The 131,693-nt window shown below is 36.4% G+C and overlaps 9 protein-coding genes and 2 non-coding genes across 26 annotated transcripts; 6 read left to right on the top strand and 5 right to left on the bottom strand.

The window, feature by feature from the left end:
* Window positions 1-2,239: 2,239 nt before the first annotated feature.
* Window positions 2,240-10,652, top strand: LOC109064046 (solute carrier family 2, facilitated glucose transporter member 12-like). Its single transcript, XM_042713429.1, has 6 exons — window positions 2,240-2,522; window positions 3,042-3,176; window positions 4,483-5,868; window positions 8,038-8,160; window positions 9,439-9,571; window positions 10,395-10,652. The coding sequence occupies exons 2-6, from the start codon at window positions 3,065-3,067 to the stop codon at window positions 10,486-10,488; spliced, it is 1,848 nt and encodes a 615-aa protein (XP_042569363.1). The 5' UTR covers window positions 2,240-2,522; window positions 3,042-3,064; the 3' UTR covers window positions 10,489-10,652.
* A 765-nt stretch (window positions 10,653-11,417) lies between these two features.
* On the bottom strand, window positions 11,418-16,836 carry LOC109064048 (TATA box-binding protein-like 1). 6 transcript variants are annotated; one of them, XM_019081063.2, is made up of 8 exons: window positions 16,605-16,830; window positions 15,666-15,868; window positions 14,185-14,267; window positions 13,975-14,038; window positions 13,789-13,892; window positions 13,167-13,261; window positions 12,000-12,094; window positions 11,418-11,917 (listed from the first exon to the last, which is right to left on the bottom strand). In XM_019081063.2, the coding sequence occupies exons 2-7, from the start codon at window positions 15,798-15,800 to the stop codon at window positions 12,015-12,017; spliced, it is 561 nt and encodes a 186-aa protein (XP_018936608.1). In that variant the 5' UTR covers window positions 15,801-15,868; window positions 16,605-16,830; the 3' UTR covers window positions 11,418-11,917; window positions 12,000-12,014. The 6 variants fall into 6 exon arrangements, with proteins under 6 accessions (XP_018936608.1, XP_018936609.1, XP_018936612.1 ...); XM_019081064.2 differs by having other exon boundaries at window positions 11,418-11,913; XM_019081067.2 differs by lacking the exon at window positions 13,167-13,261 and having other exon boundaries at window positions 16,605-16,836.
* A 23,278-nt stretch (window positions 16,837-40,114) lies between these two features.
* On the top strand, window positions 40,115-41,880 carry LOC109059364 (transcription factor 21-like). Its single transcript, XM_042713460.1, has 2 exons — window positions 40,115-40,716; window positions 41,407-41,880. Exons 1-2 carry the CDS (start codon window positions 40,276-40,278, stop codon window positions 41,494-41,496), a joined length of 531 nt encoding a protein of 176 aa, XP_042569394.1. The 5' UTR covers window positions 40,115-40,275; the 3' UTR covers window positions 41,497-41,880.
* An 11,229-nt stretch (window positions 41,881-53,109) lies between these two features.
* On the top strand, window positions 53,110-91,964 carry LOC109064050 (eyes absent homolog 4-like). Of its 8 annotated transcripts, none has more exons than XM_042713428.1 (20): window positions 53,110-54,400; window positions 54,801-54,915; window positions 63,298-63,369; window positions 72,613-72,662; window positions 75,035-75,153; window positions 77,467-77,544; window positions 78,526-78,589; window positions 78,745-78,887; window positions 79,068-79,211; window positions 81,591-81,664; window positions 82,767-82,947; window positions 83,744-83,880; window positions 84,032-84,115; window positions 86,293-86,382; window positions 86,499-86,557; window positions 86,737-86,897; window positions 87,449-87,563; window positions 87,653-87,774; window positions 88,409-88,509; window positions 90,173-91,964. In XM_042713428.1, the coding sequence occupies exons 3-20, from the start codon at window positions 63,337-63,339 to the stop codon at window positions 90,251-90,253; spliced, it is 1,836 nt and encodes a 611-aa protein (XP_042569362.1). In that variant the 5' UTR covers window positions 53,110-54,400; window positions 54,801-54,915; window positions 63,298-63,336; the 3' UTR covers window positions 90,254-91,964. The 8 variants fall into 8 exon arrangements, with proteins under 8 accessions (XP_042569362.1, XP_042569358.1, XP_042569360.1 ...); XM_042713424.1 differs by lacking the exons at window positions 53,110-54,400; window positions 54,801-54,915 and adding exons at window positions 59,234-59,655; window positions 77,206-77,289; XM_042713426.1 differs by lacking the exons at window positions 53,110-54,400; window positions 54,801-54,915 and adding exons at window positions 59,235-59,655; window positions 77,206-77,274.
* Window positions 91,965-91,982: 18 nt separating this feature from the next.
* rps12 (ribosomal protein S12) lies at window positions 91,983-94,898 on the bottom strand. Its single transcript, XM_019081074.2, has 6 exons — window positions 94,787-94,898; window positions 94,612-94,657; window positions 93,856-93,972; window positions 93,564-93,666; window positions 92,492-92,593; window positions 91,983-92,075 (listed from the first exon to the last, which is right to left on the bottom strand). The coding sequence occupies exons 2-6, from the start codon at window positions 94,623-94,625 to the stop codon at window positions 92,013-92,015; spliced, it is 399 nt and encodes a 132-aa protein (XP_018936619.1). The 5' UTR covers window positions 94,626-94,657; window positions 94,787-94,898; the 3' UTR covers window positions 91,983-92,012.
* On the bottom strand, window positions 93,732-93,816 carry LOC122135239. The gene has a single exon (XR_006153423.1). It is a non-coding gene; the product is annotated as a small nucleolar RNA SNORD100 (small nucleolar RNA).
* Window positions 94,046-94,118, bottom strand: LOC122135234. Its single transcript, XR_006153419.1, has one exon. It is a non-coding gene; the product is annotated as a small nucleolar RNA SNORD101 (small nucleolar RNA).
* A 1,338-nt stretch (window positions 94,899-96,236) lies between the features above and the next one.
* On the top strand, window positions 96,237-98,488 carry LOC122135102 (SH3 domain-binding glutamic acid-rich-like protein 3). The gene is made up of 3 exons (XM_042713468.1): window positions 96,237-96,416; window positions 97,238-97,405; window positions 98,322-98,488. The coding sequence occupies exons 1-3, from the start codon at window positions 96,372-96,374 to the stop codon at window positions 98,382-98,384; spliced, it is 276 nt and encodes a 91-aa protein (XP_042569402.1). The 5' UTR covers window positions 96,237-96,371; the 3' UTR covers window positions 98,385-98,488.
* Window positions 98,489-99,483: 995 nt separating this feature from the next.
* On the bottom strand, window positions 99,484-110,483 carry LOC109064024 (SH3 domain-binding glutamic acid-rich-like protein 2). Its single transcript, XM_042713467.1, has 4 exons — window positions 110,305-110,483; window positions 102,688-102,873; window positions 101,273-101,344; window positions 99,484-100,854 (listed from the first exon to the last, which is right to left on the bottom strand). The coding sequence occupies exons 1-4, from the start codon at window positions 110,347-110,349 to the stop codon at window positions 100,840-100,842; spliced, it is 318 nt and encodes a 105-aa protein (XP_042569401.1). The 5' UTR covers window positions 110,350-110,483; the 3' UTR covers window positions 99,484-100,839.
* A 1,650-nt stretch (window positions 110,484-112,133) lies between these two features.
* Window positions 112,134-120,596, top strand: LOC109064053 (lebercilin-like). 4 transcript variants are annotated; one of them, XM_042713409.1, is made up of 8 exons: window positions 112,134-112,537; window positions 113,967-114,317; window positions 115,475-116,016; window positions 116,863-117,000; window positions 117,104-117,200; window positions 117,534-117,670; window positions 119,081-119,315; window positions 119,784-120,596. In XM_042713409.1, exons 2-8 carry the CDS (start codon window positions 113,975-113,977, stop codon window positions 120,569-120,571), a joined length of 2,280 nt encoding a protein of 759 aa, XP_042569343.1. In that variant the 5' UTR covers window positions 112,134-112,537; window positions 113,967-113,974; the 3' UTR covers window positions 120,572-120,596. The 4 variants fall into 4 exon arrangements, with proteins under 4 accessions (XP_042569343.1, XP_042569344.1, XP_042569346.1 ...); XM_042713410.1 differs by having other exon boundaries at window positions 112,136-112,537; window positions 117,537-117,670; XM_042713412.1 differs by having other exon boundaries at window positions 112,137-112,537; window positions 119,084-119,315.
* Window positions 120,597-123,827: 3,231 nt separating this feature from the next.
* On the top strand, window positions 123,828-129,790 carry LOC109064055 (high mobility group nucleosome-binding domain-containing protein 3-like). The gene is made up of 5 exons (XM_042713980.1): window positions 123,828-123,941; window positions 125,896-125,958; window positions 126,507-126,557; window positions 126,839-126,946; window positions 128,300-129,790. Exons 1-5 carry the CDS (start codon window positions 123,927-123,929, stop codon window positions 128,411-128,413), a joined length of 351 nt encoding a protein of 116 aa, XP_042569914.1. The 5' UTR covers window positions 123,828-123,926; the 3' UTR covers window positions 128,414-129,790.
* The last annotated feature ends 1,903 nt before the right edge of the window (window positions 129,791-131,693 follow it).

Raw genomic sequence — 131,693 nt, 5'->3', positions numbered from 1 at the left:
CATACATGCAAATATGTAATTATAAGTTATTGTTTGTATATGCATTTAATTTCTGTTCACTTTGTTTGGTGTGACAAAAAATTTGTAGTGTTTGTGGTTGTTTGTGAAGATTTTAACCTGCACGTAAATCGGTAAAAAAAGAAAAAAGAAAAAAAGGTCACAGTCTTTGTGTGGAACTTTTCATTCTTTCATATAATTACATTTCTCCAGTAGATGGCACTATAAAACAGAAGATGTTCTGATCTTTTTTTCACACATTGAAAAACACCGGAACATGCCTGGGTGATGCTATTATTCACAAAACATTTCATGCGATTTCATTAACACTGCAATAACAGTACTGTATGTCTATCTGTCTATAGTCTTTGTACGGAAAGGCTGCTATTCAGCTACTCAAGCATTACACACCACTGCAGTTTACATACAGCTTATCTGACAGCACAGCAGACCGCCATATTGCATTTCAGCTTCATTATCACAACCACAAGTTAACTTTCAGGCAGGTTAAACATAGTGTATTTGTGCATACATTATGGAATCTGTATTATATATGTTTCTATATTATTAAAGTCAATTGATTACGTATGAGATTAAATTATGTAGGTGAATTTAGCCACTTGATGACTGTCTCAGTGTACCCTTATTCACACTATTGATACATCTGATAGTAGAATTCTATTCTAATGTGTAGTAGTGTAAATTATAAACTAGAATATGGATTTTGCAACCAACTATATGATAATGAAGGCGAAGTCAGAGTTTTTATATTCCATTATATAACTCTGATGTTACATGCGTTATAGTACAAAATGGGTAACAATAAAAAAATTACAAAAAAATGTATAAGATGAAAGACTGACTAAGAGGCGCACTGTAAATTCTCGCAGTAGGTTGTGAATTCTACTCTTATGAGCAGCTGTGAACCCACAACGGAAGTGCTTGTATACCAGCTATTTGTGTCACCTGAACAAATTAAGATGCGGTCAGTTTTCTTATTCAGATACATGCTTTGTCCTGTTGTCTACGGTGGTCGAGAGAGCTCAACGCGCTGCAACTTAAGAAAACACATGCAAACAGAAAAAGCACCAGCAAATCAAGAAAACATCTTCATCAGTTTGACCCCAGGTACTGCAAATGCTCACAACACAACCAAATAAAGAATTTTATTTGCAGCGCGTTATTTGTTTGGCTGTGTTGTGAGTATTTGCAGTGCGTGTGTTGTCAAATTGATGAAGTTGTTTTCTTTTTTTCTATTTGCATCGCGTTTCTTTGTTTGGTTGCTTTGTGAGCATTTGGAGCGCGTGTGTTGTCAAATTGATGAAGTTGTTTTCTTTTCTATATGCAGCGCGTTGAGCTCTCTCGGCCACCGTAGGTTGTCGGCATTTGTGTGTTGTATTTTGAAGTAAAGAAATCACTTGCATAATCCAGCGTCATGCACCAGTCTAATCAGTGCGAATCGTGTCCACGAACAGTTCGTTTTCAAAAAAACAGGTTCAAGAGTGTGATAAATATAGTGTATATCGTGACATATTATTTAGTCAATTTGGGGAGGAAAGAATGACACGAAGATATTTTAGAAAAAGGTTTAATGGATAGACAGGTATACCGAGCACTAAGTATATATATATATATATATATATATTTTTTTTTTTTTTTTTTTTTTTTTTTTTTTTTACAGGATTTCTATATTGCCTAAAATATCCTAATATTTTATCCTTATATTTTCTATATTGTCTAATATATATTTTTTTTCTGTTTTCATACTTGCTGGAGGTAATGATCAAAAAATAGTTTGACCAATAATAACATGCAGGCATTGCACTGTTTGACAAATCAAATGAAAGGGGACCATGTAAAGCACAAATAAAATAAGAGATGTCGAGCCAAAATCTGGTTTTCCGTTTGTTAAACAAAAAAGTTTGATGAATCCTTCCATTTATCGACTGTATTTCTCCACGTAACGCCAACTTTGTTCTTACTCCCAGTTTTCAGGAATCAAATTTTGAATCGGTTCGTCCCCATTGACTTCGAATCTTATTAAACGACTCGTTCAGTCTGAGCCGGTTCAATGATTCATGGAACAGAACTGACCTCATGATTCAAATCAAAAGAACTGAGCTCTCGACTCCTGGACGAATCATACAGCTGACAAACATTCTTCAAGGTCATATTCTGCACTGCCACTTAAAAGAACGCTTTTCTGTCGGTCACCACATTATTTCGTTCAGTCCAAACATGAAAGAATATGAAATTCCTTGTGAAATAATGCATTCTAATTTATGAACACAATTCAGTCAGAGCCGCTAAGTTCCACTTAGTTCTTCAAGCACTTCTGCTTACTTGACACTTTCAGCCTCGCTGTTTTGCGTTGGTTAATGTAGGCGGAGTTAAGTCACAGTGCCTTCCAAAACAAGGAAAGTGTGTCGATACAAGGACAGTTAAGTTACTGCTACCCGGGAGAAGAGAGTCGAAGAGCTGCGATGATTTCATAGACAGCATTCCTCGTTATTGACATTAAAGAGGTAACGCTGATATTGGTCTTGATAGTTAAAAACGCTAATACTACAGCTACCTTGGTACTGAGAAAGAAAAACCGAGATGGTCAGTGGTTGTGCATTCCTGATTGGGACATGCTGTTATACTTGTGTGTTCACAGCAGCAAATAAAGTTGTTTATGTATGTTTTTGGTGTTCCCATTGGTGGCTTTGTTAGGATGAGCTTCCATGAACTAGAGAACCAGTTTGTGTTCAGTGGTTACTTGAATGCTTATTAGCGATATATTGAATGATGATCTTATTATTAAGAAGCAGACTATGCTTTGAAAAGTTTTTCTATTGGTTTAATCCCAATGAATATCTTCACTGTTGTGGAGGAGTCATGGTCAAGATCTAAGAGAGCTGTGAAGGTCCCTTACAGATGTGTTCTATCATATCTGTATTCTTTTCATTGCTAATATTGTTGCTGGAGAAATGCATGATCACCTGAGAGGTTATTATGAACCTATTGTTAAAAAATCATTGTTTACTGTCCACCTACTGTAGTTGTACCACAACCCTTGAAGAACATGGAAGCATCTGAAGAGTCCATAAGAATGACTCCCGATCCTCAGAGCAAAAAATGTCTACAGAATCAGGACACGCACATATATCAAGAGAAAAAACCATCTGCACAATCAGGTAGGTACTCCATCACACAGGTAACAGAAAAAAGATTCCTGTATTTTTAGCTTTTTAAGTCTGTGCGTCCAGTCAAACTTGACTAAAACAGTTATATCACCTGGTAAAAGTAAAATGTACATTTTCCTGTTATTTTCATAATTAATTATTTGTGTGGTGATTAAAATTAGAAGCTCTTTTTTGTTATAAAGTAGTAATGAACTAACAATGACTAGTAAAGACAATTTTCCTGATTATTATAACTCAAAAATTAAATCTGTTGTGTGTTTCACAACTTGGTTAGATATGATAAAGGTAATCTAAAACATGTTGCTTTAGTTGGGTAACAGTTATGTAATACAAATAATAGCTTAATGGAACCTTGTTTTTAAAACTGTAAATTTCTTGGGATAGCTGTGAGGCTGTAATCAAGCAGTCATATATACTCAGGTATATTGTAGTTAATTAAATGTGATTAATGTGCAGACTGTTATATCATTCATCTGGGATGTCAATGATTATAAGGTCTGCAATTCAGCAATTCAAACACTTGCTAGTGCTTACTGTAAAATTGTTTGTACACTGTAAAAAAAAATAAAAAAAGGCGGAAAATGCACTGGTAATTTTCTGCCATTAATTTTACACAGCACATTTCCATTAACAGTAAAACACAATGCGGTGCAGTGCAAAATTCAAAATTCAGGTAAAACACCTGTAAAAATCAATTCGGAAAATTGCTTCAGTTTAATACAGTACAATGTGCCCTATTTTTATAGATTTTTTACAGCATAGGAAAGCATGAAAGAAGCCTTGAAAACCAAAGCCATGTGAGCTTGTGTATGATGATTGCAGTGAACACAATTAAGTGATTCTATGATGACTCATGAGCAATTCATGTGAGGATTTTTGTCACATTGAATATTCGTGAGATATTTTGTTTTAACAGTGCCAGTATACAATCAAAATAGGTATACTGGTACTGTTGAATCTATATACTGTTGTAATTCGAGAGTGAGTCATGTTAATGTATTTACGTACTTTTGTATGATGCTTGCATATTTTTAGTTTTCCTTCTTAAATGATTTTAGTTTTCCTTCTTATATGTATGTATGTATATATATATATATATATATATATATATATATATATACAGTAGTCAACATTTGAAGTGGATCAAAAAAGTTAATCAAAGTTGTCTTAAGACAGGAAAGCATTTTGGCTGTAGGTTTTAGGGCAACTTTGATGAAAGGTTTTGATCCACTTGTTTTTGATCCAAATGTTGACTACTGTAAATACATTGTACTCTTCCCTCTCTCTGTCTCTGTAGGCAGTGGTGCAGCACTGGTGTTGTGTTCTGTGTCTGTGGCCTGCTTGAGTGGGTTGATGATGGGCTATGAGATGAGTCTGATATCAGGAGCATTGCTTCAACTCAGGGAAATTTTGAGTCTCTCCTGCCCGCAGCAAGAGCAAGTCGTTGGGTCCCTTCTGTTTGGAGCCTTTCTCCTCTCCCTGGGTGGCGGCACCATCCTGGACCGCTACGGACGGCGGTTCTCCATCATCCTCACGGCGCTGCTGTGTGTGTTGGGCACGCTTCTGAGCGTGTGTGTGGTGTCGTTTTGGGTGCTAGTAGTCGGGCGGATGCTTGTCGGCATGGCGGTAGCGCTGTCTGGCACAGCGTCGTGCCTTTATGCGGCAGAAGTGGCACCGGCCGCCTGGCGTGGGAGGTGCGTGTGTGTGTATGAGTTGATGGTAGTTTTAGGGATGCTCTTGGGTTTTGGACTGAGCTGGGCATTCGCAGGGGTTCCGGATGGATGGAGGTTTACGTTCGGTGGCGTGTTGCTCCCCGCTTTGCTGCAAGCTGGCATAATGCCGCTTTTGCCGCAGAGTCCACGCTTTTTGCTGGCCCAGCAGCGTGAGAAAGAGGCTCATGCAACTCTCCTTCGTCTCCGTGCAGGAATCAATGGTGTAGACGCGGTAGAGGACGAACTTCGGGCGATACGCATGACATTGGGGGCGGAGCGCCTGCACGGCTTCCTGGACCTCTTTTGTTCCCGTGACAATATGCTTCAGAGACTGCTTGTTGGTGCTGCACTGGTTTTCTTGCAGCAGGCTACTGGACAGCCCAACATTTTAGCGTATGCGTCGACTGTTCTCAGCAGCGTGGGCTTCCATGGGAATGAGGCAGCGACTCTTGCATCCACAGGGTTTGGTGTGGTTAAAGTGGCAGGGACCATTCCTGCAGTCTTTCTAGTGGACAAAGTGGGGCCTAAAGTCCTACTATGTGTTGGAGCTGTTGTCATGATGTTGTCAACAGCAACACTGGGGGCCGTTACTTTGCAAAGTCACACACATGTTTCTAGCCTATGCAGAGGCCCCGTTAATAAAGCCAACTTAACAGTATTTGGGATGGCAGAAGAGACTGATTTCCAGACAAGCAATCCACTGGGTTTGTACCAGCCTTCTTACAATGAACTTCAAAACAAGCATAAAACAAATGTTTTCCTCTTTAATGACACTAAGGATCATTGGAGTTTAAACTATACTAATGATTATAGGACAACATTTATGGAATTGGCTAAGGGTTCTGAGAAAGACAGTTCCAAAATTGCACTTCAGTCTCTTCATGTTAATGAGGTGTCGCCCTCTCTGAAATGGATCTCTCTGGTCAGCTTGCTGGTTTACGTAGCTGGATTTTCCATCAGCTTGGGACCAAGTAAGATTCAGTCACTGTTCACACTGTCACATAAAACAAAAACGTCCTGTTAAAGGAATAGTTCACCCAAAAAGTTAAATATGTTGGAAATGTACTCACTCTCAGGTCATCCAAGATGTAGATGAGTTTGTTTCTTCATCAGAACAGATTTGGAGAAATTCATCATCACATTATTTGCTCACCACTGGATCTTCTGCAGTAAATGGGTGCCGTCAGAATGAGAGTTCAAACAGCCGATAAAAACATCACAGCAATCCACAAGTAATCCACACGACTCCAGTCCATCAGTTAACACATTGTGGAGAAGAATGCTGCATGTTTGTAATAAACAAATCCACCATTAACACATTTTCAACTTCACACTGTTGCTTCCAGATAAAATATAAGTCCTCTGTCCAAAATATAGCTTTCTCAGAGGAAGAAACAAACTCATCTCGGATGGCCTGTGGGTGAGCATATTTTCATTTTTGGGTGAGCTATTCCTTTAAGGGGTGGTCTATCCAAAAAATGAAAATCCCTCATGTCATTCCAAACCAATAATGACTGAGTTTCTTCTTTGGATCACAAAAGGAAAATTTCGAATAATGCAATTATTTTAAAGTTGTAGAACTTTAACATGCAACTGCAATAAACAGGGACTTTTTGTATTTTATGGTTCATAAAATCCAGTGAGTTGTTAACCGCTGTGACTGGATTATTGAATAAGTTCAAGAATCATATAATATCCAATTTAAAATAATTCAGACTGATTCATTGAAACATTCAGTCTGAAAAGAAGGAATTTATCGTGTATTTGTTCGAACATTGCTACTACTCTCCAGTGAGCTGTTAACTGCTATGTTTGGATCATCAGTCTTTTTTATGAACAAATCTTTCAAGCCGATTCATTTAAAACAAAGGACTCAAAAGAATATTTTTTATGGAGCTTTGCAGCCCCGGTGCCAATTCGCTTTCTGTAATGAAAAGAGAGGCCAGAATAATCTTCAGATATTTAGAAGAAAGGTAGTCAAGCAGGTTTGGAACAACATGAGATTGATTAAAGGGGTCATATGATGCGATTTCAATGTTTCCTTTCTCTTTGGCGTGTAACAAGCTCTTGGTGCATAAAGAAGATCTGTAAAGTTGCAAAGACTAAACTCTCAAATCCAAAGAGATATTCTTTATAAAGTTAATACTTGTCCACACCCCCTGAAACGGCACGTTCTAACACGCCCCCACATATCTACCTCACTATGTGGGAAGATTTACATAACACCGCACAGATGTTCACGCAAAGAAAGAAGGCGTACCTTTTATTCTCATTGTAGTATTGTTGTTGCCGCCGCCATGTCATATAGACGCTGTATGTTTGGTTGTGAAAGCGAAACTACTTTGTTTGGCCTTCCAAAAGAGGACGATTTCCGCTTTGTCATTCCTGGAGTTGATCTGTGATCAGCTCCAGGAATGACATCAACTTCGTGCCTTGGATCGCTGGATTGGCTTTCACCGTGGACGAAGCGGAGCCTAGCCCGGGGTCGTCACATGTGGTTGCCGCAAGCCCAATGGACGCTCCTTCGTAGAATCTGTTCTCAAGCCGCCTGCCTCTGCTCATTCTAGACCGCGGCGCACTCTAGGCCTCCGGCCTCTGCTCACTCAAGGCTGCGATGTGTGACGCTCTTTCGTTGAGAAAGCAAAACTACTTTGTTTGGCCTTCCAAAAGAGGACGCGACTAGAAATCATGTTTATATCACGTTTATAATGGGTTTTAATGTTTATGTCTCGTCGCTCCCGCCGGACAGGGCATCACAATATGTTAACATTTCCGTCACACGCTTGAGGTATTTGGCCAATCACAACACACTGGATAGCTGGCCAATCACAGCACACCTTGCTTTTCAGAGTGATGAGCCTTTTAAAAATCGACGCGTTTCAGATAATGTACAATATGTGTAAAATAATGTGTTTTTTGAACCTTAAACACATTGCATTACACCAAATACACCAAATAATGTTCTTTTTAGCAGCATCATATGACCCCTTTAAATGTTTTATTTATTTATTTTTTAGGTGAACTATTCTTTTAATGTTGCATTTCTATGAACAGCATATGTTGCAGATCTTTCATTTTTATAAGATGTTTTTTTCATTGTCTCTGGCTTTTTTAAACCAAATGTAATTATCAATCTGCAGTGGTTCATGTGGTTTTGAGTGCGATCTTCCCAACTGGCATCCGTGGAAAGGCTGTGTCCGTCATCTCTGCCTTTAACTGGGCCACAAATTTGCTCATATCGATGACCTTCCTTACTCTGACAGGTAACACACATACAAACACAGAAAGGGGTTATTTACAGCTATGAGATCAGTAGATCATGGTGACCCAGTTGTATTTCAGGGTGCAGGCAGTGTATTTATCAATATCTGGCTTGTGAAGTTCATCCAATAAAACCCATGTAGATTGAGGCTGTCTCTGTTTAGATACGTAAATAAATAGTCTTGTACTCTGGGTCCTTGATCTGACACCGTTAAGGGGAAAATTTTATAATTAGTGAACATCACTATTACTTTTTCTTAAACTTAAAGTTAGTGGTTTGATTAAATTCCTAAGCCTAAGTATTCAATTTAATACAAAAACTGTCTCTTACTGTTTGTGCTACAGACATGAATGTCATTACATTTCTAAAAAGAGTCTGACAAGCAAGACACCATAATGTCCCTGCACAAGTTATGTAAGAGCACAGTTCATTTTGACATAGATCATTAACTAACAGGGTCAAAGGGATGTGTTGTGATTTGAGTTTCTATTCTGGAAAAACAGTTGATTGATTATTAATGTTAGAATTTAACCCAGCATGTTGTCCTCATAGCTTACAAGTGTTGCCGTAGCCTGTCTAAAATTATATAAATCAAAGGTTTTCAGATGGGTCCAGAGTCCACAAGGGGATCTATTGAAAATTTGAGAAAAAAATTAAGCGTGTCAGTGTTAACTGTAAACATTCTTTGGAACAATATTTGTTGTGAAAAGGGCACTACAAATGCATTTGAATTAAATTAACATTACATAATAGGTGGATACTTTTAAGAAAGATACTTTTAATAGAATGTCATTATTTTTCATATATATTTACATATCAGATAGATAGATACATATATACATGCATATAATAATTTGCTTTGGCTTCAGTAACAGTACAAAAGCTAGTTATTTAATTTAGCAAACAAAGCATTTACAATATCATTATTATTATTTATTTCATTGTTTTTTTGTTTTTTTTTACACAGTATCAGTTCTTATGTATGAAAATATATAACTGTCTTTATATTTTAGGAAGTGACTAAAGACTATGACAAAAGAAGCAAAGTTTTGTTCTCAGACACTGCTCACTAAGTGTGCATTGAGTTAGGATTGTGTGTTTAGAGGCAGTCCGCCAAACATTGATTTGCCACCTGTGGGGATGTTCCTGCAGAGATGGAATGAAAACACAAAGAAACACAAACTTACAAAGCGTTGCACAGAACAATAAACAAAAACGTTTTTGTAGCAGAAAGGAGTGCTTTTCAGAGGTGATTTACTGAATTGTGTTGTGGTCATAGAGAGGATCGGCCTGCCCACTGTGATCTTCTCCTATGCTGCTATGAGCTTCGTGTTGGTGGTGTTTGTGATTGTATTTGTGCCAGAAACGAAAGGCCGATCGCTGGAACAGATCTCTAAGGAGCTTGCCATGAAGTGAGTGCACAAGCAAATGCTTCTCATGTTAATGATCCCATTGAGGTATGTTAATCTCAAATTAAGTTAATTAGTTACGGTGACCATCCATCCTCTTTTTCCCCCAAACATCTTCTTACCAGGATTTCTAAATTGCCTAAAATGTCTGAGTTTTGGCTTTGTTATCCTCAAACTTGCTGAAGGTAGTGACTAAAAAGTAGCAGGCATTGTACATAATCAACCAATTGTGGCGTGCAAGAAGGAGGGATCTACAGAGAACTAATAAATTAAAGCAAATACTAAATATATAATGTATGAGGACTGTAAAGTGCATGTTAATTGAAGAGGAAAGCTAAAACCAGCTATTTTAGGCAATTTTAAATCCCAGCCAGGACATGTCTGTGAAAAAAAGAAGATGTGCGGTCATCCTGAATTACTAGAGTTTGCTCAGGCATCACTTTTGTTATTGCTGTATGTATTAAAATTTGCCATGTAAGACAATTTTATTAATTAAAATAAATTGTTATATTAATTAAATAATTTAATTTGTGAATGTTTTAATGCATTGATTAAATCTTATATATTATATTTGGCTAAAAATACACATATTTACAATGAAGGAGAGACTTGAAAATACAGAATATCCTAGACACTTGGGATGATAAATGTTTTTTCAGCAACCTGTTCTACAAGTTCCCCATTCAGCAAAAAATGTCTTTACAATAGCGGTGTGAGGGCCAAAAACACTCATACACATGTTTATACAATGTTTGGCACTTGTCATGCATCAGTGACTTTTTGTTTTAAAGTGCATAACATAATGATCAGACGTCTTGTTCTGCAGGAATCACCTGAGCAGCAAACTGCTGCATCATAGAAGAAAACACGAGGCTATAGCACAACCCTCACAGGAGGAAAAAGCCCTCACAAATGTTTGACTCTTTTAAGAGAGGAAGTGCACAAGGGTATTTGCAAACAACAGGACAGCCGAGCCTGTTACTGCACAATTTAAAGTATTGAAGAGATATAACTGAGTGATGTTGTCATTGTGATAATTTAGCTTAATAAACCTTTCCATGGCATGATGGGTCAGTTGAGAAGAGTTTTTTGTCAATATGATTTATTTGTGTTCAATTAAAAAAAAAAGTTTTGGTATTGACTGAGATCAGAATCAGAAAGAGATTCATATGGAATATTTACAGCTGACTGTTATGAAACACTAAATTGTGCAATCATGACCATAAGCAAGCCATGGCAAGTCAAAGCCAGGTTCTGTGGCCCAGCCACATGTCAGTGTTTGTGTGCTGAGCACTTCCAGTATGACATTTAAAGGTGTGTCTCTGGAATGAGATGCGTTTGTGTAATCAAGTTATGTAATATTACAAAATTAAATTTTCAATGGTCATTAAAAAAAGTGATTTAAGTAAAAAAAAAAAAAAATTCTCTTGCTCCATCACTTCGTCATTTTGACTTAAAACCACATTTTGTGTTTTATACATTACATTTTTGACAGAATTAGACTTATTAAAACATCTTATTATTCTAAAACAAAAATAAAATGCATTTAAATATAGTTAAGATTGTAGCGATATGCTTTTATTTCTTTTTTTTTTACCAGCTTTTAATGACTTTCCAGAAGTACGTGTTTTTTTTTTACAAGCTGTTTTCCCGACGGTGTAAACACTTATTGGGCAAATACATGAGGCGTGATACCTAAAATATGAAAGCACAATCAAATTAACCAAAAAATAGTTACAAAGCTATTAAGTAAGAGGCAGTGGACAAGTATTACTTTAGTGAATTACCTGTGGGCCTAAATATGAGTAATGCTGGGATATTACTCTTGCGGAGACATGGACACAATGACTTAATATAGGGGTTATTTTATTTTGTTTATTATAAAATACAAAAGTTTTCACATATTACAAACATATGGACCAAAGACTCCTTCACAACTCAAGAGTGTTCTTGTCCAAAGTATACACCAGATATACATCACCTGCTGTTTAAATGTGAAGTGATTGCCCTTTAACTTCTCGCTTCTGACTTATTAAATGAGTTGCGAAGACATCACTAGAATCAACTTAGCTAAAATTTCCATGAACTTTCAGTAAAATGTGATCCTTAAATGTCACTGCTTGCCAGTTTTTACTTTGGTGTCCATGCATTATATAATACAGTTAATTCAAGTGTTTATAAACTACACAATGTCAGCAACACAATGTCAATGCACTAATGGTCCTCTTCTGAGCTTTAAGAGGTTGTCATAAATCGCTGTGGGGTCCGAACACCAAAGTCAGCGTTCAAAGGCATGACTCTGAAAACACACGACCCAGACCTGCTTGGACGTGAAATGGCAAAAGCTGCCTTGGAGACACATACAGTACAACAGTTACAAGCCTTAAAACATTCAATGATAAGGTGCTTTTCATTTCAAACTGGTGCCTACGTGTGCGTGTGTGTTTTATGACCGTGTTTTCTGACACTCAAACAGTAGAGGATAAATCTGCTCCACTGCAGATGCCACGCTCTGCACATTTGGTCCTAGAGAGAGGGAAAAATGGTCATTAACAATAAGATCTAACATTAGTTCAGCTTTTCATTATACAAGAAAGCAGGTTCTAAACAGTGGGTTGCATTCATTATTCATAGGTATGAATGCAAGGTATAATGACGGCTACACGTCATGGGGTAACACATTTCTATAATGCCCGCCTGACATTGGCCGGCCACGAACAACCACCCTCAAACACAGTAGCTTGTTGTGTGGTTAACATCATGTCAAGAAGACGCTGTGTCCTACACTGTGAAAGTTTATTTGGACCAGATTGCTCCTGTGAAACTCAACTTGTAAGTATGATTAATAATTGATGTTTATATTTTCTAGCGATCGTTCAAAATGCACTTAATTCTCTACAAAATAGGCATCTAATGCTCAACTAATGCAGAAATGTATAATGCTATCTGTCGTACTTGGTGGCAGCAGAGGTTTTCACCTTTGCTTGGCATTCTAATAAAGTTCTCACATGTGCACATAAATAAATCATAACAATGACACTGCTACCACGTCTTATAACTAACACAAACTAAGTTAACACTTCCCACTGAGAAACATCCTGCTCCAGTCGTGCTTGTGAATCAGTGTCTGGTCCTTCGGCCTCAAATTTATAAGGTAAAATTGATAAAATCTTCATTCAGTTATGGCAATGGGTGTTTCATTTCAAACACACCCTGCAGTGAAATTAAAATGTATATTATGAGAAAAACAATGTGTTTTTTTTTTTACCTTTGCTTGCATGTAAACCTGTTGTAGGAGCTTCTCAAAACAATATTATGAACCTTAAAAATGGTATAATGGGGCACTTTAATATAATGTGGCTAAATAATCTATGAATACTTTAAAGTATGTGACTAATGCAGTAATCTGCAAGAGCTCTATAGAGGCAAGCACTGAAGTCTTGGTCATTTTAAATCAGTAACTTGAATTCATTCAAGAATTCATTGAATCTGTATTAAAATGTTTTTTCGGCGGTCCAGATGTTTGCAGTACATTCCAGCTAAACCCTGATTATGGTAGAGAAAATGATACTGAGCGAATGCGTTGTGGTTATTTTACCTGTAACAGTGATACTGCCTGTGGAAAACACCTGTACTGTACTCCTGAGGTTTTTAATCCTGTATGACGCAGCAGGATGGATCTCGGGTTCATAGCTAAAAATACACACAAATATAGTGATGAGACCTGCAATCCAGCTGTTGGAGAACATGTGGCATAATTTGAGATTGCCAATACACCATTTCACCACTAGAGAGCACTGTTTCTCTTTTTTAGACACTTTGGAGCCAGTTTCTCTGACAATCGTCTGACAAGTGGTCAGGCAAGACAAATTACTGTTCACAACTGGTATTACCACGCATCTCAAATGTGCCTCCTGCGATCACTTGTGACTGGATTTCACTGAAGGGAAAGTCTCTGCTTTCATCACTACATCCATTTACTGTTTAAACCTGTATTTAGCACTGACCAGTTGTCAGGTTGTCCCAAAACGGATGTTAATACCAAATGTAAACAAGCACGAGCACAAATTGTACATTTACAAAGCCAGTCGGTTGTCTCTTACCTGTTTTCATTAATACTGGCCATCCACCATACAAATGCACTTACTATTAAAATACATGGGCATAGTGACATTTCTATGTCGTTTGAGAATATCGTGAGTGGAAATATAATGTCTTACCTGGCAATAGGGCGATTATTCTTAGTGAACTCAATGAGACGAATTTGAAAAGGCAAGGAGCACACTGCCAACACATTGACAACCTTAAAGTCCGAGAACCTCACCTGCAGATGAGACAATCCCATTTATGCATCATTCAGAAGTTGTACAAAGCTGTTTGCAGTAGCTATTAATCAATTTAGACACCTTGAATCCAATCTTCTGCAGGCAGCGGGCCAACCGTCGAGCACCTAGTTTGGCTTCCTCCTCACTAAACAAAAATCAACATGCATGAAATTTACCAGTTAACCAAAAAGATTTTAGGATTTTAGAAGACATTGACAATTTCAGCAGCAGCACAAACAACTCTTGGCTTATTTAGTATTCTGAGATTTGATAAGCAGATTTTAGTAAGACCTTGTTGCTCCAGTGCAAATAATTTTCCCTGATGACCATATAGAGGCAGTGATACGCGGTTTCCGCAGCTTCATCAGGACTTTCTAGAGAAACATCCACAGAACATAAGCAAGAACAGGCGTTAATGATTGGCCATATACTGATTAATAGTGTTGATACTGATGATTTCAGGCAAAAGTTGAAAACATGACGGCATTTTCCATATATCGTGCACATGTTGCATCCCATTAAATTATTTTAAAGCTTGAAAGGAACAAAATGCATGCTTTGAATTAAAAAACACTAGACGTGTTAAATGATTATGTAACAGAACTGACAAAGCAGGAAAAGCTGCTGGTCTTCAAAAATTAACATCATTTGGACCTTTTCGCCAATGAATCATCTCATTCTGTTTCTCAGAATTTGTCAGCCATATTTATCAATCATAACCATCCAATCTTCTGCATAATCATGATCAAACAATCATGTTTTGAATTTGATAACTTTATGCATTTTACATTTTGGAAAAAATTGAAAAGACAAATCACACAAATTTAAAAACTGTTTTGAATTGCATTTAGACATGACTCTGATTTTGTTAAGCAGGTAACCATGACGGTTTTGAAAACCAAAATGAGTTAATTTTGAATAGTTCACTTCCAGAATAAAAATTTCCTGATACTTTACTCACCCCCATGTTATCAAATAAAATAATAAAAATGTATATATACACTGTTAAACCAGAAATGCTCATCTTGCACTAGATCCGCAATGCATGTCTGCAAATTCACGCATTACACATAATCACATTGGAAAGGTCACATGTGGTTAGCTCTTCGTCTGTGAACTCCAGTTCAAAAAGGTAGGATAGCGCGAAAAACTCCATCTCATTTTTTCCTTCAACTTCAGAATCATCTGGCATCGTTGTTTTACCTTTTTTGTAAAGGGCATTTGATTTTGCATGTTCACTTTGTAAACACTGGGTCGGTGCTTCCACCTACATCACACGTGACCTTTCCTACTTGACTACGTAATGTGTAAAGTAGAGCTACTGCAAGTTGAGCATTTGTGGTTAAAAGTATACACTTATTTTTCTTTTTTTTTTAAGAAAACGGCAAATCATTTCACTAGATAAGGCCCTCAGTCCTCTGCTGGGTTCATGTAGAGCCCTTTGATGCTGCACTGAAACTGCAGTTTGGACCTTCGGCCCATTGGCCACCATAGAAAGTCCATTATATGGAGAAAAATCCTGGTATGTTTTCCTCAAAAACCTTAATTTCTTTGCGAATGAAGACAGAAAGACATGAACATCTTGGATGATAAGAGGGTGAGTAAATTATAATGACCATTTATAATTCACAACATTTTTATTCTGGAAGTGAACTAACCATTTAAGGCCATGGTAATACCATTTCTAATCTTTCCATACTAACATGTAAATCCAGAATATAGGTGCTTAAGTATAACAACTCATCTCCAAAGCTCTAACTGTCTAGACTTACTCCCATCTCAGGCTTGTAGATGACATTAGACCCCTCTAGGCCAATGGTGTGCAGGTTTAGATGGCACCTGGTTCTGAAGACAGATACGACATTGGTAATAATGATATCAAGCGCCACATCATTACTGGGTTCCATGGAGCCGTTGTAGATGTTTTAAGCTTGACAACCCCTTTACAGATGCATGTCACGTTACAAAACAAAACCTGCAAAACACAACATAAGAATTTTTCTCCAGGTATGGGGTGGCTTTACATTGCATTTTGATGCTAGCTAAAGCTAAATTACATGTCTTAAATGACTTGTAAAGCAAATGTTTCTAGGTTTAATACACACAATAGGTGGTGATTAATTAACTATGACCATTATGCCCCAAACAAAGGTACTTTGGAAAACCCCAGCTTTTCCATGGGAATGATCCCTGTGATAAATGCACTCGAAGGTACTTTGGGTGAAAGCATCTGTTAAAATGACTATTCATATGCACTAAAGTGAAAAAGCATTCTAGTTTGATGCCTAACGTTACTTGAAAAAATATCAAAGCAGCCATTATTTTACATCTGCTCTATTTTAGCATTCAAGTTGTGTCTAAAGCACGGGCACATATTCTGATCTGATCAAATGACAAAACAATACGCTTGCAGAACAGTGTGCTACCTTAGTATATTTTTGCAGCAACTCCTAACAAATCTATTTACATTTCATGGTAAAATATTTTATTTTAGCACAAATTATTCATTCAACAAACACGTTTATCGAAAGCAACACAGGCAATTAATCAGCAGGAGACAACATTAAACGTGCATGCTAGCTATTTCAGCTCAAATACCAAATAACAGAGCTGCGCTGTTAGAATTAACAGTTAAATGTCCATATGCATGCAAAAGGTTTAGTTAATAACTAAGCGAATAGCAAACACTGAGCTAATAAACTTTAACTTACTGATATGGGGGCGTCAAACGGTGCGTCCGAGAGAATCTTATTATAAAATGTTGTGAGACGATATTAAAACGAGTGTTTAAATGTTTTAAAATCTATATGAATAAAAATTTAAGGTCGGAAGGGCACCAGAAGTAAACAAAAGCGTCAACACACAAATAACAGACAACCGGCGATTGTTGTCAAGGATGCCTCAGTTCCTGCGCGAGATGAGAAACCGCCCGTTCAAACACACCACAGCGCCTCCACACGGATAGGAGAAGAACAGCGACTCACGTTTAAGTGTAGAGCTCATATTTTCCTTCATAAACGACAGACTACTAGTGCCATCTTTTGGTACGAGAAACTTTAGTATGTTCCAAAAACAACAGTATCATTTGGATATTTTAAAACTCGATCGTGATATTGAATTTAATAAATGAAATCAGAGTGTTAAAATACCCCTCTCTTAATCTTGAGACATGGGCCAAATATGTCCCTAAACTTTACTAGTTTTTAAGATAGCAAAAAAGTTCATGTGAATTCAAATGTATTAAATTAGAAGATAGATTCAAATAAAGACAACAAATATGAATCTTTAAAAACTTTATATGTCCAAAATAAAAATAACAAAACAAATAGGTAATTTCTGTAACACTTTTTAAAAAATGTTTTATGTTCTATCAGCACATTTTGTTCAGACATACAATTTACTTTTTTTTTTTTTTTTCCAGGCAGTATCAAACTCAGCCTTCACCCAAAAGGTCCTCTTTCCATTTCAGCTGCTATGAGTTAAACAACATTACAAAGACACAGGTGAGTTTTGTGTGTGTGTGTGTGTGTGTGTGTGTGTGTGTGTGTGTGTGTGTGTGTGTGTGTGTGTGTATAAATATTGTAAATATTTTCTGTCATAATCTTGATACATGAAGTCCATCTCACTGGGATTTTTATTATAATTAATCTAGAAAAGCAAAGGCTGCTGCCTTTAATATATGGATATGGATAGCACACTATGAAACATGGTTTTGTTGTAAACACCGTAACATTTGCAGACTGAGTTGAGAGCTCACTAGATGAAGCTGACTATCAGTTTGAAATGTAGTATGATTTTATGTGTCCACTGAAGTAAATGCTAGATTTGTCAATGCTTTTATTAAATGTTTGACACTTTTTTTGTGCCTGAAGTTGTTGAACAATATCAAATATTGATTGACAAGGAGAAACGCGTTTTGTAAGACATTGAAAGTTTGCACTCCAGCAAATGTGTAAACCTCTGAACATGTTGAACCAGTTAATCAAAAATAAGTACTTAATATTGAAACAATTGCTCTTCTTATATTTTCTACACCTTTCCATGAATCTGATGAAATTGTCCAGCACTGCACTGTTGGACACCTTTTTTTCCGAGATATTATTCACAGCTTTCAACGTCTGTCTCTATTTTGTCCTGTCTCAGGTTTAAGGGGGTCAGCAGCTTTTGTCCAAAGTGGACGCATCTGGACAGAAAGCATTGTTAGCGGTTTTGTGGTTTCTGGAAAGGTGACAGCAGAATTGAAGTAGCCACTCTGGCATGAGTAGGAGAAAAGCATATAACTGAGGGTTTTCAGCTGTCTGAATGGACCTTTAGCATTTTTTGTGAATGATCTCATGACACCTCGATTATACACTGAACCAGCCTCAGATAAATAGTCCTAATTTATATGATATGATACTATCAGTAATGTCCCTGGAAGACAGTCGAGTCAAGTCACCTTTATTTTTTATAGTGTTTTATACAATACAGAGCACAGTAAAAACAGGAAAACAGAGGAATTTAGCATTGCATCACTTGCTCATCAATGCATCCTCTGCAGTGAATGGGTGCCGTCAGAATGAGAGTCCAAACAGGTGATAAAAACATAATCCTCAGGTAATCCACAGAACTCCAGTCTATCATTTAACATTTTGTGAAGTGAAAAGCTGTGTAATCCACCATTAAGACATTTTTTACTTCAAACCGCTGTTTCCAGCTAAAAATATGAGTCAGCTATCCACAATTTTGTTTTCTCCACTGAAAAAGTTGTCTCATCTGAATCAGGAGAGAAATATGCAGAGATCAAGCATGGTTTACAATTGAAAACAGCTCTAAACACATATGTTCGTGGATTTTGATGTGAGAGGACAACAGGGGATGGACTTTTGCACTGGAGAAAGTATTATTATGGACTATGGGCTCATATTTTGGCCAGAAGCAACAGTTTGAAGTTAAAAACATCTTAATGATGGATTTGTTTCTTACAAACACACAGGTTTTTGCTTCACAACATGACACACACTGGAGTCTATAATAGTGATGTTTTTATCAGCCCTTTGCAATCTCATTCTGACGGCACCCATTCACTGCAGAAGATCCATTGCTGAGCAAGTGATGAAGTGCTTAATTTCTCCAAATCTATTCCGATTAAGAAACAAACTCACCTACATCTTGAATGGACAGAGGGTGAGTATATTTTCAGGAAATTTTCATTTTGGGGCGAACTATTACTTTTCAGTGCAATTTTACTTTCATTCATCTCTAATTTTTCATTCTAACGTATTTACCAAGCAATTCAGATTTTACTAATTTGGGCTCGCCTGAACTCTGCTGCACTCTAAGACCCTTGAGTCTCTGTCCAAACTGGACGTTTCCCAAGCAAAAAGCACAATAGCTTCAGAGTGATTCAGTGCTGTTGTTTAGTTCCTCCTTGGTTACCAGATAGGCTTTGTGAAATCTCAAGGGCCTCTCTGGCAGAAATATACTGAAGTAAATAAAATAAATTGTGTGTGGAAAGCCCTGTAGAGATGTCCAGAGCTGTTTACTATAAAGCTTGAGATTTAAAGCAGGTTAGAGCAGTGTCAGACCACAAGCGACGTCTGCCGCGCCCCCTGCCGCACTGCAACTTCAGAGACTTAAGTGTGTTTATAGACTATAAAATAGACCTTAGCATCATTGAAATTCTCTTCCTGAGAGAAATAATACATTGTTCATTAAGATAGAAGATACATAAACAGACAGAACAGGCAGAGTAAACACATTCTTCATCACTCCCTTGCTGCTCATGAGCCCTGCCTGGCCCCGACCACCAAGATCCTCTTGGATCTTCTGTTCTTCTATCCGCTCATCTTTTGGATGGGGTGGGAATAACATTTGATTTTATTTTAGTCGATTCGATTGCAGTGATTTTTTTTTTGTTTTCTGTTGGTGGAGGTCAGAAAAAGGAAGTGCTATCGCTGTTATCTATCCTGCCAAACAGCATAAACATGGCCCGATGACTTAATACCAGCATTATGCACCATTTGCATAGTGCTAGTACAGAGGATGCTCAAGGTCGCGCAGGACTCAGGTCGGAGGTTAAGAAAGGGTCGGGTTCCTTGGAGAGTGTTTGGGGTTAGATGAGGGGCATTGGACGGCCTAAACTTGCAGGAGGATGTGAGTTCTGGAACCCTTTAGAACCCTTGTAAAAATAAAATCAAATGCATCTGGACGCCTCTTTGTCTAGTTTAAAGACAGAGATGCTGAAACGTCGTGTCATATTAAACATTGTTTGTGCTGCTGGATGTGTTGCTGAGGTAATGAGGATGATTTGTAAACAAGGAGGGGTGGAGCATGACCTTCCCTCCATGTTTACATTGGGCAGAAATCACAGGAACCAAACACTGGGATTGCTGCGCTACAGTAATGCATTCTGGGTAATGATACACGTTGGCGAGCAGCCATCTCAGATATTCTCTTCTTTACAGATGAAAATGCTTTTGGCCTTGTTTTTACAGCTTTATCTAGAGGGTAAATAAATGAAGTAATGTGCATAAAACCACTTCCAGTAATCAGGTCTTACTCAGGCCACCAGAACAGGAATGGATGTAGTGCAGTTTCACATATTAAGATCAAGGTATCGTGAAGATAATGTGATACTAATCAGATACTTAATGTGCAGTGACTGTGCTTTCATTTTATCTTATTTTTTTCTAGGCCATGTTTTCCCCAATTAAATTAGAAATTGTACTTAGAAATTTAAGTTTTCTAAGCAAATGTCAAATTAATTATTTTAATATGACATTATTTTATGTCACATTATTATTTTTTTTTAAGGGAAAATTGTTCTCAAACTGGGGGCAGCGAGGTTGCGATGAATGTATATGTTGTTATTTTTATGGCAGTGAAATTATTTATGCAATAAATAATATACAGTAATATATATATATTTTTTTATTTTAGTAATTACATATTTTATTATGCATAAATTTTATATATAATTAGATATAAGATTACGATGTCACTGTGAGAAAAGTGCTGTTTACCTTAATCTCACATGATGTTTTTTTTTTTTTTTTTTTACCAGTTTGATCATTTCCTACTACATTTTACCTTTTTGTGCAAATACATACATTATAAGTCAGCCAAAATGTAATGTTTCCTGATAGCTTGTAAATAGAGAAACAATTTATGGCAAAACTTCCCAGCTTTGTAAACTCATAGAGAGCGAGACTTCTCAGATCTCTGCATCTTTATCACATCTGGCAATGCAATAAAGAGAGCAGGAAGAGAGTGCAGGACTGAGAAAGATAAAGCAATACATTTATATAAAAAAGAGACACTACCACAGTCACAGAAAGACGCACACACCTGCTCTGTGCACTGGTTTATTTTCTACAAATGATTTGAAGGCAGTAGATTTATGCACACTAGAGTGTCTGGTGTTTCAGCACTAAGCTGTAAAAAAGAGCAGACATAGGATCTAAGTGTGAGAGAACAGACTCTGTCTCAGCCGTAAACATAGTTCTGGGAACTTCCATGTGTTTACATCATCCATTCTTACCAGCTAAATCACACACCGCTAACTTCTACCACAAGTCTGATGATCAATGCTTAAATGTAGTCCAATCATTTACATAGAAATCAGCTTCTTACTCCATCAAATCCCAAAATGTGTAAAATAATTCAAATAAATAAAAATGATGTATAATTTCTGTGCCACTTTTTTCACCAAATGGAATTGGCAAAATAACGGCATGGTTTTCAAATAGGCTTCTTTCATTGGTTGACCAATCAGATGGTATTGTCCCAAACTCATACCATTGGTTAAGCCAGTGTTGGTGTTGTTGGTCTGTTTGGGATGTTCAAACAAACAGAGCAATGTTTTTATAGCGCCACAGTATTTACATTTTTCAGGTTATCACCCTGTGAATTGCTTTCTTGTTTTTGTCTTGCCATATTAAGGTAGGATAGAAGAAAGTATTTTAACATTCAATAACTACTGAGTATTTTTTAAGCTATTTTATAGGACAGTGCCATTGAATATGCATGTTTTTAACAGACTTCTTACCTACCTGCCACTACGAATAGTTGTCCTGCTTCTCTTTACTATTTAATGCACACAAACAGGAAGTTCAGGCTTGGTAGAGGAGCTGGCACAGGTGAGGATGGAGGTCAGAGGTCAGCTGGTTTCTGTGGTGATGGAGTGCTTGGGTGTGGTGCTCTGGGTGTGTTTGGACTGAGCAAGAAAGGCAATGAAGATGTGTTTATAAAGACGAGCCTCTCTCATCACAAACACCTCTCTTCTCTTTTCTCTGCTTCTCTATCTTTCTCTCATCCTCTCCTTGAGATAAATAAACTGATAAAAAGCTGGAGGGAAAGGCCATGACGTCAGTCGGGCCCCTAAAACCCTGAGTGATGTCACAGCTCTCCCTGACCTCTGCTGTCACTCAGGCTTTAGTGTTTTTATGTGAGGGCTTCTCCTCCGAGTTCAACTGCTCAAAAAATAAAAAAGCTGGACACTTTTAGTAAATCTACTACATCTTGTACAGTGGAATGAAACATGAGTTTGTGCCACGTAGACACTACAAAGTTTTGCGAGTGACAACCGCATTAATGTTGCGTATGTGTGTATGGACTGCAGCAGTCACTCCTACTTTCCCAAACTCGCAAAGTTTTGGTTGTTTCAGTCTTGTTCTGTAGACATTGGTTGTTAATATCAGAATTTTTCAGGAGTAAATTCAGCTGTACAGTGTTATTGTCAGTTTACTGGGCTTTTCACATCTTAAATTGTTAACCCAGGGTCATTATTAACCCTGGGTAAATGTTTTATTACCCAGGATACCTTGTTCCATGTTAGTTAGTATTAGAGATAAACCCATAATCGATTTGACCATTTTTTTTTCCTATGGTACTTTAAATATGTAGCTTAACAGCTAGTTTGTAACTACTTAGATCACAAAAAAACTTTCCATAAATAACAATAACAACTGTTATTAGTAGTAAAATATTCATAGTTATGTTTTATTGTCAAAACATACTTTGTAGTACTGTATTACTGCAATTAATTCTAAAATTAATTAAACATATTGGTCATCAAAAACTTAAAATTAATTTGTATTGGTCATTAAGGGAGCAATATCTGTCAAGCTCTACTTAGTCCTCAGGTTTTGATATTTCAAAGTGTACATCTGTAAACAATGATTATTATTCTTACTTGCATATGTACATTACCGTTCAATTTTTATTTTTTGGATAAAAATGTATACTTTTATTCAGCAAGGACACAATCAAAAGTGACAGTAAAGATATTTACTTTTTTACAAAAGAGTCTTTGGAACTTTCTGTTGATCAGAGGATCCTGTAAAAATGTATCATCTTTTCCATAAAAATATTAAGCAGCTAAGTAATGGCTGCTGAAAAATATTCTTTGTCATCACAAGAATTAATAACATTAGAAAATATATTATAAAATATACATATAAATAATAGCTACTCTTAATGAAATAATAATATTTTGTAGTATTACTGTTTAACTCTATTTTTGATCAAATAAAAATGTGAAAGTGTCTGTGACCATAAAAATGCAGTTTATGATTAGTTGTCCTTTGCTAAATAACTTGCTTTTATTGTTGAGTACTTCATTGTTTCACCCTGTTAAGCTTTGGAGCCCATAGTACTTACCCTGCGCTAACCCTGGTCTTTATCCGAATGTTGGGTTAAACGTAGTGTGAAAAATGTTTGTGTGTAGATTGTGATTAAGCAGTCAGAAGAAGAGTGATGACTGTATTTAACAGTAGTGTGTATGTGCCCAGTATGCAGCCTCTGTTTTAATCACTATTAAAGATAAGGTAGTTTGTATGGCATGACATAATGAGTTCCCAGCCAGTAACCATCATCTCGCATATAAAGTATAAGCGTTCACTGGCTGGGATTGTACAAGATGTTGTTTTCTTTGTATTGGAAGTACCAAAATTTGTATTGGAAGTACCAAAATATCAGGGGTCTGGTGAACCCCACGAGTGACCGAGGTGGTACAGATAAGACGGTGAGTGACTGTTTGACCTCAGACACATACGTCACTGTCTGCTGTGGTAAAGTGCACATGTAACAAGAGTGTGTTGTGTTTTCAGGGGGTAGTGCGTTGGAGTTTTATCCATCAACACAAGTTATAATTCAGTTTATAATGAAAGCTGGTGATACTTGGTTAATTTCTAAAAGATTATTTTTAGCTTTTGTTCTAGTTTCTCACCTTTATTTTCTCTGTGTGTGAATGTTTATGTGTTTTGTGTGTGTGTGTGTGTGCACTTGTACAGCTATCTTTGTGAGGGCCGGTTTAAGTTTTAGACCACTGGAGTGAGAACAATCTTGTAAAGTGAGGACATTTTGGTCAGTTCTCACTTTCTGAGACCCCTTTAAAGGCCTGTTTGAGGGTCAAGACTTAGTTTTAGGGGTTAGGTTATAGTTGGGTACAGGGTAGGTTTAGGGTAAGGGTTTGGGTTGGGTGAGGCACTTAGTTTTGATGGGTAGGTTTAGTGTGTGTGTGTGTGTGTGTGTGTGTGTGTGTGTGTGTGTGTGTGTGTGTGTGTGTGTGTGTGTGTGTGTGTGTGTGGGTGTGTGTGTGTGTGTGTGTGTGTGTGTGTGTGTGTGTGTGTGTGTGTGTGTGTGTGTGTGTGTGTGTGTGTTTTATTGTTGGCTTGTGAAAGTCAGCCAAAGGCTGGACCCTTTTAGAAAAAGAATTCCTAGAAAAGAATCCTTCATCATTCTCATGGTAGCCCTCATTTGAAATCATAACGATCATGAGCTTAATGAACGTAATGGTCAGATGACACAACAGTTCACCTCTTAGATCTGAGGATGTTATTAAAACTCAAAACCATAAGCAGTAAAAAACTGTCAAACATGTGAGTGACCCCAGCAGAGAGAGATTAATCATCAGACTTATTCACATGAGATTTGTATTTCTCCTCTTGAGTTTCATATCCTGTTAGAAAGTGTGGGTGACTAGATGAGTTCAGCAACCCTCGCTCCGCTCTTTCTTTCTCTCTCTCACTGTTTTTGCATGAATTTGCTAAGGTATCACAAATATTTGAATCAACTGGAAATTATTTAATTCTATCTTCATATATATTTTAAAAATTATTTTTTAAACAAATTTATATTAAATATATAATAATATACATATTTTAAAGTTATTTCTTTAAAATGATCACATTTTAATTTAGATATAATGTATATTAATTTAATAATTTAAAATTATAAAAAATGTTAATTACAAATACATCCATTAAAAATAATTAATAATTGTATGAAAATATATATTTATATTATATTTAACAATATACATATTTTATACTGTTATTTCTTTACAGTTCAAATTTATATATAATGTATATTATATACATGAACTAAATTTAAAATTATTAAATATAATTATTAAATAATGTTATATTAGTATATTTAATAAATTATTTTTATTTAAAATGATAAAAATATAGTTGTGTATGTGTGTTTATAGGTATGTATATGCAGAGCATTCCATATAGTTATGCTGTAATACAAATGTTTGCTCTTGTTTTTCTTTCAAACTGTATAAGAAATTGTTTCTTTTACTACATCAGTATTTTTATGTACAGTATTTGATCATAACTGCACAGGCTTTGAATGCTCATCTTGCACTAGTCAAATGCCCTTTACAAGAAAAGGTAAAACAATGATGTTTGATGTTTTTGAAGTTGGAGGAGAAAATGAGGCCATCACTGAAGTCCATTATATGGGGACAAATCCTAGAATGTTTTCCTCAAAAACCTTAATTTCTTTGCGACTGAAGACGGAAAGACATGATGATGAATTATCAGGAAATGTTTATTCTGGAAGTGAACTAATCCTTTAAGAGAGGTGAAACGGCACTCTCTTTTTACAAGCATCGATACAATACGGTTTTGTTTTAGGTGACTAAAATAGGCTAAATAAATGATTCATGTTCTGCTTCCCCTAGAAACTCTTTCTCAATAAGAACAAGATGTTTAGAAAGCAATGAATGGGAAAAGATGATTATAAAAGTTGGATTTTCCAATTTGGCCTCAATCAAAGCCAGATTTGTGCTTACCTAAGCAGTCATCCTATCCACCATCTCCTCATGTTTACCTTCTCTCTCATATTAAAGTTGCTTTTCGTCGTCTTTAAAATAAGAACTGCACTTTCATCCACCAACTGCCTCTGATAACTGATCCATCATGCTCAATGAGTGTGTGTGTAGTATGTGGGTTAAAAGTTATCTGCACAGCTGTGTATGGATGAGAGACTGCACGTATGCATTAACCCCTCTCAGACACCTGTGTGTGTAGACCAGACAGATGAATGAGAGACTGTAAGGAAAAAGACACAAGGGAAGCACATATGCGTTTATTATCTTTAATCATGAGGAAAAGAGATAAGAACCATCATACTGTCAGTAAAATGATAGATTGAAAGCTTTACACAAATACACGTGCATGCAGACACACCACATCCACTACAACTGTATAACACTCCTTATTTCCTTTCAAACACTTCTCTTCTGTGTCGAGCAGGTCTTGTGTGCCAAATCTATCTAAACAAACCTATGAGGCATTCAATGAGATTAAAATAGGTAATATTTCATTATTTCAAGATAAACATAAGCAACTAAAAGGAACAAGGCAGAGAACTTGTACAGAGGGACTGAAATAGACACATGCTCTGAGAGATCGTTTAACCTTTGACCCGAAGAGGTTCACTAAGAAATGTAGCTCAAACACTCAACTTGTTTTCTTTCCACCACAGACACTCGGATTGAACTCTGTCCACCATCTTGACAGGAAGACTTGACGCATTTTGGAGACATGAAGCATTTTTGTACTTGTTTGAGAAAACTCTGACCGGCTGCACTGTGAGCGAATATGTGGATGAATTAGATAAACTAAGTTTGAAATCTGGCCATGATGCAGATTTACTGCACAAGTTATTTGCTGACAGTTATCAAAATATTTGGCGGGAGTGTCTAGTGGATACTGAGGTTACACTGAAGAGAAACTAGAGTAATGTTTAAGGGGAAAAATTCACGTGTTGGCAAGTTATTTGATCAATTTTTGGTGGATTCATTTCAAGATTATGTTTGGAATGGAGCAGGTTGTCACTTTTGAATCTCCATTGAGTTTGAGTTTAATGCAAACAAGTTTAACATCAATGCTGATTGGTTAAAAGGCTTGAGAACTGATGATGTTAAGTCATTGACCTCAACCTGGTGCTGGATAGTCATGTTGAGATTGTTTATGCTAGTTCCTTTATTTAATTACAAAAATGCCAGGCGTTCTTCTTAGAGCCCTGCACGGGCCTCAAATTTAGGCCCGAGCCCGGCCCTGACCCGAGACACTAAGGCCCTAGCCTGGCCCATGTCCAACAGTTTATCAGAATTACCGGCCCGAGCCCGACCCGAGCCCGTCTTTTCCCCCCTTCTCCCAAAGCAGCTTATACTACTGTTTCAGCTATTAAAAATAGTTCAGTTTTGTATGTAATGGCAAAGTGATTATTTCGTTTCATTTTTTTATTAAGTTAATTGTGAAAAACGTTTGGAGCATTTTTCGTTTGTTAAATATAAGTTTTTGTTTTTTAAAGTAAAGACCAAGCGGCCAGTGGCAGACAGTGAACTGATCATATATATTTGATCAATTTAGCCTTCTCAAATCATCACGACTTCCCTAAAATAAAATCTATAGATATACTAAAACAATTCAAGCATATAACAATGTTTAAAAGATAAACCTAGATAAATGTGTGCTATATTCAATAGTTTGTGCGGAGAGTGGAAGATAAAGAGCACGTTGCAGGACATGGATCACTTGCATGTTTTCCATGGATATGCCATCATTTTTGCTCATAAGGTAAGAGTAATTCATCATTCGTAACTGTAAATGGTCTACTTTTATTTTTGTTCACTCACAATATCAACAAAATGTTGTGCTTTTATTAAATAAAGAAAACAAACATGATGTACTTTATGCCGTCTCATCTTACTGGAGCGCTTCACAAAAATGAACCAAAATGCAGCGAATACATGCCTCAAAGAGATGATAAATATATCTATAAAAAGCTCTTATTTAGTACTTAACAAAATAAAACATATCGAAAACAAAAAACTCTTTCATTATAATCATAATCCGTATAGAAGCATTTATTAAAGGCGCGTCTAATGAGGAGGTGTCAAGCACTGCACATGACCAATTGGCTCATTGTTTGTCGTGGTAATCAAATCAAAACTCTTTCAAAATGCAGCTTTTCCTGAAACATTGGAAAATTTTAATACCTCCCCATGCTCCAACTTCTCCATGATGCTGCATGGTCGACTGTCATCTGTATGCTAATGTGTGCATATGCGTTGTGTATTGCGTAGGCAATGTATAATAGTTATAATATAATCATTATAACAGTATTTCATACAGTAGTCTATGTGTGCTCTGCCCATATATGTGCACAATAAATGGAGAGAAGCTAAATGAGCCTGAGCCCGATCTGTAAAAATAAAAAATGGCCCGAGCCCGGCCTGAATGGACTCAGCGTGTCGAGACCCAAAAAGGGTTTTAAAGTGGACTACCTTTTTGCTTTTGGTGCAATTGGAAATTTTAAATATTTTGTTCATTTGTAAGTTCTTAGCGTAATTTTTAGAAAAATATTGGAAAATGTCATTTTTATTTGATTTTTATTTTATAATAATTCCTAGTTGGGTCTATTCATGCTTGACTTAATTATACATTTAGTCATCTTAAGTTTAAGTTGGATATTGAAGCTCAAATTTTAAGTTGTTGTAACTAATTGCAGCAACATTTTTACAGTGAAGAAAGTCAGGTGGGTTTGGAATAACAGCAGGGTGAGTAAATGACAAAATGACAAAACTGTTCCTTTGAGAGACAACAGTAACTATAGGTGTGTGTGTACAGGAATGTCATTAGCATGAGTGTTACTCCACACTGTATGAGTTCAGCTTCGTTCATCTGCTAAATTCTGTCATGTTTACAGAGCAAGAGAAGGATGAAAGGACCATGGGGAGGAATCTGAAAATGTATAAGGTGTTTATATGTATCCACGTGTGTGTGTGTGTGTGTGTGTGTGTGTGTGTGTGTGTGTGTGTGTGTGTGTGTGTGTGTGTGTGTGGTGTGTGTCTGACTATGTGAGTACATGTATATGTGTATGCGAGTGAGTGAGAGAAAGAGTCATTATACATGAATCACTCAATCTTGACTATCCCCAAGTGTTGGAGTTAAATAAAACGCCTCAATCATCAGTCATTGCTCACCTCATCTCTGTACAACACAGTTTAAATACCTAATGAAGCTTCAGCTCCATAGAGAGAGCATTAGAGCGTTTGTGAACATGGGAAGTGTCGTAGAATGCATGCAGCTGGTCTCTTGAGAAGCAGACACACACTTAACACTTTGCTAGACAGACAATAAACAAAGATAAAAACGTAAATACCGCCGACTAAATAAAATCGTAACAAATATGTTTGAAGGAAGAAAAATATCTAGCAGTTTAGCTTTACAGGGTCACTGTTAATGATATTGCATTCCATGGCAAGAACAGATGGAGATAAAGAAGTACTGGAGTGAACATAAGGGGTGAAAAACAAATGACATTGATTGTGTTTTAATGACCCTTATTCTTCAGTTACTCTACACACCTATGTGTGTGTGTGTGTGGGTTTACTTAGCAATACTTTGGTGACAGCTGGCTAAATCTGACAGAACAGGTTTGGTTTTTTTAAAAAAAGAAATACATTTTTATTATGCATTAAATTGATCAAAAGTCACAATAAAGACATTTATAATGTTACAAAATATCTATATTTCAAATAATGCTTTACTTTTGAACTTTCTATTCATCATTGAATCATAGTGTATCATAGTTTTCACAAAACTATTAATCAGCACAACTATTTTCAACACTGATCATAATAAGTGCTATTTAAGTACCAAAACAACATATGAGAATGATTTCCGAGGGATCATGTGACACTGAAGACATGAGTAATGACGCTGAAAATTCAGCTTTGCCATCACAGAAATAAATTACATTTTAAAATATACACAAATAGAAAACTGTCATTTTAAATGGCAATAATATTTCACAGTATTACTGTTTTTACTGTATTTTGGATCAAATAAATGCATCCTTGATAAACAAAAGAGACTTCTTTCAAAAACATAAAAAATCTTACAAAACTTTTGAATAATTGTGTATGATTCTTTAGGTAAGTATGTGTGTGTGTGGTATGTAATGAAGTATGTTATTAATTGATGGACTTTGGCGCTTACTGCAACATCTCCTTGAACCATTGCCTGCTTTGATGCACACGTTTAAGGTTCACACACACCCCAGGGACCACTTCTCTCTTCTCGTGTTCCTTCCTGTAGTAACATCCTTTTGGAAGACATTAGAGCGCATTAGACCAACCCCATCTGACAAAGTGATGATGGATTTTGAAGTGGCAGTTCTGGTGGTTCAGTCTCTGCTCTGACCCTCAATCCATTTCCCCCACAACATTTACAAATACTGCAGTCCATACGCAAGAACTCCATGCTACAGATTCAGATCTAACCATTTTAAAATAGCATTATAGGACTAGTTCACCCCAAAATTAATATTTTTTCATCATTTACTCACCCTCATTTCATTCCAAACACACATGGCTTTCTTTCTCCTGTGGAACACAAAAGAAGTTCTGAAGAATTGCTTTTAACATGCAGTTACTGAAGTATGAATGAGGACTGGAGCTTTCAAGCTGAACACACTGACACAAAAGCACCATGAAGGTATCATATGTGATTTGTGTGATATATTGCAATTCTTTTGAAGAAAAAACATTAGCTATATGTGAGGAACAGACTGAAATATAAATTTCTTTTCACTGATAATTATCCTCACTGGTCTTTTGCAGATGGTCTTGTTGAATTTTAAAACCATGGCTGCATTTCCCAAAAGCAACATAAGCCTTAGTAGATCATAGAGCACATTGGTGTCAAATAAATATTAAAATATTTGATCAAATAAATGCAGCCTTGATGAACGAAAGAGACTTCTTTCAAAAACATTACATTAAAGTTTCTATGATCTACTTAGGCTTACAATGCATTTGGAGAAAGTAAGCCTGATTTGTGAAGTGCATTTACTGATTAATTTGGAAACAATTAATTTATAACTGATTCATTCACTTCTCTCATAAACTCTCATATCACAGAGGAAAAAGGGCTGATATTGAAATTTTCAGTGGATGGCAACTTAAATGTCAAACTCCCAAATTTTGTTTTTGGAGTATTTTTTTCTTAAATTGGCTCATTGTTTTTGATGTTACATTATAGTTTTTGTTTGTTGTTGTTGTGTGTTAGTTTTAAGTTTTTAGAGAAAAACTGTTTCACAGAAAGCAAACAAAGCAAACCATTTATTTTGAAACACCAGTGCATGATAGTTTTCTTTAGAACTCAAATATTAAAGATTTGTTAAATGACACGCTGTAAGACAATTTTTCATTTAAATTTAAATGGATTAATTCATTTACATTTTAGGATTGTATAGAGCATAGAGGCAAGCAGTTTAATGGAAGGACTCTTTTGGGATCTATAGAAAATAGAGAAAGCCATGTGCATTTGTGTGTGAGAATAGGGAGGCAGTCATGTACGGTATCATAATGTAGGAGTTTGAGACGTATTGCATTAGAGGCAGTCACCATGTCCTCTCTATCACTGCTGCGATAGGGCTTCTCTCCATCTGGGCGGGCACTCGGCGGACTCCAGTCTGCCTTTCCACCTGGTTATCAGCTTTAAACTGTGAGCTCAGTGCTGCAGATGCCCAAGAGAGCTCCATCTGAACCATAGTGATATCAAGACTTCCTGGGAGTGGGTCAGAACCGCTCATTACCATAGCGTTGTTGTCAGATTAATTTTTGGTGATAAAACAATTTGGGGAGTGAACGTGGGAGCATATGCACACATGTATGAATGCAGAACCCATCACATTAAACGGTAGACATCAAGATATGACTCTTCTATCGGAAACCTGACCCTTGACCTCTGACGAGGAGAAAAAAAACACTTCATCCATCCAAATTTTTCACTCTATGTCCCTTCTCTCATTTTTATTGCATGATATTAATTCCTGTTTGTAGACATAAACAAGTGGTGTCAGTCTTGTCAAACAGACTGATGGAAGTATGATGCTGGAATATGAGTTTTGAATGTGTGTTTGTAGTGTTTGAGCTATGAGTCACAGATGCAGCATTACGAAATGAGCCGCACAGAGCCAGCTCTCTTCCTCTCATTATCCCACTAATGGGCTGATTGGCAAAAACACTCAGATGTACAGTAAATGAGAGATGAAAACAGAAGTTTGTTAGTGTAAGTACTGTAATTTAGAATTATTCGTGTCAAATATAGCCTTTTTATTCAAGCTTATTTCAACTCATGTACCATTTCTAAGAAAAAACAAACCTATGTAAGGATTATTTCATGTTGATAGTCACTCTGTGCATGAGGATGGGGTTAAATTCTAGGTAACTGATTCAAACTGAATTGCAAGGATGTTGCTATGAGGTTGCTAAGGTGTTTTAATGGGGTGTTTTGGTGGTTACTAGGGTGTTGCAGAAGTTTTATGAGAGGTTCCCTGGACATTGCTGTGGTGGTTTTTTTGTGGTTTTTAGGGTGTTGCTGTGTTTGTTATTGGGTTGTTTGGGTGTTTGGTGTGGTTTTGATGCTGTTGCTATAGGGTTTTCTGAGAGGATGCTAATACCTTTTCTATATTGTTATAGTTTTTATTAATATTTTAAATTAAATTTTATATTATTTATTTTATATTTTAAGTTATTGTGTTTTTTTTATCTATTTTTATTTCATTTTTAGTTTAGCTTTATTTTTTATTAATTTCCAGTTAGTAATTTTAGCTTATTTCAGTTATTGTCAAGGCAACATTTCCAATTTTCATTTAGTTTAAGTTTTTATTTTATTTCAAAATTAATTTTGATTTAAATTCTAAATTATTTTAAAATTGTTATCAAAAATGTTTTAATAGTTTTAGTTTAGTTAACAATAATAATCCCAGTGATTGCTAGGGCAATGCTGTGATGGTGTGGGTGGCTTCCAGGGTGTTACTATGTGGTTGCTAAGGTATTCTTAATAAATAGGGTGTTTTGGATGGTTGCAAAGGGTGTTGTTAAAAACAGGTAGTCTGCATTACACTGCCTATATATATCAAAAAAGGACTTCCACAGCTTAATAGGGAAGACATGGAGCTGAAGAGATTTGAAGAGAGTTACACAGACAGGATATCGCCAATCTTTTGGACACCGGAGGTTTGAGAGTGGAGTTTTGCTGGGAAGTTTGGGGGTTGTTAGCTGTCTGAGCTGTCCTCACTGGTCTGTACTCTCATCCTGATGATAACACGCTCTCTATGGACACAGAAACCTTTAGCTTTATAGATTGTGCTGGCTCTGCTCATTTGAAAATCTGTTCCATGTGACTCCCTCCCACAGTACTCGCATGCACAAAGATTGCATCCTTCCATCTCGGTCTCTCTCTTCCTATCTGTCCCGCTCCATCTCCATCATAGTCACACACATTTACACTGTATTAGGTTTCATGCACCTGGTGAGTTTGAGTGTGTGTGCGCATAGACAATAAGCGATGAGAAGAGGAGCAGTAGGTTGAGTTTGATGAAGCTCATATAGAGGAGAGAGTCATTTATCTCTGGCCTTGTGAGAGATATAATGTAAATAACCTCAGCCTCACACGATCGATTTATCAGACCTTCGGCTCAATCTCCCATAAACACAGCTTTGGGGTGACCCCACATCTGTCTGTCCCCACATGCACAACTTTAAAATGAACCCATAGTGTGTGAGTGTAAGAAAGCCTGCCTGCCTTTTATATAAACATATCTTTAAAATAACTTCCTGGTGAAAATGATTACATTTTGAACTGTTTTCATACTTTCTAACTGGATAAAGCGGCAACATTTTCACATAACAGTACTGAAGGTCTTTTTTTTTTTTTTAACGGTACAAAAATCATGTAATTTAATTACTTACAAATATTTTAATATAATACAAATAAACGAAATAAATTTTTTTTAAATATATTTACAATTTTAAACTATGTTTAACCCATATTTTATAAGAAGAAAATGAATAAAAGAAAGACCTTCAAATCTTTTGGCATCATTGACTCAGTAATTGAAGGTATGGATAAGAAAAACAGGTAAGGATACATGGATATTAAAAAGTTATTGGAACTATCCTATGTGTTTATTTTAAACTGGAAAATCATGATTCCAGCCACATTGCACATTATACTATTCTGACATGCATTTAAGTAATTTACCTACAGATAAGCAAGAAACATTCTTGATAATATATGGACCCGCAGTGTGTGTTTGTGTGTGTGTGTGTGTGTGTGTGTGTGTGTGTGTGTGTGTGTGTGTGTATGTATGTCCATGCCTTAATGCACCTATACATCTGAATGTGGAATGTGTTTATTAGAAAATTATTTTTAATGTTTATGTTTGTGTCCACATTCACTGTTTTAAGATTGTACATCACAGATTTATAACAATAGATACAACCCAAAGATGAATTATTGTTTCCATCTTCGTGCAGTAACTTAGAAAGACTGTATTGCAGACCACAGACAAACACTGTAAGGGGTTGGACTCTGTTTGTAGCAACACCTGCCAAAGACACCCAGCGAGACAGAATCTCTCTTGTATTGTTTAAAGTGATTTTTCTTTGTAAGTATTCATGTCCGGCGTTGTTGTGTCCTCCCTAAAACTTTGCGACAAGGCAAAACACTTGTGCATTCCAACTATGGACATTGACCTTGGCAGTTAGCAGCTCCAATGCAGGGGAGTAACACCGCCACTCCCAGCCTCCCTACCCCAAAACACACACAAACATAAACACAAGCCACACACACACATCCAACAAATACAACACATACACAGCTGCAAGACATCTTGATAATATCTGACAGCCGATCCATTCCAGGTCAGTATTCATCCCAGACTGCACTCCATGCCCTTGTCTCTCTGCTCGCTTGCGTCCGTATCCCTTGTGACACACTAACCATCCTACAGGTCAGATGTACAGACATAACTGTATATGATTATCTAAACGAAAACCTACATCTTCTGACCAACAGATTTGTCTCATACATTCCATTGTACTGTATGTGTCAGGCTTCTTGCTTTAAAAACAGAGTCCTTAAGCAGCACTTAAAACCACACCATCCATCTATATTAAACAGTTTGTCAGTTATAAACTCTTTCATGAGGTGTTATGTTTTTATTAAGTGACTACACAATGTTTGACCCAAGAGCTGCCTAACTGGATAATTTGTATTCAAGCCAATAAATCATTGTTTTTGTTTAGTTTAGTTTTTTTTTTCGTCTTTTGTTATTCTAATTCATCTCTTTATTTTTTACCGAGGTTGTCACTTAAAATGTTTTCCCATCCTAGAGTTTAGTTCTGGCCTGGAACCGCCATTTGTTAGCTGCCACGTTGCAGCGAGTGTGTCGCTGAAATACATGTAAGATTAAGTGTGTGTGCAGTTGCTGTTATCTTTCATCTTGCGAGTTAGGTGACCACCTCTCCTTATTGTTTGTGTGTGTCTGTATATATCTCAGTATTAGAGTGTGTGTGTGCGCTTGAGTTCTAAGTCTGATGTGGACATGTGAGTGTCCAGTTTCCAGTAACCTTTGACCCTATAGAGCTAATTAGTGATATCCCCACTATCACCACTGAGAAAATCACATTCTGTGGCATTTGTTCAACCATTTTTCCTTTACAAACACTGCTGTTCACCTGTTGCTGTCTGTCACCATTAAACCAGAGGAACTGAAAGACAAATGAAATGCAGTTAGTGATCACAAAAGATTTTTGAAATAGATATCATATATGGTCATTATTTCCATATTTTATGTAATGAACAAAATGCATGCAAAATGTCAATTTTGTAAAGCCTGTGCTGACATTTGTTTATTATTTAATTAATTTTATTTATTTATTAATTATTTAGAATTAATGAAAATAAAAATGTATATGGGGGATATATTAAAACTTACCGAATATATAATATTTTTTTATCAGTTGTTTCCAGATATTTTATGCAAGTTTAAAGATTTTTTTATAGTTGATTGCTCAGTGCATATTAAAAATCAAGAGGATATATCTAAGACCATGCAGTCTCTCTGTTTATTTTTATAATTTTTTAAAATAATAATTATTCAAATATTGTCAATTATTGCAGCATTTTTTCTCATTTTATGCATTTTTTTCCACTGTAGATATTTCATTTTGAATGCTCCAAATGTGACTAATATATCAAAACGATAAATGTAAATATGGTTTTTACAGGTCATGCCTGAGTTCCTATTATAATGTTGCTGAATACAACAATGGGACTGTTATGTATTAAGCTGTCTGTTTACCTTTCTGTGTTTTAGTGTCAGGGAAGACGAGAGAGCTCAGTCTGAGAGTGACTGTGAAAAACAGTGGCTATAAGCTCTTCACATAATGCTGCAGCAGGGCAGGACGATTAATCTTATATCCCGCTTTTATTTTCTTTTGACCAGCCCACCCACCAGGGAGGAAGAAAGAGAGAGACTCACAGTCAGAAAGACTGTATGGCCCTATTACCATATCCTCCTACTTTTTTATATACCTGCACTGAGCATCTGTAAAGGTTCTTTAAATGTCTTCAGTTTAAAATAATTGAAAACAACTCTCTTTGATTTATCACACCTGTAATCTCAGTAAAACCTGATATGCCACTGCAAGAAACAAGATCTGTCCATTCATCTGTCAGGTTAAGAACTATGGCAAGGTTAAAATACCTTTGGTAATTTGCAGGGGCGGATTTAGTGAATTGGGGGCCCCAGGCAAATATAGGAATGGGGCCCTATACATTTACACACATTTACCTAGATCAACCCTTGAGGTCGTTTTTTGTTGTGATGCTTGCTGCTGCACAATGGTGCCACATTGTTGTGTCCAATGTTTCTACATTTTTTATGTACATGTTCTAATGGGATTCTTTAATTTACATTTATTCATTTAGCAGATACTTTTATTATTTCATGTTGTTAGACCAAGAAATAGCAATTGATTTACCTTTTTTTTTTTTTATACACAAAACAAAATAAATTATAAAATGATAAGCCTCACAATTGAACCTTTATATTTCTGGGATGAGTCAGAAGTATAAATTATTATATTATTTAAAACAGATTTATGTGAGTGAATATTCGCATTGGTCTGAACAAAAACTGCAGACTGGATTATTGAAAATGCACATTCATTCTCTGCCAGTAGGAGGTGCTTTTGGAGTCAGAAATATAGTGGTTTCCCCGGTAACCAGCTCTAAACAAAACAGCTCAGCTCATAAATGGTAATTTATCAGGGAAAAAAATGAAAATGTGAGTTACCAGCGTAAGCCTACATTTTATTTTAGTCATTTTAACTTAGGGCTGTCAATCAATTTAAAATATATAATCACAATTAATGGCATGTTTGTCATGATTTAAATTGTGAATAATCACAACTTAATTGCACATTTTTATCTGTTCTAAATGTACCTTAAATGAATATTTTTCCCCATGGTTTCACAGACAAGGCTTAAGCTAGTCCCAGACTAAAATGCATGTTTGAGCTGTCTCAACTGAAAATATCTTGCTCTGACATATCTTAAAACTCATTGTTCTGTGTCAATATGCACACCTGTAACACTTTCTTTTAAGGCATTTTTGTAATGCAAAAAATTAATTTATGCAATAAATGTTTTATTATTAGTGAAACCAGTTAACAGAGCATGAAGAGTAGACATGTTTCATAGGTCATAGATGTTTTTCAAAGAACTTGTTCATGTCTATTAGACACACTGAAAAAAAAAAAAAAACAGAAATACTAGCTTCCTATTACTTCTCTTTCTTTGCACTGAGCACTTTACACAAACCTGTTTGCATTTTCGCATGACAGGGCAGCTCACTTCTGAACATGCAAAATGTACATTTATTATTTATTATTACATTTGTTTGCCTCTCTGTGCCACATACTGTATTTTGATGCAGCTAAATTCTCAAAAACTGTTTTCATTGATACATTTGACTGTTTGTTGTCAGACAACGGGATGAATATGAAATAGTGACTGAAACGCGACCCATTAAGACTAACCAGCTCTCCCTTCCGAGAAGTTAATCTGCACAAAAATATATAATCGTGCCGTCGTCTGATAAAAATCAAATAGGCTACAGAATAGCTTGAAGACAATAGCTGTGCTGTGATTTCAGCTATACTTATATGCAAAATTAGAGAAGCAACATCTCAATGTTTTAACTGAAAGCGCAGCTCCTTTCAGCCGCGCGCTGAACGCAGAGAGAGAAGTGTGCGCGCGCTGGGAAAGAGGGACCTCGCGCTCGTGCGGCAGTCGGCTTTAGATGCATAAAATTTTATTTTGCTACAAGCTGGATACACAAGAAGCACGTTCAACTCGGACGCGCAGACGATTGCCGTGCATAAACACCGTAAACAGCAACCGTTCGCGTGTCCGCGCTTAATGCGCATCTCCTATATGAAAAGCATTAGGGGGCCCTTGTCTTTTGGGGGCCCAAGGCAGTCGCCTACCTTTGCCTAATGGGTAAGTCCGCCCCTGGTAATTTGCTGTGGTTGAGACAGAAAAGGGATGCTGTTTGTGAGACACCGGAACTCTGAGGTGTCAGAGGGCAGATCTCTGGAGATTCTCTCTCTCCTTCTTTGGTAATCCCTAAACTTGCAATTAGCACGTGGACATATCGTTCTTTTTGCAGTTTTACGCATTTGTTTAATCTGTGCGTCACTATAACTAAGGGCATCTAAAGAAGATGGACATCAACTAACATGCTGAGGAGGGAGCATCAGATGCCCCGCGTGTGTCGTAGCAATCAGCACCTGATTTAAAACCACTCTTGAGTCGCCTTCAGCCGCGCCACTTAGAGCTCGCACAGATCGGGATGTTTTGGCTTGAATTAGTCGGTTGTATTAGAGACCGGTGTGGGGTACCATTAAAATAGCAAAACATGGGGTTTTGGGACGCGGAGTATCAATTTCACGTGCCCCTCCAGAGGCGCCAGTGGGCCATTTGAGACGCTTCTCGTGGGATCCTATTAGAGGGCATCGGTGCTGAAAGCTGTACGGACTCTCCCATGAGCAATGCGCGATTACGCGTGGGGTCACCACTGTACCATTTTATGAATCCCACTGTTCCAGTGCGCGCACAACCGTTATTTCCGGTCATAGACCCACCATTAAAATCCTGTCAAATGCCACCTGACAACTCCGAGGAATTCAGAGAGAACTGTCCAGATGATACTAAACGTGAAAACCACAAATATTTACGTTTGTCAGCCGTCATAAAATAGTATAAATGTATAGCTGTTCCAACTGATAATACGGAATACAGTACGGTTTTTTTTTTATTTTAAAAAAAGGAGAATTAAAATCTAATAACGTTTTAATAATAATTAATACTATTACTGTTATTGTTGTTGTTATTATGTACAAACGTACAAAAATGCTATGGTTGCATTAATAATTGAAATTGGATGTACTGTAAAAAAAAAAAAATAATAACAATTAGACATTTCTTTGAAAATAAGTATTTAAAAATGACATTTCTTGTCAAAATTACGTTTCTTATTTGAAAATAAGAGGGGGCTGACAAAATAGTTTACTAATAAATACCGAGGAACGAAGAGTTTGAATTGTGCTTTGAAAAATATTTTTTCTATATATATATATATATATATATATATATATATATATATATATATATATATATATATACACACACACACACACACACACACACACACACACACACTTTTTTTAATAAAACATTTACAATTATTGTCATTGGCTGTAATACACGTATAGCCTATAATAATATTTTAATTATGCTTATACTATAATATAATATGAACTAATACATCTAATTATTCAGATTAACCTAAAAAAATGTTCCGTGAATTAAAACATACAATTTGTACCATAGCTTTTTCTGTTCCTGCATGCGTGATAAATAACAACATTACAATTTCATTGCAAAAAAAAAAAAAAAATTTAAAAAAATGGTGCACAACTATGATTATCTGAGCAGGTTTAGTTTTTGCTTCCACCAAGAGAATGTTGCCGCGTGCGGGGGTTACGCCCCTGAGCGCGAGAGATAAATAGTAATATCCTTTAGCTAGTGAGTTAGAAGTTACGCTCATCCTCAACTCGCGCATGACACGTTTCTGGTCGGAAGGCAGTCGCGTTATCTCCAGGTCTATTTAGAGAAGCACAAACTCGCGTCTCCTCAGACTTACTTTTCTCCACTACATCCTCGTCAGCTCAACATGTCCACCGGCTCCATCAGTGATGTGGATGAATTTCACGAGTCTGAGCTGCTGGATAGTCTTTTGAAATTCGGTTCCGTTAAAGATCCGGGGACATCAAACGAGAGCACGGAGGACAGCTCCAACTGCGAAGGGGCCTCGGTTACAGAATGTACGGGGAAAAGGCGCAAATCAGCCGCCATGCGTAAATCGGCGCCCAATGGTATAGCCCAAGAGGGCAAGCAGGTCCAGAGGAACGCGGCGAACGCGCGCGAGAGGGCGAGGATGCGCGTGCTGAGCAAAGCGTTCTCCCGGTTGAAGACGACGTTACCGTGGGTTCCGCCAGACACCAAACTCTCCAAGCTGGACACGCTGCGGCTGGCCTCCAGCTACATCGCGCACCTGCGACAGATACTCGCCAATGACAAATACGAGAATGGCTACATACATCCAGTAAACCTGGTGAGAGACTTTTTAAAAACTTTTTGCAAAAAAAAAAAAAAAAAGTCTTTATATCTATCTATCTATCTATCTATCTATCTATCTATCTATCTATCTATCTATCTATCTATCTATCTATATATATATATATATATAAATAATAAAAAATCCCAGTAAGCAAGATACGTTTATGGTCTAATAATGTGTTTTCGTTATTTTAACATCATCTTTACTTCCAACCAGTTGACAGTATTTTCAGTCATTTCTATCCGTTTTTATGAATTTTAGTTCGATTTTATTCAATGTTCCAAAAGTTGGCTTTGGCAACACTTTACTTTGATTTTACTTGGCCTCAACCAGTTGACAGTATTTTCAGTCATTTCTAAAGTTGGCTTTGGCAACACTTTACGGCAGAAATGAAACTGAAGTTTTTAATATAAATGTATAAATGGTTAAATAAGCATTTTCTGAAAATGATTAGTCCTTCAGAAATGATAGGCTACATGACCGTTACCATGTTGCTTTTTATTTTAATAGGTTATAGTAGCCTACCTGACAAAATGGTATGGAATATCCTCAGTTATGTAGCCTAGGTTATGTTTACCATGTATATGTATATATATTTTAAACAAACAAAAGTTATTAGTTCTTAGTTATTTGGTGTGTTTACCAATTTTAATTAAACTTTCATTCATACTTTTTTTTTCACAGACGTGGCCGTTTATAGTGGCGGGCAAACCAGAAAATGAACTTAAAGAAATGCTGAATTCTACACGTTTATGTGGGACTACAGCTTCCTGATACACCAGATGGACTTAAAACATGGACCTATTTTAATTATTTTAATTAAAAAAAAAAAAAGACTAACACGTCATCTCCTATCTAAACACACGAGTGGGAATAATGGGGACAACATCCTCACTCACATTCCTGTAAAGAGAAATTGATATCTAACCTATTTAAAAACTCACACCTGGGCCTTGCTGGTTCAAGGCAACAATGTGTGATTTTATGCAGCTGTTTTTATAAAGATTCTGTCATCACTTTTTTTTTTTTTTTTTTTATTAAAACCACGTGAAATCGTTATTCATATAGGGCTTTGGTGACGCGGGGTGTCATAATATCACGCGCCTTTGCTGTTTGCATTAGAATTATTGTAAATAAAAATGTTATAGTTTCAAGTGATGCAAGTTACCTCTTTGATCGAGCATGGACAGAGAGTTCATGTTTATTCACTTTGCTCTGACCTGTGTGAACCTTGTTATCATTTCGCCCCACCTTTTTCTCTCAAGATCTCTGGCGAGAGGACATGTCACCCTGTCACCCTGCCTGCAAGAGATAACGTGATTAATTCCCTTAATCGGAAGAAACGTAAGCCTTCTCTTTATCATGATATATCTGTCATCAGATAAGCATGGCCTTAACCGTTTTGGAAATCAAAGCATGCGCTTCCAATAGAGATCGAGACACTTCTCCAAAAACTCTTATAATTCCCCCGACTCCGATTTTTTTTTAAAGTAGTCAGGCCAGAGAAAACTGTAGGCTGACGTGGTCCGTGTTTAAGGTCAGTTGTTTTAGACCAGTGAATCTCGAGGCTCTTAATCTCACTGTGCAGTCGTTGTTTAAATTCGCCCGGGGTTGTGACCGTTATGTTTATAACGCGCGGACAGATATTTATGCATCACTCCTCTGAGGGGCGCGAGAGCACGAGTTACCCGGAGTTACCGATGATGGGACGCCCGATGTCACAGCCACGCCACGGCCTCACAGCTTAGAAAAACACTGCCCCCGCGTATATAACTGTATTCCACATTAAACTAGTCATCACTGCGCTCTCGCAGAATTACAGAAATCCGCGCGGTGAGACAAAACGGTTTGATGGCTCAAGACAATAACAAGCCCGCCGCCATCATCCATCACGCGCTGTTATTGTAAGGAGAGGCTGAGGGGTGATCTGTGCGAGTCTGAGAGCTAGGGAGGCTTAAGCACACACACACACACACGCTTGGGCAATAAAGCAATTCTAAACATTGTGAAATCTTCTGATAAGTCTTAAAATTAGATATGATTATAGGGATACTTTTCTACTTTTCATTTATTATAAAAATAGAGTTGTCATGATGCCAGTTTAGGCCTGTCCTCAAGGCTAATTTGGGTTCCCTCAGAAATATCCTTTGGGTTTTCAGCATTGTGGTTTATGATTAATGCGATTTTTTTGTGTTAAATTTAATTTAAATCACATACGGTTACATATCAAACGCAAAAACATGCAATTCGTTAAGAAAAATAACTCAATTGTGGTTATTTGTAAACCGTAGTATGCTTTTAAAATTTTAAGTATGACTAATTTACAGTGAGCAAGAAAAGTTTTTAAATTCTTTGGGTAATATCGGTCAGCATAATATCGGCAAAATTGGCAAATTCGGTTGTAGTTATGTATTAAGCAACAATTGGAGCAGTAACTTGAAGAGCTCTGTGACAATCGATATTAATAGAGAGAGAGAGAGAGGCCTATAATATTTTTTATATATTTTGTTTTTTAAGATTATTTTTAGATTTTTTATACACTTTTTATTTTTGTATTTTTTTTTTATGTAATTTTTTTAATATTGTGTGAATGTGATGGTGAAGTTTTTGTTATATTTTTTCTGTGGTCTTTCAGAGGATGTAAAATATTTTAATAAGTTTTATGGGAAATCTTTTTCTCACGGGACGCTGGGAAAGCTCCCTAAACTTCCCCTAAGAGAATAAGACAGAAAGATATTTTCTTTCTCCCATTTCTTCGTCTTTTTCTGTCATCATCTGAAAATCAAAAGAACGTCGTTTCTTTTTAAAGGAGTTTATTTCCTGTGCGAAGCTCACGTTCATCTATATAAATCAGCATGGATAAATCAAGGCGCTCCATCACCGCGAGACCACCGCAGAGAACACTGAACACTGTCCGGGTCAGCTGCGCTCTGCCCGGCAGCGGGAGGAGGAGGAGGAGGCAGGGAGGGTCGGTCATTAGAAAGATAAAGTAGACCCAGGATTCCCATGCGTTGCGAGAATATGGCTAATTGTTTTGTTGGACGGCTGCCCAAACCTCTCTTTTATAGTCCTAGAGTCTCTTGAGAGGGAACATTGGCATGTAGTCTAGATGCACATAACTAAAAACTGCCAGATAAGAGTGCGTGAGTGTCAGCTAAAGTTTATGATGAGCCTTTGGTTTAAAACGGCTAATGTTAAACCGCTCGTGTCTGGACTGCATCTGAGCTGGTGTGTCACCTTTCACTCAAAACACCGTTCCTTTAATGTTTTTTTCCCTGTGGTTTAACAATTTTATTTATACTTGACATAAAACAATACAGAAATTAAATGACGAGACCTTTTAAAATGTTCTTTTGTGAGTGGGAGAAACTGCATCAATCATGACACAATAGGTTTCAGCACCTAGACACTGAACAGCGACTCACTATAGGTTACATAAGAGACGTGAAAACCGACACTGTAGCAATATGCATTCATATTGCAGTCTGGATTAGAATAAAGTGCACCAGAAGGTAGGCTACAAATACTTGCAAATGTAGGAGTATGTTTCATGTATGCTAGTTCAAGAGAAGCCTACAGCCTATATTAAAAATAAATAAATATAAATATTCACCGAACTAAAACTGAAGTCTTTAACAGAAAACTTTCTAATAAATCCAAACTGACAACCTGCAGTTGATTTGCGCTTTTTGGACCACTTTGAATTAGGTTATTTATGAATTGAATTTAATTACTATTGATGAAGTTTGAAACTCTGAAACTCATAAAATCGTATAAATTATTATCCCATCCAATTATAAATTTAACCGAAACAAAAATTATGAAGTAATATCCTCCCTTTTCCCATTCAACTTTAATGCTTGTGGTGTTTGAAAAATAACTATTACCAGTCGCTTCAGGGTTTTTTTTACATAATTGCGATTATATTTTGTGGGGATTCTGTATTATTACAAACATTAGTTGTAAATAATACAAAGATAATTGGAGTACGTTTTACAAGAAATTCACAGTATTTCTGCTTCAAACATTTTTAAATGTTACTTGCCGCTTCTTGGTAAATATTTGTAAAATGTACTTGCAATTTCTGAGTCAAAATTGGTTCAAAGTAAATCATACACTTTTTTTTTTTTTTTTTAAGGCCTATATAACAAATATTTTTCCAGAAACTTTAATCATGTATTTTCAGTTCTTAACTTGTATTTTAACATTTTAAAATAAAAATCCTCATTGCAGTGCGTAGTGGAACGTTCACTGCTGGACACACTTTGATGCAGAAATACAATATTTAAACTGAAGGTCCTCAATATAGACCATATCCTGCAGAGGGCGCTATAATACAGTTGTTCATATTACATCTGAACTGTGCCACCACATGAGTTCAAGAAAATGTCCATTGGGTGGCAGTAAAACTGCAGACAGGCAACTACAGTATCTCTTACTTCTTTTAGCCGGGCTTTCATGACATGACAAATCGTGCATGTATGTGTATCTGCATACCTGCAATGAAATGAATAATTTCAAAAATAGAAAAAACCATTCAAACTAGCTGTAAAGCTGTAAAGTCACACTCCAAAAAATACAAATAAACAAAATAAAAAATAAAAAACCCTTGAGAGACTCTGAACTACATGTTTGTAGAAATAAACCCCCTCCAAGCCTAGTCCCCACAGCTGTGTCTGTATATGTAGTGTGTTGGTAATGCATTTGTGTGTGACTGTGTCTTGTGATTCAAGGCAAAACTACTTCCATTTGAGTGAAATTGACCAGCTTCTCAACTGCCCCCGCCACCATACCCACAGACTGAAGAGCTTTAAATTCAACCCAGAAGTCCACTGCACATTAAAAACACACAAAGACCGTCCTTCATCTCATAAGAATTTCATTAGAAGTGTCATTTAAATTGAAGTGTGTGTGTGTGTGTGTGTGTGTGTGTGTGTGTGTGTGTGTGTGTGTGTGTGTGTGTGTGTGTGTGTGTGTGTGTGTGTGTGTGTGTGTGTGTGTGTGTGTGTGTGTATTTTGACTCATTTGGATAAGTGTGCAGCCAGGGGTTGATCATAGTCTTGTAAACTCTGCCATGATGAAAGTGTAGCGAATAAATGGCTCAAAGTATCACACTGGGTCAATGTTACAGCAACACGACGTGAGCACGCGCGTGTACAGGGTGTGAAATGTTTGTCCAGGTGGAGGTGATTACTGATTGAGTGGTGTGGTAGAAGAGCAATTCACTGCGAATACTGTCCTTTGAGAATAAGCAGGTGTTTTTAAATGTATGATAGATTTTCTTTTTTTGTTTGTTTTGACTTGTACCTCATTGTCTTTAAAAATACAAAATATTAGCGCTTACAGTGAGGAATATGAAAATGAAGGTGAATGGGGGCAAATTTAAGAGGATTTAAAAGCAGAAATGTGATTCTTATAATTTTATCAAATTACTTACATCATTTAAAAGCAGAAATGTGATTCTTATAATTTTATCATTGGTTTAAATCTTGATTATGCATTTTTTGTACAGCTTGTAAACCTACTATATTTATATCTATGCACCAAATGCACACTACTTTTCTCTCTAAACAGCAGGCTATACTCATCTACGTCAGGGACTACTTTCTCATGGATACTCATCCTAAAACTATTGGTTTTCTCATGGCATTTTTATGGACACTACTTTCTAATATGCGTTTTTAATATTTTTTTGATGACAGTGTTTTTAATGATATTGTGTTTTTGTTACATTATCATTATAGCTGTGGTGTGGATTCTGCTGTTCCATTAAATTTAGAACATTTTTAAAAACTATATATATATCTTTATCGTTATTATTCTTAAGCCAAATTTTTGAATCCAGAATATTCCTTTAACCCCTGAATGTTTGTCTTTCTCATTTCTCTCTGTCCAGTCTGCCTGCCTAAAATGTTTGTAAAACTTTCTTTATCCAGCACTATAACAGCCACTGCTGTTTCTGCACCCAGTTTCTTTAACTGAAGCTCAGCTGTGTGTGTGTGTGTGCATATGTTATGATGTGTGAGGCTCTCTGCACAAGAATACACCTCCCTGATAGCCACACGGATCCAATTAAAGCTGGAATTCCCAACCTAAAGACTGGAATCATTCACGTCTCCACCTCCGTGATATTCCAGGGTGTCCCCAACCATGTGCTCTGTGTTTGTACGTGTGCGTAGAAGCGTCAAGTCTGCATGTGTTTCAAAGTACTTCTGCATAAGCATGCAAACGTGTGTGTGAGGGGAATTCTGAAGATAATTGAGAGCGGGTGAGGTTCCCACTCATCAGCAGTGAACGCTGTAATAAGACTGTGTTTGGGCTGAGACGGGGAGAATGTCTGATTTTAGCGTTCCTTTAAACAAAAGTGAACAGTGCTCTCATTCAAAACAGATGGTGAAGGTCAAATCGAGGAAACAGTGACAGGAGTGAGTGAGGGAGGAAGAGCGACAGACAGAAGGAGTGAGAGAGAGAGACAGAGAGGGAGGAGGACAATAGAGAGACCGATCGAAAAAGAGGTGGAGGGGAAGTGAGGTGAGGAAAGAGAAAATGAGTGAGAGAATTAGATATCCTTTCCAAAGCAGTGTGAAAAATAAACTCTGGACTTTCTGATCCTTTGAGGGATGGCAATGTTTATCCACTGTAGGCTACCAGGATAAATGAGAGAGATATAACCCTGATTAGTCAATCACTTACTAATCACAAGGTTAAAATCATGCCTAATTTTTTTTTTTTTTTACATTTTCATAACATACATATATACATTATATATATATAATTATTTTAATATTTGTTTTTATGTATATATTTTTTTTTTTTTTTTTTTTTTTTTTTTTTTTTTTCTACATTATATTTTATTGTAGCCATAGGTTTCTATGTTGGCTTGGTATAATACTTAGTATTGATGTTTGTATACATTGTAAATGATGCGACATGACATTGTACTAACTAAATTATCATTGTTAGTTCCTCGATTGAGTGCTTCAACAGTATTCATAGGCCTACTTGGTCCTTTCACTGCGTCTCCGATTGTCCACCCATGAGGCCACGATGCCCTTCCGGAGCGGCCAAGGATCACTTTTCACGCGACACCGGATAACAGTCTCCCTCCCGCTATTAATATTTAATCAAGCAGCGCGCCCGCTGCGGACAAATGATTTTTTATTTCTGACTGACTGGCGGCCGCGGGCTCGAGTTACACGCGTCAAGCAGCCGGTCGTCACAGCCAATGGTTGGACGCGGAAACGAGCCTCGTGCCCCTACTGCGTTCTGGCACAGCGCACATAATCCACGCGGATGCACGCGTTTGCAGCCAAAACCAATCAAGCGTTGCGCTGAAAGCACGAGGACGCGACGGTTTCATTAATTCGGGATTATAGAGACTTTTCGTCTAATTTATAAGGATTAAATTAGGTCTACTTATTGTCCCTTGCCTGTTCACTGACATTGGAGACGTGTAGAGAAATCTGTGAGAGGTAAATTGGCCCTGTTAAAAATTGGCAGTTGGCATAAATGGGCGCTGGATGGACGCAGTATTACATTTTACATAAATTAAAAATGAGGATAGATAGATGTAAAATGTGTTTTAACTAGTCCAACCAACTAGTTGATTGGTGAGGTTCACTATATCATCTAGATTTATTCTTATTCTTTTGTTCAAAAATATTCAGCAGTCACTGACGAGCAGTGCTTTAGTCACAGCAGTACACATTAGAATCTTTATTATTATTGTTATTATTATATTGATTAACTGATGGTGTTATTCACACATTTGCCTACTTGTCAATTAAACTCCATTTCCCATGATGCCTTGAGAGACACAAAAGGTCACAGCTCAGGCAAGTCTCCTGTTACAAATCAATACTGAGAGTTATTGGCCGGGAACAGTAATTCATTAAGTGCCATATCAGATGCAGCCTAGTTTGGCACACAACTAAAATATGTCACCAAATCAAATGTTATGAGAAAAATGTTATATATCTGGAAAGTATCTCTTTACAATGACTTGTTCTGATGTACACTCTTAAAAATAAAGGTGCTTAAAAGGTTCTTCACAGCGATGCCACAGAAAAACCATTTTTGGTTACACAAAGAACCATCTCTTTCTTACCTTTTTAAAATCTGAAGAACCTTCTTTCACCACCACCACAAAAAAAAAAAACCTTTTGTGAAACAGGTTCATCAGATATTCAAGGTTCTTTATGGAACCATTTAGACAAAAAATGTTCTATGGCATCGTAAAGCACCTTTTTTTTAAGAGTGTATAAGCCACTGTATCTAATCTAATATTCAAATGGCTATCAGTATTTACTGTTTGCACTCTACTCTTTAGGTCTGAACATTTGTAAGGTTCAGATGGAAATGGAAGCTTCTACAGAACTGTAAATGTGAGTATCCAACTTGAAAATATAATAAAATAAAAATATATTGAAATAAAATATATTATGTACAGTATATATTAGCCAAAATATTTATCAAATTATTTCATATATTATCTTCTTTCTTAACTCTTCTTTAACTACCTGTTTACTTAAAATAAAACATCACTGTGTGGGTGTTTGTTATTTGGAGCCATATTTCCATTGGAGGTTTCTAGCTTCAGGCATTGGAATGGCTTATTCTGTCCCATTTCCAAGTCTTCGTTTCACTCACTCTTTCCCTTTTGTTTCTGTTCTTTTCTTTTCTCTGAAGCTGTCTGTTTTTAGGACGGGCCAGGCTGAAAGGAGTTTTTTTAATCAGATCATTTTCTAAGAGAAACTAGAGACGTTCAGGGACCTACGTTTGCCAGAGACACACCGGAGGATTACGGTATGACCCCCCAGGGACGCTCACAAATGTGCACACAAACACACACCTACATTCTCATACGGGCACGAAAACAAATTTGTACAATCAGGAATAAATGTGCTGAAACACAATATTTATAACAATGAGGTTTCTGAGATTATGGCGATATCATCTGAAGGGGAGAGAGAAACAACAGACATACATCCCTTATAAACAGCGGCACACATATTGTCTCTCACACACCTGGCGTCCCTGTCTGTACCTGTGAGCGTGCTTAGCAGCTGTCGAGATAGTCAGGGCCGGGATGTCCTGCATCACAGATGGTGCAAGCATGGTTGAATAAATATAAGTAATGATTTATTATATTTAGACGTATGCATTTGGTCAGAAGCCTTAAGTATTCATGAGTGAGAGGTTATCTCTCTCTATGCTTTTTTAAATCCTGAATTTTGAAGTGATGCCAAGTACAAATACTCAGACTATGTGAGCGTGTATGTGTGTGTGGGTGAAGGGAACGGGATCATTTTACCCCAAAAATGTGGCAGCTACACAAAAGCATCCCATCCGGCTGGACCTGAGGGACCAGAGGAGGGAGGGGTTACCACGGCGATGGCAGAATCCAGGAAACTCGAGATGACATAAAAGAATGCATTAACAGAGACCGAGAGAGAGAGAGAAAGAGAGAGAGAGGTAATTCCAAGAGGGCAAAAAGAGGTAAAACAAGTTAATCATTTTGAACTGCTGTATGAATGACTGCATGATTTGTGTGTGAGAGGGACAGGGTGTGTGTACATTGTTTGTGCCTGGGATCCCATGCTTTTTGGGCGTGTTTGAGGACACAGTGCGTCAGGTGTAACATTACTTTTGGCACATTCTGAGCTGTTTGAAGCACATAATAAAAAGATGCACATAAACATTATAGCTTCAGATTAAAACGTGCAGCCTGTGAATGTGTATGAGTGATCTGTGGTTTAGAGATTGTTCTCAACTTCAATTATTGTTGCTGTCTCTTATTTATAAACATTATTGGGATTCAGTGTCACTGGGATATTTTGTTTTTCAAAATATCTTCTTGTGTTCTGCATAAGAAAGGACATCATACAGGTTTTTAAAGGACATGAAGGCTAATAAATTTTCATGTTTGGGTGAACTGACCCTTTAAGTCTTATACATTTCACTTACTGCATGACAATAGTATTCATAAAATTATAGTAATAATAAAATGTACTCAGTTTTTTACTCTCTCACTCTTAAACACAAGCATAAAAGAAACTGGAGCTTCTATTAGCTAATGAAAAAATCATTAGCACTCCCTTGATAGCATAAGCTTTGATCCCTGAATCAAGGATATGGATTGGTCCTTGTCAGCCAGATTCAGGTCACACTTGTTTAGTTGCAGCCTAGTTAAAGAAGTGAGGGCATTATTTGAAATATGAGCCTGTGCATCGACTGCCTCACTGGGGTTAAAATAGCTAACTCTGTAATTATTAGCACACTTGACCATCACAGTGGCCTTTAGATCACAATTGGAGTTTTTCCAAATGTAAATTAGTTTTTTTTTTTTTTTGACGTTTAAGCTTAAATGGCTTGAATAGTGGAGATTTTAATATTGTTTGTCTGATGTTAAATAACTTTTGGGCTAATAGTAAAACTATTTGTACACTATTTGGTTCTCAAGTAATAATTTTTAAGGAATCTGTTTTGTTACCATATGAACATAAAGGGACCAAACAAAATCACAAAAATAATGATGGTTTTCAAACAGACTTTGCACTCCCTCATCTACCACAATGATGTAAAGTTATTACAGGTGTCTGGCAATAATTGAGAATACATTTGTTTTAGCAGAAGTAAAATGTATTCTAATGAATTGATTTGTTTCTGTGAACTCAACTGGTTAAAAAACAATTATTCACTAATTTATTGCATCAACACTCATTCTGTTCTCTGGAGTCTCCCACTTAAAATGACAAAATGTCCATAGTTTCCACCAAAATACAAAAAAAAATTACTAAAGTTCTTACTTTTTCTGCAAAACCAAAAGAATAATAGTCAGGATTTCCTTTAAAAGCTTTGAATGTTTTATAAGTCTTCATCATTTTATTTATTTTTATGATGACCAAGTTACCCCATTTTTATGAATAACAATAACTGTATAAACTAAAGTATTTTAAAGGAAAATATGGTTACATGGTGCATTTTGAGTGTGGGTCATGCTGCATTCCATGGCTTTTTTGGTGGTAAAATACATTTTAGTTAAATACTGCTTGTATCACAATTTTTATCCAAAAGTTTCCTTACAGTAGAGTGACATAAAACTTGAACTGAATCATTAAAAAAAGATCTTTTTCAAAAGAACAATCAGACATCACTAGTTTGTAGTTAAGGTTATCAATTAAATCGGTGTATGTACCACAAAAGTGTTTGTCCACTGGTCTGCTCCTCTGACTTCCTCTCTGGTTTGTGTGTCAATGCTGGCGCCAATGCTGGGGGATTGGTTTTGTGTATGTATGTGTGTTTAGATATATGTGTGTAAGTCAGGGAGAGGGCAGTATGGGTTTTTGTATTTGAAATGGTAAATTAGCAGATTCCAACCCTCCCAGAAAAACCTTCCCTTTGTTTAAATCTTAATGTCATCATAAATTAAAGAGTTGATATCCTCCGTTTCACATTCTAGTCTTTTCTCTTACTCTTTCATACACACAAACACACCCACACATGAGAAACATAGGAAACTAATTCAGGTGTCAGAGCCCAGCAGGGTTGGTTGGTAGACAGTGACTAGTTAAACAATGGGTCAATCAAAGAGAGTTACAGATCTCTGTTTAATAAAGGGTACTGTCTAACAGAACCATCTTCAAAGACAGATAACCAGTGATCCTAATTACAGTGTCCAACAATACAGCTGTGTGTTCACCAGTGGTCCTTCACAGCTCAGAACAAATTTATTTTGTGTTTTGCCATGATTCTTGCACAACAGTAGCAAATAACTGTTTATTTATGTATTTGTTTAAAATGTTGTCCTTTATTTAATATTGAATATTAAGAGTTCTTTTTCTTGTAACTTTAGTTTTGATCATTATAAATTAAAGTTGTACCTGAAAGAGCAACAGATTTTTTGTATTGTGATGTACAACCGAGTAAGACAGATTATCGAAAAAGAAAAATGTACGGTGGGTTTGGTCCATCGGTTATTTATTTAATGCAGGCAGATGTGAAGGTGAATGTGAATGTGCATTTCAAATATAGACAGGGTGAATTATAATTTCATGCCAACTTTAAATGAGTTGCTGGGTTGCATTTTTTTAAATAAAGGTAATCTTAAACTTTTTATGGTGTAATAAAAAACAAAGGATATCCAAGAACCATCTGTGCAAACTAAAAAAGGATTATACTAAAGATCTAATGGTTATGATGTGTGTAATGATGTATGTTTGTGCATAGAAAAACCACCAAAAATATAAAAGGAGCTTATGTTCTTATCTCAGATTTAGGACATTAGGATCCTATCACATTATTTTGAGGACATTACAGTGACTGTATTAAACAGGCCCGAGTTGAGGAGGTATAATTAGAAAGTGATATTTGAGAGGCATTTTCAATGCATGCTCAATAAATGTGCATAATCTGATATGTTTTAAAGTGCCTCGAAAATCTTGCCAAAGTCAGATCCCTGTTCTAGGAGTGGGAGTCAATCCCAATTTGACTGTCACCCCATAATTTCCTATAATCTCTGTACTGCCTCTCTGAATAAATAAAGTGACAAACGCCCACACCCCCCCAAATTTTTTTTAAATTGCACAATGTCCCTCTAGGCTGTCAGGGTAATTCTGAAGAAGAGCCAAGTTACTTTCATTTTGGACAAGTTTGACTGCCTTGTAAAAAAGGAGAGGTGAGTTTGTATTAACTAACCCCTTGTCAAGAGAGTGAGTGAACATGAAACATCTGGAGAAGTCTTTTTAAAGTTTTGATCAACTAAAAAAATTGTTTTGCTGTCGTGATTAGTCAGAGCACTATTTAACGCTGTTTATACTTAATGTTATATATAATCATGATTCACAGTTTCCCACTTTGTACAGCAAAAAAGCCAGTAAGACATACAAAAGCTGATCATGATATAAAGCTGAATTCAAAATTTTTGCAATCAGTGTCCTTGTACATTTTAGTCCGACTGATTAATTGAGGGCTCTGGCTTCATCTTAATTTGTTGTCTCAAGGCTCACCGGGCCTGTAATTGTCAATTTAATTTCACAGTGACATTTAACTAAATTTTTTGGTCTTATTTGCAGGTGTAGGTCATTGGTATGAAATGTGTTTTTTCTGAGCCAGTCGGGCAGACCTGTTCTCTGTCACTGCCAGCACTGAACTCTGAAGTTGAGAGTAATTGGGGACCTTTCAAACATGAGGTCATTAGCAGTGGAGATATACTACACCTAGAATCAAAATGAAAACATTTCTGTTGATATTCATGCTGGAAGTTTATAATTAAAGCTCGAAAGGCTAATGAGTTGGATTATTAAGGCATGTTGAAGGAATGTGCCTCTAATGGAAAATAGAAACATGTGAACTGCTTTGCTTTCTCACTCTTTCATGCAGTTATTTTCTGATCATCTCTCTATTAATATACCCCTTAATGTTTATTTCCCCTCATGCACTCATTAGCAATGAAAACTTGTGCACATTTTTACTTGCAGATCTTGGACAGAGGAGCAATGTATGTGTGTGTATGTTCTATCAGGGATTCCAGAAAGAGCCAGATTTTGAGACCAGCAACTCACATATTATCCTTGGAGATGGCCATTGTCGCCAGGACATCGAAGCCAGGGCCGTAGTCTCAAAGCATGCTGGGAGTTGCATGCATTCCACTGTGTCCACGTCATTTTGGGAGCTGTGGGTAAGATGGGTTCACTGTCTGATCATGACTCATTGGTTAACAAATCATCTAATTCACTTTCAATTTTTTAGCTCTTCGCCATGACTGCTCATAAACTTTAAATTGTGGTAGCCCACTAATTTGTATATACTCTGAGGACACGCACATGCTGACTTCAGTCACCAGAGAATAGCTCAGTAGTCAGACACAAACTCATGGGATTCTATTGGCAGCCAGAGATGTGGTTTTGTTTAGTTCACCAGACTAATATAGTGGAAAGCATTCATATTCTAACAGTCATTAAAATAGCAGTATACAGATGTTGGTCATGTCAGATAATTTCTTCTCCACCTACACAAATATACTAATGTATTATGAAGACATCATTCTCTAGTATATAACATTTCTGCTACCTTTCCAGAGACATAAATTGACAGTGTAATTCCAGTGCCTGAGGGTTTCTTCCAAATGCAGATGACCAGTCAGGATCCAGTCTGGCATGAAGTAATGATCTGGAGTGCTGCTAAGCCACGGCGGTATGTTACTAATTCACTTTATGATACAGTACATTATTGACTACTCAATGAGTCACAATCTGACTAAAAACCAAGAAAAGTTTCTGTTGAAAAGACCACACTGACTCCAGACTGTGACTAAAATGGTCGCAAAAGTGACATAAAAAAGAAAATTCCTATTTGTAATTAGATTTAAGATCTAGACTAAAATCTAGTCTGTTGGGCAATATTTGTGTGTCAAAATGTGGTTTCTTCAGATATCAAGTTAGAGTGCACGCCAGTGTTTAATACATGCCGCAACGAACACAGAGCAAGCTGTGACGTCCTTTTTGCAAACAACAAGCAGTATACAACCAATGAAAGGTTTGAAATAATTAAGACTTTTTAAATATTTTTAAAGGAATTATCTTATGATCACTGAGGCTGCATTTATTTGATCAAAAATGCAATAGAAACAGTAATTAAAATAAGAAAATGTTATTTTAATAGTAATAGTATTTCACAAAATTGCTGTCTTTTTTGTATTTTGATCAAATAAATGTAGCCTTTGGTGAGCATAAGAGATGTCTTCAGAAAACATAAACGAAAAAAAAAAATTATTATCACAAACTTTTGACCTGTAAGGGAACCTTTGTTTAGGAATAAGATTGTAAGGTGATGTTGGAACCATATTCTGAACAACCAACTTCAGAATGTAAACTTGGCAACTAAAATCAGTTGGCTTGTAAATGTTTTATTTTAGAAGCCATTGGCTCCCTAGTTTTTTTGTTTGTTTGTTTGTTTTTTTGTTTTTTGTCTGGAGCCCTGATGCATATTTAAGGTACATGTCAAGCCCTTTATTCATTTAGCACTAAGCTTGCCTTGTGATACTTTAATGGAAAGTCCATGTGTCCATGATAGAGTGAGAGAGAGAGAGGTTCTTTAGGTCCAGCCGACATGCTGAGTTAATGGAAGTAATCCTACACCCTAATGAAATAACAATGGTGCTGGACAGGACACACACACAGACACACAGACACAATTCCTCTCTGTCGCTCTCCTTCCCCTGTCTCTCTCTCTCTGTCTCGCTATTCAGATATGATGTACCCTCTAAATTCATGTGCAACTGTAGATCAGGCAACACCGCTGTGACCTCCAGACGGCACATAGACATGTCTCACATAAAAATTTGTTTAATCGCAGACACAGACTTTATTTCTACATTTTTGTTAGTTTAGGGAGGATGGTGAAAGTCTTTAAGTGATTTGACCTTTGCCCTTGTAGTCGATGTTACAAAATTTGATTAAATATTCTGCATAACCATACTTTAGATCCCTTAAACCTACCATATACCTACTTAACAACTACCTTACTAACTATTAATAAGCAGCAAATTAGGAGTTTATTGAAGCAAAAGTCATAGTTAATAGTTAGTTAAATACGAGAATTTGTACCCAAACTAAAGTATGTCCAAAAGTTAGTTTGTCTATTTGTTATTTGTTTGCTGCCTGTAGTACCTTATTAATGAAAGATGTAATGCTTCAATGGGATTTAAAGCCTGGCAAATGAAACTCTACTCTGTTAGATCCAAATATTTATGATTGGACCCAGAGTATCCAGTCTCAGTGCAAAAAACAGAAGTCAGCGTGTACACAAACACATAAATACACACTCTACCACATGTACATAGACATGTCGGCTTATTTTCAAACTGACACTTATAATAAATGAGTCAAATGGAAGCATTCTACTGTATGAGGAAATGTCATAATTTCCAGAGGCCTGTTAAGACACATGGAACCTGATACCAAGACGTCTACATCAGCGACAATTCTAAACAACAAACATGTCAGAAGTATTTCTGTCATACTCTCCTCTTCATTCTCTGCCTCCGTTTATTGTTTCTGACTCGCTGAATTCACTCCGTAAGTGCTTCGGATCGTGAGCGTATTTTCTGGGCTCCTTTCTTCAGGAATTAGCAGTATTTATGAGGTGTTAAATATTTCCTTTGTTCCCCAAGCAGGCAGCTGCAGGAACCATCAGAGCCCACACGGCCAGGCCGAGTTCATTAACCTGTTTAAGGAGCCTGTCTCTGGGGCTCAGTGACCACAGTCCTCCCCTGCCTCCCTTCTCTACACTTACCAAGTGTACTGTTACAGCACTTGAACTATTAATGAAATCTATTAAATAATGTCTTTTCATTACAGTCTGCCATTGATGCATGAATCACTTTTGAAAATGCAGAGAGCTACTGTATGTTATACTTCACGGTCAAGCCACAGTACATCAGTTACATTCGAATAACAGACACTGGTGCTTTACAAATGAGACTCAGACTCCTTTTAGCCTTTAGAGATGTCATATTTTATATTTAATTATACAAAGTTAATCACTGTCACCACAGAGATTTCAATAAATGCCACCTGCTGCTCTCTGTGCCACAACTTTAGGTTAAATTTAATAGTTCATTAACTATTTAGCCATTAACATTAGAAAAACAAAAATTCAGCCATCATGTACTCATCTTCATGTCGTTCCAAATTTGAATTCATGGTTTCTTCTGTGGAACACAAAAGAAGTTGATTGAAAAAAGTTGTTTTGCTCACCTTTGTCCTGATTGGCTGTCAATGTTTTTATTGTTCATGAGCTGAAAAAAAAAATTGTTGACAAAATTGTTTGTTATCATCTTTGATGTGAACGGGCTGTTAGATTTTGTATATACCACTTGAGTAGTATGGATTAATTTCCTTTGAAGAACATCTGAAACATTGTTCAAAACATCATCTTTTGTGATCCACAACAACATGCGGGTGCGTAAATAATGACAGAATTTTCATTTTTGAGTGCACTATTTCTTAAATGGACTCTTGTCGTTATTAAAAATACATATCTGAGAACGCAGATGAAGATTTTATGCAGCACTTATTGTTTTTCATGCACTTGTTATTGCACAATATCTGGGCAACATGGGCCTATGTGCGCTGTGGGGGAGGGGGCATAAACCGTGCGTCTTCACACCAGATGCAACCCCATTCGCACCCCTCTTGGTGTATTTTTATTCTTTGTTTGACAGGCATCTTCTGGTTCTACTGCGTCAGCACAGTGCAGTGTGCAGCCAAAAGTTTTGCACAAGTCTATAAATAAGACCCTGCTGAGCGCATGCTAGTCCCCCTGCCCAAAAAAAAGTACAGCCTGCCTGCACTTGCTCTTAAAGACCTTTGTACTGATTTAATTTATTTCTTTTAATTAGTAGCCTTTAATCGTCCAGTTCCGTTGAACTGATTTTTATTCCAATAAATTGCAATTAAATACAAAGTGCAAAATGACATGAGTAGAGGTGTGTGCTCATCTCCCTCGTGCTTTAAAAGAGTGGGGAAATGTTGTTTCTTTCCTGATGTTTATGGAGCCAAATTCTCATGCAGCATGTGGAGTTAAGCCTGCAGATCAACAGCAGCCCCCTGCTAGTTACATTCCACTCAACAGCATGAAATTCTTGTTTTCTTTCTGTAACAGTGTGTCAGTCAAACACGGCCCAACTTGGCCCTCAGGAGCATCATTTTTCAGTGCTTGAGGAGGAGTCTGGCTAATATAGCAGTAATCACTGGGCACATTCAAGCAGTGAATTACTTTATAGTGGCGCTTTGCTTTCTGTTGCTCTCTTTTGGCCTTTCTTCCTTACTCATTGCATTTCTTTGCAAAATATAGGTTTAAGAGGTCAAAGGTAAAAAAGCTTTTACTCACCCACAGTCTGTTCACTCCCTGTCTGGTGTGTATTGCTCTTAAACCTATACTTAGATTCTCTAAATATTTTTTGCACAACATTTTAGAGATACCTGGCCATCCAGGCCAATTTGTGGCTTAGGATGGGCATTCATGGTACTCAAAATCAGGTAATTGTGAGCCCCTGCAATGCATACTCTGCGAATTTTTAAATTGTTTAAAAATGATGATGTCTTTGCCTGTGATATCTCTTATGTGAGCTGCAACATTACAAGCATCAACAACTTCCATCCAACAACGTTTTCCTATTTCTTTCTCACTGCTGGCTGAATTTCAGCATTACTTTTTCCGCCCTCATGTTAGAACATGTTTTAAATATTTGACTGAATAAACCGAAGCTATTTTAGTGGTTTGGCTGCTCTAAGTGTTGATAAATGTTAATTAGAGGAGCTCTCTTTTCTTGCGGAAGTGGAAGTCCAATATGAGAGTGAATCTGATCCCAAGACAAGGGTTTGACTTGGTTGTTGTTGTGTGGTGGTGGTAAATAGAACTGTGCTGATCACTCGGACGAAACTATTAATAAGAGCCTCATCCTGGCCCTTGTGCTGTGCCCCATTACTGGCTTGGGTGGGAGCCAGCAGCAGCACTCCGCATGGCAGCTGCGCGCATGCGCATCAATGACCGCTCTTGCTCCGCCGCTACAAGAGGACTTTAATAATGAAGTAGACCACGCAGTGCGCGTGTGCTCACGTTAACTTTAGGAGCGTAAATTAAAGGGGAAAACACGGCTAGTGCAAGACAGCGCTCCTCGGAGTTTGGGTTATAGTGGTGATCTGTCGGTTCTAGCGGTTTGCTCCGGTGCGGCCAGTGCAGCTCTCATGAACTTAGGGAGGACTTTCCCGCGAGCTTCACTGACAGCGCGTGCACTGAGTGGCGCGAGCTGTTCCTCGCGCTTCACGCAGCTCGACCACTTGAATATTTTTGGGTGAGCATGTCAACAGAGTGAATGCGAACGGACCTTTTGGAGAGTTTGGAAAACGTTGCAACGCACAACTCATAAGAGTAAGTACCCATTTTGAATAGCCATAACATATGTTGCTTTTGGGAAACTTTAAAAGTTTTGCTGAATATTTATGTGGCAATTTACAACGTGTAAGAGCAGTTTGTTGGAGCACCTGCTCACCCCTGATACTTTCACGTGATTGAAACCTCTGAGAAAATTGGTGCTCATAAACTGAGAACTGAATTGCAAGTTATAGCATTAGAATACCTATAAAACCTATGGAAGTTTAATGACCAGTTATCACTTTAAAATATCAACACAAAAAATGCAAAGTCTACTGCTGCCTGAAAATTATTTAATAGTACAAATTCCAAAGTGACCAGTTTTCATTGTACTTTTTAGAACTTTTCCCCCTACAAGAAAATCGATTTGGAACTTTGAAAACTCGAGTAGAAACGACAGTTATATGGATGGAAAAATTATGCTTTTTACACTGTTATTGCACGTTCACTCTTCTATTTAAGACTCGGATTACAAGGATTTAGATTCAAATGGAGTCATTTCGACAACAGAAGCGCATCATTTTTGGTTTTATTTTTTCTTATTTGATCTTATTGTACTTTATGCATTAAGTACAATGATTATATTCACAGATATTCAAGTGGTCTTTTGAACAGTTATTTATTTGTTTATTGGGTATTTTCTTTCTTCTTTGAAAGCCTATTGAACAGTGGTTCTGAGTTTGTCTGGTGATTCCCGTATCCGTTTGAATCGCGCGTACCTTGTTCGTTTTTTCATGCACGTGGAGTTTGTGTTTGTATTTGATACGGAGGAAGCGGGAATATCATCCCGACACTGAAGCCGCTTCACTGCGCGTTGGCCATTGGTGGCTTTCTCGCGCTGTCGATAGCAGCTCGAGCCGATACCGGAGAAGGAGCCCGGATTAGATTACACATTTAACACGAAATAATTCACAACACACAGGTCGCTCTGGTGGCTGGTAATAAGATGGAGTGTACTGGCCAACAATTACATAAGAAACACCAGTGACCTCCTATTTGGCCATCTCCAGGCCTCAAACTTTGGGGAAAAACTCGAGACTGTTTTACATATATTTTTTTACAAATTACAGGACACTTTGATTGACGGATTTACGAGGTACAGTTTTCGACTGAATGGTGGGACATCATTTTAAACGCTTTTCCCCCATGTGTTTTGTAGACTCTCTAGAGATGAAATCTAATAATAGCCTTTATGAAAACATACAGTTATTAGTAGAGGAATTATTAAACCGCAAAAACCTCAGTGTTTCTTCTTACTTTAAAACAAGAAAAATATAATTCCTGTTATCAGAATGTTATTTTGAGAGTTACACATCTGTAAATGGGTCTTGGTGCATTACTGCTTTCGCCAGCCATAATGAATGTATGTTGTCATTAATAAAAATAAATAAATAATAATAATAAAATGACATATATAAGAGGTTAGTCATGTAGAATTGGGTAAGGGTCAAATAACCACCCATGATGGTTTGGATGTAACATCACACCCTGAATGTGTTTTTAAGATCTTTGCACTTGGATGCCATTTTATATTTCACAACAGTTTACGACAACAACTACAACTCTTTAGTAAAGCAAGTAAACAGTAAAATAAGTAACACAGTGCATACGTTTTGCCAGTAAAGTACACTTGAAAATTAAGGCTGGACTTTTGCACAGACTAGATGGTTTTCTGAAGAATTAAAAAGCTTCTCTAACTGGAACCTTTTGGAAGTTAAAAGTTTCTCACATGGTGGAGGAGAAAACATTTAGTCAATGACATTAAACCTTAAGGCCTGTCTATATAAATTTAATAGTGAAATCGGCTATAATAACAATTAAGCTATGAAATAATGTATCTACACGTCATGCATTCATTAAAAAAATATTCCCTTAGGCAAAATAATTTTGCGCAATTTTAAACAATTTGTTACCGGTCCAGCTTGTTTATTTATTTATTTATTAATGCGTGTTTTGACAGTGGAGTGAGCGCTGATGATCCAAAGGGAGGAAAATGAAAGCTTTGGCGTATTTGGCTTTCCTGTGCGTTGCGCTCGTGCCGCGGCTGTGTCGAATCGCGCGCAGAATGCCGCGCTCCTCGTGCTTCCTTGGCAATAACAGTAAAGCGCGCTTTGCTATTTTGAGACGTAATGATCTTCTCTAATTGGACCGTTTACAATCCCCAGAATGTTTCCTTATATATTGTTTTCATTGTGTGACTTAATCAAATGTTTTGGTCGGGGACAGTTGTTGCATATCAGTGGCTTTTGATTTGAAAATGAGCGTGTTGACAGAAGGGACATCAATTTCAGCTCCTACCCATTACATGGTTAGTGTAATGTGTCTTCTGCTGTTTGGCTGTCCGTCTGTTCATTGTGTGTGTGTGTGTGAGTGTGAGGAGGACAGTAGGCTCAGAGGGCACTGAGTGATAACAGTAAAAATCAATGCTGCTCAGCTCATTCCCCCGCCTGAGCATTAAAGGCTAGAATTTCAGAACACAGCTTCACCAAGCAAATGAAAAATTCAAATGATCTGCTCTTCAAACTGTGCCCTTCAACTCTCTTTCTCTCCCTTCCACTTACACACACACACACACACACACACACAAGCTTGTACATATGCTTGTGGGGACTTCCCATTTACATCCATTGTTCTTAGTACAGGTCATTTTAATCAATATAGGCTACCAAAAACTAAAACATATTCCCAAACAGAAGCATCATGACCATTCAAACGGAACCTTCAGTTTTTTGAGCAAAGTCAAAAATTGTTTCACTGAAGATAGAAACAGGTGTTTGTCTAATGATTTGACAGAAATATTCAATTCGCATAAATTTGGGCAGTTCAGTTGATTTGCTCCTTTCTCAGATCATTTACTTTAAAATGAAAATTCATTACTCTTGGAACACTTTGTTCCCCAAAACTAAAAAATAAAATTAAGAGCTGCTCTTTTACGTAAATTTTTTTTTTTTTTTTTTTTTTTTACTGTTTGTTGTTCTGAAGATATGTAAACAAATTTAATTTCCAATAGGTTAGCAAAAGCTGTTCTCTCACACCCAAACCCAAGTTTAATGTTAAAAATACAGCAAATCACAGGCAGGTTTTTAAACCACAGGTCTGGTACCTGTGGCAGGACAGAAAATAAACCCATTCTCCTCATCCTGGGGCTTTCAAGGTCTTCCAAATGGTTTTTGAATAAAAGTGCTTTTCATTACTGAGGCCTCAGGAGATTTCAAAGTAGTTTACAGAAGTTTCAAGCTTTTAAATGACAGGGAAAGGATGGGAAGAGAGAAAGATGAAGGGTGGGATTTGATTGGGTTGAAAGGGCTTCACTGGGGGACTTAAAATCATGGTTAGGTGTTTTTAGTGACTACTGCCATGCGAGCATCACCGTGACCTGGACAGCTTGGATTTTTGTGTGTACTGATTGCATTTGTGTGTGTGTTACATTGATTACATTTCTCTCAACCCATTGTTTAATGTTTACTTCTGTAAATTTTATTTACTTCAGCATAGCTGGCTATGATACAGTGAAGTTACCAGACTTCTTCCTTCCCCTCCTACACACATATACCCACAGGCACAAAGAGAGAGAGAGAGAGAGGGATGCCTAGCGTTGTATTGTGTTTATGGCGATTTTAAAGCATCCTTCATTTGCAGGTGTCTGGACTGTAGTCGAGGGGAGTGGAGATTCATCTGATGGAGAATACACAGGAGCTGAATGAACAGAGCGTAAGTGAAATACAACTCACACTATTCAGATGTGTTTTACAACATTATGGCTTTACTTTATCTGTCAGAAGATTACCTTCTTTTCTTTCATTGTCTGTGTATTGAATTTATCACTCCACTTATTCAGAAAATTCAGAACAGGCCAGTGTATTGTGCAGTATCCTTTAAAGACTCTATATATGTGTTGTATATTTGGAAATGTGTAGATAAAATACCATCTAACTGACTCTCTGTACCAGTGATTCTCAACCACGGGTGTGTGTATCCCAGGAGGTTCTTAGGAAGATACTGGTTTTACTTTGTTAAACCTATCCACCTTATTTTTAATGAAAGAGCAAGCATGACCATTTGTAACTTGCATGTGCAAGGCTTCTATACTGACACACACTGAGCAAATAGTTTTTTACTGCACTGTTATTCTTCTAGTTATTTAATTATAGCTAATGAATCAAAAGTCTTTCTCATTCGCCGGAAATAGCTTACTTCGACAATGAAAAATAAGGTATTATTATAAATATTTACTGTGTATCAGCACTCTTGGAATGTTCCTTGGTCAATCAAATTCAAGGAACAGAACTAACTGTATAGTATCAATTATTTGATTATATTGATGGTATTATATTATTAATTACTTGATTGGATATAATTCCTCAATACATTCACTATTTGGTGTTTCTCAAGATAGTTTCTCCAAAACTGATCTTTCTATTCATTAAAGGATCCTTAAGAAACTTTTTCCATCATGGATAATAATAAAAAATTTTCTTGAGTAGCACATTTTAATGATTTCTGAAAGATCATGTGACACTGATGACTGGAATAGTTTCCTTAACTGTAAAATATTTCACAATATTACTGTTTTTACTCTGTTTTTACACCAAACTTTAAACATGACTTGTCCCTCTTACAAATTGACAGGGGCAGTTTTTGTATGTGTGTATATACAGTACATTTCTTTAGGATGTTTGTATGTTTCTTTTGTTTCGATACAGATGTTAGGTATTCAAGTTCTGGCGTTGAATTTGTTTCTCGAGAAAGTTTCTCCGAAATTGCCCCACAAAAAAAGTAAAAAATGGTCACTTTTTAAGTTAAATAAATGATAACGCTGAATGATTTTCAGCTATCAGTTGAGAACCACATGTCTGGTTTAGTGTTGCTGTGTTGCAGTATCTAAGGCAAAAAATGGTTGGGAAACGCTGGTCTATACTATGTGATAATTGGAAAGTTTGATCGTGCGGTTTGAAGTGTGAGCATGTTTGTGTGCATGAATGAGTGTGTGTGTGGAAAGGCCACCCAGGTGTGTACTGAGCAGCGTTAGGTCTTTAATACACAACAGATGTGAGCTGAAGTGTCGAGCACAGTAGCCATATGGCCACTACGAGACTGAGCAGTGTCACACATGCACGAACACTGACAGTACAACACACACACTGCTGAAACCATTTCAGCCTGTTTTCAGTGCATTTGTGTTCTTGGGAGACAGTCTGATAATTTTGTTTTGTGGAAAAAGTTTTTTTTTTTTTTTACATATTATTTAGACATTATTTACATATTATATAACATTCGATTAATGATTAAAACAGTCTTGAATATGTGTTACGACATCTTGTGCTTGTGCTTTTCATATGCGCACATAAGCACTCTGGAAAAGACAGACAGGCGTCCATAATCCAGAAGAGGACAGATACCGATCTGTGGGTGTTTGGGGTAATGGAAGGAGAGGAAAAGGGAGATTGAGGTGTGGGTGGAGGGGGGTATTTTGTGACTCAAGGGATCAATGCTTTTGGTTCTGGAGGAAAATAGCAGAGGAGTAAAATGAAAAGGGGGTGTAGCTGCAGCCTTTTCCTCTGGTGCAGTCTGTGCCCCAGAGCCCCAAAGCAGAGACCACAGACAGAGAGAGAGGACTCAGGTTACACACACTCACACACACACCTACAGAGAGGGAGGAAGAGGGGACAAGGCAGGGAGAGAAGAACAGAAAGCACAGCTTCACGTTCACATATTTACACCTCCCAATTTAAGTCTAATCAGCAAATGACCACAAATGACGGAGAGTACAGGTCTGTTGAAAGCTGTTGAACTGTCACAGTAATATTTATGAGTCTTCTGTACTGTGAAAAGAAGTAGGTCTTGCTTTATAGTAAAACAAGCACCCTGTGTTTAACGTCAAAACAAACAGGAAGAAGTAGCAGCTCAAATACAGATATGAACTGAGGTTTGGTGTCTCCCTGACATTAAAAAATGCTTGTTATAGATTTTCTCTTTTAACTTGTTACATAATTCTCATTGTCCTGATGGTTATTGGTTATTTACACCTGTTGCTTGTCTTTTGCACTGTAAATCGACTTGTCTCACTTGAGGTAGAAGTCTTAAAGTTAGTTCACCCAAAAATGAAAATTAACCCATAAATTACTCACCCTCAAGTCATCCTAAGTGGATATGACTTTCTTCTTTCAGACGAATCCAGTGCAAGTTATATTAAAAATTGTCTTTGATCTTTCAAGCTGTTTCATGGCACTCTTCATGGTGTTGCAGTGCTTCAGTCCAAAAGAAGTTAAATAAAAAGCACCCATCCATTAAAAAAAAATGTCTCACACGGTTCTGGAGGGTAAACAAAGGCCTCCTGTAGCGAATCGATGCATTTTTGTAAGAAAAATGACCATATTTAAAATGCAATAATTTAATCTAGCTTTTGCTCACTGTTGTACACGGAAGCAGTTCTGGGCGGATGACGTGTGAGGTCGGCTTTGCACATGCGCCGCTCAGAAGTGACAAATGTGGAAGCGCAGGGGAGAGATCAAAACAAAACAACAGTCACTAATTAGAAGTACAAAATGAGGTTTTGTAAAGAAAAATGTCAGAGGATTTCGATATAAGCCAAGAGGAGACTTTCCTTTGCTAAAGTAAGGAAACTGCTTCTTTTGCTCCTGTTAACAAACGTTGGTTTTCACGAGACTCACCAGCGCATGCGCAACGCTGACCTCATACATCATCCACTGGAGCGGCTTCCGTGTACAACAGTGAGCGCAAGCTAGATTAAATTTATTATTACTTTTTAAATATGGTTGTTTTTCTTACAAAAACACATAAATTTGCTACAGGAGGACTTTGTTCATCCCTGGAGCAGTGTGAGACACTTTTTTTTTTTTTTATGGATGGCTGCTTTTTATTTAGCTTCTTTTGGACTGATGCACTGCAACACCTGCTGAGTGGCATTAAACCACTTGAAAGATCAAAGACAATTTTTAATATAACTCCGACTGGATTCGTCTGAAAGAAGAAAGTCATATACACCTAGGATGACCTGAGGGTGAGTAATTTATGGGCTAATTTTAATTTTTGGGTGAACTAACCCTTTAATTCACTTGTTCAGGCCATGTGTAGAAGATAAACATAAATGAGTTAAGACATATCACATATAACAGCTTTGTAAAGAGTGAGTGTTTCTTTATGCATGATGAATGTCCATGATTTTTCAAGTTTGGGTACTGGGGTTTTAAAAGGATGGTGAAAGAAAATTAAGCTCTTTAGTTACAGAAAAAACACTACCATTCAAAGGTTTGGTGTCTGTAATTTTTTGTTGTTGTTGTAGTTTTTAAAGAAATTAACATCTTCATTCAAGCAAACAACTAGGGATGTGCCGATCTGATATTCATATCGGGTATCGGCTCCAATACCATTTTTTGTCAGATCGGGTATCAGTCAGAGAGGTCCGATCCATATCCGAGATTGTGCGTATTATTCTGTGTTACTTCTAAAGCCATACGATAGCTAAAGGGGTTACATTTTGTCATTAATAACTTACCCCCATGTCGTTCCAAACCCGTAAAAGCTTTGATTATCTTCGGAACCCAATTTAAGATATTTTGGAAGAAAACCAGGGTCCTCAAGGTCCAGAAAAGTATGAAAGACATCGTCAGAATAGTCCATCTGCCAACAGTGGTTCAACTTTTCTCCGCTGTGGCTGTCAGTCATTCGTTCAACCTTTAAACCCAGTCACATTTGGTTATGACAGTCAGCTCAGTAAAGCTCTCTCCAAGATCATTCTGTATTCCCATTATCATATATGATTTGTAAATAAATGTCGATGATTTTGCAAAAAGGGCTTTATCTTCTTGCCGGAGTTTAATGTTGTTTTGTTACTTGCTACCGGTTGTCTGTGAGAACAAAACACGGACATAGAAAAGACTATAATTGTTTTTAAAACTGTTAAAATAAAGGCTCAATAACTGTCTCACAGATATAATAAACTACGCATCAAATTCTCTTCCCTTTGTGCTTTGCACTTTTTAATGCAAAGTGCCGCATGCTGTGACTGCATGTTGCTTCAAGCGCATCATTCTGAACACTAGATGCGCATATTGTGAGCACTTCGTGCCGCATTGTACTTGTTTTGTCCTATAGAATCCATCATATGTTGTTGCCTTATTAAAAAATATGCTAAAGAAATGCATTTTAATTTTATAGTATATACTTATATATAAATACATTCATGATTTGATAATGGATTTTATAATACAAATAGCAATGTGTGACATTTTACCATATTTAGTGCAACACTTTTATTTGTTCCCTACATTATATTGTTTTTTCACTAAATGTTTGGATTTCTAAAATTATTGTGCACTGATTTTTCTAGAATAACTTTTGCTGCTGAATTATCCACTAACCTAGTTTATCATATATTTTTGTCATAGATTATGAATATACATATATTTGTTCATATTTATTGTTTATTTTTCTTCATGATGAAGTAGTCTGTATTTAGTATATTGTGACAGATTGGATATCAGTTCCACACACAGAGATATATAAATTCTACAAACAACCACTTAATTGATTACAAGTGACACTGAAGACTACTTATAATGTCACAAAATATGTGCAGTTTTTATTTTCTTTTTTTTTTCCTCAAAAAATCCTGAAAGAAATGTATCATGGTTTCCACCAAATCATTGAGCAGCACATCTGATAATAATACGATATGATTCTTGGGCACAAAATATGATTTCTGAAGGATCATGAGACACTAAAGACTGGAGTAATGGCTGCTGAAAATTCTGCATTGCCATCACAGGAATAAATTACATTTTAAAATATATTCAAATAAACAGTTTTTTTTATTGTAATATTATTACTATTTTTAATGTATTTTTGATCAGATAAATGCAGCCTTGTTGAGCATAAGAGACTTTCTTTAAAAATCCGATCCTAAACTTTTAATAATGCTTAAATAATTGTGATTTACCCCTTAATTTGAGAAAGAAACAAAGAAAATGTGTTGATAGAATACAGTGAAAGTCTATAGGACATTCGTTGGAAGTTGCCCCATAGACTTCCACTTTAAGTGCACAACTGTTAACTTTTCTTTAAGATTCTTCTAGATCTTGTGTTTAATACAAATGTTAGGTATTCAAGTACTGACGTTGAGTTTGATGAGACTAAATTGTATCCAGTCACGTTTGAATCAGTACAAGCTGTCAAAACAAGCTGAAGGTTTGAGCAGACTGTATTCATTCCTGAAGCTGGATGTAGATGATGTTTTTACAGTCATGCGGAGTCATTGATTAATAAACACAGAGATTATCTGACAGTTCTCCTGGCGATCTTAAAAACTGCATTAAGTTGGGGAGTACAATGGCACTAATGTGCACTATGATGGTCCTTGTGTGCAGTTTTGGGTTGAGTCTGTCTGACAGTTTTGGGTCCAGCCTGAGCACATTATTTAACAAGCACGTCGACATCTGGGAAGCAATTCATCATTTAATTAAATGCTCCTGAAACCTGGCCTTTCGTTAATGAGATTAATTTAAATAATTAACGAAAAGCTGACACAAGCACAAGAACTCATGAATAATTCAGCAGCATTTTTTCTGCTGCAATCAGAGGGGAAGGGACCACTTTAATGCAAGAGTGCTTTTGTATATATTTAAAAGTTTCAGTTCATTTCTTAAGATGATACACACACACTCCAGTGCGCACGTAAAGAAACTTGTGTGTGTGTAAACACTCTGGTTGCTGTACAAAGATTCATGAATCAATGAGCCAGTGGAAGAGAAAGATAGCGTCACTCACGTAGTTGCACCAAAGATCACACACACACATACACACTCATTCAAAGCTGCGAAGGTGTGTCTATCTATAGGGCTTGGCCTGGTGTCCAGTTTCCCTCTGACCCCTTTCCCCTGGCGATATATACCATTTGAATCTCATACACCAGGTTGACATGCAAACGGAGCAGTCCAACATATGGGCTGCTGCTTTAACTGGTCATTTTAGTGGATCTGACTGATCAAAAACATATTTGTTCCAGAACGCTGCTGTATGACTGACTATGACTGTGTTTTTATATTTTGCTGACTGAATTGATTTTAAACCGATACTAGCATCTAATGGAGGCAATGTACAGTAATTTGCATTTACTAATGACACTGCAGAAATGCATTGTTTGTATTCAGTCGTTTTTTAAATTTATTTTAATATGTTAATTGAAAATATTCACAAACAAGAGGTCGCTGACATAAAGCTTGTAGTATTTGGCTGGTCATGTCAACATGTCTTTTGTTTACAGCTTAAATTATTATTATTGTTATTTTATTTTATTTTTTTTACAATGAAAATTTATTTTACTGATATACTGGTAGAACTTGGATAATCTTATGTGAGTGTTTTACACATTATTTTGTATGTAAAATAATTAATAAGGAACCATTACTAAGATATAAAATAATGTGTAAGAGATTCAGCAGTTTTTTTGGATGGATTTTACCAAATAAATATGTGCATATGCTATATATAAATTAGAGAGAGAAAATTGTACTGCATGCACTACCATATTACATTTTGTCAATTATTTAAAATCTTGATGGCATGAATTTATTAGTTTCTAATTGAGAACAGGGATGTTGAATGGACTGGTCCAGAGGAACAGGTTTCGATATGTGTGTTTCTGTGTGTGCTTGTTCTAATTTTAGTTTCTATTTCTTATTTTCAGTGTCCATAGGAGTTTGAATGTTCTCAGGAAATATAACAGCATAAACCACTGTCACCTGATTGGAATACCCTTAAAAACATACATGTCGTGTGTGTGTGTGTGTGTGCACATTACATACAGCTCTTTGCCCTGTCACACACTCTCTGTTCTTTTCTATTTCCTTTTTCTTCTTCTCTCTTCCTCTCTCTGTTGCCTTCCCCTACCTATAGAGAAGAGCGTTTCAGGGAGTGGACACATCAGATAATCTTACACCTCCCAGGGGCATATGCTGAAATGTGTGTGTGTGTGTGTGTGTGTGTGTGTGTGTGTGTGTGTGTGTGTGTGTGTTGGTGGGCGGACGGGTGGGGGGCACAGGTAACAATGTATTTTACATGAAAGGAAGAGTATAAAGTTACAGCGCTGATAACCATAATACTGAAAGCACAAAAAAAGAACAAGAAAAGGGGGATTGTTTTCTGTGTGTTGGTCTGTGTGTGTGTGTGTGTGTGTGTGTGTGTGTGTGTGTGTGTGTGTGTGTGTGTGTGTGTGTGTGTGTGAAGCCTCTGTACCTGGAATCTGCATACAGAACTAAGCAGAAACACCCTTGCATGATTGTTTATTAAATCTATCTATCTATCTCTCTCATTCTTTTGTGGTAGGGCCATTGAAAATGTTGTCAGTGTCAAGTAAAAATGAGCTGGTCAAGAGAAAAAAAATCTTTATTGTTGAGTCCTTTAAGACCAGCTTAAACCAGTCAAGACCAATAAACCAGCTTAGGCATGATTTTTTCAGCGGGGTGACCTTTGGTAGTTGTCTTTCGAACCGCCTGCCAAAGAATTACTGATTTCACTTCATAAATCTATAAGCGGCGTACAGTTAAACAGTCTTAGATCATTGTTCAGCAGCAGGCCTCATTGGGAGCTGGATCCTGCTGGGATACTGCTCTAAGAGCACAGATGCTGCTAGACAAGGAAGTAGTTACAGTCAGAGAGAGATTCCCAGTAGGCTTAGAGCACCATACGATCGACCGATCACCTGCTGTCCCTGAATGTGTCAGGCTGATTTGAGGAGACCATAATGGGTCAAACTAATCAGAACACAGAACCAGAGAGATGAGCCTAAACTGCAGGTACTTTTCTGAGAGGAGCCTTAATGTCTCACGGTCATCTGTTAAAACTCATTTTTACGGCGTATATGCTGTCAGTATGATTTTTTTTTGGTTACTTTTATATAGCAAGAATGCATTAAATTTATCAAAAGTGACAATATTTAATCATGAAAATAAATATTTCATCATGGAAAAAAATCATTAAAATAAATAATGAAAAAAGCATTGTTTCCACCAAAATATTAAGCTGTTTTCAACATTGATGATAAAAATTGTTTCTTGAGCAGCAAATCTTATATTAAAATGATTTATCTACAATCATGTGACACTGTAGACAGGAGTCATGGCTGCTAAAAAATCAGCTTTACCATCACATGAATAAATTGCATTTTAAAATGTATTCAAATAGAAAACCGTTATTTTAAAATAATGATATTTCACAGTATTACTGTTTTACTGTATTTTTGATCAAATAAATGCAGCCTTGGTGAGCATGAGAGACCTCTTTCAAATCATTGAAACATCTTATTGCTCCCCAACTTATCAATGGCAGTGTATGTGTGTGAACACGAGTTGCTGGTTGCACACTCCAAACATTCTCCCCAAAAGCACACGCTACATCTGACACACACATGTATATGTGCATGTGTGCTCACAGGTCTGCATGTGTGTTTTCAATTAAGACCCAGATGACTACGAGCAGTTTTGGGAGGGGTGAACAATGTAAATTGATTGCGAGAAGTTTATAGAGCTGTAGCATTCTTTGATCCTTCCTTTAGTTTTACAGTACGTTGTGTTTAAATATTCATATACATATTCAAATGTAAAACAGGAAAATATACATGAATTTAAGTTTCTGTATGAATGTAAAATAGAAGGAATAATGCACTGTTTTGGCTATATCAAGGTAGTGTATATTGTGATTTTTCTATTCTACAACTTGTTTTTTCTTATTCATATTCTCTTCATTCAGTGGACAGCATCTGCAATAGATCAAATAATCATGCTCAAATGGCAACAGTAGCTTCAAAAATCATGGACAGTGAAGTCATCACATTGAGTCAAGTAGCTGAAAAACCACTCCAGACTGGGAGCGCAATGTTTTCTTCATATGCTGAATGAGAAACTAATACATCAACTGTCTCTTCTGATCTTTCCACAGGTGAAGAAATCTACCACAGATTCCCATGCTCCAGACCCAGTAGACAACAGGTAAAGTGAACACACATTTACACACATATTCTCCACTGGAATCTATTTAGGGTATTACTTATGAGTGCCAATGACAGTGGACGGTGGGAGTATGTAATTTTGTACACATAAAGACAGAGGGAGCGATAAAGAAAGAGGGATGTTAAAGTCATTGTGTGTGAGTGGGTGTAAAGCAGACAGCTTCACCTGGATAAAACATGTTAGAGCACTGTGTACTTTGAGAGGCATTCAGAAATGTCATGCAGATGTTTATGCTATAAACTGAGAGCAACACGGAGCAATTCTGTTTCTATTTGGCATTACATTATTATAGGAGCTGTCTTTGTGCATTTATCCTTTGGATCAAAGTGTAATATTTGCATGGAATATTTGACACACTTCAGGGACTATTTAAGTGAATTTCTTAAAAAAAAAAGAAAAGAAAATGAAAATGGTAAAAAAAGAAAACATATGCACACTTAAACATATGTTGGTCATGTAATGTATACATTTTGACCTAAAATCCCGTTGGATAAAAAAAAATAACTTATTAACTTATTTGCCATATTTGTATGAATTGAAACAAAATATATTCACTTAATATAACAATATTGCACAAATAAACAATATTTAATTAGCATTAAATGTAAATTAAAAAAAAATCTTACTGCATGCAATAGTATTTAATGTAGTTTTAAAATAGATCATTTCATGCTCATGACAGAGAATATTAGGCAGTTTTTGATTCATATTAGTGTTAAACAATGCAGGCTCTTTAACGTAATAACATGAAGATACATTGTGATTTTGTTCCTCATATTTTCATGTGGATGACTTAGTGTGAAGAATGGAGGAAAAGAAAACTAGATCCTAAGTACACATGACCTAGATAAACTGCTTTCCAGCATTTTGAGGTAAAAACTATTGGAAGATGCACAAGTTGGGACAGACGTTTTCTTTAGCAGATGGGTTGACACATTATCATATTATCAGCCATTAGCCATTTTGGAGTCAGTAAGATTTTTTTATTTTTGAAAGAAATTAATATTTTATTTAGCCAGGATGCATTAAAGATTCAGCTTTGCCATTACAGAAATAAATTACTTTTTAAAATATATTAAAAGAAAGAACAGCTATTTTAAATTGTATTAAAGGGGGTCATATGATAAATGCTTAAAAGAACATTATTTTGTGTATTTGGTGTAATGAAATGTGTTTGTGGTGTAAGGTTAAAAAAACATAATTTTCCACATACTGTGAAATATTGTTTCTCCTCTATGCCCCACCTTCTGAAACGCATAGATTTTTACAAAGCTCATCGGTCTGAAAAGCGAGGAGTGCTGTGATTGGTCAGCTATCCAGTGTGTTGTGATTGGCCGAATACCTCAAGTGCGTGACGGAAATGTTACGCCCCTTACCATACTGTGATGCCATGTCCCAGCAAGACCAGACAAAAACACTAAAACCCATTACAAATGAGGCATTTGTTGCTTCCAGTGGGGACATAATTACTGATTATAACGACTTATACTGTCTTTTTACCCATTGCGTTGCATAATGCGCCACGTAAACTTAAAACAATTTCTACATTTGTGATCGGAGAAACAACAAACAACAAGCCTACTCTACACTGCTTAAAACTTCAGTGGCAAATTATTTAAATATGTAAACGTACTTACAGTCTGTGAATCAGAACAGCCGGCATTTTAGTCTACTCTCCCAGGATCAGTAAACAGTCCTCCATAAAATGCGTTGCATCTGAATATTTGGGTTGAACTGTTCTGGAACAGTGTTGTAGTCTACTCTCCTCCTCTTTTGGAAACCCAAACAAAGTAGTTTAACTTTCACAACGCAACATAGCATCACACACAACGTGAGCGGCGGCCGGCTTAGTGAATACACACATAGCATCACACACAGTGGGCTTGAGTGAGCGGCGGCCGGCTCGAGTGAGTGGAGTCCATGATCACATGACCAGTTGGATATGTCCTCTTTTGCCAAATAAAGTAGTTTCGCTTTCACAACGAAAACAAAGTAGTTTCACGTAGACATGTGGGGACGTGTTAGAACGAGCCATTTTAGGGGGGTGTGGTTGACTCTTAACTTTTATAAAGAAAAATCTCTTTGGGTTTGAGATTTTAGTCTTTGCAACTTTACAGATTTTCTTTATGCACCAAGAGCTTGTAACACTCCAAAGAGAAAGGAAAAATTTAAATAGCATCATATGACCCTTTTAATATTTCACTGTATTACTGTTTTTACTTTGTTTTTGATCAAATAAATGCAGCATTGATGAGCATAAGAGATAGTTTTCTAACATCTAGAATTCTTACCAACCCCTAACTTTTGAATGGTAGTGTAAATGTATTAAACAGCTATATTTGTCATCACAGGGCTTTGGAGATGCAGGATCTAACAGACCCCCAGCACTCTGTTAACAGTGGCAGTGACAGCACGTCCAAACTGGACAAAAACATCCTCAGCAACAACATCACAACCAATGGAACCGGAGGTATGAAAGAATGACAAATCAAAGAGCAAGCAAGCAAGGAATTACGAGTGTACATGAGTGAGCGAGCAACATATTAGCTGATAAATAGGGCCTTTCATCCAAAGCATTGCTTTGAGTACAGGAAATCAGCTTTAGTGCAGTACACTCCATGTTCTTCATTGTACAGTTTCTTGCTGTAATTGAAAGCAGGGTTCAGGCCTTGTGTGTGATGTTCGGATTGCAAGGATAAAGTGTTTCTTGTTCTGGTGGTTTTGGTGCCGTCCAGAGCGGGTTTGGTGGATTAGTGGCAATGTCGTGTGCCGAGATGCTCTGAGCTCACACTAACCTCAAAGGTCAAACGCTGCACACAGGCCTAATTAAAACAGAAGAAAGCGTGTATGTATACAAGCGTCTTTGTGCTGAAACGTTTCCCAGTACTTCTCCGTGCATGTTTCAGCAAGAGCCTGGTGCACAGAAAACTATTTCCTGCGTTTAAACTCTCATTTTCTCTCTGATGTCAACACACGCTCATTCGCTTTTCTCTCCTTGAGGAAAACGCTGAACAAACGTTTTAAGAGAGAACGTTAGGCAAACATACACATGGCTAAATAGACTCTCAGCACTCTAGCAAGCGAGTGTTTGATGTATGGCTATGACTATGTGGTACACAAGAGAGGGAAAGTTTAGGGACCCTGGAGAGAGTGTGTGTGTGTTGTGTGTGTGTTGTGTGTGTGAGCTCATCTGTTTTTGACATATAGCCGGAATAAAACAATAGCAAAAGACTGAGAGAGCAAAAGGAGCAGAACTCAGTAAATCATTTAGATTAGAGCTCAGCTAATGATTTTAACAGCTTGACATACACACACATATTCACACACACACTGGGATTGTGCTTCTGCCAAAACAACGACATATTCAACATTCTCCTCTGTCTACATCATCAGCTCACAGCCTAAAACTGAATCCCTCCATGCACACACACACGCAAGCCGCCCACACAACCACCCACCCACACACACACATATCCCAACATGAATCCCACTGCCAATGAAGCCTCATTCATCTTACTTTAGATGACTTTTCACTCTTTCCATTATAAACACTCACACTGATTCACAAGGTTTTTTTTTTCTTTGACAGAACTATCATAAAATCAGGGTGGCAAAATATGGTTTTGGAAACCTAATATGATTTATATGATGTCATTTTTTATCATGGAACGATGGCTGTACTATTGGTAAATGTTTGTTTTAATGAAAGCAAATTTCATTATAATGGAATTCTATAGGAATTTATCAACTTTTCACTTTTCACTAATGATTGTATTCTTTACTATCTGTAAAATGTTATCAGTTACTATACAATAACTTTCTATAAAATATGGAATGGGGAATTTTTTAATTTTACAGTGGCCACAAAATGTATTATCTGGACACTTTAGTCACACTTAAATGTATTAATTTAATTGCATTAAATAACAAAATATCATCTATCAAAGTGAGATTTGTAAACCACTTATGCTGTTTTCTCAGAACTAACCTCTTTTTCTGAACCATTTCATCTGCAATTTGTTTTAACCAACTTGTCATTTTTAGTCAATCACTAGATAGGTTTCCCAACAGAGTAACCAAAGATGTAGTTAATCACACTCACTAACATTTTTTACAAACGTTTGATAACAATAAGTATCCAAGCTCTTTCTATTTTCATTTGGTACACTTTAGCTATCATTGTTTTATCATTTAAAACCTAACAAATGCCACATAGCTTTGCTTGAAAAGTGTGGAAAATATTTTAAATATTTATTTAAAAATTATTTTATAGTAATGTGATATTAATATAAATTATTTATATAAATTATATAATAAAAAATATATTTTAAATATGATATGTTTTTTTATTATTTATTTTAATATAAAAAGTCAATGCAATAAATGCAATCTAGTGACATTTTGTGTTTTTGAGTGTGATGTAAGTGTCTGTATAGTTTGGGTTTAACTGTATTTGCTAAATTCATAATATTAAAGAATGAATGGGTAATGCAGTCCACTATACATCTGACTCCGCCCCCAGGAGAGAACATGACAATTCTAAACACGGCTGATTGGCTGCTGGGCTGCAGTACCCCGCCCACTGCCCCAAGTATGAAGAACGATGGTATACTGCATGTGTTTGTGGAGTGTACATATAAGATAGCACGTGTGTGAGTGTTTGGGTGCAGTGATTTGGAAGCTTTGCTTCACTACTTTCAGAGTTTGTTTGATTTTGAGAGGTTTGAGAGGAGTTTGACAGCTGACAGGGTGCCTTATATCTTTCTTGGTCTCTCTCTTTAAGTTAAGTCTGAGCCTCTGAACAGCAGTGAGGCTGTGAGCTCGGCGGGAGACACTGGGTTGGACACTTACACTGGGTCAGGTAAGACATCCACACACACACACACACACACTCACATGTGCTGCATTCAGAATGCCTGTTGTAATCCCGCTTGGGAACTTGCTGAAAGCTCTGAGCCGTCAATCTTTGTACTGCCCTTGAGCGAACGTCATCAGAGCCACAAACTCTTTATTTAGATCAATGTGCTCACACACAAACACACACTCAGAGACTGAGGAACCCTCTGTCCATGCGCTCCCCTGCAGAGAAGGTTGAGGCCCTTGCTTGAGCTGACAGTGTGATGTCTCTATAGACAAGACAACCGCATGTTCGTTTATATGCACTTGTAAACAAGACAACCGCATGTTCGTTTATATGAGATTGTAGAAATCTTGTTTTTTTGTTTTTTTTTTGAGTTTGTATGTTTGTTTTAGTGTGTGTGTGTGTGTGTGTGTTATATGTTATTGAAAAATAACAGAAATACTGATCAGGAAAATTAGTTGGACTGGGAGATGTTTCAGCTCAGGAAGGGAATTATGACAAGCAAATGCCAAAATTTGTTTTTGATTTTGCATCTCACGGAGAAAAGAGGAAGAGAGGGAAGGCAGAAGGAGGAAACGAGGACATTCTTTGATGTAGAAGGAAGGATTTTTGAGAGAAAAGTTCCTGTTGTTTTTTTTTTTTTTCTGCGATTTCTTAAATTGAATCCAGCTGGTGAGAAAGACTGTGAGCTGTCAGTCAAAACTGTGAGCTACGTGTGTGTGTGTGTTTTTTTATTTTTTGGGCTACATATAAATCGAAGGCTCTTGGCAAAATCTCTTCAAATGGAAGAAGTCCAGCACACATTTTATTTTATGGTTGTGATATGTAATAAATTACACATTCAGTCCAACGACAGCTGACATGCAGTACTGACTGCTGATACATCCCAGTAAAATGTGTGTGTGTGTGCGCACCATTGTCAATGAAATTTCAGTCTGTCTAGCTGATTTCTTGATTCGTCTTCTTTTGTTATTTTTGTAGTTATAAGCAGTGGATTCAGCCCTCGGCCAGCTCACCAGTATTCACCTCCTCTCTATCCCTCAAAGTAAGACACATGCAAAAACATCTAACCATCTTCACTGGGGTCAACTCAGTGATTAACACGACAAATTAGCAATGGCACTTGATGTCAAAAAGGCTGCTGACCCTTGATCTAATCAAAAGAAAGCTGAATGTTTTGAATTTGTTTTTGATTGGTAGACCTTACCCCCATATCCTGTCTACTCCCGTGGCTCCTCCCATGTCGGCCTTTACAGGCCAATCACAGTTCACTAGCATGCAGCAGTCGACAGTTTACACTCCCTACTCTCAAACTACTCCACCCTACAGCCTCTCCACCTATGGTAGGCTCTTTACTTTTGTTCACATGCTTATGGATGACATATTTACGTGTTGTTTATTCAGTGTGATGATGATAATAATATAGTCTAGTATTTACAACAGAATATGTGAATCATGTGAAAGAGCCTTTAATATTAGTCCAGTTTGATTGAAATGTCCACTCTCTTGATCTTGCGCTACAGATTTGGGGGTGATGTTGCCAGGCATAAAGACGGAAGGAGGGCTGACACAAACCCAATCAACCCTCCAATCAGGGCTCAGTTATAGCCCTGGATTTACCACCCCTCAGCCCGGACAGACAGCCTACTCACCCTATCAGATGCCAGGTATGTTCATGCAAGCAAGTATAAGAGTCTGTAACTATATTAATGATACTGTATGGCTTCAAATGTGGATTCAATTTTATAAAATGGTAAATAAAGTAAAATTAGAACACTGTAGAAGATGCAGTTGTTATGCAACAAAAATAACAATCACTTGTAAGATCTGATAATTACTAAAAAATGATGTAGTTTAAGGAGAAGTTACATATATATTTATTATTTACTTAAGGCACATAAATTTAAAATTTTTGGTTATTTTCGTTATGTAGCTCTTTCCATAAAATGACCATTCATAGTGACCAGGATCTGAAAAAACACCATAAAAGCAATAAAAGTAGTCCATATGACTTAAGCACTATATTCAAAGTCTTTTGAAAAGATATGATTGCTTCTAGTTCAGATTTGATGACATTTGATTGGCTCTAACAAATGTGACTGAATGCAACATTATTTTGAATTCTGGATGAGATTATCAGTGTTATAGCTGACTAAAACTTTTTAAATAATTGAAATGTTGCCATGAAAACTAAGTAAACTAAATAAGTTTAAATTGCTGCACTAAAATTATTTACTGGATTTAGATAAAGACTAAAACTGAAATAAAAATAAATTACACCCAAATAATACAATTTAAAAAGAATTAAAACAATAAAAATGACAAAACCATATAACAAAAGCTCATTTAAAATATTAATAAAACCTAAAATAGAGTATAAATAATACTAAATAATAATTACCAGTGGAAAATGTCTTAAAGGGGTCATATGATGCTGCTAAAAAGAACATTATCTTGTGTATTTGGTGTAATGCAATGTGTTTATCCGGTTTAAGGTAAAAAAAAAAAAAAAAAAAACATTATTTTCCTTATAATGTACATTATAGTTTCTCCTCTATGCCCCACCTTCTAAAACGAGTAAATTTTTACAAAGCTCATCGTTCTGAAAAGCAATTGGCCAGTGATTCAGTGCGTTGTAATTTGCCGATTGCCTCAAGCGTGTGACGGAAATGTTACGCCTCTTAACATACTAGGATGCCATCTCCCAGGCCAGCAACACAAGACTCAGTCCAGCTGCTCTGCTTGTGCACATCCTATCATCACTTTCTTTTAGCAGTTCAGTCAATGTACTGTTAGGAGTAACTGAATAACTTGGGATATTTGTTTATTTCGCGTCAGAGGGAGTGTAAGGCACGTTTATAAACTGAATAACTTAAGTAATTTGTGGATTAGTACGTACTGGAGACGCAAACTGTTTCAAACGATTCAGTTTGATTTGGTGAACTGGTTGGACCGGTTCACTAAGAAGATCCGGTTAAATAAAAAGATTTGTTCGCGATCCGGACATCACTAGACGAGACAAAACAAATAAAACCCATTACAAACGAGGCATTTGTTGCATCCAGTGGGCACATAATTACTGATTATAATGACTTATACTGCATTTGTGATCTGAGAAACAACAAACAACAAGCCTACTCTACTGCTCAAAACTTGCATTTGAATCATCATTGACAAATTATTTAAATATAAAAACGTAACGTTACCTACAGGCTGTGAGTCAGAAGCGCCAGACTGTCTTTATAGAACTTTATAGAAACACCGTTGTGCCTGATTGAGGAAACAGTCCTCATCCTCCATAAAATGCACAGCACAAATCTGAATATTTGGGTTGGACTGTTCTGGAACAGTGCTGAAATACAACTTCACCACTGATTTCTAGTTGTGTCCTCTTTTGGAAGAACGAACAAAGTTTAACTTCAACAAAACACACAGCGACTCCAGAACATGTCAGCTGCGGCAACAGAGAGCATAAACGTTACGCCTTCTTTCTTTGCGTGAACATTTGGGTGGTCTTATGCACATCTTCCCACATCGTGACGTAGACATGGGGGCGTGTGTTAGAAAGAGCCGTTTTAGTGGTGTGTGGTTGACCCTTAACTTTTATAAAGAATATCTCTTTGGATTTGAGACTTTAGTCTTTGCAACTTTACAGATCTTCTTTATGCACCAAGAGCTTGTAACACTCCAAAGAGAAAGGAAAAATTTAAATCGCATCATATGACCCCTTTAAATTTCAGCCTGTTTCTTACACAAAACTATTATACAACTTCAGAAGACTTGTTAATATACCAATTTTTATGATGCATTTTCTGCATTGTCCTGTCCTATTTGATGCTTGACAGCCTTTGGTCCCTATAAACTGTGGTTGTATGGCTGTGTGCCTTTTTGTACTGCAGATAAAATAACAGCATACAGGTTTTGAACATTATGATAGTAAATAAGGATAGTATTTTCGCTTTTGGGTTTCTTACTATTTGGCTGTTTTACTTTTTGGTGAGATCTGTTAGTCGTTGACTAACACTGGCTTTTCCATCCATCAGCAGGTTCAGGTTTCACGACCTCCCCTGGTCTCTACACATCCAACAACTCCAATCATGGCAACTTCACCACACAACAGGTACAGTCACACGTGCACAGATGAACACACACATGCACCAATAACGTCAGAGTTCAGCAAAGGACTGACGGTCTTTTTAAAACAGCCCAGGCCTCAGAGAACAGATCGCCATCCTTCATCTTAGAGAATTTATGCTTTTAGGACTTAATGTTTCCTTAAACTTTTATGATTAAAAGTGCTGCCAAAGAAAAGGACCCAACTACACTTAGACTCCCACTGATGAATTTAGCTGTGTAAACAAAGTGAGGTTCTGGTGATGGTTGAAATGAAGGAGTAAGTGGAATTAGGATGAAATGAGAGAGTGAAAGCAGTAGTGGAGTTTCGCTGAGAGCATTTTTCTGCAGCGCTCATGTTCTTGAGCGAGTGAGTCAATGACAGTTTTAGAGTCATCTCCCGTAAGAGATCCATCTGTGTCTGTGCATGTAAAACTCTCTCAAAGATACAAGAGAAGTCAGGGAGTGATAAAAAGCTCTGTGTGGATGGGCCAGAAATCTGTACGTTCCAGTCTTATTTATATTTTTTTCTCTTTATTATTCCCTTGATAAACTCCCTCTCTCTTTTTTATTCATCCATTTAAGAAGAACATAAAACCTGTATTCTTTCCACATTTCCCCTGAATTATAGAGGAAAGCAAGGCTAGTTTTCACACTCCAGTGTTTATTTCTTAGGGTAGATTTACTGTACATTGGCTACAAAAAAAAGCTGTTGATTATTTCCACCGTTACTGATCAAGAGAAAAAAAAGAGTTCATTGAACATGCATAGACCTTTTGTGACAACATGCCCAAATGCTTCAAACTCATCACACCAGTATGGTTGAAGTTGTCACAATGAAACTTGCCATTAAACTGCCTATTAAAGGCTTTTCAGCAACATTTAAACATTATAAAACAACAGGCAAACCATTGTTTTATTCAACAAAAAATGTCATTATATTTATATGTAATTGCATCATATACATTTTTAACACATAACAACTTGCATCAGCCTCACTTAAAAAATACCCTGTCCACTATAAGGACAGTTTTCGGTTTGGGTTGGACTCAGATTTGTAATCAATGAATAAATAAATTATTTATAAATTTAATTTTGTTTGTTTCTAGCAAGAATATCCCACCTATACAACTTTTGGGCAGAATCAGTATGCTCAGTATTACTCCACCTCCTCCTACGGTTCCTACATGACATCTAACAGCTCATTGGATGGCACAGGTTCAATCTCCACCTATCAGCTGCAAGACTCCACCCCCATCATGACAGGACAATCGGCTGACCTGAATCCAGGTAAGCACTATCAGCAGCCACCCAGACCATCCTAGCCACCGCATAGCAATTAGCTAAAAACTCCCCAAAACCCCTTTTTTTGATTCTGGCAAAAACCCTAGCATCATGGAAGCAACTTTTGCAGAGCCAATTTTCTTCAGAAAGTGTAAAAATCAAGTTTTACCTTAAACATCTCTACTGTCGTCTGTTATCTGTCAAAAATTGGATCATTGCCAGTGTAGTTTAAAGTTAATCATTGCAATAAAGCAACAAATGATGCAGCTGAGAGTTAGAATGGATGTTAGAATGTTCTTTTACACACCCTTTGGCACGAAGGTTTCATGTACTGTAGTTGTTGATTATGTTAGTAGAGTGATGGTGATTGGGGGTTATGTCCAGCAGGCCCAAAATTTAGTGGGGTCCTAAAGCTGCATTTCTCAGTGATTTATCTTGGCTGCAGTACAACAGAGCTCATTACAGTAAATTTGCTCACACGCATAGACACACAAACATTATGTTCTATCAGATGTGCCACTTTCCTACTTTCAGTACTTGTGTAAAACATTGTTGTTGTTTTTCCAATAAAAAACAGATACGAGAATGAACAAACATAAACGTTGCCATTTTAGATCCACATATACAATCCCTGATTAAAAAGAAATACTGTGACAGCAAAGCATTATCTTTATTTCTTTGATTTACAGGACATATAAAGTATCAGGTTGGATATTTGTAGCTCAGCTGAAAGGTTTATGATTAAGCAAGCTTTTAAAAGCTTTGATGTGTGTCATAAATGTTTCTTGTTTCCCATATACAGGTGAGTTTGAAGCAGGGCAGAGCCCATCCACGCCGATCAAGGAGATGGAGGACCGGGCGTGCCGAGGGGGTGGGGCTAAAGCAAGAGGGCGGGGCAGAAAGAACAACCCCTCCCCACCACCTGACAGTGATCTTGAGGTATGTACAGATAGATGCAAACCTCATAAATGCACACACAGTTGAAGCAGATGCTCACATCATCTAATGTAATCATACTCTTTACTGCCTTATCCCTGTGTCATCACTGTTTGTTTACTGAGCTCAAACATGTGTCTGCATGTTTTTACAGAGAGTGTTTGTTTGGGATCTGGATGAGACGATTATTGTGTTTCACTCACTCCTCACAGGCTCCTATGCACAGAAGTATGGCAAGGTGAGAGCAAACACAAGCACTATGCACACAAACACTTCCTTCAACTGTAGTAACAGTGAGCATCTTCCCGTGATTCCTGATTATTCTTAGTAAGCTGATATGTAAGGTCATGTAAATGACCTTTAAATGGTTTTATCTGATAATAAATATCATAAATAGTTTAAGCAAAACTGATCGGCACAGATAAATTTGCTAGTTCTTTCTGCCAATGTGGCTTTGCTTTAACAGTGTTCTGGTGGCCTAGTCAGTGTTACATGTTGGTTTAGTTTGACATAAAAACCTCAATTTTAAGTGTCATGTCAGTTCAGTTTTATTCTATAATTTGGTTTTTATAATGAGCTGACTTCTGCAAATTAGCAACATTTAGAGTGCATGTAAATGCACAGAGGGTTTTTTCTCAAAAATGCTAACACATACAAAAGGTGTAGTTTTACTATGTACAGTTTTCACTTAGAAATTCCAGGGTAAATTTCACAAATAATTACAAAGAAATGACAAGTTACACATTGAATCAACCATGACATTTTGAAGTAGCATTTTTTTGTAAAACAGACTCCAAGAATCTTTGTTTTGCTGACAACTTTTGAAAAATCTTTATTTTGTGTATATCTCCAGAATGTGATAGAAAATTTTGAATCTTGGCCCAATATTATGACTCCCACAACTGTGCGCTTCTATCATAGAAGAACAGAGTTGTTAGATTCAGCACTGTGACGGCCGGACTAAAGGAGTGTGAAGCGTCAGTCTTCTTCTGACACCTTCCCTCATTTCTTGTCATTTAGTTGGTGAGAGACATAGAGACAGCTGCGGCTATTCACGGCTCTGGGCTATTTCTGCAGGCTCTGTGACGATGAAAACCCTTCGTTCTTAAGCACTCTCATCAGAGACATTGCACATACTGTCAAGCTCAAGCGCCAGCACACACCGATCTATAGATTAATCACTGCAAAGACTGTGAAATTACCAAACATCAGAGTTCAAAAGTGTGAAAAGCAGCTCTACGCCAGTATGTCTTGAATTATTTTGATTGAAAAAAAAAATTGCCTCAATTATTTTTTTAACATATGCTTAGATTAAGTTTAAACATTTTCAAACAGTTGAATCATCATTTCCAATCTCTGTCAGTTTCGCCATTAACTTAGTGTGTGTGTATGTGCTTTTCTATTCTCGTTCACTGTCTCAGCCAATCACCTCTGAGCCAACAAACTCCATCACATATGATGATTTTTACAGCTGGGTGCCCTCCCCCTCTCTCGTTCTTTCACTCTGTGTGTGTGTGTGTGTGTGTAGTTTGAAGCGTGAGAGCATCTGATGATCTGAGACAAGTGTAGTATCTGTCATCATTTGATGGAAACGTGGAACATTTTTATTTACTGAGCAAAATGTGCATTTGAAATATTCATATTGAGCCAAAACTGCAGAATTAATCGCAATACAACCTGCACACGTAATGATCGCTGTTTTTTTTGCTATTCCTAAAACATTCTGGTTAGGGTTAATTCTAATTTTGATCTTTTTGATTAAGTCTTGCCACATTTGGAGTCTGGTTGCTGTACTAAAAACTATTATTATTTATTTCATTATTATTTTTAATGTCTTTTGTTTGTTTGCATTAGGAGGGTTAAAATGAAAGTTATGTTATTAGTTCTTTCATTGACCTACAGTGAATTTTCAGCTTTCAGGTAACTCACTGCGATGATGTCATCGTCATTTTTGCATACTGGTTTGTTCTATTTGCATATTAAGGTTATGGTCTGTCTTAACTTGTTCTTTGCATATATTTAATAATTTACGGCTATAGCTGCCTTTACACAGACTATGGCTCCCTGTGCCATCTAAATAAAACTTTGTACTGAGCTGAGCTTGTTGCAGTGTATTCTGGGATTGCCTTCTCTGCAATACAATCAAAGCAATACACAATTTGGCCAAACATAATAGATTTACTGTAATTTTGGAACAGCCTTTGCATCAGGAGTGTCTATGATGCCTTAAAATGTTGTTTTTTTATAATTGTTTTAATAAAAAAAATAAGGAGTGAAATACGGAGTGAAAGAATACAGCAAAACATCTCCACTGCAAACTCACCTAAAATTTGAACTATGTTAGATTTGTTATTGGTGATGACGATGATAGTTGTCAAGTAAAAATATCTTAATAATTAACACTTGAATTCTCAGGACCCTCCTTTGGCTGTGACTCTTGGTTTAAGAATGGAGGAGATGATCTTCAATCTTGCTGATACACATCTATTTTTTAATGATTTAGAGGTAAGCTCTCCTCTTGTCTCCCTTTGTCTTAATTGTTTCCTCAGTTATTTTTTATGTTTATGTGACTGTGTGGCCCCCTGCTGGTTTACAGTAGTAACCCCACTATGTGTCGACAGGAGTGTGACCAGGTGCACATTGATGACGCCTCTTCAGATGATAACGGACAGGACCTCAGGTGAGTTTATCATCTGAATGGTTTGATTGATTTAGCTTTGATTTCAAACAATTATTTTAAAGACACCTATTATTCATGCAGCTGTAACAAAAATAAAGTGTTAAAATACTTCCTAGAATATGATTGAATATGTATTTTACTTGTATGTAAAACAAGATTGTTATTGTTATTATCAACAGTACTTACAGTTTTGCCACTGATGGCTTCCATGCAGCTGCAACAAGCGCAAGTCTCTGCCTAGCAACAGGTGTTAGGGGTGGAGTCGACTGGATGAGGAAGTTAGCTTTCCGATACAGAAGAGTCAAAGAGTTGTACTGCTCTTACAAAAACAATGTGGGAGGTAAGATCTGATCACAAGTTGAAATATTTTTACAGGATTAATTTTAAATCTCCACAGCAGTGTTATTTAGTGTTACTTATACACAATATTATACTATTTATTGATATTTAGAATTAGCTTTTATTTTTATTTTCAGTTTTTGTTTTAAATTTTAGTACTTTTGTTGTTCTTTGGTTATTTTTATGTTTTTTAATATTTTTATTTAGCTTAAATTTATTATTTCAGTTTTAGTAACTTATTTTATTTTAGTTAGTTGCCAAGATATTTCTAATTTTTATTTACCTTTTTAATGGATTTTGTTTTAGTTTTAGATTTGATTTTAATTAACTATAACAACGCTATTCCATAGGTATAATGAATTGCCAAATTAACTTAATTAAAAGACTCTATAGCATTAGGGCTTATGGGTACTCTGCTATTGTGGGGTCCCACAATGCAGTGTGATCTTTTAATTTTTTTGTGCCCAGATTGTGCCCATTAGTAACCCCAGTTTAATGCCATAATATACGCTCTATTTATGAATGTGGCATTTTGTTTATGATCTATTTCAGGGTTGCTGGGGCCGGCTAAGAGGGAGGCGTGGCTCCAACTGAGGGCAGAAGTTGAGGCTCTCACAGACTCCTGGCTGACCAGTGCGCTCAAGTCCCTGTCAATCATCAGCTCAAGGTCTGTCTCTTCATGCATCATCAACCTTCATCATTTAGGACTATAGCATACACAGCAAAAAAATCACAATCTCTGTCTCTCTCAAACAGGAGTAACTGTGTTAATGTCTTGGTGACAACAACACAGTTAATACCTGCGCTGGCTAAGGTGCTGTTGTATAGCCTGGGCTCAGCGTTTCCTATCGAAAACATTTACAGCGCAACCAAAATAGGTGAGTTCAGATACAGGTCCATAAAGCAGACTTTGCCTTGAGTTCATTATGTAAATTGTATTGAACTGTTTATTTCATTGCATTTTGGCAATCAAGGGTAATGTAGAGTTCAGTCTGTGTGGAGCATGCTTTGGCTCACATTATTGCATTAAATCATAAATCAAAACACATCAGGATGCCCTGGTCATAAAGTTCACATTTACTCTCTGTCTGATCATGTGGAATTGATTCCGATTGGCTGATCTCTCATCATCTTCCAGGGATAAATTATTCTTTCGTTACGCTACTTTATAAACAGCCGTCTTCATTCACAGTGGGTTTATTCCACTCTCTATTCTGAAACACCCTATTTGAGCTGATATGTGGAAAAAGAGCGTCTCTCTTTTTTTTTCTGCTCTCAAATAATCATACTCAACCACGTACACAATAAAGTGTTCTGAGCTTGTTAAGGTTTATGTCTATGCCTTGTTTTCGCAGGTAAAGAGAGCTGTTTTGAACGTATAGTATCCAGGTTTGGCACTAACATAACGTATGTTGTGATTGGCGATGGGCGCGATGAGGAGCATGCAGCCAGCCAGGTAAAATCTCACCTCTGACCCCAAGCCTCTGACCTGTCACCTTGTTTATGTTGCAGGCAAAGAGAGTTGCTTTGAGCGCATAATGCAGAGGTTTGGCAGGAAGGTAGTGTATGTTGTAATTGGGGATGGTGTAGAAGAGGAGCAGGCCGCTGCCAAGGTAACGAACCAGAAGCAGTGTGTGACTTCTCAGATTGGACTTCCTGCCTGTGTGTGCTTTAGAGCTTTAGATGAAATTGATCGGCAGCTTGTGTGCTTCATTTATTTCCTCATCTGTAGTTTAAATGTGGACGTCTGTAGCGGTTGCTTTTTCCCTCTGATCATCTGAGACCAGCTTTTCTTTCTCAGATCCCAAGCGATCTAGAACAGAGCTATTCAACTGAGGTTCTCCAAGGTCTCAGGCATCTAATCGCATCCCGTAGCTTCCTGTGGTCTGAGATTGGTCAAGTAAACCTCCTGTAGATGATCTGCTGAGATGCTGAACCTGAAGACCCAGTTGAATACTTTTGTTCTAGGAAACCACTCTGCAGCATTTCTAAACAAAGTTTGTGGAATGATGAGTCTTCGTGTACACTACTGTTCAAATGTTTGGGGTCAGTGAATTTTTATTCAGCAAGGATGCATTAAATTGCTCAAAGGTGACAGTAAAGACTTGATATATACATTGTTGAAAAAGTTATCTGTTTCAAATCAATGCAGGTTTTTTTTAACTTTCTGTTTATCAAAGAATCACAAAAAAAAAATATATATATATATATATATATATATATATAAGATATAAGCAACACAACTGTTTTCGATATTTATAATAACAAGAAATATTTTTGAGCAGCAAATCAGCATATTCTGATTTCTTAAGGATCATGTGACACTGAAGACTAGAGTAATGATGCTGAAAATTCAGCTTTGCAATTTCAGAAATAAATCTTACATCTTAAAAATCTTAAATAGGTATTTCACAGAATTACTGTTTTACTGTATTTTTGATCAAATAAATCCAACCTTGGTGAGCATAAGAGACTTTATTTAAAAACATTAAAGACCCCAAACTTTTAAACAGAAAAAAAAACATTTTACGAAAAGATTTTTTATTTCACAAAATTTTAGAGTGCTAAGCTGAAGGATTTGTAAAGGGTTTATTTGAAATTTCTAAATAATTTTAGTTAATAGTCCAAAAAGTAAATAATGTTCGATATATAAAATTAGTCATTAATATATAAATGTATACATAATTATTTAGATTTACTTATAGCACTTTACAATAAACTTCAATTTGTTAACATTAATGCAATAGATTCTACATTGCTACATTAAAACAACATTAAATTAATAAAAAAAAAAAAAATGAAAAAAAAAAAAATCATGTATTATGGACCATCATGAATTAACAATGACCTGTAGTGTAATTAAAATTAACATTTACCTAGATTAATAAATGCTGTAAAAAATGTATAAATTATGTTAACAAATTGAACCTTTTTTGTAAAGTGTTACTTTTTTTTTATCTGAAAAAAAAAGTGTTTGGAAATGCTTTACTAAACTCTTTATAAACCCTCTAGCTCATTGTAAACAATAATACGAGTAATCGGAGGTTGTTTTTATGAGTTTTTTTGGCTAAGTGATCTGGTTGTTGGATCTTTTCACCTAATTTTCGGAAATGAAGAGAACTGTTGAGCTATAACAGTAATATTAGACAAACCCTTAGGAGAGTGACTTGACTGCATGGATAATGCTGTTAAGCACTGAAGCAAATGTGATTTTTTTTTTTTTTTTTTTGTACAACTGTTTTCAAACACACACTCACAGTCTGTTTCTCCTCACAGCACAACATGCCCTTCTGGAGGATATCCAGCCACTCTGACCTGCTTGCCCTCCATCAAGCACTGGAATTCGAGTACCTGTAACACTCGATACCTGTATCATAGGCCTTTTTTTGTACAACTATTTAAAAAGAAGAGTACACTGCAATCTCTTTTTATGTTGTTGTTGTTTTTTGATTATTTTTAAAGAAAACTCTGGCTTTTAAGATATTTCTGCACTGTCTTAAGAAGACTAGGACAGACTAGAACAAGGGAAAATGGGATTATAATGGTCAAACCAGGCTTGTAAAGAGCTTACTAAGGTCTTACGTCACACACACTGCATTTCATGTCTGAATGAGGTGAGTTCTTCGCCCTGAAACCACATGTATCCTCACTCATCTACAGGAATTAGATTATCTCTGTCTATACAGTAGAATTCATCTCCACTTAAACAACTCAAGCGCTGTACTCTAATCAAGGATCATTTAGAATAGACACATAACATGTAAATTATTTTACAGTAACTAGATTAAACACTAAAGGACGCTGTGTGTTTTCACATGGTATTGTTTTGATTTTGTGTTTTTTGTAAGTTTTTGGCAAAAAAAAAAAAGTCTGTATAATTTGTTGTGCCTTATAAGATGTTTTGTGTGTCAGTTTTTATTTTGAGAATGTATGTAGATAAAAAATGTAAACATTTGTGATTTTCTTGAGTTCTCTATTTTCTAATGTTTAAAAAATATATTTAATCTGCTGTCAATACTGGTGCATCTGTAGAAATCCGAATATTTTCTTTTTTTATTTGTGAGGAAACATTTGTTTGTACTTTGGTTGAAGTCATTACAGCTGGAAAGAACAGCGAAATAAAAGTCCAGCATCAGAAGAAAAAAAAAACCCTTTAATAAAGCTGTAGTTCCATCCTGACTGACCCACTAGTTGCAAAGTAGTAAGCAGGCGTAGTGCTGAGTATCTTACTCAGGGAATGCACCTCCTGTTTTTACTTAATGACAAACATTTATGGAAAATGAGTATAGATATTATAGGTAAACTGCATGTCATGAACACAAGACGACTCTGGGCTTGCGTTCACTTAATGTTCAAAAGCTTCTTTTGTGTGTGTGTACCAAATTAAAAAAAAAAAAAAAAGGAAAATTATACATTTTAGTTCTGGTTCATTTAGCTTTCACACTCATTTTTAACCCAATACTTAGACATAAAACAAGACGAGGAGGTCACACACTCATTGGCCAGATATAAGGAGGTATATCTTGCAAACTTGCTGAACATCCAAAATGCCATGACTGGGCTAAAAGCGCTTGTGTACTTAACAATGGGATTTTTCTTTACCAGCTTATAATTTAAGAGCTTATAAAATGTGTCAAAATGGTGCCAGGAATTCCTCCGTTGCACACACGGAGATCTGTAAATAGACGGCGATTCCAACACCTAGACTGAACTATCAACATGGGTTTACGAGGAGAAAAACCAGGTATGCTGGAGCCTGTTGGTTTTAGGGTCTTAATACGGCACATTCTGTTTTTGGTTCAATTGGATGTCTTTGGTCCATGCTGCATTTAAATCAGTCAAACCACACTAGAGTTGTCTGCACCCGTTTCAGGTGGCAGCGTTGATGCTTATTCAAATGAACCGCACCACACCTGGTTAGTGTAAACACACCCTAACACTCCACAAAGTCCACAATAAAATGCTGGACAAGTGTTCACTCCGTACCAACTAGGTTTAAGAAAGACAAAACTACCATTTCTGAATTAAACTCAGAACTTGCATGGATTGCTACAACTTCAATACAGTTCAAAAAAAACAAGTTACATAGTTTCCAAAAGATCTTTTATTTGGCGCCTTATTTCTTAGATTTGAAGTACTCCTCAATGACGTCCTTGGCCTGGGACTCTTTGCCGTAATCCTGCAGATGGAGACATGAATACATTAGATGCATGTTAAATCTTTAACACTTAGTTTTAAAACTGACCCGACTCAATTCTTACTGCAATTACAAAAGGAAACAAAATACAAGTCATCTAGTTATTCAGTAAATTTAGCTTGTTGCCCTTCTAGGGACCTCAAGAATCAAAACGGGACCAAGAGGCTCGTGTTCAGGCGCTCAATCTAGCCAAGACATCAAAACCAAACACAGGGCATGGACAGCCAGCATCTGGACTCGACCTGGCTCAAAACAACCCAAATCTGAAGCCCAAATATTCTTTTAATAAACACTAATTGTAAAGTTTGAGGCATTTCTTCTCCCACACATCAGGTTCTAGATTGAAGTTAATTAATAACAGATTTTGGGTGTGAACAGGACTACAGTCAGACACCCACCTTAATGACTACACAGCTGCAGCCCACCACCTTGCGGGGTTTGCCCTCTCTGTCGATCTTGCACAGACCAACCCACTCACCAAGCTTCTTATTGTCGTCAACCTACAGGAGAGCACAAAGACGGTTATATTTTATGACTCCACACCTTTAAGCAGTTCAAATCAGGCTTATGGGTCCCAAATAAAATTCTTGGCAATATTTAAGAGAACACACTTTGCATTCAGAGTTTTCGTAGAATTTAATAGCTAATAAAAAGGAACTACAATCAACATTTTCTGAAGCAAACATGGGTGTTGCCTCCCACAAGAATAGTCTTTAGCTAACTGCAGTGGTTCAGATGTCCTGGGTGGTCTGAATCAAGAGCCACCAGCAGCTCTCCAGATATGGCTTGGTAACCTCCATCAACGCCAATTTATCAACCAGGACAGGGTTTTTTAAAATCCTGGTCATGGAGACCCAGAGCACTGCATATTTTGCATGTCCCTCTTATCTAAAACACCCAATTCAGTTTACAAAGGGCTCTCTTAATGAGATTATCAGAATCAGGTGCATTAAATAAGAAAAAAAATATACAAAATACTCAGTGCCGTGGGTCTCCACGACCAGGATTGAAAACCACTGGCTGGGAAAAAAAACCTGCAAGTCAAATTCCAGGTAACAGGTTACAGTATAAATCCAATGGAAGACTATTTCTGCCATAGAATAAAAAGGTACTTGCAAAGTCCCACAATTCTTTTCAATTGCAAGTTTCTCACAATTCAGTCTTCTCTCCTCAAATAAGGGTTAACATGCAATCAACTTAGTTTCTCACAGTTTTAAATTTATATCTTGCAATACTGATTCCGAGAGTCTGAATTTTGAGAAATGAGACCGCAAAAAAAAAAAAAAAAAAAAAAAAAAGCCAAAATTGTTATTTTTCTGTGGTGGAAATCATCTCACAGAATTCAGAGTTTCTCATAATTCTGAGTGTCGCAATTGAGTTTGAGACGAATCGAATCGAGGCACAGTTTTATTCTGTGGTTGGAAAAGCTCCCATAAATCCTGATTATGATGCTTCTCATAGCTTCCTCACCTTGATGAGGTTGATCTGATGCTCGGCGCAGAGAGCCTCCACCAGCTTGACGTACATGGGCTCGTCACAGTTTGCTGCCAGGACGCAGAGATGAGCCTGGCGCCTGTCAAACACACAAAGATCGTGAGCCTTCAATCTCGTCCAACAGTCATGACCGATCACTTCAACAGCATCTCAGACAGAAATTGGGTAACGAATGGCAGTTATCCTCAGAGACTTCAGTAGAGGGAGCCAAATTATCATCATAGACACACAGCAACATCTTCCAGTATTTAACGTAGTAACTTCTTACTTGTCGAGGGCCTTGGCGGCCTCACGGATACCGCGGGCCAGACCGTCGTGGATGAGTGCGGTCTTCAGCACTTCAGGCAGAGCGGTGTTGACATCCATCACACCTCCGGCAGCGATGCTGTCAGTTATACAAGAGGATGTTACTGAGGTGTAAAGAGTCAGGTGTGCACACATGCATTTAACAACCTGCGGCTTTTCAGACTGGACGTCTCACTCATGATTAGAGTGAAGGGGTATCCGACTAAAGACTCAGTTCATCACAGCCGAGGTCACCAAAAGAAATCACCATCTAATATAAACCTTAAATGCTATAAAGTGTCACACACTCACAAGAACAGAAATCAAGTTAATTTAGAGATTAGAGAAATATTTATATTAATAAACCTGTATGACTTTTTTGTGGCACGAGTATAAATGTTTATAAATATAGAAAAACGTTCAATATGTTCTCATTCATTGAAGATGAGTCGGTCAAGATATTCCGTGAACAACTTGAATTAAGCCAAACCTGGCACAAAACGATCATATGGCTTCAGAATAAGTTTTGCGCCCCTTTTGGAGACCGTTTTAGGTCACCGTTTACTTTCATTGTACACAAAACTGAAGTGCAGGCATTATTACTCCTCTATGGGGAAAAAGACTTCTATTACGGCGAGTAAAACAAGTTCTAGCCGATGAATAGTCACTCAGTGCGTGTTCTCTGTTGAGTTGTGCAGCACTTGCTCACTGAAGTGTGAATGAGAACACAATCACTCACCCTTCCTCGGCCATTGTAGATTAGCGATGGATGAGAGGATAAATCTCTGAAATAAAGGCATAATATAATCGATATATTAGTATCCATTCATTAGGATACATCTTAGAGTATTTTAAAGGAGGGATGTTGGATATTTAAGACTGATTCTGTCAGCGATCATATAAATTCACCCTACCTTCTCTCTGACTGCGGGTAAAGAGGACGTCATAGCGCCGACAACACTGTTTTAAGCGCAAAAGGCCCCGAAGGTGTCCATTTCACTGCCTGCATTGGTAGCCACACGGAACTTGTGGCTCTCGGGATATAGAGTTTACTTTTTGTGTTTTATTGTTTGTATTATTATTTAGAAAATGTATTGCTCAACAACATTTTAACACTTCCGTCTTAAATTTCTGCTTAATCTTCGGCGATGGCGCAAACACCTCACTCCCCCAGCAGGTGGTGCTGTCTACTCAGTGGATAACTTTGTGCCTCAGCAGCGTTGCTAGATAGACAGTGCCATCAGAAAGTATGTTGACATTCACACAAAAATTATAAATGAAGAAACTAATATATAATATATATATATATATATCTATATACTATATATATATATATATATATATATATATATAATATATATATATATATATATATACACACACAGTACTGTGCAAAAGTCTTAGGCCATTAGTATTTTCACCAACAACAAAAAAAATGGTTTTAAGCCAGTTATTTCTATATTTTGCTTTAGTGTGTAAATAGGAAATAAGTTTACTTTTTTTGCCATTAATTGTAATAATCCATTGAATGTTTTGTATACACAAGGAGTCTGACAACAAGCAGTGCTCCACCCAGAGATCTGATCTCATCATCACCAGTCTGTCTGGGATTACAAAAAGAAACAGGAAAAACTGAGACAGACTAAATCCAGAGGAACTGGGGCAATGTCTCCAAGATGCTACAAGAAACCCACCTACAAAGCTAACTGAAAAACTATGCACAAGTGCACCTAGGACAAAAGCTGTTTGAAGTGCAAAGTCTGTTCGCACCGCAATCAAATGTTGATTTGATTTAGTTAATAAATAAATAAAGTCTATTTATGACATTATTTTTGAAAGCACCCTCACTTTACAGCATTTTTACACAAGTGCCTAAAACTTTTCACAGTACTGTAGCTTTGTAGGTGGGTTTCTTGTAGCATCTTGGAGACGTTGCCCCAGTTCCTCTGGATTTAGTCTGTCTCAGTTTTTCCTGTTTCTTCTTGTAATCCCAGACAGACTGGTGATGATGAGATAAGATCTCTGGGTGGAGCACTGCTTGTTGTCAGACTCCTTGTGTATACAAAAATATCACTGGATTATTACAATTAAAGGAATGTTCGGAAAAAGTAAACACAATTTCCTACTGACACACTAAAGCAAAATATAGAAATATACTTATCTTAAAATGTTAACTTTATGAGCCATATTTGCAACCGGCTTGTGTCAAGATGATTATAATACATTTTGTTGTCCAAACTCGGTATAAAATGTCCCCATACAAGTTTTTGGGGCGGCATGCCACACGTTGTGTGTGTGTGTGTGTGTGTGTGAGTGAGACTCTGTGCTGTTTGTGGTAGGTGGGGCTGTCAGGTGAACTGTCAAAACTTGCTTTCCTGGTCCTTGAGTTGGCTGAGTTTACTTTTGTTTAAAGGGTCAAACAGCTTTCTGAAATACCACAATACTAGTCTACTTCAGCAGCAACTTTTAATCTCAACAAAATTTATAGCACGTTTGAAGATGTCCATTACGGTGTATTACACTAGTGTGAGTGGCTCTAGAGAGGTATGTATCTCTTTATTTCTCTGGACTTGTCTGACCGTTTATATTTGTTTTTTGCTTTTTTCTGTTTTTTTTTTTTTTTTTTTACTTTTGAAACTATAAATTGATATTTTTAAGTGTACCTATTTTTTTTTGTTTACACGCTATACCAGGGGTCTCCAAACTCGGTCCTGGAGGGTCGGTGTCCTGCAGAATTTAGCTTCAACCCTAATTAAACACACCTGAACCAGCTAATTAACCCTTACGAAAAAGAAGTTTATTCAAGTGTGCTATTAGTATACTTATTTTAAACTAAAAATAGGAAAGTATACTTTTAGTTTACTTTTTATGTACTTCTCAGAAATGGGCTTTATGTACTTCTAAGATATATACTTATAATGACAATTAAGTATACTTGACTTATACTTACAAAAAGTCAAAATATACTTGAACTTTACTTAAGTATACTTAATAAAATAAACTTGAAGTATACTACTTTTTGGTAAGGGAAGGTCTTACTAGGCATACTAGAAACTTCCAGCCAGATGTGTTGAGGCAAGCTGGAGCTAAACTCTGCAGGACACCAGCCCTCCAGGACCGAGTTTGGAGACCCCTGTGCTAGACAGTCATCTTATGTCAAATTAGATTAGTTAACAGAACTTTGTGTATATGTTTGTGTCTGCAGAAGGATAAAAAAAAACATTTTAGAAGGTGAAAAACATTATTTCAAGATAATTGAAGTGTATAACTAGTTGTTCTTGTCGCATGTTTTAAAAAAGGAGGAGAAACCAGAGTTTCAATGTGCTTTGTCAGAGGTTTGTTGATTTCCATCTCTGTTTCTTCAGGTAAAGCAACACCAGTCTGAGATTTTCCAGTTCCTGGATTCCAAAAAGATCAAGTACTTTGCCGTGGACATCTCAGCAAGCGCTGACGTGAAGGAGGAGATGAGGAAGAAGGCGGGAAACCCCTCAGCGATGCCCCCTCAGGTCTTTAATGGAGACAAATACTGTGGGGTGAGTCTCATCTTGTAGCCTAGTTTTTGATACTGATCTGTAGATCAAGAGAGAAATAGTGCATCTATTTTAACTGCATCAAAATCACCATCAAATCAGGAATGGTCCGTTGATTTTATATTCCAAACAAACTGTATACTCGCTGACATTCAGATGAGTGTTTAAATTAATTTAACTGAATTAGAATTATTTTACATTACACACTAAACTGTGTTAAATCTATCAAATAATGTGACTTATGTTCAGTATCCATGAGTTTTTCTGTTAATTATGAGTATTATGTCATGAATCACAAATGAAACGTTTCCTGAGAAGAAGTCTTTTGTAGTTTATTAAGAAAACCACATGAAGTTCAGACTATTACCTGTAATACAGCATAAACAAAACATGGAAATCTTCTAAACGAACAATGTGTATCTGTCAGTACGCTCCTTGGGTTTTGCAACAAGCGTGTTGAACCGCTGAGTCAGTCACTGAGAGGGCGTAAGTGTTTGTAGTGTATGTCAATGCTGTTAATTTTGTTGTGCAAACAACACTTGAAACAAAAGGGTTTATATATATGCACAGTAGACCTGTTAGGCTAGTTTAGTTTCTTCTAAATTAAAACACACCTTTTCAAACACTCCCATCAACTGTAGATGTTTCCACTGCTTGGAATGCACCAGTGGTTTCTTGTGATAGTCTGGGAACATCTTGAGATTGTGTTCTGATGCTCAAAACAGCACACACTGTTCACAAATCAGCAAATAAACACACACAGCTCAGATTCCACTCATGCATTGTGTCTGGATGTACATTACCTGCGTAAATGCTTTAAGAATTATCACTTGGAGTTTTCAAATCTTATTCTTCCATACTCATATTTTTATTGTAAAGACCATGTAAAGCTGGTTATCATCTGTGTTTGTGTTCACAGGACTATCAGAAGTTTTTTGATGCAGTGGAGGATGGGAAACCAGGGGCATTCTTCAAACTCTGAGCTACTATAGGCACACTGTACTAATCCTTGTGTTTTTAAGATTACATATGTTAGGTACATACATATTTTACATCATTAAATGAAAAAAGATTTTTTATCAAGCATATATCTCTGCTGCATTTTGTATCTACAGTACGTCTACATTTTGAGCACCTTCCCTATTTGACCACTAGGTTGCAGTAATGTCTCAAATACCTTAAATTTAATCCACTTGATGCGTTTTTTAGCAGTGATTCCTCTTTAAAGTTCGAAACCCATGACAGTAGCTTAAAAGCTTATTATTTATAGTTTACAGGTAGTGTTGTATTAGGCCTTCATTGCTATGACTTTCAATTAAATTTTAATATTTTAATTAGTATTCACTATCATTAGTATTCATATTTAAATATCAAAAGCAAAATGTAGGTAGAATAATTTTTTTAAATTCCGATTAACCCATTAAAAGGTATTGGCAACAAATGCAAACATTAAACTTGCAGAGATTCAGATTAACAATCTATTGAAAATAAGATATTTGATAGATTTAAATTAAACTGAAACAGTGTGACTAAGTTCAGTATCCATGAGCTTTTTATATATATTTACAAAATTATTTTGAAATCAAATTATAATTGGCAGATCCTCTAGGGGTCATAGACTCTCTAATTTTGTCCTGTGTGGCAAAATGTTTGTTATTTGAAAACTGTATCCGTCCATTTTTAGTATTCAACTCATGGGTTGCAAACATCTGTGGGTAGCAAACATCTGTATCTATTTATAGAGGAACAACATTTTCTCACACTCTCTAAGTCAGCCTCTTATGCTAGCTAATGCAAAACTGCCACTTGCAAAGGCATGCTGGGATATCTGGACTGTTCCATTGGACTTTTTTAAAAGTAAGAGTATGTTGTACACACACATTATACTGTATCTGTAAAATTAATCCAACACAGCACGCTTAAACAAAATGGTTTATGATTTAAATATACATATATAAATAATAAAGAGAAATCAATTGTTTTAATTATTAATAATGCCACTTGGTTTGATATTTTGCTTTATATGCAATATTTGCCTTAATCAAGACTCTCCTGAGAAACACAAGAAACCACTATTAAAGAAGCTTTTGAATATACTTTATTAAAAATGAGATTTTTAAATTATTCATTTAGATAATGAGAGTAAACAACAGTAACTTCATACATGCATCAATATAGAGAGGAATGATACATTTTCACAGAATGTGTGACTATATGTGTGTGTGACATAAACATAATTGTGTCCTGAGAATGGTGTGTGTGTGTGCGCGTAAACATACATGTAGTGTTTATTCATCATTTCATGAAAGGGTGGGAGGAGTGATGCAAGAAGCGCACATCATAATGAATAGTAAATGAAAATGGTTTGGGAATGTGTCTGTTTTGTTTAAGGTGGTTTTGGGGGACAATGGCAGTAGATTGTCAGTAGAAAATAGAGAGTAGACTTTGTAAATATAAAACATGTTCCACAAAACCAACATTGTGAGTAAACCAACGATTCTCCCCAGCTTTGTATAAGTCACTATATAAGCTACATAAATGGGTGAGCTGAAAGTCGAGGCATCACAATGTGTTACATGCTACATGCTAATATACCCCTGAGAAGAAAAACACATTTTAACAGACAAATTAAAGAAAAAAAGATGAGATATCCTCAAACAAGATATGAGTTCTTCAGCATGTTTTCCAGCAGAAGGAACAAAAGGCTTTAGGAATGAGATCTGAAATTCCACTAATAAAGCATAAGGTGTTCAAATACTGATTCAGGACCCGTTTTACACTCTGAAAAGCTTTGAAAAGCCATTATATGTCATGGAAGCACTGAGTTTAGATCAGCGCTGTTATGCTGAGATCTTAATTCAGGTCAGGATTCTATTTCCTGTTTTGAGGCTGTTTTGGTTTTTGGTCTGAACTTCTTTTTACAAATAGATCAAAGCCTGCGGAAAGGACAACATTATACCAAATTCTTCTGCTGTTTCCCTACATTTCCTTTTGGCCGTCTGTCTGAGCTCCTTAACAAAGAACGCCTTACAAGAGACTTGTACATGCAGCCTTGCATACTTATTATTCTATTTGTGTAGATTAACAATATAAGTCTTACGCAAACAAATGCACACAGGTATAAGTTCACTTTCTATCCCTGTATCATGTTAAAAAAAAGCAGAAAAGGCTTTTCATGCAACACATGTACAACAAATTAAAGAAAACAGCAATGCACATAAATAATTAATTGGCCATAGAAAACATATGTAATCACCCTGTGTATGCGTGTGTTTGAATGAGAAGATATTTCTTAGGAAAAGCTGGGCTGGAGGGCAGCGAGTGTTTGGCTAAAGCATTGCTGGCAGTGAGGGCTTCAGACCAGGGGACGAGAGTTACATCACGGGAAAAAGAGGCAAAACCACAGTGTTTCAGTCTAGAAATGTCAACGACACGGTCTACGATTCAGAGTCCTGCAGAGAACAGAAATGAATTCAGTTAGATGTTAATGCTATTCTATAATCCATAACAATATCACATTAAACAAGTGCAGAGCCAGTAACAAAATATGACAAAAAAAGCATCTTAATAATCAAACATCCACTATGAGAATTACATAATGTGTTTCATAGAATACATTTTGAATACACTATATTTTTCTTATTCCATTGGCAAATAGTGTTTTTAAGGATAAATCCAACAAAATTAATGCATAAAAAACAATAAAATAAATTGCCAATAGGAGAAATATATAAAATATATTCAAGATACATTTTCTGAAAACAGGTTTCATTATCTAATATAAAAGTTAGCTTCTGAAATAAAATTGTTTTAAGAACTTTTTTTTATTTTTATATTTTGATTAAAAGACAAGCAGGAGTGTGTTTGTACCTTTACAGGGGGCAAACGGAGGAATGAGAACACTGTGTTCATCTCTTTAGACAGGAAGAAATCTTCATAATCCTGAAAAATGATAAAATGATTATGACTGAGGAGAGATTTTTAGCAACTGTAACTCAGTGTTTTTGTTCTGTTTGTCTTGGATATAATAATGACATTTTTATCTGCCATAAATATCAAATTAAACAAGAGAACCTGCTGATTCAAATTAAATTAATTATGCCATTTAACATAACAATTGAATTGTGACTTTTTTATCTGCCATAAATATCAAATTAAACAAGAGAACCTGCTGAATATATATATATATAAAAATATATATATATAATATATATATATATATATAATATATCTTGATATATATATAAAATATATATATATATAAAAATTCCTATTAAACAAAAGCACCTTGGTCATGTGTTCTTTTAAAAATATACAAGGATGTGTCTTGTACAAATGTGTCTTGCCCTTCAGTAGCGTCAAATAGTTAATCACTGCGACATGTTAAGGAAGCAGATCTGCTGTTCTGATTGGCTACGAGAGATGTTGGGGGCAGGGTCTATGAGTAATCAGGATTATTATGAGATTAGATCGGTTGGGCACTCAGCAAAATCCAGCCACTTCCATGAATCATTTACAAAATATACAAACCTTACCATAACTCAAGTGTTAAGTGATGAATCATTTCTAAATTAAGATTCAAACTCATAAATGTCTTTGTGATTCTTCAGCCATTTATGGCAAGAGAGACACAGTGGCATATTACACTACAACTCTAATTTAAAAAGTAAGTGTGTGTGTGTAGGTGTGAATGTGAGTAATAGGGTTTGTTTTGCCTGAAAAATCCAATTTTTTTAACTTTAAGATGTGTTTTTGGAAGAATCAGAGGCATGAAAATGCCTTCCCCTTTTTTCACTACCTTACATAGGACATCTCATGCTTTAATGTGATTGGATAGACAAAACATAATAAATACCACAATAGAATGTAGGCTGGAAAAGAGAACGGTGCCACAAAGCTTACACCATGGATCTTTGTTTATATATATTGATTTTTAATAAACATCCTCTCAAGCCAACCCAATGTGGACTCATGGGCCAGACAGGGAGCTTTTAGCTTATCGTTGATTTAAGTGTCTGAGAGAAACAGTGTATTACTTCAGCAGAATCCCTCTGACATCTTACAGAACCAATTAATACGAATGAATTGTGGTTTGTGGTATACTGATGAAGATTTAACCAATGTGTGAGTATCTAACTATAAATTAGCTTCTGACAGAAGATTATTGGTTAATCTTTGTACAAGTTAAGTGATCATGTTTTAATAGAAGAGGGAACATCACCTGTCCAGTGTTTGATGTAGCAAGCCTATGTATTAGTTTCTAATTAAAAGAATTGATGACTCACACCGCAGTAGTCATCTCCATTGAAGATCTGAGGGGGGAGAGGATTGCCCTTTTCAGGTCGTTTCTCCTCAGGAATGTTCCGGTACATCCAGAGCCTCTGATCCTCCAGCATCGTGATGTCAACCTCCTCAAAGTTGATCCGATTGGCCTCCAGAAAGCCCACGATGGCCTGCTGATGTTTCTTCACCTGAGGAATCACACAATGAATGATCTGTGATAGCTATTGAATGATCTGTTTTATTAAGATTACTCTCAAATGTGAATATGAGCATTTATGAGTGTATAAAAGTAGACGTGGTGTACTAGTACTAGTTACTAGTTAAAAGTGTTATTAACAAATGTAAATAACAATTTTTGTACTGATCAGCCTGTCATGTCCAGCCTTTGAATTTAATAGATGGTTGCACTCAAAAAAAAAACATTAGTAACCATTAGTCAGATGTAGGAGGAGAGTATTGATTGACAAAAAGTTTTTAAACCAAATGTAAACACTTATGGTTGGGCACTCAGTGACAATTCCCTAATTACTTAATAGAATAGGAGGAGAAGTATTGATTGACATCAAATTTTTTTTTTTTTTTTTTTTAAACCAAATGTAATGTGTGTGTATGTTTCATAGCGCTTTTGAGTGGCCATTTGTGTGGTCAAAAAGGTTATTTAACATCTGTTTTTTTGTCCTGGAATCCTGTGTTTCTGAATCCTTCCCCATATTAACATTATTTTATTATTGTGTTGTCTGTCGCCCTCTGCACTCATCTCTCAGTTGTGCTGTTTAAAAACTAATAATTCCATTCCACTGCAACAATGCCAGGCAAAATAGATTTTCCAAAGCATTAATATGTCTTTCTTTAAATTCCCAGCATGTAGTTAATGAATGCATTAAGAAGTGGCACACAGAGATGAAAACACTTCTAAAATGAGAACATTCCTTTTATAGACACCTTCCTTAAAAGACAACACAGTAGACTTAATTGATGCTTCAGTTTTAACTACAAAAATGAAACACATTTTCACATTTTAGCTAAAAAATCATTTCTGAACCACGTAGCCTATTCATAGCTAACAAAATGTCTTAAAGGATTAATTCTGTCATAATTTACAATTGTTCCAAAACCTTTTATATTTCCAAAAAATATAATATTCTTTTTTTTTTATCACCTTTTGTGTTTCACGGAAGAAAGAATACAGATTTACTTGAAATAAAAGAAACATTAACCTGAATAAAATAAAATATTTAAAAAACTATTAAAAACTATAAAGACATAAAAAAGAATTAATTACACTTAAAATAAAACAGAAACTCAATTATTTGTCTACATTATATCAATGGTACTAAAATAATTTGTTGATGGCAGAATGTTCATTTATGGTTGAAATATCCCTTTAAGATAAAAATTTGTGCGTACATTACAACCTTAAATCTTTCAACTATTAAACACCACACACACATAAACACACACTTAATATGATGGATTATCTATATGTACACCTTTAGTTGATGACATACATGCATTATGCCTCAACAGGCTCCGGGACTGACACTTCTTCAGTCTGCGCACCTAACCACAGTATATGAGGCCTGGTTTCAACCGCTGTTTGAGAGGGTGTGACTTACAAAAACACACACACCTACACACCCTAGTCTGGCAGTACTACAGTGTGTTGTCCAGAGAGAGTGTTTTTGGACATATCCACATTGTGGAGGAGGACAGATGGAGCACAAAACGACCCCTGCCTTACCTCATCTCGCCTTGCTGATCGTTGTCTCTCTCTCTGCTGACTTTGCAGAGCGAGTTGCTGGGCGGACACTGCTTGCAGACTGTTCAGATGAATTCTGTCACTAAATACACACACATACACACACTTGTGCACATAGGAAGCACAACTGAATAAAGATTCATACTGAGTTATGCGTTGATTGAATCACATATGTCTCACACACATAGGCCTATGTGCATGTTTGACTGCAAGAAAGAGAGGGAGATTCTTTGTAAAGGTAGAGCAGCTTTCTATTAAACATTAAGCTCTGTCTGTGCTTTTTAAAAGCTCTATAAAATTCCTGCCCTGATAAACAGAGAGCAGGACAAAAGCAGCTCTAGCCTTGTGTCGAACCTGCGCGGCCACACAATGCAGCTATTGTTTTATTCTCAAAACAAAATACTGAATACATAGACATTCTCTGTCTATTTGATTCGTTTCAAGAACTCCTCTTCTCTATGTCTGTAACAACCTGTTAAATAAGACTGTGTTTCCTGTAAAAGCTGCCTGTCATTAAAGGGATAGTTCACCCAATAAGATTGTGTTTCCTGTAAAAACTGCCTATCATTAAAGGGATAGTTCACCCAATAAGATTGTGTTTCCTGTAAAAACTGCCTATCATTAAAGGGATAGTTCATCCAAAAATGAAAATTTGATGTTTATCTGCTTACCCCCAGGGATTGCAAGATGTAGGTGACTTTATTTTTTCAGTAGAACACAAAACAAGATTTTTAACACAAACCGTTGCAGTCTGTCAGTCTCATAATGGAAGTGGATGGGAATCACGGCTAAAACATACAATAAAACTAAAACTAAAAAAAAAAAAACATACACAAACAAAAGCAAATTAAACCCTGCGGCTCGCAACAATACATTAATGTGTAAAGACACAAAACGATCGGTCTGTGCAAGAAACTGAACAGTATTTATATCATTTTTTTTTACCTCTGATTCATGCAATATCCGAATTGTTAGAACTCTTCTGCGTTCTCAGCAGCAGGCGTGTGAACCTGTGATTCTGTTTTTCTAGGACTTTTGATGAATAAAAAGTTTAAATGAAGAGCATTTATTTAAAATAGAAATCTTTTCTAACAATATACCCTACAGTTTAAAAGTTTGGGGTCAGTAAATCTTTATTCTTTTTTTTTTTAAGAAATTACAACTTTTATTCAGCATGGTGTTAAATTGTTAAGAAGTGATAGCAAAGATTTATATTTTTAAAACAGATTTATATTTTGAATAAATGCTGTTCTTTTTAATGAATATTTATCAAAGAATCCTGAAAAAAGTATTGCAGTTTCCAAAAAAAATATTTGTTGCCAACATTGATAATTCTAATAATAAATCAGCATATTAAAATGATTTCTTAAGGATCGTGTGACACTTTATACTGGAGTAATGGCTGATTCAGCTTTGCATCACAGAAATAAATTATATTTTAAAGTATATTGTAAGGATGAAAGAACCTCAGATACTTTGATCTCCTGAGAAACAGACAATACATACATACACGGGCATCTTCGAGACACCCCACAGAGTGGAGGTGTAGGAAACACCTCTCTCACATACTGTATGCATCAGTTCCTTCTCATCCCCTTCCTTCCCCTTACCCATCCTCCCTCCACTTGGTTCACTCAGAATAGTCAATAGTATAATGCTCTACATGAATGCAAGTAATATTTACAGTCATGTTTAGTATCATTTGAATAGTCTCAGGGCAAGTGGTACAATGATAGCAATCGTACAAAAGTAGACTAAAAGATAATACAGATCCTAAGAGTGAAGAGATATTTTGCTTACTGTAATGGAAGTTCCCTTTCCCAGGGTCTTCCATGTAAATTACCTTCTGTTCCCAATGAGGTGTAAACCACCCAGGTCTGGGACCTGGCTTAATGCAAATTCCAATTGTTTGTACATGCCTCCATTTGGGTGATATTTTATCTTGATGTTGTTTTTAAAGGATTGCAGCAAAAGGGTCAGCGCGATTCTGTAGCCAGAATGAGCCCATAGCATGAAGTGGGTCCACACGCTTCATACTACGTATTTTTCTAAAAGTCAGGTATGCATCTTACTCTTAGATTCATCTTTGAGAAATGTATGTCTTGTATTGATTTTATATATTTGAATTGGGTTTGTAATTGGCATAATACATATTTACCTGACTGATAATAAATTGTTACATTTGATTCTATTCTGTTTTGCTCTGTAATTATTGACTCTTGTAAGTTATGCTGTATCCTTGTTACTGCATTTCCTGTGTCAGGTTAGTATTGGGCTAAAATTCAGTTCAGATGGAGCATAGGGCAAACCAATTGTATCTTTAGAGATCTGGCTAACACTTGGAATTAGTTCAAGTGTACTTAGATTGTAAGGGCTTATAGGGAATTTCCGTTTAGGTCAACTGGATGTTGTTCGACCATCCTAAATAGGGTGAGCCTAACCTCTTTTTATTGTAATATTACTTTAGCTAAGTGTACATGGGAAAACCATGGCATGACCATATCAAAACTACTATCAGGGTAGTAATGTTGGTCGGCTTATATCTATAGTAGTTGTTGTGACCTCTGACTAGAAATAATGTTGCTTTATTCAAGTGTGTACAAATCTATGGGGGCTTATTAAAAGTACTTTTAGAATGAGCAAGTATAGAAGCGGCCGTCTAAAGTATTAGCCAATTACCTCTGTCTAATAACCAAGACTGACGAGAATTTGAACGTAAGATACGCTTAGGCCAAAGTGATATCTTTGAGTGACATGAGCACCCGAATGAACGAGTACAATAATATTAAAGAATAAATAGAATAATCAAATGTCAGAATAATAGTAATAATTAGAGACAGAAAAACAACCAATTTGCCTTTCAACCTAAATTTGAGGTCATACTAAAATGGAGTCAGATTAGAATTGAATTTAAATTGAATAACTTTGCGCGCTGAAAAGACCGAAGATGCAAGAAACCTTCAGCCAGCACTGGATACCTTCCTTGGGCCAAGTGCGTGGACTATACAATATTAAAATAGAAACCATTATTTTATATTATATTAACATTTTGCAAGATTTGTTTTTTTTTCTGTATTTTTGATCAAATAAATGCAGCCTTGATGAGCATAAGAGACTTCTTTAAAAAACATTAAAAGTCATACTGATCCCAAACTTTTGAATGGCAGCGTGTATATATATATATATATATATAATAATATATATACACACACACACACACACACACACACACACACACACACACACACACACACAAAATGCTTACAATTTAAATTATCATTCAAACGTATTTTGATTCTGGGAGCAAAAGTATCCAATCAGTGTTATTTTAGTATTAGTATATGCCATTACAGTATCCATTAATGTTTTGTTATAGCTTTATTACTATTATTATTATTAATTTTCAGTTAATTTAAGTTCTAGAATTTTGTGATGTGCTTTTATCATGTTTATTAGTTTATTTGTTTATATTTCTATTTAGCTTTAGTTTTTACTTTAGTTTTAGTAATTTTATTAGGCTAAATTAATACAGTACACTGATCTATAATAGAAACTCCAGTCATTATATAGATGAGTGACTTAAACCAGTGGCTTCAACTTAAAATTATTTATTGTTAGTTTCCAAGGCAACATTAGTAATGGTTAATTTCTTATGTTTTAATTTTCATCTAATATTTATATTTTATTGTATTTCAGCTTTATCTCATTTACCAAAACAATTTTTAAGTTAGTTTTAATAAACAACAAAAAACTGGTGTCCAGTAACAGGACAGGTTACAGGAGTAAAAACGGTATTTGGTTGGTCATGTAATCACGAGCCGTCCTGCTCCATCCAAATTACTTTTATTAGGCTACTGATATGACTTGGATCTGAATGTACATCATTTTAAACATTTTTAAGTACATAGAAGTTCTGCATTTGTATAGTAAAAAGACAAAGTGCACTTTAAAAGAAAGACAAATCCCATGAGTGTGTGTTCTGAATCAATGCGCTGAATGCACTCTTACCACTCAGACTTTCTTAACACACTTACAGGGCCTATATCACTGTAGAACCTGTCTCTCAATTAAGCTCAGCTGACTAAAAAACACTCAGAGTGCTTTCAGTCACAGTCCTTTGCATACATGTGTAAAGTGCAAGGGTTGGAGGTGGATGAGTGTAACAAGTGGAAAAGGTTAGTCAGGGTATGACCTTTATAATCACCCTCTGACCAAAGCTTATGAGAGCTATGTGAATCAGAGTGTTTATGTAGCTGTAAGTAAAAATAATAACCCTCAAATCTTTAGTACAGTCTTTAAGTACAGATTGGTTTCATCAGCCATCACTTCCTTCACATCAACAAGACAAAACAAGTTATATAACAAACACATGTAAACTGAGTGAACACACACACAGTAAGTCTCATCACATGCCAGTTTTTGATTGAAACATTTCATTTTTCCTTTCCATTGATCATCTTTTTGCCATGCATAGAAGAATGTGAGCATAAAAGAGATGTTTGCTTTATGAAAACAATGTGTGCTGAGATGATGGAGACTTAAAAATAGCTCTTTTTGGGTAAACAATCCGTATCTTGTAGAAATAAGGAGATAGCGGAAATCGGTGCATAACCCATTTAGCCTATTACCTCATTCTGGTACTATTAGTTTACAGTGCTGAACTGTGCCTCTCTATCTGCTAACATCCAAAAACACATGCTTCATCTCCATATCAAAGCTGCCAAATACACAGCGAGTCACTATACAAACATCATCTGATAACCATCAAACACCAAGTGAATGACATTACAGGAAAATATGAATACAGTCTCCCATCCTTTCTCCCAATCCCTGTTCCGAGACTGTGATCTCCTCATGTAAAGAACTAAAAATCAATGTCACTGGACCAGCCTGCTAAAAGGCTGAAATATAATCCCAGCTCTAAATGAATCAAGACATTTCTTGTGCTTTTCCTGCAGGCTGTGTAACAGAGCGATTAAAACCGAGCTGATCTGCACGGAAGTGATTGTGGCATTGGAGTTGGCAGTGGGTTGGCTTTTTCTGTAAACATGCACTTTGTCCAACCTTTAAGCTTTATGGCTGTTTGCAGTGCGCCGAGGTGGACAACAGTTTTGGATTATCTCAAATACAGCATAAACCACATCTAATAAATACTGAAAAGCATTTGATAGAAATCATTGCTGAATATATAGATCAGAACTGAGTTTGGCAGTGGTTATGTAATACATTTTAGAGTCACAATAAGTCATATCTATCCAGAATGTTCTGCACTATGTGGCTTGAAAACAGACCCAGCTTTAGATGTGCACTTGGCACCAAAATGTAATGTAAGTGTAAAATACCAAAATGTACCACAGTTATACCCTTATGGTATCCATTTTTAGGTGGTGGGGGATTATTCTTGGAGTGCCATGTAAATATCATGGACATGGATAATCATATCTTTTTATGTTAAAAGTGCCATTTTTAACATAAAAAGATATGATTATCCATGTTCATGAGAGGGTGGGTTTTCCAGGATTGGTTAAGTTCATTAATAAGTGGCCTGGGCTTACTTGAAAATAAACGAATTCCAAAAATGAATTCTTATTGACATATTCATATATAACTCGCGTGCACACAAAAACCTTACTGAGTGCCATAAATGTATCATGAAGTGAGGTTATTCATATATATCTATAACCTATGACATTCTTACATTATCTACGCAATGTGATATTTAAATAACTGTTTATATATATATATATATATATATGTAGAATATATTATACAATTACAGATCACAGAATACAAATTAGCTGTCGTTTGGTGTCATTCTGCAGTTTTACAACACGCAACTCGGTGTAAACATGTTACTCACCGCGACAGACCCGGACGAGGAGGCGATATACACTCTGATGACCATCCTAATCCACACTTGCCCTCTCGCGGAAGAATGAAGGCTGGGAAATGTTGCGCTCTCCCTTTCTATAGACTTCTTTGGACCAGCGGTGACGTCACCGTCAACCTTTGAAATTAAAGTGAGTGCGCGCGCCCGGTGATCTGTAATAAAGCCGCTCGCGCTCAATCAGTGCACTTCACTCGGGAGCGCGACAGACTCACTCTGGCTCCATATCAAGACGTGAATCATGGGAAATGTAGTTTACATCTCCCACAAAAGACTAAGGATATTCGTGTTATTATTTATACGATTATCATATGTAAAATACCTGAAAAGCTATGTAAATCCTCCTCTCAAGCATATATTGGCTATTACTGTCATAGTTAGAATGTTGCTGCGAACTGTCTGTAGTTATTGAAGTTATCACTTCAATAACTGTCTGGTTTGGTTCAGCTACAAAATCAGACATCAGAAGACTACAGAGAACAGTTCGGACTGCTGAAAGAATTATTGGTGCTCCCCTGCCCACCCTTCAAGAACTGTATACATCCAGAATGAGGAAAAGGACTCAGAAAATCACTTTTGGATCCCTCTCATCCAAGTTACCTCCTTTTTGAACTTTTGCCATCTGGCCGGCGCTTCAGAGCCGCAAATACCAGGACAGTCAGGCACAAGAACAGTTTCTTACCCCAGGCAATCTACCTCATGAACAGTTAAATGTTCACCACTTATGCAAAAAATGTGCAATATTCTTATATTTATTTGTTACCCCTCCATCCAAGTACATCTCTGCATCTTACTCTATTCTAATCCATTGTCATCTATAGCACAACTGTTCATACAATTTATTTATTTGCAATTTTTTTTTTTTTTTTGTCTCTGTGTACTGGAAGCTTATGTCCCTAAAACAAATTTCTTGTATGCGTAAGCATACTTGCCAATAAAGCTCTTTCTGATTCTGATTCTGTGCGAAGTCACTGTTGTGTTATCATAATGGAATGATTAGACAAACTACTAAATATAAGGAAATGTAGGGAAACATTGTTGCTATTATGCGTTTGTGTAGGCTACATATCAAAAAGTTTTGCTTCAGTTGGTTTTTAGACATCAATATTGTGACCAACGGTATTACAAAAGCAAACAAAAACGTACCTCCTTAGCTACATGTTCTTAAAACATTGAAACTTATAAATATTACCAAGAACGATAGGACCACCAACATGCAAAATTATTGACACTACACTGGATTACTGATACCGGATGACACTGCATGTTATTTTATATTTTATTTAGATATTATTATTTTGTCATTTGCATTTAGAATTGTGTAAATATTTATGTAGGCCTATATAATATAAAATTATTTTAAATCAACGGGACACTTGGATGTGGCTTTATTTTGCTAAGTGTCAGTTTTACAATTTTTTTATATTTTAATATTGTATTTAGATTTAGTATTTATTTGGTCATTTACATGTTCGTACTATTTAGACATGAAATATATTTTAAATCTAAAATATTATAAATCAATAGGACACAAGTTTTACTATTTGCATTTTATTTAGATATTTATTTTATCATTTTCATTTAGCATTGTTTCTGCTGGAAATTGATATTTTAACTATAATAATATTTTCATCATCTACTGCATATTTAATCTATCATGTGAGAGTTATCGTCACTAAGTGCTATAATAGTAATACCAATCTGACTCTAAACTCCTTTAAAAAAAAATCTTTCTGACGGGTTTTTTTGCTTCTTTTTATAGTATTACCGATGCCTGACGCATGTAACATCAGCCGTGCTCAACAGGTGATGATCAGGGGCGCGCGCGTTGCCATGGCGAAGCGTCACTATGACACCAGTAGCAGAAGGCGAGGCGGGGATTCAGAGATTTCACGAACTCCTTCAGTAAAGCACATTTTCCTCTTCAAAAGCTACAATCTCCGCCAGACGACGCTTGATTAGAGGACAGACGACCAAACAACCGCACTCGCCCTCTCTTTAACGTATCGGATAACGTTTTGCTAATCGTTTGGCGTCGTCTCTACAGTAGAGAGTGTTGTTTGTTGTCCTAGTTGCACGATATAATCCCAGCTAGCTAGCTCGCCATGTAGCTGGCTAGCGAGTTTGTGAGCCGTTAATCGAGCCACATCATGAAGAAACCGACTATATAGATATGGATAACGTTACTTAGAAGAGCAAGAAACTGGTAAGTTAAGTAACGTACTTTTAAAATGATTTCACGCGCGTTGTTGTACGTTCAGCGTTTGCTATTGTTTTTCTCCCTCGAAAAACACAAAGTACGAACAACCAGGTAGTAGACAAACACTAGCAGCTTCTTAATCGATATATATATATATATTAGTCAAACACTAGCAGCTTCTTAATCGTTATATCAATCAGCAGCTTCTTAATCGATATATATATATATATATCAGTTTTATAGGAATATCAAAATGCAGATGGTTTTAGTGCTTGATGCAGTTTTGTCATTAGACTAATTGAAAGAATGCGTAAAAACACTCTTAACTAACGCTATATTGTATTAGTTTTACATTTGCATAGGATTCCTTACCTAAAGCCAAGACAGGTCCTTGGCAGAAAAAAATAATTTCATTTACTTACTAATTCAGATCTAATTGATTAGGATTTGTTTATTATTATTGGTAGTAGTTGTAGTATTTTAGGCTGCAGGTAGCAAATAGTGCTGATATTTATTTGGTGAAGGCCTACTAAAGCTCAAGATTTCCTTTATATAGATTTTTTATATTAACTTTAAATATTTGATACTAGCTTCAAAGGTTTCTTTTTGCAAAAATTAAGATGTACTGGGACATCTTTATGGGTGTCATAATAAATATTTTATCAAAAAAAAAAAAAAAAAAGAGGGAGGTGAAAGGTGAGGCAGTAATTCAATGTTTAGTATGCCATTAAGGATTGAATTATATTATTGGCTGCTTACAAAGAGCAGGCTCAATCTCCATGGTGATGGTGACCAGAAGGATATCAGGATTCCACAGGTTCAGGGACAGAAAGAGGAGGACTTGCCAGTATTCTTACAAAAGGGTCATAAATCTTATTTTATGATGACACAACAGATCTGCTGTAGCTCATTTATGTATTTTATCCAGCTCTATTGGTTTGTTGTTCTTAGTGACATTTGGTGATTTCTTATTTGTACTCAACTTATGATCTTCATCAACTATTACACTTCACAAACACAATAAATGCCCTAATTTGATAAGAAAGTGTATGGTTAGAACATAATGCAATAATACATAATTTTTGCACAAACTAAGCTATTTATTTAAATGCCTTAGTGTTCAAGATTTGCTCAGTTATGCCTAAATAAGAGTAATGTTTATAATTTTTTGGCTGAATACTTGATGTGTTTGTGGCTAGACTGTATCCCCAGCCGCATTACTAGATGAGAATTAAAAACACTCTGCTGTTGTTAATGAGCAACAAACATGATAGTGACTTGATGCAGTCTTGATGAAGCCTCTCAGACATCTTGAGTGTTTAGTGTCTGGTTTTATGTCACGAGTGTGTGTGCGCTGCTTATTAATTGTGAGTGAAGCATATATTCAGTCCAGTCTCAGTCTGATCTGTCTCGATCATTTTGAACTGAATTGCAGGGAGAGACATGGACTTGCATGAGGATAATCATGAATCAGAGCACAGCCGATTGTCTCACCATAGTGATGGGAAGATCTCAGAATCTCCTTTTCAATCTGAGAAACAGGAGAAATACAAAAAAAACATCAAGAGCTTGGCTGGGGATCATGTGCGAATCAGAACAAGAGAGCCGGCCGGAAACCCAGACCCTGATCGGTGTTCGGATGGAGAGCGTAGCAGTGCCTCTTTCTACTCGGATGATTATGAAAATGTCTCGCACTCGGATCGGTCTCTCTCGCCGTCAGCCTCTCCGTCTCCACAAAGAAGAGGGAGGTCTAGGAGAGTGTCCAGCAGCCCCTTGCATCGAGCAGGTATGCACACACATGTTATAGGCAAACACACAAGTCTGAAATCACATTGAAAATCTAGGAAGAAAAATCTAATTCAAATTTATACATTATCAGGACTTTTTAAGATTTTGAAAAGAAAACAAAAAAGAAACTTTATGATGTGAAACAAAGAGGAAATATTTGAGATTCTGCACTATATCTAGGTCACTAATCAAATAAGTACATTTGTAACACTGATCATGTGAACTCCTTAACATTACAATTTGCACAAACTTGTGGAGTTCATATAACTTGAGCTCTTTGTTAAATCTTGTTTGCTTCTCCTTTTCACTCATCATCATAATGGAACAAAGTCATCCGAAATTAAGAAGGTCAAATCATTTGTGTACACCTTCTGAAGCACATGAAATTAGTCAGATGTCTCCTCTTGTCCACCAATTACAGGTATAACGTAATTAACATGATGATCAAGGCCATCAGCAGCTGAATTCTGTGGTGACTGTGCATGGCCAGGTTTTTTTTTGTTTGTGGCCAATCATGTTTCTTGAAACACTCTGATTGCTGTGTGCCTAGCAATGTGATTTTCTCATTAAAAAGTTACTCAGTTGTGCAGTCATATTAATGAGCCCTTTGTGGAGAAACCTTGCATTATAACATTATTTTCTTTAAATTCTTCAAAACCTTGAAAAATAACGTATTTTAAAAAGAAAATAATTGTTTTTTTTTTTCAATGTTATTTGCATCTTTTAGAGAAACTGTTGTGTTCTGCAGTACCAATAATGACCAGCAGATTGCACAAGAGACAATTAGCGTCAAGTGACATATGAATGGAAAACTGATTTTTTTTTTTTTTTATTTTTATTGGTTGAATTTTGAATTGAATCGAACATGAATGTAAATAAAAAACTTTTACATTGTTACAAAAAATAAAATAAAAATTCTGTTTCAAATAAATGTTGTTCTTTTGAACTTTCTATTCATCCAACAATCCAAAAAAAGTAATGTTTGCTTTTCCTCAAAAATATTAAGCAGCAATTTTCAACATTAATAATAATATAATAGTTTCTTCTCAAATCAGCATATTAGAATGATTCCTGAAGGATCAGGTGACACTGCTTTGCCATAACAAAAATAATTATGTAAGTACAATTACATGTACTTATGGTTGTTTTTTTCAGCTGTACGTAAAGGTGTGTCACGCCGTCTCCTGCCCCACTCCCATCATCCTCAGCAGTGGTCAGGAGGCATCCGATCCCAAACTTTGAATAAAGATGCTCCATCCAAAGAAGTGGACCCAGTCACCAAACGCATGCTGTCTGCACGTCTGCTAAAGATCAACGAGTTGAAAAATGCATTGTCTGAACTGAGGCTGCATGCAGACGAGCTGCAGCGTGAGAACCGTTTACTGCGACAAATGCAGCTGCGGCAAGAGAAAGCTCTGCATCACTACAATGACACAGAAAGTGAGATCTCGCAGCTGTTGTCTCGTCACAACAATGAGACTCATGTACTGCGTGAGAGGCTGAGACGCAGTCAAGAGAACCAGCGCACAGCTGAGCGCAGCGTCAGGGAAAAAGATGCCCAGCTCCAGCAATGTCGCAGCCAGCTACAGAAACTGCAGCAACTCGCAGATGACCAGAATCTTGGAGAGAGGGAGGAACTCTCGCGAAAACTAACGTACACTCAAGGCAAATCGCAAGAAAGTGAACGCAGAGTGAAGGTAAAAAAAAAAATTACAATCAAGCACAAAGTGCAGGGCTCAACAATAAGGAATGCCCTGCTGTCCCAGGGCGTACTGTTACTTGTTGAGCTACTTATACTCTTACATGTCTATGCATTTTTATGCCTTACAAACTTTTTTACAAAACATTTGGTTGTGAATTCTTCCTGTCAACTTTTCAAACTTGTCACCAAGGTCAAATGATCTTTTTTCCTTTTAAAGGAAACTAAATTGAAACTAAATTAGAAAACTAATTTGAAATGTTCGCATCAAATTTTATGTCTGGAATTAATAATAATAAATTCTATTTTTTATTTAATTATATTTTAATTATAATAAATTTAAATAATGATTATCAATTATATAATAATACATTAAATATTAAATAAAACATTTCACTTTTAAGATCTAAATACAACATTTACATCTTTAATTTAAATGTATAAATATGTCTTTTGTGTGTGTGTGTGTTGAGGCCACTGAAATCTCTGGAAATTTTCTCTGTTAAAGTATAATAATCAAGATTGAATTTTGCTTTAGCATTCAAAATGTGGTTTCACACTGAAACACATCAGACACCAGACCCTTAGGATGATGTCTTTGCATAAGCTATAAGTGAAATCCTCCTGCAAACTTTTTTGTTTCCTTATATGTTTACTTTTTTCATCCTTATGTTGTTAAATAAATGAGTTTGAGCCATTAAAATGCATACAGCTGTTACCAGAGGAAATTAACTTTCTTTTAGGGGCTATGGTTGATTATAATGACTTCATCCATCCTCATGCTGTCAATATGTGTTTGTCTTTTTATGACGGTGTGTGTATTATGTGTGTAATGTGTCATCAGGAATTGGAGAAGAACATGGAGCTGAGCAGTGGGAGCTTTCAGAGGCAGCTAGCTAATGAGAGGAGGAGAACTCACGATGCACAACAGGAAGTTAAAGCACTACAGGAGGAAGTGGAGAGACTTTGCACTAAACTAAAGGTTCTTTGGTTCCAAACACCCACAAACCACATGCAAAGTTAGATTTTGATTCATTTAATCACAAACCTATCATGCCATGCTAATTTTTTGCATTTTATATCAGGAGAAAGAAAAGGAGCTGGATGCTCGAAACATCTACGCTAACAGGATGCTAAAAGCTTCTTCCAGAAAAGAAGCAGAGAATGGCAGCAAGCGAAAAGGTAGATCAGCATTTGTTAATAGGCCTATCTATGTGCCATTACACGGCTGTACTATGCACCTTCCTCACAGGGCCTTCTTACACATTTAAACATTCTGTTCACAATTATTAATAGCAGACAGGTAATGACTCCATAACAAACATTTTCCTGTGCTGATTATATTCCCATGAGATTCACAAGTGACTCCAGCATTATTTACTGTGGTTCTATGGATTAGATATGTTTGAAGAGATGTTGTAGGGGCTCTAAAAGGTACAGTAGTTTATTATGAATGTATATCTGTGTGCCTGTAAACTATGCATTTTGTCACATGTTTGTGTTTGTATATGTGTTGAGGCTCCAGTACAACCAGCACTAAGGCAGTACAGACAGAGGACAAGACATCCTCACTGGACTTTCCATCGCCACCTCCAACTCTTACCAACGAACTCCCACTTGACGACCAGACCCATGATTACCTTTCTTTGAAGGCACGTATAATCTGCTCAGTAAAGATCTTATAAACTATATGTCCTTTTAAATTGCATTTTCTGAATCTAATTTATTTATTAATCATAAGAGAACTCATTAAATTCATGAAATTGTGATTAGCTTAAGTTTGTGATGTCATTAGTCTAATTTTTAATATAGCTTTGTTTCAAAAACTAGAGAGCTGCTTGTTGTCTTAGACAACAACTCCCAAATATAACTCCATTTAGGAGATTTCAGTAGATTTTGAATAGTGTGATACTCAAATAAGAATGAAAATACATCACACACATAGTGGGTAAACTAATACATTTTCATTTACTACTATTATTATTTAACTATTTTCCTTTTTTTTATTATTATTGAATGATTGCTAAATAATCAAAAAATAAATAGATTTAAATAAATCATTTGCAAATTCCTTTCCCTCTGTCTTACTCATTCTGTTTTATCACCTAGCGATCCTTTTAGTGAGCTCACATACCTATGAATTTTCTTGTTAATTAATCTCTGAGTAATTTTTTAATTATTGACTTTCAGGTTCAAAAGCCTACTGTGAGTCACAGGGTAAAAAAAGATTGCCTTTGAATATCTGTCCTTCTGTATCCCAGCATGCAGCACACAATAGAATAGAATGTAGTTAATATTCTGGCTCCCAAAGCAAATCTTCACATCTTTAATTCAGCATTGCATTGCTGCATGAAATGCAAACCTCTTAACCTCTGCAAAATATTTTCTACAGAAGAGCACTAGTAACCTGGCTGATGTTTTACAGCATGAGTTTCCATGATTTGTCAAAATAATTCTGAATTAAGAATGATCCCAAGTTAGGATTTTACGAACAGTTCTTGGATTAAGAGCAGTTGCACAGAATATGTATGTTGTTATTTTCCCATATAAATTCAGTAGCAACAAGGGATGGTCAAGCTCCAAAAATGACAAAAAAATGACACCATAAAGCATCATTAAAGCAAATAATATTCTCTGCAACAGCTGTTTTTGATGTATATAGGTGCTCCTGTAGCTCAAGTGGTAGAGCATTGCGTTACCAAGCGCAAGGTTGGGGGTTCGATCCCCGGGAACACATGATAGGTAAAAATTGATAGCCTGAATGCACTGTAAGTCGCTTTGGATAAAAGCGTCTGCTAAATGCATACATTTATTTATTTAATTTATTTATATTTAAATATGTTGCATCGGTTTTGACATCAGTGATGCCAAATGTCACTGGTTCGACCTGCCATATTTAAACATCATGATGGTGAGAAAATGCTGACAATTTTTATTTTTGTGTAGATTATCCCTTTAAATGCATAAGTAACATTTCATTGAGCAAACCTTGCGGAAATGATAAACTTTGTGTTTTACTCAATTCCTGTCCTTTGTTTGTCATCCATTTTCTTATATATCAGCAGAATCAGCAAGGTAGGGAACAGAGATCTAGAGAAGCAAAACAATGGAAGATCCAAGAGTTTTGGAGGGAAAGGGAGAAAGAAAGAGACATGGACTCTGAGATGGAACAGACAAGGGAGAAGAAGAGAGAAAAAGAGATGCCGCATGACAGAGAAAGTGGCATGGAGCTGCTGAATGACAGGGAGAGGCAAAGACAGCACAGCTCAAATGAGAAGAACTCAAAGGGAAACAGAGGTAAGAAAGTAACTGGTCATAGATGCCATTATGTTGTCTCAGTTAAACACAAATGGATATTCTAAAACAGTGATATTGTGAAATATTACAATTTAAAATGACTGTTATATTTTCGTATATTTTAAATATGTAAATGTAATTTATTCCTGTGATGGATGTACTTTCTTAATATCATCAATGTTAAAATCAACTCTGCTTCTTCATAATTTTATAGAAACAGTGATAAATTTTTTCCTGGATACCTTGATGAATATACATTGCAAACAAAAAGTTTATTAAATAATAATTACATATAAATAATTAATAATAATTAGCTATTTTTGTGACAATAAAAGTTGCTTGTTGATGGATAAAAATATTGATTTCTTTCCAAAAAGAAAAATACTTTACTGACCCCAAACTTTGACACCAAAACATACTTTTTGAAAAATGCATGTTCACATCTGCAGTGATTCTGTTTTAAAATAGGCCTGGACAGAGAGGAAGAAGATTGGAGGATTGGCCGGTCTATATCTCAAAGGGAGGAAGAGAGCAGGAGGCAGTGTGAACAGGAAGAGGAACAACCTAAAGCAAGAAATGTAGAGATCCAGGCTGGCAATCAAGAGTGTGCTGAAGAGGAACATCAGCGCAAAGAGCAGCTACTGGCTAAGATGCGTGAGATAGACATGCAGACTCAAGGTCAGGACTCAGACTTCTTTTCTGACGACACAGGAAGTGTCCGCTCTCCTCCACGGTTGTCCGAGCAACGGAACCACAATGGTATTTTCAAATTTACAGAGCCAGAAGAGAACACATTTGCGAGCGGGAGAAGAGTAGGTGTTCTCCAAGCACATGGATCAAGCCAGGATCTTGACCTTGCTTTTGGTAGCTACGCCCCTTCTTTTGGTAAATCTGCCCCACGTGCTGGTTTAGGTGCACGCAATGCAAATCAGCCACCCCGAGAACTGGATGAAGAGATGGATCTGGGTGGCCTGGTTAAGGAAAGGAAGTCAAAGCTCATGCAGCAGCTTTTTGGGGCCTCTGCCACACCACCTCCTTCAGATCCATCCAGCGGGATGGAGATCCTAAGCACCCCTCTAACAAGCCAGTTCCCATCAGGATCAGTAGGTGGACGCAGGAGGGACACAGACACACCAACTGGACTAAATATCAGTTCTCTCCCAAACAATAGGAGCACTCTGCATGTCTCTGAGAGCCGACCCGTGGTCAGGGCCATTACGTCATTTGATGATGACATAGAAGAAGTCACACTCTGAATAGGGCGCTTTTATAGCCAATACGAAAGGATAAATTTTTTTTTAAAACACAAAGAGAGAATCCAAAAACCTTTGATATTTTGTTTTGAGCACCGTTATTATGAAGTAAGCACTGACTAAACAATGCTAATACGCCTCTTATTTTTAACCTTTCCGGCAAAATCTTGAAGGAAGACTTTTTCAGTGATACTATTTTCATATTTGGGTTTGCAAAGGGTCCAAAATGAACACTCATTGCACACTTAGGGCCATAAAAGTGCTGAAGGGAGTAGAAAGTTCTTTGGATGATCTACTGAAGAAACCAGACGTATCCAGATCCATAATGACCAGCGTAATCTACCAAGAGCTGCGCCAATTAGCAACTATCACAGCCATGTCAAACACAAAATGGGTTATGACATACTTTTTTTGGGCGGCAAATAATAGTAAACTGACTATCACAAACCTTAATAAATCACATTTCATGATACATTTAAATACTTCCCTCCTATAAATTTTGCATCTAAAAGGGAAATTCCTACAAATGCATATACTTTATTAAATCCTGACAGTAGTTTTTTAACCAAAAAGCAAGCTGTTAGCAAATCTGGCCATGAATGTCAGAAAAACTCACCTGTTGGCCGGTAACTTTAAAGGAACCACAGTGTAATAGATGGTTTAAGTCGAACTGTAAGATTGATAATCTTAACACTTGCTGATGTAATCGATAAGAGTGATTCAAATCAAGAGCATAAGACCCGTCAATTAGGGGAAACGTCCATTGTGACTTTCACATTCTCTAAACAACTTCTACCTCAGTGGAAAATTCTGAAGTTTATCAAGGACTCTGAAAGGGTTTTAGGTACTTGTTTTTTTTTTTGTTTTCTTCATTTTTTTTCACAGCTTGTGGAACATATCTCATTTTATGCCACCATTTAATGCTCTGCACTTTCAGTACTGATATGAGTGTGATTTTGATATGAGTGAGAGCTTTGTCCTCTCAGAGAGCCATGCTGCGGCTTGGCTGACTCAGGTCTGGGCCAGTCCTCCCACACAGCACTTTTAGTCTCTCCCCCCTTCTCTCATTTTAGATAAATTTTAATGGCAATTATGTGACAAAGGAGAGAGTCTGGTTCATAAGTTTGTAGTTTAAAATAAACAACGAGCCAAATACTCAAATTATATCTATACAGGACACCCCAAAAACATGGACAGTTACAAATGTGTGAATTTCTTTGCATTAGATAGCAAAATAACTAGCCAAGTGACATTTTCCCAAATCTAACAAACTGGTCCCAATTTTAGATTATTGTGTGTTGTATACTTTTAAACTTTTAAAGCTTCTTTTTCTAAAATGTTTGCTTGAAAAGTTAACTTGTGCTTATGAATGTCTCTTGGTTTGATATTTTAATATTTAATACAGTGATTCTGTGTGTGGTACAAGTGTACAAATATTTTGGGGGCCACTGTATATGTTTTTGTTTGTGTGCACAATATGAACCTTTTTACATTAACCATTTAGTGACCAGAAAACTCTGAAATCATTTGACTTCCACTTTAATTCTCAGCTAATACAGTGTCTTTGTTTGTCTGCTTACACATTATGAATTTTCTTTTTTTTATAAATGCAGGGTTATCTGTAAGAATTTGTCAAGTGGTTGTGTTAATTTTTTTAGTGTAACTAGAAGATATATTTTACTCTATAAACTGTAGTAATTTGGTATTTATTAAAGCATTTCAGGGTTTATTTCAATCTCAAATACTGAGAAGTCTGTTGTGAAATACTAGAAACAATGTGGTCGATGTTGTTTATTGTGACTAATGAGGGATGTCAGAATTTATTCTTGGACTTTAAGCAAAGACAGATTTACAAAGATGAATCAAATACTTAACTATGTTTTAATTTAAAAAATCTCCCAGAATTTTCATCCCATGGCCACTATTACTCAACCTTTTTAAAAGAACATCCATCCATCAATTTTCCAAAGCACTGCAACATGTTACTGAAGCACTAAAATGGTTAATTGTGAAAACAAGTTATATTATATTATCTTTTTTGTGTTTTTTGTTTATTATCTGACTGTATTGTATGTCGAATTTGAAATAGTGATCCTCTTTTTCTTTTGGTTTGTGTGTTTGTTACATCTTTCCACAAGCTTTTGAAAGAGATGTCATCAACATCATACACACTGGAATATACATAACCATTTGTCAGCACATGACATTGTGTATGGAGTGATCTCCAGAACCAGATCCATAGATGTTTGTAACCTAGAAATTTAGGTTTGCTACGTGAACATCCTCTGTCATTAACAGGAAATCTCTGATTGTCTTCTCTGGAGTGGCAGCAAGCTTCCAGAGGTGCATGTGTGTTGTGAAGCATGGTAGAACGTTAACCATTGTCAAGTTACTATAGAATGTCATCCATTGTAAGGTCCTGGCAGAGATTTGGTCATTGTGGAGGGATGCTATTGTGTGTGGGCAAATGGTTCTATATTCATTTAACCTTGAAATCACGTGACTGTCATGTCTGAATCATATCAATGATGAGTCAATCATAGGTTTATAGTGTGAATCTAATGAAACCTGTCAAGAAAATTGTCACATTTCTGTATGACACATTTCACCCACAATGATGTTTTGCTATATATGCTCAAACCAGGGCCCGTGGGCCAAAGTTGGCCATGATAAACTTTGATTTAGCCTGCTGTGTCATCACACAAGAGAAGAGGCAAAATAGGGGGAGAAAACATGCCATTGTAGCATATATTCAGTTATAGTTTATATTTTTATTTTAACCTTTTTTTCTTCTATTTTTGCATTGACATGTTAAAAGCAGTAAGTAAATGTTATTATTTTATTTGATATGTTTTAAAGTTACTTAGCACATTAGTCGACACCTTTTCAGTGTATGCTTGTATTTCTTTTGAGGCCGCGCAAACGTTTCCCATGCGGCCGAGCGTGTGTTGTCAAGCCTGGATTGGTTTGTCGTCACTTATCCCCCTCTCACGCGGACCTTTAAACCCAACCAATACAAAGCGCTCTCATTTGCGTACATTGAGCAGGTAACCAATGAGCGCGACATGCTGAAGAGCTTTCCTAAATTCTAACCAATGTCTGAGCACGTTAAATTAACATATTTCATACACATACACAGACCAATCGCTTTGAGGAATGGCGGTTAAGTGTGGCCCAAACTGACCAATGGACAAAGACGGGGGTAGAGTCTGAGGTCTGCATAATATTAACATGTTATTACCAGAGGTGTTTAGATATTGATTCTGGATTCGGTGGTAGTTAAACTCACTCCCCCACCTCACAGGTTTATACCTGCTTTTCTAATTTAATAAGACAAGTAACAGGAAATTTTGTAAAAATGCCCAAGAGGAAGGTAAGTCAGTTTATACTTTATTATTCGCACATATCATTGATTTCCCCCCTTTTTTTAAGAAACAGCGGCTCGCGTTTCAACGACGAGAACGTACGCAACGTCGAGCAGGTAAAACGAGGATCAAGTTTTTAAAAGCGTTCTATCCTAATCCGCGGACTTGATTGTGGAATCCTGCAGAAGCAATGGAACGTTCGGTCGCCTTTGCATTCGATCATCGTCACACTTGCTGATTTCCTCCATGATAGTTGGCGCTTTAATAACCCGATGCCTCTTTCGCAGTGAAGTCGCCACATTGTGCGCACTTGTGCTGAATGTCACTTTGCGGTGATGCTTCAGTCGTTCTCGGTTGGAATCAAAACCTAGCGCTCTGTTCTCTCTGAATGCGTCCGATACTCACTAACCTCCATTTTAAGATGTTCGTTTTCTATTAGCTCATTTTCGTCGATCGATAGAGGTCCTCATTATTTTTGTATAGCCATGTTTGAACCGATAGGCTCTTCCTCCACCCCCATTGCGGAGCGACAGACCCGTATGTAACCGAGCGCTCAGACAGTCACACTCAACTCTTTCTCACATATAGAGACGATTGTGACGGTTAGACAAAACAAAACACAATGTTGAACTGTGGACTTAATAGAGAAAAAAAGACTAACAAATAATAATACTAATATAACATTACGTTTCATTTTTAAAAATAGTCAAATGATGCTTTATTGAGGATGATTCACAGCCCACCGAGCTTCACCATCCAACATCAGCGGGGGGCGTCGAATAATGCCTAACAATGTGGGGGTCTGAGGCCTTTTTTTCTTTTCTTTTTTTTTTCTTTCTTTCAGTAATTAAAAAATCCATTGAGATTGCACTCCTCTGTTTTATCAGACCCACTGAATCGTGGGTTTCTCTAGGGGGGGTGTATCTTCTAATAGTGAGGCTAAACAAATAATGGATGCTTTCCAAGAATATGGAAAGTTTTTTCCCCATTTATAAACATTAAATAAAATATAATTAGTCAAAATGTATTGAAATAAAATAACAGGCCTAAATTAAGCTGTCCCCTAGCTATAGTTTGGAACAAAATATTGCGTAATTATATGATATGATAAACTTGCATATTTCCCATAAATTAAAGAAATCTTTTTTTATTATTAATTTCTCAAGCAACAGTGACTGAGTAATGATTGAGCAAAAAGTAATGGTATTATTTAATAGTTTTTCTGCCATGGTGTAAATATTACATTTTGGATTTCAGAATTTTTTTATTAAGTGTTTTTGTAAGGTTGTGTGTAGCAGTATTGCAGCTAAAATGTGGAACACAAATAAATAGTATGTTTTGGTCATTAAATAGGATTTGTTTTGTCAGATTGTCAAAACAACATTGTTGTATGATTTTAATGGTTGGATACAATTGAGAAGGCGAGATGAAGTTACTTTAAATAATGGCTCAAAACATATCTATAGTTCTCACAACAAGAAAACATGAGATTTGTGTATCTAATTCTCTCTTGTTTACATACCTTGAGTATATTATGAAAAGTAATAAATACAGATTTATATTGGCAACCAGTTTATTTGAGAGAGTAGATGTTGCATATTAAATTGTGGCCAAAGCATTAGAAAAACAAAATGGCAAACTTCCAGAGCCAATTTATCAAACACACCATAGGTCTATGTAACATCTGTGACCAAAGTGGTGTATCTGATTATACCAGTGGAGTCTGACAAACAGAAGCTACTGAACATTGTCTGTGAACTGAGATGAATCAAGCGTTATCTTTGCAAGTGTCACTTTATCAGTTTAAAATAACCTGTTAGCATCTTAAGGGTGATAAGTACTTTGTCGCAGGAGTCTTTTCAGAATCTTATTTAATCTGTACCTGTCACATGAAAAAAAAATGTATTTGTGTGAAGTAATGTCTGTATGTACAAATTTTGCATGTTTGTTTTGTCTGTACAGTCACCCGAGGGAGCAGAGGCCAAAGACGCCACCAAAGTTACAAAGAAGGAGGTAAACTACTATTGACATTCATTTCTTTTTCAAGTGTAGAACTGTTAACCGTGCAGTTTAACCCTTGTAAATATCATTTTATGTACATATTTGTTTGATTGACATTGCTGATACTATTAAAATCAATTAAAAATTGAATCAACATGGTTTAGTTAATGCAAATTTGATCAACTTTCTGCACGCTTTCTGTATGTTTACTTGTATTTGAGAGCTTGTTTGTTAAGTAAGTGTCTTTTTTTTCTTTCCATATGACTAGATGTCAATTGCATATTCCCTAGCAGGGTTAAAAAGTGGTGGAAACCAGTTCTAGGAACGGGCTTGTCATAAACGTGAGCAATACAGTGCTATTACAAGCCCTCTAGGTATCCTAAAATAGAAACACATTTATAGTGTCTGTGTAATATTCAGTTATACGATTTAGATGTGTTTGTTTTAATTGAACTACTTTATTATTGTGTCATACATTAAGCTACCACTCACTGTGGCCTTTGCATTATCTGTAATGACATCCGTACACTGTTTTAACTTCATTCATTCTGTTGTCTTCTTTCAACCCATAGAAACCAGCTCCTCCTAAACCTGAACCAAAAGCCAAAAAACCAGCTGCCAAGGTAACAGCTCTCTTTTCTTTTTCTAATTTTAGCATGTTTTTGCATGTGCTTTGCATTGTAGGTAAGTTGTTTCTTGAATATATGAATGCATGCTGCACGTGATGCTGTTTGTGTATTGTATGGACCGTATGAACTTATTAGTAGCCAATTTAGTAGCATTTTTGCAGTAGAGAGAACTGGCATGATCTGTCCTGGCTGGTGTATTTTGGAGCTATTATTATTATTATTATTATTATTACAGAATTATTTAACTCGTTGTCCCATTTGTGTTTTCTGCACAGAAGCCATCCAATGACAAAGCGATAAAGGAGAAGAAGGGTGGAGCCAAAGGAAAGAAAGAGGAGAAAGAATCTGCGCCCACTGCAAATGGAGAGACCAAGCCAGAGGAGGTGCGCTAACGCTTTTGGTTGCTAATACCATTGTGTCACATTTGCAGTAAAACCATATGAATGTTTGGTCATTCGAGAAGATAGAGAGAATAGAGAAAAAGTGTGAAATGACTCATGAAGAGCACAAATTAAGTATGAGTCTAATGGTATTTTAATTCTGAAAGTCTGCGTATATACATTACATTACCATTCAGAAGTTATGGGGTGGTAAGATATTTTGGTGTTTTTGAAAGTGCTTACCAAGGCTGCATTAATTTGATAAAAAATACAGTAAAATCATTAATATTGTGATATGTTACAATTTCAAATAAATGTTTTAATTTGAATATATTTAAAAAAATATATTCCTGTGATGTTAAAGCTTAATTTTCAGTAGCCATTTTTTAGTCTTTAGTGTCACATGATTCTTCAGAAATCATTCTAACATGCTGATTTGGTGCTCAAGAAACATTTCTTATTATTATCAGTGTTGAAATGTTTCTTTGGTAACTGAGATACTTTTATTTTATTTCAAAAGAACAGCATTTATTTGACATGAATGTTACTTTTGATCAATTTAATACATCCTTACCGAATAAAAATGTTAATTTCTTTCAAAAAATAAAAGATAAGTCTTATTGACCCCAAACTTTTGAACAGAAGTGTATATCTACTTTTAGTTCAACATTGGTTATTTAATATTGCATATCAAGTTGCTAAACTGAAAATGTACTTTTTACATTAATTGTCTCCCCTTTCTCAAAATGATCTGAGATTATTTGAATCGTCCTCCAGGACATGGAAATTATTTTCATAGAACATTTGTTGTGTGAAAGAGAATGAAAGAGCAGACATGTGAGGTGGGAAAGAATGACCTAGTTACAGGCATGTTGTGGAAAAGTGTATTCTGGAAGGTTTGTACTAAAATGTCTGGGTGTGAATTGGTGGTATTCATGTAAAGTTCAGATGGGCTGATAGTGTTTTATTTTGAGGGTATAATATTGCTTGAAAAATAATGCAACTTAAAGGATACTATTCCTTGTTCTTTTGTATTAAACGTGTTGTTGCATCAAATTAACTACTGTACACCGGCTTGTAATCATGAATCTTTGACCTTTAGATAATGGTAGATTGTGTTGAATAGTTACAATCAGTGTATTTCCATGGTAATATCATTTGTCCTTTTTTTCTCCTTGCTTTTCTAATTTTTGTGTGACAAATTGAATAAGGAAGCATTACAAATCGAGACTGTTCAGCACTCTGTAACATGAATGACATTATATTGACCAGTATCTAATTATCTTTTCATATATCCCAATGCATGCTTCTCAAACACCTGCATGTGCCTAAACCCTCACTCACACACATGCACAGATCTGTGTTTCCCGCTCATCTGTCAGTGTGTCATCATGGAGAACTTCCGCCCCCTCCTTCCTGTCCATCCGAGGGCAGAGTGAGAGTGTTAGAGTAAAGGGTACGAGAGTTTGAAGAGTGCAGTGTGTGCTTGTGTGCTCGTCACCATCAGATCTAGATTTATTCATCCATCTCTTTATGTGAAACTATACAAAAAAAATTATATTGGTATGAAAATTAAATGAATGATTGGTAACAAAGTTTACCAGAATGTTCAGTGTTTATGGCATGATTTTGATATTATGGATCACAGCTAAAAGATTTTTTAAGTGTGCTTTATGAGTGTACCCAATTGCAAAAATAATCACTGTTTTCAAACAGGTTTCCTGAACATTCATTGATCAAATAAACACATTGGTAGTCTATCCACAAAGTTGGGATAGAATAATTTTTTTTTTTAAATACACAGTTTACCTTTAAATTAATTCATTAAAAAATTAATTAAATTGATTTCCTTTGAGATGTGAATGTAAGGATATAAATGCACTCTTCTATCTTTTCTTGACATTTATTCTAAAGGATGTTGTCGCGTTTAAGGAATATTTCACCCAAAAATGAAAATTTGCTGAAACTTTCCTGACTCTCAGGTCGTCCAAGATGTAGATTTGTTTCTTCATCGGAACAGATTTGAAGTAATTTAGCATTACATTGCCTGCTCACCAGTGGATCTTCAGCAGTGAATGGGTGCCGTCAGAATGAAAGTCCAAACAGCTGATAAAAACATCACAATAATCCACAAGTAATCCTCACGACTCTTGTCTGTCAATTAACATCTTCCGAAGTGAAAAGCTGCATGTTTGTAAGAAACAAATCCATCATTTAAAAGACATTTTTAAAGTCAAACCGTTATAAGTCCTCTATCCATAATACTGTTTTCTCTAGTGAAAAAGTCATGTCGTCTGAATCGGGAGAGTAATATGCAGAGATCAAGCACCATTTACAAGTGAAAGCAGTCCAAAACTGTAAAAGGTAAAAGCCTTAATTCTACAAACATGCAGCTTTTCATTTTACAAGCCATTAATTGATAGACTAGAGTCATGTGGATTGTTGTGATGTTTTTATCAGTTGTTTGAACACTCATTCTGACGGTACCCATTCACTGCAGAGGATCCATTAGTGAGCAAGTGATGTAATGCTAAAATTTTCAAAATCTGTCCCAATGAAGAAACAAACTCATCTATATCTTGAATGTTCTGAGAGTGAGTACATTTTCAGAACTTATCATTTTTGGGTGAACTTTTCCTTCGATAAATGATGATTTCCAATATGAGGTAAGTTGTGGTCGTCAGTTGTTTGTGGGTTTACTCATACTAACCGATTGGCATTGGTTTTGTCTGTCTGACTTCACATCAGGTAATCTAAGAGTTTTAGAAAAGCTAAAATCCTATCAAAATGTCCTCTGCATTAGAAAATCATAATCTTTTTCTTCCGTTTTTTCTTTTCTTTTTTCTCTGTATAGGAAACTGAGACGCCCAAGACTGAGGCAAAAGAGTGATTGAAGTTGTTTTCTGGAATAACAAAGAACATTTTTTATTCCTATTGAGTATTTTGTAAAAATGCAAACTTTTTTTAGACTTACTGTACTAGATTTCCTTAGCTAAAAGTCAACTCACACTCCCCGCTGAAGCACCGTACCTGTCTCTTTCATCTGACAGAAAAACAGATTCATTTCAAGGAGAAGCAACAGTTATTCTTGAATATTTCACCAGCAGTTTGCCTGCCAAATGCAGCCACTTGGAACATGTCACATCCTACATATTAAAAGCAACCGGTTCATCTTTTGACACCAGAGTGCATAGCCTTAGCTCCATGTAAGGTGTAAGTCTTTGGTGCGTATTTTCTTTGAGTCTTGTTATTTAATTGGTCAAATATCATAAAAAAGAACAAGGAATACAGAAAGAAGGGAGAAAATGGGGATGAGAGATTTAAATAGTAACCCTTTGCCTTTTTATCTCCTTTGTAGCATTTTGAGATTCAAGTGTGTTCTTTTAAAATTGCTCAAGTAAACATGACCCTTAACAGTGGCAGATATCCATAGCAATAAACAAGTGGTGCTTTGTGCTAAAAGGTTAGGAAAACTCTACAAGAACTGAATCACAGAAAGATGTAAAAGTCCACAGAACTGGTTTGAGATACTCTGTAAAATGTTTTCAAATAAAAGATGAATAAACAGTCAGTTAACTCTTGTGTGCTTTACTTTAATGCTCCACAAGTACCGGGCTGTCTTTATTCTCACAGAAACAAAAGTTCAAAGGCTGCCGTAATGTCAGTCTAGTAGTTTTAACTAATTTTTAGAAAAAAAAATATATAATTTTTTTTCTTCCTTTCTTTTTTTTTTTGGCCAAAATAGCACAAATTAAAGATTTTTTGGGGGGGTCTAATAAATAAAATATGTAATAAAATAAAATATATAGGAACAACAATGGAATTGTTTCAAACTTTCATGAATTTTGAATTAACTTTACAATGAATCCTTTAGTATTGCTCTTAAAGGCCTAGCTCACTCTTAGTTGGCTTTTCTGCATATTACTTTTTTTGTGAACACATGAAATATAAATCATACGCGTTATTTATAATAACATGACTATATAACTATTTTATTACTATAAACATTTGCACTATAAAACCGCAAATGAGGAAATTCACAAAAACGTAAAAAAAAGACTTTTTTTGCTGTACATATTTTATACATTTATTGTAAAATTATGTTAGATAAACATCTGATTGATAAACACTTATTTATCTTTTAAATGATGCATCACAAATTTAGATGCAAAAGAAAAGTAGAGCACTTCAGCATGTGTCTTCCTCAGGAAAATGTCATGTAATTTAAAAATTTAATTTAAAAGACTTTTAATACCGACAATGCAATTCATAGTTTTCTGAACAAGGAGAAAGTGAAGGAAAATAAAGGCAACGCTGTACCACAGAGAGTTCACTTTGTGGAAAACTCTTGAGGGTCCAGGGTGTTTAGTCTAAAGCTACAAAAGCCTTTCAGTGTAGTTCTTTATACACAGACACATGTGACCCTAAACACACATGCACACACTCACTAAATACAACTGCTGATGTCAGAAAGTGAAAGATCAGCAATGCCATGGGGAGGCAGGAACAGAGAAGAGGAAATGAATGGACTGTCAACACCCGTTGGTCTGGACTGCTGTCTTTCTGCGGACCCAGCCAATAGACCAAAAGCCCCATACAGTAATAAACCTGTGTGTTAATGATCACACACAAACAACATATTTCTGAACTGTAGAAATGAAAGTGCTTCTTTCTTTTTAAATCGATATGGTTGATACAGAGGATCTGCACTTGTCAGGAACGCTGTTTTTTTTAGTGTTACTGTTGCTTG

The sequence above is a fragment of the Cyprinus carpio genome, chromosome A23, assembly GCF_018340385.1.
Source record: "Cyprinus carpio isolate SPL01 chromosome A23, ASM1834038v1, whole genome shotgun sequence".
Lineage (NCBI taxonomy): Eukaryota > Metazoa > Chordata > Actinopteri > Cypriniformes > Cyprinidae > Cyprinus > Cyprinus carpio.
This window is presented reverse-complemented; position numbering and strand designations above follow the sequence as displayed.

What these genes read in the sequence shown, in the direction of transcription:
- LOC109064046 (XM_042713429.1), top strand. Translation starts at nt 3,065, where the DNA reads ATGGAAGCATCTGAAGAGTCCATAAGAATGACTCCCGATCCTCAGAGC. An exon ending in TTCCATCAGCTTGGGACCAA is followed by an intron (nt 5,869 to 8,037) that starts GTAAGATTCAGT and finishes ATCAATCTGCAG; the next exon opens with TGGTTCATGTGGTTTTGAGT. An exon ending in GACCTTCCTTACTCTGACAG is followed by an intron (nt 8,161 to 9,438) that starts GTAACACACATA and finishes TTGTGGTCATAG; the next exon opens with AGAGGATCGGCCTGCCCACT.
- LOC109064048 (XM_019081063.2), bottom strand. Translation starts at nt 15,800, where the DNA reads ATGGAACCCAGTAATGATGTGGCGCTTGATATCATTATTACCAATGTC. An exon ending in TGCAGAAGATTGGATTCAAG is followed by an intron (nt 13,893 to 13,974) that starts GTGTCTAAATTG and finishes TCTCATCTGCAG; the next exon opens with GTGAGGTTCTCGGACTTTAA. An exon ending in AGGCAGTATCACTGTTACAG is followed by an intron (nt 12,095 to 13,166) that starts GTAAAATAACCA and finishes CCCTCTCTCTAG; the next exon opens with GACCAAATGTGCAGAGCGTG.
- LOC109059364 (XM_042713460.1), top strand. Translation starts at nt 40,276, where the DNA reads ATGTCCACCGGCTCCATCAGTGATGTGGATGAATTTCACGAGTCTGAG. An exon ending in ACATACATCCAGTAAACCTG is followed by an intron (nt 40,717 to 41,406) that starts GTGAGAGACTTT and finishes TTTTTTTCACAG; the next exon opens with ACGTGGCCGTTTATAGTGGC.
- LOC109064050 (XM_042713422.1), top strand. Translation starts at nt 63,337, where the DNA reads ATGGAGAATACACAGGAGCTGAATGAACAGAGC. An exon ending in CACAACCAATGGAACCGGAG is followed by an intron (nt 75,154 to 77,205) that starts GTATGAAAGAAT and finishes CTCCGCCCCCAG; the next exon opens with GAGAGAACATGACAATTCTA. An exon ending in CCCAAGTATGAAGAACGATG is followed by an intron (nt 77,290 to 77,466) that starts GTATACTGCATG and finishes TCTCTCTTTAAG; the next exon opens with TTAAGTCTGAGCCTCTGAAC.
- rps12 (XM_019081074.2), bottom strand. An exon ending in ATCAGATCAACCTCATCAAG is followed by an intron (nt 92,594 to 93,563) that starts GTGAGGAAGCTA and finishes GCTCTCCTGTAG; the next exon opens with GTTGACGACAATAAGAAGCT. An exon ending in GCAGCTGTGTAGTCATTAAG is followed by an intron (nt 92,076 to 92,491) that starts GTGGGTGTCTGA and finishes CTCCATCTGCAG; the next exon opens with GATTACGGCAAAGAGTCCCA.
- LOC122135102 (XM_042713468.1), top strand. Translation starts at nt 96,372, where the DNA reads ATGTCCATTACGGTGTATTACACTAGTGTGAGTGGCTCTAGAGAG. An exon ending in GTGTGAGTGGCTCTAGAGAG is followed by an intron (nt 96,417 to 97,237) that starts GTATGTATCTCT and finishes CTGTTTCTTCAG; the next exon opens with GTAAAGCAACACCAGTCTGA. An exon ending in ATGGAGACAAATACTGTGGG is followed by an intron (nt 97,406 to 98,321) that starts GTGAGTCTCATC and finishes TTGTGTTCACAG; the next exon opens with GACTATCAGAAGTTTTTTGA.
- LOC109064024 (XM_042713467.1), bottom strand. Translation starts at nt 110,349, where the DNA reads ATGGTCATCAGAGTGTATATCGCCTCCTCGTCCGGGTCTGTCGCG. An exon ending in CCTCGTCCGGGTCTGTCGCG is followed by an intron (nt 102,874 to 110,304) that starts GTGAGTAACATG and finishes GTGATTCCTCAG; the next exon opens with GTGAAGAAACATCAGCAGGC. An exon ending in ATGGAGATGACTACTGCGGT is followed by an intron (nt 101,345 to 102,687) that starts GTGAGTCATCAA and finishes ATCATTTTTCAG; the next exon opens with GATTATGAAGATTTCTTCCT.
- LOC109064053 (XM_042713409.1), top strand. Translation starts at nt 113,975, where the DNA reads ATGGACTTGCATGAGGATAATCATGAATCAGAGCACAGCCGATTGTCT. An exon ending in CAGCCCCTTGCATCGAGCAG is followed by an intron (nt 114,318 to 115,474) that starts GTATGCACACAC and finishes TGTTTTTTTCAG; the next exon opens with CTGTACGTAAAGGTGTGTCA. An exon ending in GAATGGCAGCAAGCGAAAAG is followed by an intron (nt 117,201 to 117,533) that starts GTAGATCAGCAT and finishes TGTATATGTGTT; the next exon opens with GAGGCTCCAGTACAACCAGC.
- LOC109064055 (XM_042713980.1), top strand. An exon ending in CCAAAAAACCAGCTGCCAAG is followed by an intron (nt 126,558 to 126,838) that starts GTAACAGCTCTC and finishes TTTTCTGCACAG; the next exon opens with AAGCCATCCAATGACAAAGC. An exon ending in GAGAGACCAAGCCAGAGGAG is followed by an intron (nt 126,947 to 128,299) that starts GTGCGCTAACGC and finishes ACACATGCACAG; the next exon opens with ATCTGTGTTTCCCGCTCATC.